The 144019-nt window shown below is 35.2% G+C and overlaps 1 protein-coding gene across 4 annotated transcripts; it reads right to left on the bottom strand.

Moving 5' to 3' along the window:
• Nucleotides 1–52120: 52120 nt before the first annotated feature.
• Nucleotides 52121–143717, bottom strand: CDC27 (cell division cycle 27). 4 transcript variants are annotated; one of them, XM_031965942.1, is made up of 19 exons: nucleotides 143390–143717; nucleotides 109557–109632; nucleotides 105800–105947; nucleotides 102941–103066; nucleotides 92364–92461; nucleotides 91161–91315; nucleotides 90568–90779; nucleotides 89576–89690; nucleotides 83596–83711; nucleotides 80128–80227; nucleotides 79022–79229; nucleotides 78376–78548; nucleotides 75962–76114; nucleotides 75080–75288; nucleotides 73738–73855; nucleotides 71753–71881; nucleotides 68096–68170; nucleotides 57710–57866; nucleotides 52121–55375 (listed from the first exon to the last, which is right to left on the bottom strand). In XM_031965942.1, exons 1-19 carry the CDS (start codon nucleotides 143414–143416, stop codon nucleotides 55293–55295), a joined length of 2478 nt encoding a protein of 825 aa, XP_031821802.1. In that variant the 5' UTR covers nucleotides 143417–143717; the 3' UTR covers nucleotides 52121–55292. The 4 variants fall into 4 exon arrangements, with proteins under 4 accessions (XP_031821802.1, XP_031821803.1, XP_031821800.1 ...); XM_031965943.1 differs by having other exon boundaries at nucleotides 78376–78545; XM_031965940.1 differs by having other exon boundaries at nucleotides 57686–57866; nucleotides 143390–143715.
• Between the last annotated feature and the right edge of the window lie 302 nt (nucleotides 143718–144019).

Genomic DNA, 144019 nt, shown 5'->3' with positions numbered 1-144019 from the left:
CATGATTATGTGTAGAAAAAAATTGCTAAAAAGCATTCATTGATGTTAGAAGCATTTAAAAAAGGAATACAAGACATTTCCCTAAAACCAAGAACTAGCATTTTTTGGTAAAAGAGAAGTTCTAGAATCTTTTTTAATAAGATATCTACTGTTAGCATTATTCTTTCACATGATACTTTAAAAGCTAGCTAGAGCAATAAGAAAAAAAATAAATTTAGGGAATAAACATTAGCAAAGAGGACGCAAAACTATCTCTACTAGGAGATAATGAGATGGCTTACTAAGAAATTCTTAGAAAATCAGTAACAAAAAAGACACATTCGTCAGTAAATAACAGAATTTCTAAAAAGGCTATATATGACAGAGGAATTAAATAAAGTGTTGTATCACTGTTAAAAGATATATTCCATAATAAATACTACAATCCCTAGTTCTCTTAATTTACATTATCATCATCATCACCACTACCACCATCATTATGATGATTAGCATTAATATTGTACCCTCTTGTGCCAAGTATTGTATTAAACACTTTTTACAAACATTATCTCATTCCCCAAATTCGCACTACTACTCGTTTCTCCATAGGCTGGTAACTAAACTAGCCCCAGATTCAATAAAAGTCTAACATTAAGACAATTGCCTGAATGAACAAATGAGTATTTATTAAACATTTACTACATGCTGAACATTGTGCTAAATGCTGGGGAAAAAAATTTCTTTGTATTGAATTTATAATGTAATTGATTTTATGCTATATTAATTTTATTACTGAGTTTACAACCACTCTTCTATGTTATTGAGTTGAGTCCAGGAATTTATCTTTTCCTGAGTTACTTTAAGTTATAAATAAGTTATAAATAAAAATTTTAACTACTAAACTTTCAGCTCCTGGGAAAATACCAGAATATCTGATGTTATCTTAAAGTCCTGAAGCTACTTTTTAAGTGATATATTTTCCCTAAAATGTCCTTGCACCATTAAGGAAAGCTATAATCTCTATAACAAATCTTTCTAGGAATTCCAGAGGATCTGCTAACTCAGGTCCTAGTCTTAGACCATTGTTTCTCAGTTTGCCTTAATTTTCAAATGTAAAGGTTACTCTAAATCTGAGATTTTAGAGTATCCATAATTCCCAATGGAAGCCACTCCCTGATGCCTGCCATTTGTCGAGTTACCTCAAGTCTACCTCTTTTGCATAGAGTCCAGAATAAATTTATAACTCTGAAAGACTTAACGTGGACCATCTAGCAGTCTCTCTCTTGCCCTGATCCTTAATAACATGATGGGGCTCATATTTTGGGAGGTCTCCATTCATAAGAATGAGGTTGAGTGAGAGCCTTTGGCAGGCAAGCAGGGGTCCTCAAACTACAGCCTGGGGGCCAGATGCGGCAGCTGAGGACAATTATCCCCCTCACCCAGGGCTATGAAGTTTCTTTATTTAAAGGCCCACAAAACAAAGTTTATGTTTTTACTATAGTCCGGCCCTCCAACAGTCTGAGGGACAGTGAACTGGCCCCCTATTTAAAAAGTTTGAGAACCCCCAAGGGATAGTCAAATTAAATGTGCATTAGACTTCCTGAAATGAATTCTAAAATTAATAAAGCATAAAATCAATTATATTATAGAATGAATAGCTTCCCAAAATGACTGTTTGCTCTATTATCTCTGAAAAATAGCTGTTCATCTGTTATTGGGCTTCAGTTGGTACTAAAGGGATTATATTATGTAGGATCACCTCAAATTGTTAGTTGCCTGTTAGGACTTGGAAAATACAAGATGGTCGGTCCCTTAAAGAAAATGGAGGGGGTAGCTAGGTGGTGCAGTGAACAAAGCACCAACCCTCAAGTCAGAAGGACCTGAGTTCAAATCTGCCCTCAGAAACTTAACACTTTCTAGCTGTGTGACCCTGGGCCAAGTCATTAGCCCCAACTGCCTCAGCAAAAAAAAAAAAAAAAAAAAGAAGAAGGAAAATGGAGAGATTTCCATTTTGTACCCAACTCTTAGGAATTTAATTAGTACATAATAGCTAAGTAAATAACAGGGGAGTATAAACAACCAAATATTTTTCTGCTTTCTTTCATACACAATAAATAAAAGTATAGAATTATCCAAAAACTAACACGTGGAAAGAAGAGAGGATTCATATTCCTGGGGTCGAATAATGACTGGAATACCTCTCCATCATCCAGCAACTGGTCTTTTGTTCCTTCTGTTCCAGTTTGCCTCCACAGGTGGTTTTCCTTCTCTGCCTCATTTCAGCCAAATTATTACTACTACCATCTGCCACTATAAGTGTTACTGGTTTTTTGTAACATTGCCTCCAAAAACACACCTGGCAATCAACACTTTTTCAGACCTTTCTTGTGAGACAGGCCCACAGTCACATCTGGCTTCACATAGAAGGACTCCAAAACAGACTTTCAAGAATTTTTCTTTAGTGTGTTTTTATCCTGAATTTATCAAATACTGGGTAAAAGAATATTTCCACATACAAAACAGAACAGAGCATTGTATGTCAAATCATAAATCTGTATTGTGTACAACTTTTCAAAAAATATATGATAAATTCAATGTTACTTTCAAAGATGTCATATTTGTTCCCTTCAGACTTCCATCTTTATATCTTTAAGATGGTTCAATGACCTTTTTTTATTTATTTTATTCTTTTGATAACAATATGGTTCTTCTTCCCAAATAAGGAAAAACACAATCCTTATAGCATAGCCAAGCAAAACAAATCAACTCATTTGTGGTGTCCATAAATGTGATTCATTCTGTACCTTGGATCCATCTCCCCTCAGTCAGGGGTGTGATTCAACAGCTGTCCTCTGGAATTTTGATAGGTTATTACATAGATCAGAATTGTTAAGTATTTCAAAGTTGTCTTCAAAATGTTGTTGCAATACAAATTGCTCTCCTGGATTTGCTCATTTTATTTTACAGATGTTTGCACATTGCCTCATATTGTTCTGAATGTCCTTTTTTTAATTTCTTAAGAGACAATAATATTTTATTATATTTATATACCATTGGTTTATCCATTCCCCAGTTGATGGATACCCCCTTTATTTTCAGTTTTTCACTATTACAATGCTGCATTTACTTTTATTTATTTTTCCTCAATTATTTTTATAAGATTGAGGTTAAATACTCATGTCAACAAGTGAAAGAAATGTAGTCTTTGATCTTGGGCATTTCAAAAGATCAGGAGAGCAAACCATGGTGGAGTCCAGATCACTTTTCTCATTCAGCATAGCACTGATAGGGAGCAAACTGTGATATCCAGGAGCAATTTTTGAGTTCCAACCCAATAAAATAATTCTTCTGGCAGCCATGCAATATCTATATGAAATTGATTGAACCAATGCTAGTTTCTCTCTAGTGATGGAGAGATAATATATTTATGATGAAGAAGTGTAGCTATATAGATACTGAGATAAATTATAAGCCTGTAAGTCATATGAAAATATGCTTTAAATCACTATTGATTAGAAAAGTACAAATTTAAACAACTCTGAGGTACCACCTCACATCTATCAGATTGGCTAATATTGTAAAGTGATAAATGTTGGAAAAGATGTGGGAAAATTGAGGCACACACATTATTGGTGGAGTTGTAAACTGATTCAACTATTCTGGAGAGTAATGTGGAACTATGCCCAAAGAATTATAAAATTCTTCATACTCTCTGACCCAGCATACTACTCCCAAGTCTGTATTACAAAAACTGGAGAAAAAGATCCACATGCACAAAAATATTTATAGCAGCTCTTTTTGCAGTGGCAAAGTGTAAGAGTCCTTTAAATGGTAAGGGTCCTTTAAATGGTCCAGCACAGTGCAACAGGAGGTTTAGGTGGCCCAAAAGTAATTTCTGTGGCTAGGGACTGCCCCATGGGCAAGGCTCTTGTCATACTGAGATAGCTGATTAACGGGAGACGGCTCCCTCTCTGATTGGCTGTGTGTGACCTCACAGACCCTTTTTAAGCCCACTTCCAGCAGATTGATCTCTTTATCCTGGGGTAGCTGAGCTGAGTGGATAGATAACCAAGAGAGATAAGGAGCTTGATAGTGAACACATGGATCTCTAGCAGACCAGGTGTTCACTAGGGAGTTAACAAGTTGGGGGAATATGTGAGCAAGTATAATAACGGCTTTAAGTTTGCACATGGCTATTCTTGAGCGTGCTATCTCTTATTAAACTCCGATTCAAGAAATCGTGGCCAGAGGCCTCTGAAGGCCTCAGAGCAGGTGAGCCAGGTAAAATTAATACTGACACTGCAAAGGTCAGTGGCCAGAGATACCCTGATGCCCTGGGAATTAGGAGAGACTGGCAATGTGAAATATCGGGTAACACTAGGGCTTTCACAGATGAAGTGACTGCCCAGGGTTAAGTAATAAAACAATATTTTACAGCAAAGAATTGGAAATTGAGGGCATGTGGTATTTGAATATGATAAGCAGGTGAATTTCAGAAAAGCCTGGAAAGACTTAAACTGATGCTGAGTGAAGTGAACTGAAACAGTAAAACATTGTACACAGCAACAATAACAATGTTCAATGACAAAACTATAACTGATTTAGCTTTTCTAAACAATACAGTGTTCCCAGATATTTCCAAAAGACTCATGATGGAAAAAATGTCAGTATGAATGCAGATGGAAACATACTATTTTCACTTTTTCTTTTTTGTGATTTTCCTTTTTGTGTTCGGATTCTTTCATAACATGACTAATGTGGAAATATGATGAACATGATTGTACATATATAATCTATATTAGATTGCTTGCCATTTTGGGGAGAAGAGTGCGGAAGGAGGGAGGAAAATTAGAAAATCAGTCTCTTGCAAAACTGGAGGTTGAAAACTATCTTTAAATGTAATTGGAAAAAGTGAAATACTAAGTGAGGAAAAAATAAATTATAACCATAATCCTATGATGAAAATGAGGCTGACAAAAGTTAAGTAACTTCCCCCAATCAAATAGTGCCTGAGGGAGGATGTAAACTCAAGTTTTCCTGTCTCCATATCCAATGTGCTCTATCTAAAGTACCACCCAATATCCTCACATGAAACTCTGTACCACCTGTTTTCCCACCTCTTTTTCCATATGTATATATTCTTCTTGTTATTCTAAATTTTATGTAAAATGTGCAAAAAGGTTTGTGGCAGCCCTTTTTGTAGTGGCAAAAAACTAAAAACTGAATGGATACCCATCAATTGGAGAATGGCTGAATAAGTTATGGTATATGAATGTTATGGAATATTATTGCTCTGTAAGAAACAATCAGCAGGATTATTTCAGAGAGGCTTAGAGAGACTTACATGAACTGGTTCTAAGTGAATGAGCAGAACCAGGAGATCATTATATATTCTAACAACAAGACTATACGAAGGTCAATTCTGATGGATGTGGCTCTTTCCAATAATGAGATGTTTCAAACCAGTTCCAATTGTTCAGTAATGAAGAGAGTCAGCTACACCCAGAGAGAGAACCATGGGAAATGAGTGTGGACAACATAGCATTTCCACTCTTTCTGTTATTATTTGCTTGCACTTTTGTTTTCCTTCTCAGGTTTTTTCTTTCTTTCTAGATCCAATATTTCCTGTGCAGCAATCTAACTGTATAAATATGTATACACATATTGGATTTAACATATACTTTAACATATTTAACATGTATTGGACTACCTGCCATCTAGGGGAGGGAGCTGGGGAAAGGAGGAGAAAAGTTGAAACAGAAAGTTTTGCAAGGGTCAGTGTTGAAAAATTACCCATGCATATGCTTTGTAAATAAAAACCTATAATAAATAAATAAATAAATTATATGTGAGAAAGTCAATCTTTTTTACCCCCCAAATCTGTTGTTGTTTAGACATTTCAATTGTATTTGATTCTTTGTGACCCCATTTGGAGTTAAAGATAATAGGACTGCTTCACCATTTCCTTCTCCAGATCATTTTACAGATGAAGAAACTGAAGCAAACAGGATCATGTGACTTGCTCAAGGTCACACAGCTATCAAGTATCTGAGGCCAAATTTGAACTCAGGAAGAAGAGTCTTTCTGACCCTGATCCATCATTCTATCCCCGTCCAATTCTCCCTTTCCTCTTAATCTTTTCTTCCCTTTACCTTCTTCTCTTCTGATTCTGTGCTGAATTTAGTCCTCCTTCATCAAATTCAGATGACAGTAAGATTCATGTGTTTCCCTCCTTCCCCTAAATCTTCCTCTGTATTTCTTTAGCAATTCAACCATCTGAGATAATGAATTTCACTCCCACCTCTCCCCTATTATATTCCTTTTTTCTTTTTTTTCCTTATGATCCTTAAAATATAGCAATTATAACATAGAGCAAGACTTTTCCTAGTTCTTTTGGCATATTTACTCTGACTCTGGAAAACATGATTTTGAGGGAACACTTGTTGCTTCTCCCACATTTGACTATAAACATTTCATCATTGTATTGTTGCTTCCAAATACTCATGTTTCTTTTTACCTCTGTTCTTTTATTTCAAAGCGTATAATGGTTACCTCCTCAGCAATACTTATAAGTATTCTATTTCATTAAAAATACTTTTTTTCTCTCCCTTAGGTTGTGCACAGCTTTGCTGAACAAATTATTCTTGTTGTAAGCCTTTTAATTTTTGCCATTTGGAAGAGCACATTCGAAGGCTTTCCTTTCAATTATAGGGGTTACCTCCAAGTGACTGTGGCTTCTTGGTTAGTCAATAAGCAATTAGGGTTTACAATGAGCTAGACACTGAACTGAGTACAAAAGATTCAAAGAAAGGCAAAAAAATCTCTACCCATAAAAAACATGTTAATCTAATGGGAGAAGACAACATGTAAATAAGTAGGTACATATAAGACATAATTCTAATAAAGTTATGAGAGGTGAAAACATTACTTCATCAAAGCCCTTTTTCTGGCTGCTTGCAGTATTTTTTCATTGATCTGGAAGTTTTGGATTTTGTCAATGATATTTGACAACTTGGATATAGCAAAATAAGAATGTACTTTTCTAGCTGATTCTCAGACTAGATCCCAAGTTTCTAGTTGCTTCTGCATAGCAATTATTTCCTTAATCATAGGTGACTGAATAATAATTCAGAAATGAACAAATAAGCAAAACACTTATTAAACACTTACCTTGTGCAAATCACTATACTAAATACTAGAAATAAAAACAAAAAAGGAAAATTGTCCCTGCTCCTAAGGAGCTCACATTCTAATGGAGAAGACATGGAAAGTTTCTGCTTCAAGTCAGAAGAAAGATTCCACAGTCCTTATGGTGCAGTGGCAAAACAGATGGTAATCCTTCTTTTTAAATGTCATTTCCATTTTAAAATTGTCTCAGCTTCTCTTGTTGACCCATTTGACAGTGCCAGGGACTTTGGTAACTAGAACTTTTTTCTTTTTGGGGTTTTCAGAGGATGTAAGAACACATATAGGAGCCAGAGGCTAGATGGTCTCTCCACGGGAATTGCTTCCCAGAATAATGGCTGAGGACATTGGGCTGAATGTATTTCTTTTCCCAAGGCTCTTGGATTTAGGGTTCTGAGCTGTTTCTATCAGGATCAAAAAGGAGATGTGGTAGTCAAGGTTGTTTTGACTTGCCTGGAACACCCAGTCTCCTGGCCTTGCAGAGAGCACCACACTGTTTCAGCTAGGCTGGTTTGCTTGCTCTATGTATGGCAGTTAGTTAGGTTGGCAGTTGGTAAGGATAGCTAGCCCTTTCCCCACAGGAGTTGGTTAATCAATTTAAGGACTGGACAGGAAGTAACACCAGTAATTTGGATGTGTTGCTCTTCACTGACTTTGACCCATTCAGTGTGGCTGCCTGCCTGTTGGTGGCAGTTGGTTAGCAGTTATTGTTGGTGTTGATGGTGAAGGAAAGCCTATGGTTTCTTCCCTCAGTAACAGTTGTGCAGAATAAGATATAAATTTCCAGACACAGCTATTTTGACAATTTGTTTTGATTGATGATTTTGGGGTGAAATGTTTGAGGGACGAGAAGAGGTTACCAAAATTGGAAAAAAGTGAAGATATGTAAGAAGTACTTAGTATAGTTCTAGAAATTGACACCTATTCTACAAGATTGACACCTATGATGATGTACTTATAATACATAGTGTATTATTATTTTTTAAAATTCACTGAAAAGGACAATCAGTAGGGAGTTTTTTGAAACAATATGTTAAATTTATATACAATTATTTCTTCCACATTGCAGGATTCAGGAAAGTAATGCCCCCATGATCTGGAAAATCCATATAAAAATTTTTGGCTCTCCTTTTGTACCCAAAAAGAAGTCAGACTTTTTTCTTCTTTTATGGGATATTTTCAGAATTGTATTATAAAATTTGGGAAATTTATGACATTAAAAGACAAAATAATGTTGATATTATATAACACTATACATAAATTTTATGCATTTGAGTTTCTAAAATTTTTTTTCCGTATCAGCTCCTGGCCTTCATATGTCATTTTCAGTTTCTGCAAAATTCCCCCAGAATTTTCATTTAATTTCTTATGCTGACCTACGATAAATCAAAACTGTGATGGAAAAAGTTGCTATGCAGAAGGAATAATTGTATTTGGAGGAAGAAACACATGTAATCCTTTTTCTGTTCTTATTCGCCTATTTTCTTATTTGATATTTATGTTCATAATTTTAAAAAATAAAAAGTATAGTATAATAGAAGTACTATGCTTCTTTAAGCCCTTTGAGTGGCTCATGTATTTTCTGATTATAGGTTTCTGTAAGTCCTTTGTTTTGTCTTACTGTTTTATGTTCTAGGTATTTATTAATGCATATTTGTAAGTCTTTGTACCTTAAGCATTTCTTTGTGGTGGAGGAAATAAAGAGCTCTCCTATGCCTGAAATTTATTGATTTTTACACTTAGCCCCTTTTCTAGAAAAGATTCCATTGATCCCTTTTGGGGAGCCTTGGCCATAAGCCATGTTTAGCTGTATCACTATTCCTTGACTTGTAATTATTTCATGAAAGCCTCCTGAAACAAAACTTAGATTCTGTTTTCTCCTCATTTTCACCATCTTCAATATCTTCCTCATCCTTAGCTTCACAAGGGCAGTTTTTATAGGACTCTTATTTTTGTTCAGATGGTATCTTATCTTCCTCTTTGGAATAATACTAATTGTATTGTCATTGTTTGCTTACTCTTCATCCTTATCCTCAGTCTTGTGGGATTCAAATTCTTTATTTTCTTCAGATACCCTCTTTCTTCCCATTCTTCCCAATTTTTGTTTGTTTATTGTCTAATGCCTAAGTAGGATAGCTCTATTTTTCTATATTGACTAGGGTATTTACTTTTTTGACAAGCAAATCTGCTGTGTTGAGCTATTTTTTGCTAGGTATGACAACAATAGCCTTTTGAGCTGATCGTATCTTTTTTTCTGAAGTAGCCATAGCCTTCTTTCTTATTAGTTACCATAACCTTTTTTCCACTCTTTTCTTCAACTTCTGACATGTTATCCTCATTAACTTTATCCCCTTTGGGTGAGGAGCTATTTTCTTAGACTCCTCTTGATTTTTAGGAGCCTTTCTGAGATTCACTAGATTGAATGACATGGATTCATTAATAAGGACTCAAGCAATACTGGTAGTGGTTTAAAGTGTTAGTAGCATCCTTCATTAGTATCCCATTGGTAATGGGGACCAAGACTAAGCCCTAGATTTTCTTTATTTATGTATGTATATATAATGATCCAGCTATGGAGGTCCTCTGAATAGGCCTTGGTTTCAGTGGAATAATCACCCACAAGAATAGTCAGGAATAAAGTCCGAAGTCTTTATTTTCTCTTTCACAATCTGTCTCCTTTGCCTGGGACCGGCCTAGCTTTCTGGGGGACCTTCAGATGGGCCTTGGTCTTAGTGGAGAAGTGAAGGAGACAGGACAGCCACCACGAAGGTCTTTGTCTTGGAGTCTGAGCTCTAGCCTCCGGTTCTCTTGTCTTCTCTGTCTATCTTGGAGTCTGTCTTCCCTCCTAGATCTCTTAGCTCTTATATACTCTAAGTACATCATCATAGGTGTCAATCTTGTAGAATAGGTGTCAATTTCTAGAACTATACTAAGTACTAAGTACATGTAAACTTGAGAATCATTATCTCAATTCCACTGAGTTAACACCTTGTTGTAAGATTAAATCAATTATCCTGAGCCTTAAGTATACCTTTTCAGAGCTCCTGCCCTCTACATCTATATATAAAAAACATTCTGAATTCCAAATTCTCTCCTTCCTACCCCTCTCTCACCCACTGAAAAGGCAAAAAATATGTCAATTATCCATGTAAAAGTATGCAAAACACATATTTCCCTATTAACCATATCACAAAAAAAAAAAAGAAAAATAGAGAAAATTATATTTCAATTTGCACTCAGAGTTCATCAGTTCTCTCTCTGAAGGTGGACAGCATTTTCTCATCATGAGTTCTTTGGAATTGCCTTGGATCACTGTGTAGATTAGAATTGCTAAGTCTTTCACAATTGAGCATTACAACTTTGTGAGCATTACTGCACACTATGATCTTCCAGTACTTCTCACTTCAATTTGCATCAGTTCAAACAGGTCTTGCCATGATTTTCTGAAATCAACCCCCTCATCATTTTTAAAAGCACGATAGCACTCCAGTCACAGTTATATACCACAACTTGTTCAGTCATTCTCCAATGATGAGCATTCCCTCAATTTCAAATTCTTTAATACCATAAAAATATAAGTCATTTCCCCTTTTTTCATTCTTTTTGGGGTATAGACATAGTGGTGATTAAAGGTCATACACAGTTTTATAGTTCCTTAGAGACCATAATAGACTTTGAAAGTTGAAAACTGATGAGTTCCTAGGAAGTGAAACATGATTATCCTTACCTCTTATATAACTTTCTTTTTTTTGTTGTTATAAGTAGCATAGTATAAATGTGTGATGAAATATTCCATCTCCATTTGCAATTTTAAGATATTCTGAACAATTCTAGTTCTTTGTGTATCAAATAGTTATCAGAATTCATCATTGCCTCAATGGGGATAAAACTTACAGGACTGCCATAAATGAAAATTTTCCAAAATGTGTTTAACTGGATGTTTTACAGTCTAATGAAGATGCTTAAATTCTATTCGATCACACAGACTTCTGACAAGCTTTAGCATAGCCTTGATAAAATAATTTTGTTAAGGTTGGGAAGGGAGGAGCCCACAAGTCTGGGGTCTCAGACCAGGTGTCTCAAAAGAATTTGCAGGCTTGAATCCATCTCCCAGTCAAGGGGCAAAGTTTTATTGCAATAGTAATTGTAACGCCAGTAGGCTGTAATTCTGAGGGAGGGAATTTCAGCAGCGAAACAGAAGCAAGGTGATATATTTATCCAGCTTTCAATCATAGATATGCTAATTCTATGGCTCATAGGTAGGAAGGCGTGGTCTCTGGAAGGAGTGGTTTTCTTGACCAGATTTTTACTGATAAGATTACCAGTCAGCAGTGAATTATTCACTATTGTCTCAGGAGTTTGATCTGTGGGAGTTTCCTGAGGTCAGAATTTGTCTGACTAAAAGAGTGGTCAGACATTGGGTATGGGGGTTTCCTGAGGCAGATTCCAAAGCTAAAAGATTTAGGACTACTGACTTATTTTTAGGACAGAAGCCCCCCCCCCCCCCAAGGTCAGGGGACCCCCAAACCACCACTATACTATTGAAGCTATACCATATCATTTTCCCCTCTTAAGAAGTTTGTGCCCCAAATTCATTTGGAACAGAGGGACCGAGGTCTCATCTTTTGGAGCTGCTTCATGCTGATAAGGGGTGAAGAGCTGCCCCTGCCCAGTGGGGTCCAGATTGGGGAGGGGGTGGCAATATGGCAGCAGCATCATCCAGGGAGTACTGAGTATCAGAATCAGTTAGCCAGTGATGTTCAGGGTGAATAAATAGTTGGAAGTTCATAGCTGGGACCCTGGAGGAAACAAATCTCATAAATAGGTTAAAAATGCAGGGGCCAAATATGAGCAAAAAGAACAATTAAAAGTGGAGTTAATAGGGATGATAGCCAGGAATCCCACCCAGAGGAAGGCTGGGGAGTGAGATGAGGCTATCATAAATGTCTCTTGTCCAAGAAACTTTTCGTAGGGTAAATACCAAGAATGTTTTCCCTAAAATCCCCCATTTTGCCTCCTTGAAGGGGTGGGGACAGTGTCTGAAGTGGTGTTATACACAGTGAAAGGAACACTCAAATGATCTAGGATGCAAGCACCCTAATGTTTAAAAAGGTGTTAAGCATTGGGTAGAGAGGATGACCTATAGAATGGAGATAATCTTAAATGGGTTTGATCTCCTTTAGCAAAAACCTGAGCCTTCAAGGAAGGCTTTTGCCCAGTTAGTAAAGGTGGCCACAAAAACCAAAAAGCAGTTTGAAGCCCCTGAGAAGGAACATATGGGTAGAATCCACCTGCTAGTCCTTTCCTAAGTAGGTTCTGTTCCCCTCCTGCAGATAGGCTTCAGGTTAGTTAGCAGCCCTTTGACAAACTGGTCATATTTGACAGATCTATTTAATTGTTTCTTCTAGCTTGTGACTAGTGAAAATAGGTTTCATAAAAGTTAGGAGAGCATTTTTTTTTCTCCAATGAGTATGAAGAAGCTTCAAGGAAGGTGGTGTAGAAGCATTATAAGCGAGTTTGCCAAAATAATTTTGGAATGGATATCCTACAATTATTATCTTTCTGACAAGAAGAGAAGGAATAGTCAGGTTAAAGTTATTCTCCTAAGGGGTAGCTAATACAAATGAGGTGGCATCCAGGGTGGGGATGGTGACATTTGGGAAAGGGGCTTTTGCCAAATAATGCATCAGGTCCCATCTGTGGGCTACCTTGAGGATGCTGAGGGTACACCCAACAATCATGAATACCCCCACTGCCCATGGGGTTCCCTAGCCTGACTAAGATGTTATCTCCCTACAAGACAGAGCTGGAGAGAAAATACGAAGAGCAAAGTTCATAAATAACAAGAAAGAAAGCTAATCTTAAGTGCCTCAGCCAGTTACTGAGTTATTTGAGGAGTGGGCTTATTCACTCTACAAAAAGCTGGGCTGGGATTATAAACTGACCTAAGGGTGTTTGAAACCAACTAGAAGGAGAAAGGTATGTCCCCTTTCTTCCCAGCTGGGTGCCATGGTCAGTGGCAAATGAACAGCACCACCGGCAGCTGAATCTGCAAGCCTGTTACCCTTGCACATTTAATAGAACTTTTTGCTGTCGAAAGTCCCCTTTCTTTTCATATGACCCCATGAATGTGCAAAATATGAAAAGCATTTTTGGAGTCAGTATAGATGTTCACTCTCATTCCCTTCCCTAGTTCCAACGCTCTAATTAGGGCAATGAGTTAAGCCACTAAGGCTGGGACAGCAAGAGGAGCCAGCCCAGGGATTTCAAGGTCCCAGACAGAGGAATCTTCTTCCTCCTAGATTTCAGAGGGAATATGGAAAGGTTTGGGGAGAAGCACAAAAAGTTCACCTGGAGGTCTGAGAAGGGAAAATTGGGTCCTCAACTTCACTATTTAGTCATACCCCAACAAGGGGCAAAAACAGGAGGGAATAGGAAAGGTGTGCTTAAATATCAGGCCATCAAACTGGCAGGGCAGAGGGGAGGTCTAAAAACAGTTCTTAAGTTTCCCTTCAATCCCCATTATTCTATAAAGGGAGGACTAATGAGACCAGAGTGCCAGAGCAAGACAGAAACTAGGACCCGTGTCAAAAGGGAATTCAGCGGCTTTACCTGCCACATCCACAGTCACCCTGGATATGGCCATTGTGATGGAGTGAAGGGGAGCCGACCAAGCCCCAAAGCCCTGCTGGAGGGCAGGGCAATGGGGGGTGACTCGACGCCCATGGGCAGTCTCTCTCTCAGTGCCCTTCCTGATTGCACTTGGGGCAAGGGCCTGGGAGTTTCCTTGGAGGACAATGGCCCTGGCTATAACATCTAAAGCCTGAAAGCCCCATGGTTCTTGAATATGGCAGCAGCTAAAAATTGAACCTGTTCTTTGTTTCTTGCTCTGGCCCTGCGGTCAGCTCCTCTGTAGTTGTGTCAGTCTCTATTATTAAAGACTCCAGAAGCTGTTTCTAACAGTTGAGTTTGGAAAGTTTGAGGTCCCAAGGCTAATTTCTGCAACTTCCTCTGAATATCTGATCTCAAGTGATTTATATATCTAATAGCAAATTCTAACAATTGCAGCTTATTATTTAAAAAGTTTACTAGGACTTAAATCCATAAGAGATTTTATTTAACATGTTTTATATGTTTAAACTTATCCTGATGCAAAGGATCCTGGTGCAAAGTATCAGTCATTATACAAGCTTATAGATTCTTAGTAAATACATTCTTTGTTTAGTAGCTATAAATCCTAAAGTTCATTTCTCAGGGCTGATTATCTTGCTTACCCTGATGGTTTCAAGAAAACTGGCAAGCTTACAAATTAAGGGGTATTGACAGAGACCCCACAGAAGAGCTTGCTAAATTGCTCACCCCAACTATTTTTAGTGCTTTGGTGGGATCTGTCATTTGATATCTCCCCTCACTCTGTGAAGGGGGGGAAAAAGTTCATACCCCATACCTGAAGGTAAACTGATAAGACTTTATGATTGACAATAACTTAGTTATCAGTTTTAGAGTTTTTCTAAGTAATAGCCGAATAGTCTTAGCTGTAGTTTCTATTCCCTTAAATAAGTTTCCCTCTTGTTTTAGGGAGAAAACAAGACAATTTTAAGAGCTGAAATAGAACAGATTTTAAAATTAACTTTATTTAATGAGCCTAGACAAATTGAATTGTAATTTAATTATTTTCCAAATCTATGCAATTCATTTCTCTTTTGTGAGCTAGGAAAAGATGTGTTTTGTTTTTTTTTTTACTGACAGGGCCCTCAGAAGTCTGATTCTAGATAACTAGAATTTTAAAGTAGTGGCAAACTGCCTTTTTCTTTCCTAAAGTTGTAAAACTCTTCTGCTAATATCAGTGCAAAAAAATCCCTTTCGTGGGCTTTCACATTAAAAAACCCATAAAGTTATCAAATGTGAAGCAATATATCCAGTAAAGCAGTTAACATTCAAATAACATGTTTTAAAGCAATTATATCCAAGAAAGTAGTTAATATTCATATAGTATGTTTTAAACTAAGTGCTTCACAACATCTATTTTTTTTCTTTTTTATTATAGTTTTTTAAATTTATAACATCTATTATTTCTTTTGACAAATTAAAAAACTAAGCAGAGATAAAATAATTTGTCATAAATTTCATAGCTAATATATAGAATTGAGCCAGAGAAAGGTGGTCTTACCAAATGCAGAAGCTAACTAGCTTTCCGGATGCTGCCAGGGATACCTGGATTCTTTTCTGGTGGTTCCTGGACAGAACCTGCTGAAAGTTAGGATGACTAGTATCAGACTCAGGGAATGCTGACCATAGAGTTTGATCCCCATTCTGTACCCATTTCTCCAAGCTGGGTTGGAGGTATTTGGGCAAGGTTGTATGGGGTCCCCTATTTCTGCAAGTGAGGCAAAATGTGAATTTCCCTATAGTCCTGAGATGAGAAGAGTTAGCAAACAGAGAAACTTGGACTATATTGATCTTGATAACAATCCCAACTGAGATGTTTCAGGATTTTTTTTCTTTTGCAATTTTAAAATGACTATTTGCCAAACTTCTTGATCATTGCTTTCAAAATTTTGAGAATTTGCTAAGATGTTTGGCTCTCACAATTTTTGAGAATAACAAAATGTAGCTGACAGAACAAACATGACACAGACATTCTACACAGAGACACACACACACAGAGAATGACATGAAAGAGGACAGTCCCATCTTTACCAAAAATCCATAAAATTTCTATAGCACTTCAGTCTTCTCTGGTGTCCCAGAGAAGGTGAAAAGCGGCAAAGGTTCACTAGAAACCTTATTGAAAGAATTTCCCGGATTGGGTGTCCCCAGTCCAGAAAAACTTGCTGAGTGTGGAACTCATGATGACCCAGATAAACCTTCTCCCAGTGGCTTGGGTTATCCCAGCTATGGGACTGAGAGAGAAAAATGGGGGACTTACCCTGACAAGGAGGGAATCAAACCAGGGGAGGCCAGACTCTCCCTGTACAGGGCCAAATGTTGAGGTTGGGACGGGGAGGGGGGGACCCCAAGTCCCAGACTAGTGCTGCAAAGTGTCGCAAAAGAATTTGTAGGCTTGAACCCATTTCCTAGTGAATGGGGAAAGTTTTATTGCAATAGTAATTGTAACGCATTACAAAAAGTGGGCTGGAATTCTAAGAGAATTTCAGCAGAGAAACAGAAGCAAGGAAATATATTTATCCAGCTTTCACTCATAGATTGAAATATGCTAATTGTATGGCTCATAGGTAGGAAGGAGTGGTTTCTGGAAGGAGTGGTTCTCTTGACCAGATTATTACTGACAAGATTACTAGTCAACAGTGAATTGAGGAAGGGTCTTATTCAATATTGTCTCAGGAGTTTGATCTGTGGTAGTTTTCTGAGGCCAGAAATTGTCTGACTAAGGAGTGTCAGACATTGGGTGTGGGGATTTGCAGAGGTAGAGTCTGAAATTAGAAAATTTAGGACTACTCATTTTTTGTTAGAACAGAAACCCACCAAGGTCAGGGGCCCCAAAAATCACTGCTATATTTCCCTAGAAGCTAAACCACATCAGTTTCATCAGCAAAAAATGATCTTTTCCCAATCTTTAGTAACTAGAATTGTTTTGCCCCAAAATGTTTTTCCTTTATAGCAAGGATTAGTAGCTATCTTTTTTCTAATGTTCTGTTCTTCCAACTCCAAGAAACCTATACTATACTGCAGAAGAATCAATAACAACCCCTTCAGTTGCCAGTTCCTTTGAAGATCTTTGTTATCTGAAGATTAATCAGGCTGTTTCACAGCAATACTTTGTCAGTTGTTGGTTGACACTATTTTTCTTTTAAGAACAAACATTTCTTTGTGCTTTGTTGTGACTGATTTTATTTTATCATGAATTTGAATGGTCCTTGAAATTGACTTACTCATGCCAACACATGATGCAATATTGCTAATAACTGTTGGTGTGCTCTCTAAAAGTGATGATTTTTGTACCTTCTCTTAGAATAATATATATTTTTTTAAAATCATAAAATTAAAGATGTGGGAAAGGAACGAAGCACATTTTGTTTATGACACAAAATCTAGCCTTCGTCAAAGAACTAAAGTCAGGGAAACCAACTCACTACAGTTCATCTGGTCATATTTTTAAGTCCAATGACATTCCAATGACAATAGATGTATGCATTTATCATGATCATCATCATTACTATTACAAAATGGAATTGCATTCAAATTTACTTGTCCAAAATAATTAATATACAATTGTACCTACTGTATAGAATAATTATGAGGTTCAAATGAAATAGTATAAATATATTGCAAATGTAAAAATAAAAGCACTATATAAATGTCAGTTATTGCCCCTACTAGTTCAGAAAGAATTAGAAGTCTGAGAAAATTCCAGGCATATTCACTTGAATGAAGGAATGAAAAGGCATGTAAATTAAACATTATCTGCTAGATACTGTGCTAAATGTTGGGGATACAAATCAAGCAAACAAGATAGTCTCTCTTCTCAAGGAGCTCCCATTCCAGTAGGGGACAATACATGTAAGGAAACTAGTTAGAAAGGTGGAGGAGTGCTAGGAGTGAGCTGTGGCACAGTTTAGATCTGTCTAGGAAGTAGGATGATGGCCTGGTTCTGAGCAAGATAAGATTAAAACTCATCTATTATTACTCAGGTTTTGGGGGCAGGAGTTAGAATTCCAGTAGGAAAAGAAGTAAAGTTAAAGAGCATAACTTGGTTAGCTTCAATAATTTTGAAAATTTTGATATAGAAGCATCTCAAAAACCTTGGGATTATTGTTTTTGAACAAGGATTTTTTTTTTTAATAAAAGGAAATGATTTAGAGTTGATAACTATATTACATAACCAAAAAATAGTCCCTGCCCTTGAGTTCATTTTTTACTGATAAAATGTAGGATGCAAACAGATAAGTAGACACATAATATTGAGCAGGGAAGCAGTAATAAAAACTAGAAGAATTAGTGAAAGGCTTCCTACAAGGTTGGAGCCTTGAAAGCAGCTAGAGATTCCTAAGAGATAGAGGAAAGGAGGGAGTGCACACTAGGTCTCAGGACAGCTTGGGTAAAGATACAGCAAAGCTTGGGTGGATGATGGGATGATTAGCTCAGAGAACAGATCAGGCCAGTTTGGCTGAAACAGAAGATATGAGGAATAATATGTAATAAACCAAGAATTTAGGCTGGAGACATAATAAAAGACTGACATATCTTGGAGGCAAATAGGGCCCTTGGAGGCAAAAAGGTTATTAGACTTGTGCTTTGGAAAGATCAGTTTTGTAGCTATGCAGAGGACAGAACAGGGAGAAAATGAAAACTGGGAGAACAATGAGGAGTCCATTTGCAAGTAGTCTTGGAAGAGGTAATCAATCAGTACTTGAACTAAGGTGGGAGATGGATGAATAAAGAAAAAGGGACAAATATGAAAGATAACATGGAGATAGAGTCAATAACACTTGATAACAATTGGGATAACATATGGGGGAATTAAGGAAGGAAAAGTTAAGAATGACTTTGAGTTTGAGAATTTGGATAACTGGAAAGCTCCAAAAAAGGAAGAGAGATCGGTTTAGAACAGAAAAAAATGAACTGAGTTTTGGACATGTTTAATTTGAGATTTCATGCAACATTAAGGTGGAGATTTCTTTTTTTTTTTTTTTTAATTTAATAGCCTTTTATTTACAGGTTGTATGCATGGATAACTTTACAGCACTGACGATTAATTGCCAAACCTTTTGTTCCAATTTTTCCCCTTTTTCCCCCCACCCCCTCCCCCAGATGGCAGATGACCAGTAGATGTTACATATATTAAAATATAAATTAGATACACAATAAGTATACATGACCAAACTGTTATTTTGCTGTACAAAAAGAATCAGACTCTGAAATATTGTATAATTAGCCTGTGAAGGAAATCCAAAATGCAGGTGGGCAAAAATATAGGGATTGGGAATTCAATGTAATGGTTTTTAGTCATCTCCCAGAGTTCTTTCACTGGGCATAGCTGGTTCAGTTCATTACTGCTCCATTGGAAATGATTTGGTTCATCTCATTGCTGAGAATGGCCAAGTCCGTCAGAATTGGTCATCATATAGTATTGTTGTTGAAGTATATAATGATCTCTTGGCCCTGCTCGTTTCACTCAACATCAGTTCGTGTAAGTCTCTCCAGGCCTTTCTGAAATCATCCTGTTGGTCATTTCTTACAGAACAATAATATTCCATAATATTCATATAAGGTGGAGATTTCTAACAAGATAGTGGATTATATGGGACCATTAAATTGTGAGCTCTTTGAGAGCAGGAACTGTCTTTGTATTCTTAGTACTAAGCAAAAGTTCTGGTACATAGTAGGTGCTTAATATTTATTGATTGACTATTAAAATGGATTAGATTTAAATTTATGGAAACTCATTTTTGTGCAATTTTTGTTTCTTTTATTTCTCTTTTTTCCTTTACATCTTTACATAAATGTATTAATTGATGAGGCTAATGACCCACAGCCATATAGTATCAATAGAGTGTGCTGGTGTTAAAAAGACAGGCTTTTTATCACTTTAAGTAGCTTGCAATTGTTGAAAGCACTGTGTAGATTCCCACATGCAATCCAGCCCACTCTTCTATTAAATTTTAGGTCTAATTCATTGTTACTTTATATCACCTATACAAAATGTATATATTTATTAGCTATGTCTAAGCTAAAGAATAGATTTTTTTTTCCTACTCTTTTTTCCATAGAGAGAGTTAGGCTAGTGAGTTAAGATTTAATGAAAAAGTCATGAAAATGGCATATTTACCAAAATGTCTATAGCAGAATATTTTGTGGTAGGAAAAAATGGGAGAAAATATTGACAAATTGTGGTCTATGAATATAGCAGAGTGTTATTATGCACAGTAATAGGAACTGCATCTGTGCTGTCACTGCTCTAGGGAACTTCCAGGTAAGGAAACTTCCTCTACCAAGTAAGGTTAGCATGCTTTCTGCAACTTAGTATTAAAGAGTTACCTGGAGCACTGAGGTTAAATAATAACTTACCCAGAAGCTCTTTTTGTATTGGTAAGGAATTAGAATTGAGTGGATGCCCATCAGCTGGGGAATGGTTGAACATGTTATGATATATGAAGGTAATGGAATATTATTGTTTTATTAGAAATGATGAGCAGGCTGAGTAAGTCTAGAAAGACTTATTTGAACTGCTGCTGAGTGAACTGAACAGAATCAGGAGAACATTGTACACAGTAAAGCAAGACTATATGTTGCTTTATGTTGGATTTGGCTCTTCAACAATTGTCTTGAATTGCAATTTAAAATAATCCCAATAGACTTTGGATGGAAAATGCCATCTGCATTCAGAAAGAGAACTATGGACACTGAATGTGAATCAAAACAGTATTTATTACTGCCACTCCTTTCACCCCCTAGTAAAACAAAGTAAAGGTGCTTCCATATCACAAGTAAGCCAGACTACCTGAAGAGGCAGCAAAGTACCCTGAGTGAAAGACAAGAGGTAGCGAGTGTCAAGAGAATCAAATTGTTACCATCACCTCAAGTACCACTTTCTCCCAGAAACTGAAGAAGATGCCCTAGAGCTCTGAATTCAAGAGTCCTGGTAATCTACCTGCTTCTAGCTGGGCCCCCAGAGCCATCACTGAAGAGAATTAGTGAAGAAAACATATTTCTCACCATCAACTGCTGAACAATTACCGAAAAGCAGGTAAGCACAAGAGCCCCAGGAATGGCACTTCCTCCCAGATCACTACTGCTTTCAGCCCAGACCCATCATCCTGGAAAAGAACTCTTATGAACATGCACAATGTGCTGAAGCCGCTTCCTTGTCAATATGGTCAATATGGTCAATATGGACAGAAAGGGAAATCTGTCAAATTTCTTGGCAATGTCAAACATTTCAATATCAAGTAGATATGGTTTTGTCAGTAAAAATGACATTAAAGATGATTCATTAACATTTTTGCTTCTGCACAAATGAATTCCAGCTGAAACCTCCTATTGATGAGGTCCTGAGTAGGTGGAGTAGCAGAAAAAGCCTAAAAATAAAATTATAATACTCCCTGAAGCAAGCAGGGAAGGACACTGATGTGATCAGCTCAGCCTTACAGTCCCAACCTTCTCCCCTTCTCTTTGAAGGTCTATATCCAGTCAAAAAGCTGAGTTGTGATGTTTAACCCCTGAGGTTAAATTTCCCCTGTAAATCTGCAGTCAAATGCTTATGACCCACACCATCTTTGCTGAATCCCTCTTGGGGTTAGCTTGCCATGGCATCCTACCTCCCGGTATCTGTATTCTCACCCCTTACCTTACCATGCATCATGGTGTCTTTATCGTTTTTATAGCTAACTCTTTTAGGTTGTTAAATTCCTCTATGGATTTAGCCAGTCAGTCAGTAGTGTACTCTCACCTCATGGCATACTTCAATTGTGAGTTCCATTAGAGAGCTTGTCTTTTCCCTTGTTAATTGTTAAAACCGCTTTCCTTGCTAACTATATGCTCTCCCAAACCTATTTCATATTTAACACCCCTGGTGTCTATTATACCTCTTCATTTTGTCCACCACCTCTTATAAACAAAGGGACCTTTTGGCAAAGAGAATGCCATTGTGAATTCTGAATGTGTCTTGTGTTTCGTATTCAAACTAGAAATTGCTACTCCAACCTCATTACTACATATGTATTTTTCCCACTAGAGCTCTTTGAGAGTAGGGACTGTCTCTCTACTTTTCTATTTGAATCACCAACATCTGTCATGTTGCTTTGTTTTTTAAAAATTATTATAGCTTTTTATATACAAAACATATACATGGGTAATTTTTCAACACTGACCGTTGCAAAAACTTCTGTTTCAACTTTTCCCCTTCTTCCCTCCACTCTCTCCTCTAGATGGCAGATAGTCCCATACATCTTAAATATGTTAAAGTATATGTTAAATACTATATATATATATATATATATATATATATATATATATACACAGTTATCTTGTTGCACAAGAAAGATCACATTTTGAAAGAAAATAAAAATAACCTGAGAAGAAAAAAAAAATGCAAGCAAACAACAACAGAAAGAGTGGAAATGTTATGTTGTGGTCCATACTCATTTCCCAGTGTTCTTTCTCTGGGTGTAGCTGGTGCTGTTCATTATAGATCAATTGGAACTGATTTGGATCCTCTCATTGTTGAAGAGGGCCACATCCACCAGAATTGATCCTCATATAGTATTGTTATTGAACTGTATAATGATCTCCTGGTTCTGCTCATTTAACTTAGCATCAGTTCCTGTAAGTCTCTCCAAGGCTCTCTGGTCATTTCTTATAGAACAATAATATTTCATAACATTCATATACCACAGTTTATTTAGCCATTCTCCAATTGATGGTCATCCCTTCAATTTCCAGTTTCCAGAGACTACGAAAAGAACTGCCTCAAACATTCTTGCACATACAAGTCCCTTTCCCTTCTTTAATATCTCTTTGGGATATAAGCCCAGTAGTAACACTCCTAGATCAAAGGGTATGGTGCTTTGCTTTTTAAGTAAGCTCATAAGTCACTTACATTTTCTCTCTCTTCTCTCTCTTCACTTTCTTTCATAGTGGAGGGGAATGATTTACTCTCAGTCAAGATGTAGATAGAATTGCCTGCCTTGTGTAACTCAATACCTGATGTTCTCTGATCCAGGTCCAAACCCAGCCCTAGTCATTATCTAGTTCCTTTGTTCTTTCTGGAGGTTTGTTTATATTTCTCCAGTCAAGATTAGTACTGGAATAATTAAGGCATTTTTTTTTTTAACAAGAAGGAAACCTAGTAGACATTCAAATGGGCCATGAAAAGGACATGTTGAGAGGATACAATGGAAGATTTAGAAAATCCAAAGCAACCTCCAAAGGATTTATTAATCCCAAAGTTATTAATCAATTATGCAAGACGAGGAATAAAAATTGTATATTGAAGAAGGAAAAGGTTGTGATTTCATTGGTATAGGAAACTCCTGGCTAAGTAAATTATCTTTACCAATGCATCTCAATACTTTCTATGCAATGTAGTGTTACTAGGCAATTAGAGAATTGCCTAGAACACTAAAAAATTAAACAACTTGTCCAGGATCACTTAGCTAATATGTGTCAGAAACTAGGTTTGAATCTATGTTTTTCTAGTGTTGAGGCTGATTCCTTAGCCACTCTCTCCCTCTATATATGCTATGTGTTGACACATTGCTTCTCTAACTATAGAAACTCAGTATAACCCAACCAATATATCTGGCCACTGGACCTAGATAATTCTGGAGGAAAAAGTGAGTCTGGTGACATTGCAGAGCTCTCCCTCCCTCAAATCCAATTTGCTGGCAAGTCACAGTGTCACCTCCCTGATGTCACAGTCTTCTTGGAGAACAAAGGACAAATTGCAACAAACCAATCAGTAACCCAAGCATACTGACAATTCTGACATGCTTAGCATCAGCCCAAGATATTATTTGGAACCAGACTTGGATGTGCCAGACTCATTTTCATTTCAAAGTGAGAAATAATGTCAGGTGCAGAGGTCTGCTTTGATCCTAGGTTTTTTGGTTCCTAGGCTTCCTTCTTTCCCCAGGCAGGGAAAAGTATTGTGAGGCAGTCATAGGCCTCTACTTTATTTTTTAAAAATTAATTAATTAATTAATTAATTTTTTTTATTTAATAGCCTTTTATTTGCAGGTTATATGCATGGGTGACTTTACAGCATTAACAATTGCCAAACCTCTTGTTCCAATTTTTCACCTCTTACCCCTCCACCCCCTCCCCCAGATGGCAGGATGACCAGTAGATGTTAAATATATTAAAATATAAATTAGATACACAATAAGTATACATGACCAAAACGTTATTTTGCTGTACAAAAAGAATCAGACTCTGAAATATTGTACAATTAGCTTGTGAAGGAAATCAAAAATGCAGGTGTGCATAAATATAGGGATTGGGAATTCAATGTAATGGTTTTTAGTCATCTCCCAGAGTTCTTTCTCTGGGCATAGCTGGTTCAGTTCATTACTGCTCCATTGGAAATGATTTGGTTGATCTCGTTGCTGAGGATGGCCTGGTCCATCAGAACTGGTCATCATATAGTATTGTTGTTGAAGTATATAATGATCTCCTGGTCCTGCTCATTTCACTCAGCATCAGTTCGTGTAAGTCTCTCCAGGCCTTTCTGAAATCATCCTGTTGGTCATTTCTTACAGAACAGTAATATTCCATAATATTCATATACCACAATTTATTCAGCCATTCTCCAACTGATGGGCATCCATTCAGTTTCCAGTTTCTAGCCACTACAAAAAGGGCTGCCACAAACATTCGTGCACATACAGGTCCCTTTCCCTTCTTTATAATCTCTTTGGGATATAAGCCCAGTAGTAACACTGCTGGATCAAAGGGTATGCACAGTTTGATAACTTTTTGAGCATAGTTCCAAACTACTCTCCAGAATGGTTGGATTCGTTCACAACTCCACCAACAATGCATCAATGTCCCAGTTTTCCCACATCCCCTCCAACAATCATCATTATTTTTTCCTGTCATCTTAGCCAATCTGACAGGTGTGTAGTGGTATCTTAGAGTTGTCTTAATTTGCATTTCTCTGATTAATAATGACTTGGAGCATCTTTTCATATGACTAGAAATAGTTTCAATTTCTTCATCTGAGAATTGTCTGTTCATATCCTTTGACCATTTTTCAATTGGAGAATGGCTTGATTTTTTATAAATTAGAGTTAATTCTCTATATATTTTGGAAATGAGGCCTTTATCAGAACCTTTGACTGTAAAAATATTTTCCCAGTTTATTGCTTCCCTTCTAATCTTGTCTGCATTAGTTTTGTTTGTACAAAAACTTTTCAGTTTGGTATAATCGAAATTTTCTATTTTGTGATCAGTAATGATCTCTAGTTCTGCTTTGGTCATAAAGACCTTCCCCTTCCACAAGTCTGAGAGGTAAACTATCCTGTGTTCCTCTAATTTATTAATAATTTCATTCTTTATGCCTAGGTCATGAACCCATTTTGACCTTATCTTGGTGTACGGTGTTAAGTGTAGATCAATGCCTAGTTTCTGCCATATTAGTTTCCAATTTTCCCAGCAATTTTTATCAAACAGTAAGTTCTTATCCCAAAAGCTGGGGTCTTTGAGTTTGTCAAAGACTAGGTTGCTATATTTGTTGACTGTTTTATCCCTTGAACCTAATCTATTCCACTGATCAACTAATCTATTCCTTAGCCAATACCAAATAATTTTGGTAACTGCTGCTCTGTAATATAATTTTAGATCTGGTACAGCTAAGCCACCTTCATTTGATTTTTTTTTCATTAATTTCCTTGAAATTCTTGACCTTTTGTTTTTACATATGAATTTTGTTGTTATTTTTTCTAGGTCATTAAAATAGTTTTTTGGGAGTCTGTTTGGTATAGCGCTAAATAAATAGATTAGTTTAGGTAATATTGTCATCTTTATTATATTTGCTCGCCCTATCCAAGAGCATTTAATATTTTTCCAATTGGTTAGATCATTCTTAATTTGTGTGAAAAGTGGTCTGTAATTTTGCTCATAAAGTTTCTGATTTTCCCTTGGCAGATAGATTCCTAAATATTTTATATTATCAGTAGTTACTTTAGGCCTCTACTTTAAGCGCTGATGGGGCTAACTCATTGGGTGAGGGACACCCCTAGTTTAGGACACAGCATGGGGCTCCTTAGCTTCAGTCTTTGCTCAAGGAACCCCTTGAGACAATCTACTCCAAGCCTACTCCCTTTTTAATTTTTGAAAATATTCACATATTGTTTTTACAGCTCAACAATTTTTCCCAGATATTTCTTCCTCTTTTCTCAGAAAGCCATCCCATATAATGAATATTTTTAAGGAAAAAAAAATGAACAACAATGAACAATACAATGAAAAAGTCTAAAAATATATACAATGTTCCATACTCATGCATCTCTCTCCATTGCAAAGGAATGAGGCAAGGATGTTTTCTCATATTTCTTCTTTATAATTTTGCAACAAACACTTTTGATTATTTTTGAGTGACTATTCTTTCCATTTGTTGTGGTCATTACAAATATTGTTCTCTTCATTCTATTTAACTCTGTATCAATTTCTCTAACTCTTTGTTTCTCTATATTCATCATAGCAGCCAATTCTTACAGAACAATAATATTCCAATACATTTAAATGCCACAGTTTGTTAAGCCAGCTTTCAATCATTGGACTTTTTTTGCTTCCAATTTTTTTGTTAGCACCAAAAGTGCTGCTATAAATAGTTTGGTGTATTCTGGAGACTTATTTATTAGCAATGACCTCCTTAGGGTGTAGTGGAATCTTTGGATCAAAGATTATGGTCATTTTAGTCATTACATCTGCACAGTTCCAAAATGGTTACACTAATTCACAGTTTAACCAATAAATACTGATGTACTCATTTTCCCATAACTCCTTCAACATTGACTGTTCTATCTTTTGTCATCTTTGCCAATTTTCTAAACATGAGGTTGTTTTGATTTCTCTTAGTAGTAATGATTTGGAGCATTCTTTCATATAATTGGTAATAGTTTAAAATTGTTTTTTTGAGAATTATTTGTTCATATACCGTGACCATGTATCTATTTGGAACTTTTCTGGATGTGTGTGTGTGTATGTGTGTGTGTGTGTGTGTGTGTGTGTCTAGTTGTTTGTATCTCTTATATACTAAAACCTTACCTAAGAAATCTGATAAAAAGATTCTCCCACCTTGATCATTTCCTTTTTCCTAGATGCTTCAATTTCTACAGAAAATTTTCAATTTCATGAAATCAAGATGATCTATTTTTTTTTTCTTTTGTAATTGTCCCTCTCTTCTCTGGTGAAGAATACATCTCCTACCCATAGTTTTGAAAGGTATATGATCTGTTTCTCAACATTTTAATGGTATAATCTTTAATATTAAAATCATGTATCCATTTTATATTTATTGTGAAATGCATAAAATTTTTATTTAAGAGTAATTTCTGTCAGACTGTTTTCTAGTTTTCCAAGAATTGTTTCTTATTCTTTCCTAAGACATTTATACTTTCAAATTTACAGAACAGTGAATTTCATTCTTTTTGGTTCTATGTTCCTTGATGAACTTATGAAGGAGTTCTGTGAGGGAGAAGGGGAGGGAGAGGGAGAAGAAGAAAGAGAGAACAATGGTTATTTTTCAGTTGTTTTAGTCATGTCTGACTGTTATCCCATTTGGAGTTTTCTTGGCAAAGATACTGGAGGTGTTTGCCATTTGGTTCTCAAAATCATTTTACAGATGAGGAAACTGAGGCAAACAGAGTTAAGGGACTTACTTAGGATCACATAGCTATTAAGTATTTAAGGCTGAATTTGAACAGAGATCTTCCTAATTCCAGGGCCAATGCTCTATGTACTGTGTCACCTAGTTGCCCCTGTTTTACAGGTTCTTATAATTTTTATTTCTTTTGGGGTGTGTGTGTGTGTGTGCGTGTGTGTTAATTTGAATACTTTATTCTAAGTTGGATAAAGGTTTATCAATTTTGCTAATCTTTTTAAAGAAGAAATTTTACTGCCATTTTGCTTTCCAACAAATCATTTTTTTCCCTCCAGTTTTCAATATCTCTTTTGTTTTTGTTGGCTTTCTGATTTTTCAAAAAATGTACTTTTAATACACTACTCTTCATTTCTATTTTCTTAATGCACACTTTTAGGAATATAATTTCCTCCATGAGAATTGCTTTATTTGTATCACAGAAATTTGTTTTTATATAGATATTTTTATACTTGTTCTTTGACCCATTTATTATTTAAGATTTCATTGTTAAGTCAATTGGGTCTGGTTTTTGGTTTTGCTTTTGTTTTTTGTCCTCTATGAATCGATCACTATTTTATTGTTTTATGCTCTGTAAAGGATGTTTGCTATTTTTGCCTTTTTATATTTATTTGCAATATCTCTATGCTGTAATATGTGGTTAATTTTTTTTAGAAAAGTTCCATGTGGTATTGAGAAAGCTATATAACACTCAGCAGTCCCATTTATATATGATTTGTTTTAGCTCATTATTGAACAATAATGTGTTCAATTCTTTATTTTCCCTTTTGTCTATATATTAGATTTGTCCCAAAGTGCTAGAAACATTAAAGTCTCTTGCTATTATTGTATTACTATCTTTGTTTTTTTGTGAATCAGCTAATATTTCCTTTATGAGTTTGGAACATAAAAGTTGAATATTGATATTGGTTTGCTGTTTATAGCATAAGCATAATGTAATTCTTTTTAAAAATCTTTATTTCTATTGTGAATTTTTGTTTTTCCTTTGGTAGTTTGGTTACAACTCCAGATTTTTTGGAATCACATAATACATAGTAAGAATTTTTTTCTAGCTTCTCATTTATATTCTGTATATATGTCTTTATTAGTTTTAGGTGCATTTCTTTTTTTTTTTTTTTTAAGTTTGTACTGATGTTTATTTCTTACATCATTGTAGGTATCTCATTTATTCTTTGTTTCTTCCAGACAACCATTCCACATGATGAATAGATTTTTTTTTTTATAGAGGAAAAAAACTCAGTACACTGATTGATACATTAAAAAAGTCTAACATGAAACATCTGTAGACCTTCCATCTCCTTTACACTGGGGGAAGAGGGTTTCTTCTTATCTCTCTTCATTCAAGTCCTGCTTGGTCTTTATAATTTTGTTATCTTTATTTTGATTTTTTTTTGTTGACCTTTCCAATTTCATTGTCGCAGTTGTATATTATTTCCTTGGCTGTGTTTACTTAAGTCAACCACAGTTCATATTTATCTTTCCATGCTTCTATGTATTCACTATATACATCATTTCTTACAGCACAATAATATTCCATTACATTTATGCACTGCAATTTGTTTAGCTATTCTTTAATTGATCAGCATCTACTTTGTATACAATTTATAGCTATAACAAAAAAAATTCTATAAATATTTTGGAATACAGGGAGACTTTTCTTAACAATGGATTTCTTGGCGTTTGAGTTTGATAATATAGTTTCTGGTTCAAAGGTTATGGATATTCTAGTTATTTTATTTGTATAATTCTAAATTTTTTTCCAAAATGATTATACCACTTCACATCTTCACCAAACTGTATTAGTTTCCACAATCCCTCCAACAGTGACTGTTGCATTTTTTGTCATTTTTGTCAATTTGCAGGTGTGAGATGAAGTTTCAGGAGTTTTTTGATTTACATTTCTTTCATTATTAGTGACAGTTTTTCATGTAGATTTAAATACTTTGCTATTCTTTTAAGAAGTTTGTAGATATATTTTGACCATTTATCAAATGGGAATGACTTAGTATAGATTATATATAGCTTATATATACATTTATTAGGCATTTATATATATTTATATGTATATATTGGATACCAAACTCTTATCAGAGAAATCTGAAACAAAAATTTTTTTCTTCCTCATTCAATTATTTTCCTTCTCTTAGATACATTGTTGTCTGTGCTTTTCTTTCCTTCTTTTTCTTCTTCTTCTTCTTTTTTTTTGGCTGAGGCAATTGGGGTTAAATGACTTGCCCAAGGTCTCACAGCCAGAAAAGTGTTGTCTGAGATCAAATTTGAACTCAGGTTGTATTGACTATCCACTGTGCCATCTAGCTGCTCCCTGAGCTTTTCAATTTAAAGTAATCAAAGTTTCCTACTTTATCATTTGTAATTACTTCTACCTTTAGTTTGGTTAAGAATATATCTCTTATCCATAACTATGAGAGCTCCCTTTAGAATGTATTGTGGAGTTTAGTGTGGTGGAAGGCTTTAATCTAAGTCTAATTTTTTTGCCAGACTGATCTCCGGTTTTCCAAGAAGTTTTTTTTTTTTTTTTTTTTCCTTAATCCGATAGGTAGTTTCTCTCTAGGTAATTTATATTTTTAACTTTATCAGACTCTAGATTATTCTATTGTTCTATATATCTGTCTAGTCTATTCCATTGATCTCTCTCTCTATTCTTAACTAATACTAGATGGTTTTGATGACTCCTGCTTTACAATTAATATATATATATTTGTTGTCTGAAAGGACTGATCCTCCTTTATCCTTCTTATCATACTTTCTCTTGATATTTTGTTTTTCCAAAAAAATATTGATATCAAGTTCTGTAAAATATTTCCTGGGTAATTTTATTGCTATAACATTAAAATTACAAATTAATTTTGGTGGTATTAAAATTATCATTATGCTGGCATGACCCTAGCTATAAGCATTAAATATTTTTAAAAAGTTATCTGCAACATGGTTTAGCTCGTCTGCCAACAGTTTACTTGGATGTGACCACTGTACATGCTACGATTTCTTGGAGCCACAGGTAAGAGTTGAGTGCCAGGTAAATAGCAAAAGCAAATAAGCTGCTCTAAAAAGGGTTGGGTGAACACTCAGATCAGAGCTGCTAGTCACCCTAATGTATTAAGGGGGCATTTACCCCAACCATGTGAAAACTTCTCCCAATGCAATGAGGCAGATGAAAATAATTTGTTCCAATGGTCATGAAGGTGGATGAAGCAACTGCTATGGAGTCCTTAGAGCTTGGTTAGTTATTGAAGAAACCAAGGTCATCCACGGCATCCTGGGCAATCACCAACAGTTGTCCCACTTTAGTCTTTGTGTGAGGCTGACTGTGGACTTCTAACTTAAATTCAATTCATACATAAGTTAAGATATCAACCCATAATATCACTGGTACTTTTTGAAAGTGAAGGACAACAATATTTATTTAAGAAACACTCTAATTAAATGTATACAAGTTTGTGGAGTGTGTGCTTTGGGAGGTTGATGCCTAAGTATTAAAACATAAATTTTTAATTACTTAGAATGAAATTTTCTTAATTGCTTCTTGTGTTTTGTTATCATTTTGTAGAAGGCTATTGATTTTCTTTTTTTTTTTCTTTTCTTTTCTTTCTTTTTTTTTTATTACAGTGACTTTTTATTAACAGAATCCATGCCAGGGTAATTTTTTTTACAACATTATCCCTTGCACTCACTTCTGTTCCGATTTTTCCCTCCCACCCTCCACCCCCTCCCCTAGATGGCAAGCAGTCCTATATATGTTGAATATGTCCTAGTTTATCCTAGATACAATGTGTAAGGCTATTGATTTTCTTTCCTTTTTTCTTTCTTTTTTTCCCCTGAGGCAATTGGGATTAAGTGACTTGCCCAGGGTCACACAGCTAGGAAGTGTTAAGGTCGGACTTGAACTCAGGTCCTCTTGACTTCAGGGCTGGTGTTCTATTCACTATAGCACCTAGCTGCCCCCAATGCTACTGATTTTTTAAAAAATTATTTTTAAAATAGCTTTTTATTTAGAAGTTATATGCATAGGTAATTTTATAGCATTGACAATTGCCAAACCTTTTCTTCCAATTTTTCCCCTCCTTCCTCCATCCCCTCCCGCAGATGGCAGGTTGACCAATACATGTTAAATATGCTAAAGTATATATTAAATACAAAATAAGTATACATGTCCAAGCAGTTATTTTGCTGTACAAAAAAAAATCATACTTAGAAATAGTGTACAATTAACCTGTGAAGGAAATAAAAAATGCAGGCAGACAAAAATAGAGGGATTGGGAATTCTATGTAATGGTTCTTAGTCATCTCGCAGAGTTCGTTCCCTGGGTGTAGCTGGTTCAATTCATTCCTGTTCCATTGGAATTGACTCAGTTCATCTCATTGCTGAGGATGGCCTGATCCATCAGAATTGATCATCATATAGTATTGTTGTTGAAGTATATAATGATCTCCTGGTCCTGCTCATTTCCCTCAGCATCAGTTCATGTAAGTCTCTCCAGGCCTTTCTGAAATCATCCTGTTGGTCATTTCTTACCGAACAATAATATTCCATAATATTCATATACCACAATTTACCCAACCATTCTCTAACTGATGGGCATCCACTTGGTTTCCAGTTTCTAGCGACTACATAGAGGGCTGCCACAAACATTCTTGCACATACAGGATCCTTTCCCTTTAAAATCTCTTTGGAATATAAGCCCAGTAGTAACACTGCTGAGTCAAAGGGTATGCAGTTTGATAGCTTTTTGAATGGTACTGATTTTTGAAAATTTGTTTTGTAGTCTGCATTTTTGCTGAAGTTATTGTCTTAATCAGTATTTTTGTTGATTCCTTAGAATTTTCCAAGTAAATCATCATGCTGCCAGCAAATACAAATGGTTTTATCTCATCTCAATCCTTTCTCTTGTCTTCCTGCCATTGCTATAATTTCTAAAACTGTATCATACTTATTGGAAAAGTTTCAAGTTCCATTGCATATAATGCTTGCTTTTGGTTTTACATAGATGCTTTTTACCCGTATTTTTAAAATAGGTCCCTCTATTCCTATACTTTGTAGCATTTTTCGCATAAAAAGTGTTATACTTTATCAAAGGCTTTTTCTATATCAAGAGAGATGAAATCATGGTTTAGTTTTCAATATGATTACTTAAGTTGATTTTTTCCTAATAGTGAAGCACCCTTGCTCCTCTGGTATAAGTCTGCTTGGCCAATAAGAGATTTCTTGGAAAAATCATTGTTTCTTTAACAGGATTTTTTTTTTTAAGAGCCAATGTTTGCTAATGATATTGGCCTATAGTTTTCTTTCTGTGTTTTATCTTCTCTTGGTTTAGATATCAGGACTAAAATAGTCTCCTAAAAGGATTCTGACAAAATATTTATCAATTTTAAGAATAATTTGTAAAGTCTGGATACTAACTGCTCTTTAAAAGTTTGGTAGAATTCTCCTGTGAAGCCATTAGGACCAGGAGTTTTTCTTTTGGTAGTTCTTTTGTGCTAGATTTATTTATTTTTCTTAGCTTGTTTTTTGTTTTAAAAAAACTCTATCTGGTTTTCTGATTCTTTAAGTATTTTATATTGTTGAAGGAATTCCTCTTTTGTGTTTCCAGTTTGTTTCTTTACATGTTTTAGGATATAACTGTACATAATATGTTTTGATTATTCCTTTCTTTTTCTTTTTCTTTTTTTTTTTCTATACAGTCTTATATAATTTGAATGGGAAGATCTTTCTCCTGATAGCTTGCAGAATTTGTTTCTCAATAGAATCTTTAAGTTTAACTATTATGTATCTTAGAGTTTGCAGCCTTGGATTTTGTTTTGTTTTTCTGAAGGCAATCTGTGAATTCTTTCAGTTGGAATTTAATTTTTTATGTTCAGAAGTTCTGGATAATTCTTTTCCATTTTCAGTATGGTGTTAAGGTTTATTTTTTTTTTCTTCCTTATTCATGTTGTTTTGGAAGACTTATGATGTCCCTATTCATTTTGTCATTGAGATAAATGTTTTACTTGCAAAATGAGCATAGTTTCTTTTAATGTTACTGGGTTTTGTTTTTGGAATTTTTTTTTTTTTTTTTTGCTTCTTTTCTAGATTTCCTTCATTTCTGTGTATTTGAACTTTCAATCTATTGTTCTTTCTTAAGTTTTTTGGTTTCTCTCTTTTGCAGAGTCTGTCATTACAGATTCCAATTATCTACTTGGAATCTACTCTGTCTATGTTTTTGCTATCCAGGACACAAATTCTGCTCTCAATTCTCATTTTTCTTTTGAACCACTCAAGAGGAGAATATTGTAGACCCATCTTCTCCTTGAATTTCATACTGTCCTTTGTCTCACCAAGAATTGGATCATTTTTCCTTTGCTTTTTCAATTTTTATTATAGATGCTTGAACTCATTTACTACTACATTTTGAGGCCATGTTTCTTTCTATTTTCCTGTTTATGTGCTTTTCTTCAAGGTCTTTGAGTTTCTTCTTCTTGAAATTTTTGGTAACTTTGGTCTCCCCTTCTCCCCTTTATTTTCCGTAGCCCTCACTTTCTAACTCTTTCCCCTCTGATTGTGTTTCTCTTGAGGACTAGATCTTAAAGTATCTCAGCTTTTTCTCATACTGGTTCAACAAACTAGATCTCCTGCTCCAAATGACAAAAATAAGTGATATACTTTTTTTTCTCAGGTATGGTGGCGTGCTGGATAGTTCTTTCTTCCCCTTGTGTCCTGCCTTGCTTTCTTGTTCCATGCCTTTAGATCCTTTTTTGCCCCAGTATTGGCAGTTCAAAACTTTGCAGCATTGTTTTTCCTAGCAGCAATAGATCAGAGCTTTTGCAACTATAGTGCTATGGAGTTGCAGACCTATGGTAGGCTTTTTCTCCTTAAGGACTGTGGCTAAGCTAGCTGTCAAGGCTCAAAAAAACTTCCATAACCTGGAATAGTCAGAGTTTTTATGGCATTGGAAAGGGGGAGAGGAGGCCAAGGTATAGGGATTAGTTTTGATATAAGTTTATAGTTTATAGTTATTTTTATAGTCCTTGCTGCTAGTGAAGTTTTACTTGTTGCATGGGATGGGATGGAAGAGTACTAAGTGAGCTCAAGGTCAGTAAGCATATTAGTTCATGGCTTTTGAGTATTCTTTTTTTTTTAACGTTCTTTGGGATTCTGGGTATCCTGGTTCATAGAGACATCTGAAACTACTTCATTTTTAAAAAAACTTTGAGAGGTTTCAGAAATCAGAGAAAATTGTTTAAAATGCTCACAATGGCCTGGAAGTCTGCTGTATTTTTTATGAGATTTTGATTTCTCATCCAATCCATAGTACCTTCTCCCTCCCTCTCTTCCCTTTCTCTCCTCTTCTCTCCCAAATTGCTTAATCTATTCACATGTTAAGTTTTGAGTTAGGTTTATATCTTTCTCTAACATTTATTTCTGAATTAGAATTTTTTTTTTGGGTTCTTTTACTTGGTCTCTTCAGTCATTTTTACTTAATTACTTAATGATTTACTTAATTTCTTAAGTTATTTAGAAGAAACTCAAAATATGTACTTTAGAAGATAAAGACTAAAGAAGGTATAAATAAGTAAAGCGCCAGGAATCATTGGATGAAAGTTTAGGATAAAAAGAAAGGGAAGAAAATTGACAATGAGAATGAGGGAAATTGTTTTTTGAAAAAATTAACAAACGAAATTGAGGGATTAGGAGAAAAAGGAAGATGTTAATTAATTACTTAACTGAGGTGAGGAAGAGACAAAGAAAAAAAGAAAAAGGCATTAAAAAGAAGCCAAAATGGGAAGGAAGCATTTGAGAGGGAAGGGAAGAGAGACTGTGAAAATAAGATTGTCTTAAGTAAATTGCCTTTCAGATATTATTCCTCTTTTTTTCTGTTGTGCTTCACCCTTAGAAACAACAATTCCGATGGGGGTAATAAGGATAGTATTGCCACATGGTAGAAATTTTCTTGTGCTTTTGATCATGAGTTCCACTTTTTTCACCTTGTCCCCTTTATCATCATTTTCTTTTCCATTTGCCAAGAAATCTCCTCTGGATATATGTTCTCCCACACTTTTGAATGCTGGTAGTCTCCAGGAACTCTGATTTTTTATTCTTGAAAGATGATGCTGTCCATGAAGACATAATATTTTCATAGATGCTCTCTCTGATCACCAAATCTTTGCAGATTATTTATATTGTAAAATTCCCTATATTGTTCTGTAAGAAATGACCAACAGGATGATTTCAGAAAGGCCTGGAGAGACTTACACGAACTGATGCTGAGTGAAATGAACAGGACCAGGAGATCATTATATACTTCAACAACAATACTATATGATTCTTTTTTTTTGAATTCTTTTTTTTTTTTAATTTAATAGCCTTTTATTTACAGGATATATGCATGGGTAACTTTACAGCATTAACAATTGCCAAACCTCTTGTTCCAATGTTCCAATTTTTCACCTCTTACCCCTCCACCCCCTCCCCTAGATGGCAGGATGACCAGTAGATGTTAAATATATTAAAATATAAATTAGATACACAATAAGTATACATGACCAAAACGTTATTTTGCTGAACAATACTATATGATGATCAGTTCTGATGGACCTGGCCATCCTCAGCAACGAGATCAACCAAATCATTTCCAATGGAGCAGTAATGAACTGAACCAGCTACGCCCAGAGAAAGAACTCTGGGTGATGACTAAAAACCATTACATTGAATTCCAAATCCCTATATTTATGCCCACCTGCATTTTTGATTTCCTTCACAAGCTAATTGTACAATATTTCAGAGTCTGATTCTTTTTGTACAGCAAAATAATGGTTTGCTCATGTATACTTATTGTGTATCTAATTTGTATTTTAATATATTTAACATCTACTGGTCATCCTGCCATCTGGGGGAGGGGGTGGGGGGAGGGAGGGGAAGAATTGGAATAAGATGTTTGGCAATTGTTAATGCTGTAAAGTTACCCATGCATATAACCTGTAAATAAAAGGCTATTAAATAAAAAAAAAATTTCCCATAACTTATTATACACTTCATTCCTCTCTCTGTAGGACCCCTTCCCACCAGTGAATCAAGATTCCTTCATTTCCCATGTCAATCCCTCACTGACATTTCACTATTCTCTCACAGCTTAATTTTATTATTTGTATTTCTTATTAGTGATATTTACTTTTTTGTTTCTATTGTCTAGGATGTTTGAAAAGCAAATAACTACTCATCACACTTTTTTGGGGGAGAGGGAAAGTGCTGCAAATGCTTCCCTTTTACTGAATATCCATCTTTCTCAGTTTTCATGGTATGTCATTTGGGGTGCATCCAGCTCTTTTGTTCTTTAAAACACATTATCCCATTTCCTTTTGTGGTTTCTGATAACAAATATTCTTGTTATTGAAATTTCCTTTCCTACATATTTGAAGATTTTTCTTCTGCTTCATGGAAATTTTGTTGTCATTGGAATTGTTAAATTTAATCATTATGTATGCTGACATTTGCAGCATAAGGTTTTATTTTGTTTTTACCTCGAGGTGATCTTTGGATTCTTTCAAATGACTCTTTGAGTTCTGTATTCAACAGTTCTGGGCACTTTTCTTGCATTATGGTATTCAAGTTGTTTTGAATTGTAAGATTCTTCTAAGAGACCTAGAATCCTTCAGTTATTTCTATATATTTCTACATATCCTGTCTTTGAGAATAATATCTTGCCTATACAGAGATCATGTGTTCTTTTGATGGTATTGCTTTTTGTGTCTCTCCAGATTTTCCTTGATTATAGAGACTTGTCAATGTGGATTCAGGTTTTTCTATTTGTAATTCTCATTTCTTTATTAAACTATTTGGGAATGTCTTGCTATGGAATCCTGGGCATCCCGGGGATTCACTGCCTCATCACCTTTGTACTGGTTTGGATGTCCTGATGGCAGTTTTTCTTTCCCCATTAATTATTTTCCTCTTTGATTTATCAGCTTGTGCCGAAGGTTTTTGCTGGGCTTTCTTCCTCCTGAGATCTTTGGTAATTTCAGATTTTTTTCCCCTTTTGCTCTTCCATTGGTTACTCCTTTCCCTTTCACAGTAAACCTCAAAGACTAGTCCTCCAAGCAGTTTCAGCCCCTCTTACTCGGGCACCAGACTCGTCTCTGTCTACATTGGATGCCAGTCGCTTTTCCTTCAGGCCCAATGGGGCTTCCCATGGTTGGCGTCCTGCTCCAGTCCCCTGAGTAAACAGTGCTCCCACCCTGAGTCCTGCCACCACAGATGGAGCAACCTCTTGGTGCAGCAGGGAAGCTGGATTCTGCTGGTTGCCACAGAATGGTGAGGTGAGGGACTTCCATGTAATAAAGTAGCCGGAGATAGCTCTAGCAGCAAAAGGAAGCTTTACCATACGCTCTCACAATTGGGCCTCGCTCCAGGCCAACAAGCAATCGAAGGGAGGAGGCGCTTTGCAGAGTTACAACAGCAGATTGTCTAGGAAGCAAGTAACAATTGATGATTAGCTACACTGTTTATTTCCTGTGGGACACTTGAAGTTCAGACCTAGGGATCACATGACTTCCTGAAACTCTTCCCTGTCCCATTCAGTCCCTTTTTATTTCATACGTTTGAAGATTTCTCACACCAACTCTGATATATTTCTTACACTAGGACATCCTTGTGACCTGGGCCTCCTGGCTGGTCACTCTCTTCAGTATGAATTGTAACTCACTCTCTACTATTTAGAACCCACACCTGCACAGCAGTGCTTTCAGGAACCATGTTAGCTAAGAAATCTTGAACTATTCTAGTGATTAAGTGCATAAGCAAGTGGGTGACAGAATATTGCTGCTTAAAGCAATGAGCAGGAATCAGAGAACCCACCAACTCCCATAATTGGTCATCACAGACCAACAGATTGGCATCTGGCAGCCATAGAACTACAGCCCTGTGGAGGCCCAGGGGCCTCGGGTCCATTGTCATAGCATTCCCACCTCTAGCAGTCTGGACCCAGATTCATTTGGGACAAAGGGACGAAGGTTTCACCTTCTGGAGCTGCTTCAGGCTGACAAGGGGTATAGAGCTAGGCCTGCCCAGTGAGGTCCAGACTGTGTGGGACGTGGAAGACCCCCTACCAAAAATGACTAGTCAGAGATCACTCAAAGTAAAAAAGCAGAAAAGGTTATTTATCATAGCAACTCATGAGTGGCCGGGCAGTCTCACTGAGAGATAAAGAGACTCACAGTGGGAGGCCCACAGTTTTTATACATTTCAGTTTTTAGCTCACATTCAGTTTTTTGCTCACAGTTTTTATACTTTTCAGACAAAGAACCCCAAAGATCCCACCTCTATATGTTATAATTGGCTACATAAGTCTTTATTCCATTATTTGGTTAGTAGAATGCAGTAAATAAGGTGATGGCATAGCTCTTCTGGCCATATATACTTTGTTTCTTCTTTGGACAATGGGATGTAGTCCAGGCCTTATCTAAAATCAGGTGACTCTGGAGAATCTGAAACTGCAGCCTCCAGGCTTCAGCTAATCTAGCTAATAGTTACTGATTAATATATGCTTGAGCTTTAAGTTCTTCACGTTTTCCACACAACACTGAGACAGCATACAGGAGATGCTGAATGTCAGAATCAGGTATCATGTGATTTCAGGCTGATCAAGTAATTGGGTTTTATGGTTTGGAGTGTGGAAGAAATAACTCTCACAAGAAGATTAGAAATGCAAGGATCAAATATGAGCAAAAAATAAAAAATAAACAAAAGTGGAATTCATATAGAGGTTACTAGGGAACTCCAGGAATCCCACCTAGAGGAAGATTGGGGGGAGGAGATGAGGCTATCATGAATGTCTCTCATCCAGGTAGCTTTTCTTAGAATATCAAGGAAAATTTCCCCCCAGTTCCTGCTTTTGTTTCCTCAAAGGAGATGGGAGCAATGGGTGGAACAGTGGCATTATAAACAATAAAAGGAATGCTCAGGTGGTCTAGGGTGCAAACACCACAATGTTTAGAAAGGATGACATCCAGAATGGAGATAATAATTAATCGTAAGTGGGTACTATCTCCTTTCTTACAAGGGAAAGCTTTTACTCAATTAGAGCAGGTATCAATAAAATCCAAAAGCAGTTTAAAGCCTCTGACAGGGGGCATATGTGCAAAATCCATCTGCCAGTTCTCCCCTTAGAATATATCCCTCTTCCAGAGGAGGATGTGGGTTTCAGGATGAGTTTAATAGCCCTTTCAGAATTTACTTGCCTGGGACCTATATGATGGAGTGTAGGAGTCAGGAATTGGGGAATTAAAGGTGTCATGGTCAGGGGCAAACAGGCAGCACCATGGGCAATTGAATCTTCAAGCCTGTTTCCCTTGGCCTGAAGTGAATCCCCCTTCTTTACAAAAGGTAACAGAAACTGTTAAGGAGCATGCTTAGGTGAAAGTGCAGGTCAATTCTCCAAGAGCCTCCATAGCTGTGATTCATAAATTTGAAGGAGTTGCAAAGCAGCTTTTTCTGATACAGTTGCTTGTGGATTGGAAATGAAATAAATTGGAGGCAGAGGGAAGAGGAGAAAGGTCAGACAACGCAACTGCCTCTCAGTCTCCTTGTATCGCCATCATCCTCTCAAATGAAGAGATCCATTCTACAGGTCTGAATTAGACCTCCAGCAGCCACTGGCAGGTGGCTCCCATATCACAAGAAGATTCTCTAGGCCCAGGGACAGCTTGTAGTAATTGTTCCCCTGTATACTTGGGTGAATGTTTAGCTGTCAAAAACCCCCTTTCTTTCCTTATAGCCCTCATGAGCATGCAAAACATGAAAGGCATATTTGGAATCAGTATAAATATTCACTTTAGGCAAAAAAGTTCTGAATCTAGTGGGAGTTAGGGTCTCCAATGATTGGCTGAGGGTGAGCTTAGAGTGTTCCTCAATTAGAAAGGTTATGGCAGTTACAGCTTTAAGGTGGGAGGGTCATCCCAAAGACACAAAGTTTCTTTGAGAAATAAGCAAAGAACCATTACATTGAATTCCCAATCCCTATATTTATGCACACCTGCATTTTAGATTTCCTTCACAAGCTAATTGTACAATATTTCAGAGTCTGATTCTTTTTGTACAGCAAAATAACGTTTTGGTCATGTATACTTATTGTGTATCTAATTTATATTTTAATATATTTAACATCTACTGGTCATCCTGCCATCTAGGGGAGGGGGTGGGGGGGGTAAGAGGTGAAAAATTGGAACAAGAGGTTTGGCAATTGTTAATGCTGTAAAGTTACCCATGTATATATCCTGTAAATAAAAGGCTATTAAATAAAAAAAAAAAAAAAAAAAAAAAAAAAGAGAGAGAAATAAGCAAAGAGTCTGGGATCAGTTCCATGGACTGAGTCAAAACCCCTAGAACTTGGCCCCGCCTTTCATCAATAGAGTAAAAGGCTTTGGGTGGGCCACAGTGGGGGAGAGATCAGTTTAGCTTTCAAGGTCTTAAAAGTCTTGACCTGATCAGGGAGTGATAAGATTGTCTGCTTGAGCAAAAGAGAGGTGGGAGTAAATTGGCCCAAATACAGAGTGAATAAGGAAAATGGGCCTTTAATCAAAGAAACTCTCACCCCAGGAAGCCAAAAAGTTAAGAATTTTTATGGCAGTAGCTAGAGAAGCCTCCAGGGCTGGGCTGCAGATCAACCTAAGATATCATTTACATATTTATATTGTGCTCATGTCTTCTACTGAGCACTTGCTCTGATTACAAAAATTTGCTATAAGAGGAAAAAGCAGGGACATAATTATAATGGCATCAAAACTGATCCTTCAAGGCCTCGGTCTGACAGGGTAAAGCATCCTTAGCTCTGATAACCAATCATGCAATAACAATTCCACCTCATAGCCAAATTCAGGAATAATCAGGTGGGAAACAAGAAACAGAACTGAGAAACTGAGTAACTGAATCAGAAGGATCCCACCTTACACAGAGGCTAAGGTTGTCCTCCCAGCTCTTGCCCAGAAAAGACATCCACCTGTAACAATTCAGGAAGGCATCCTTCTGAGTAACTTATGTCCTTTTACCCAAACAGTGAATTACTGACTTAATGATCCATCAGGCAATCATATTCAAATTCAAAACTCAAAACAATATTTAATTATAGTCTCAAGAGATTTCATATCAATATCAAGTTTCAAAAATCAGGTTTTATATCCTAAACTATCTATCCCATGTGATTGTAGAGCATGGCCAAAGCTAGACTGTCAGGTTCTGAATCCTGCTCCAGGTACTTCAAGAAAACTATAGATCATATTTGTTATCATACTCATTAAACAAGGGGACCATTATGCACTTAAATAAATATTAAATAATTTGCTGAAGACAAATGGAGATCTTGGTAGAAGTCATTTTCAGAGAATTTACACTACTAATAAAACTCTTAAAGTTTCTTAAATTGCTAAGCAGTGGAATCTTTGATACAGCATTAAAAATGACTTTGCTTTAAAGCAGCCATAAACTTGAAAAATAAAAAGATTCAGTTATTAACAATAGAAGCAATTAATTGGTGGGTGAAGTAGTGCGTTTCAGTGAGTGGGTTTGTTTTCTCACTCCTAAGGAGCAGCCATGCTCAGTAAGGGAAAAAGTGGGTGAAGCTTTCACCTTCCCACCATGCCACATGATATCTCCCCTAACTCCACTATGCTTCTCAACTCCACTTCTCTTCTTTAGAGCTAAGTAACTCTTTTAGGATGCTAAGTCCCTTTTGAGATTTAGTCTGCCAATTAAGGACATGCCCCACCAATTAAGGACAACTCTCAACAGTATGCTGTCTCAGTCTTGTGTGGAAAAGGTGAAGAACTTACAGCTCAAGCATATATTAAAGGGTGCTCCCTTTCTATTGGGTAATTGTTTCACTGAGGAAACCCCCCAGCCCCTGCTTTTGTTAAATGTTAAGATTCACAATATAGCTAACATCTAAATAACTTTGGACTAAATTTCATAAGACTTATACATATGTCTAGAAGAGCTGACAAAATTTGAAAGCACAGCTCATAATTTTTTATTTTTATTTTTTTATTTAATAGCCTTTTATTTACAGGATATATACATGGGTAACTTTACAGCATTAACAATTGCCAAACCTCTTGTTCCAATTTTTCACCTCTTACCCCCCCCCACCTCCCCTAGATGGCAGGATGACCAGTAGATGTTAAATATATTAAAATATAAATTAGATACACAATAAGTATACCTGACCAAACCGTTATTTTGCTGTAGAAAAAGAATCAGACTCTGAAATATTGTACGATTAGCTTGTGAAGGAAATCAAAAATGCAGGTGGGCATAAATATAGGGATTGGGAATTCAATGTAATGGTTTTTAGTCATCTCCCAGAGTTCTTTTTCTGGGCATAGCTAGTTCAGTTCATTACTGCTCCATTAGAAATGATTTGGTTGATCTTGTTGCTGAGGATGGCCTGATCCATCAGAACTGGTCATCATCTAGTATTGTTGTTGAAGTATATAATGATCTCCTGGTCCTGCTCATTTCACTCAGCATCAGTTCGTGTAAGTCTCTCCAGGCCTTTCTGAAATCATCCTGTTGGTCATTTCTTACAGAACAGTAATATTCCATAATATTCATATACCACAATTTATTCAGCCATTCTCCAACTGATGGACATCCATTCAGTTTCCAGTTTTTAGCCACTACAAAAAGGGCTGCCACAAACATTCGTGCACATACAGGTCCCTTTCCCTTCTTTATAATCTCTTTGGGATATAATCCCAGTAGTAACACTGCTGGATCAAAGGGTATGCACAGTTTGATAACTTTTTGAGCATAGTTCCAAACTACTCTCCAAAATGGTTGGATTCGTTCACAACTCCACCAACAATGCATCAATGTCCCAGTTTTCCCGCATCCCCTCCAACAATCATCATTATTTTTCCCTGTCATCTTAGCCAATCTGACAGGTGTGTAGTGGTATCTTAGAGTTGTCTTAATTTGCATTTCTCTGATTAATAATGACTTGGAGCATCTTTTCATATGACTAGAAATAGTTTCAATTTCTTCATCTGAGAATTGTCTGTTCATATCACAGCTCATAATTTTTATAAATTACCCAATATACATTTTAGAAAGCAACATATTTCATCTAATTAGGGGATACAAACATGTGCCCTCCTGAGGTAAGTTACCAGAACTTTGTTTTAATAGCCTTTTTTTTTTTTTAAACTTCCCCAGGTAAAAAGATTAGAACCCAAGAATTGACCAAATTGTTCTGCCAGCCTGGTGGGATTTTCTATTCAAGGTTTCAGTTCTTTCTTAAAGTCCTGACTTCTAATACTCAGAGGAGTATTAACCCATCCTATGCCTCCCTGAGCCAAGGGAACGTTTTTTCTTTTAATTGGAAATTTTTATTTTCAAAACATATGCATGGATTTTTCAACACTGACTCTTGCAAAACCTTGTGTTCCAAATGTTTCCTTCTCTTCTCCCCACCTCCTCTCCTGGATGGCAGGTAATCCAACATATGTTTGACATGTTTTAAAAAAAAGTTAAATTCAATGTATATATACATATTTATACAATTATCATACTGCACAAGAAAAATCAGATCAAAAATTTAAAAAAAAATGTAAGCAAACAACAACAAAAAAAGAGTGAAAATGTTATGTTGTGATCCCTACTCAGTTCCTATAGTCCTCTCTCTGGGTGCAGATGACTCTCTGCATCACAAGATCGTTGGAACTAGTCTGAATCATCTCATGGTCTAAAAGAGCCATATCCATCAGAATTGATCAGGCTATAATTTTTTTGTTGCTGTGTACTATGATCTCCTGGTTCTGCTCATTTCACTTAGCATCAGTTCACATAAGTCTCTCCAGGCTTCTCTGAAATTATCCTGCTAATTGTTTCCTGTAGAACAATAATAGTCCTTTACATTCATATACCATAACTTATTCATTCTCCAACTGATGGGTTTCCAGTTTCCAGCTTCTTGCCACTACAAAAGAGGGCTGCCACAAACATTTTTGCACATGTGGATCCCTTTCCCTCCTTTAAGATTTCTTTGGGATACAGACCCAGAAGAGACACTGCTGGATCAAAGCATATGCAGTTTTATAGCCCTTTGGGCATAGTTCCAAATTGCTCTCCAGAATAGTTGTATCATTCACAGTTCCACCATCAATGTATTAGTGTCCCAATTTTCCCACATCCCCTCCAGCATTCATCATTATTTTTGTGTAATGGTATCTCAGAGTTGTCTTAAATTTGCATTTCTCTGATCAATAGTGATTTAGAGCACCTTTTCATTTGACGAGAAATGGTTTCAATTTCTTCATCTGAAAATTGTTCATATAATTTGATCATTTAAAAGGGAACATTCCTTAAAGGATATAATTTAGCATTTAGAATCTTGGGGTAATTTTGGATATCCCTTTGAATCTGCTCTAATTCCTTCTGTAGTGGAGCATATGTCTACCTTCCAGGGCCTGGGAGGGGTTCATTGGATTAAGTCCTCTCTTCCCTTTTCAGGTCTGGAGGTCATGGCTTCCTAGGGTGGATATATATATATGGAGGAGGGAAAGACAAGAGTGGTCCCCTTACTGTTTTTGGAATCTCCTTTTTTACATGCCCTTTTTCACTTTTATCCTTGTTTAACATTATTCAGGCCCCAGAAAGCCATAGTCCCACAAACACTGCCTTCTCTGGATTAACCGATTCTTTACTGTTGACAATTTTTTTGTTTGTTTTATATCTTTATTTGACAAAATATTGTTGTCAAACAAAACAATAATATCTTATTTTTTTTGCATTTTCCTTTATATTTTGGCAACTTGTTCCACTTATTTACTTCCCAAGGGACTATCTACTGGTATTTATCATTATTCTCCGCAGAGGACGGCTTAGACTGAGCCAAGTACATCTTAATTTGAACCAAACTTTTAAGTTCAAGGGCCCAACTACGGTAGGGTCAGCCCGACCCTCAGTCACCCAGAGCTTATCCTGTCTAGAGCACCCCTTCCAGTCTGTAATCCTCAACTCAAGGGTCTCACGGGTCTTTCCTTTGGGTTGTGTGCACATGAGTTGCCTCATCAACTGGTCAAAATTTTGACTCAAGAGTTTCTTATGTTCACTTTGAGTCTTTCTGCTTCAGGTCACTTTACCTTGGAGAGCAAGGAGAAGCCCTGGATGCTTGTGGGCTACCTTAAACAGGGCAGGACACCATGCTGCTAGCACTGAGTTTGCCCTTTCACAGGTTACATGATCCAGATGAGCCCCCAAACTGTGTGCTTCAGAGGGGAGGGGAGGAACCACCATATAATAAAATAGCTGGAGATAGCTCTAGGAGCAAAATGAAGGTTTATTATACATTCTGGGAAGAAGTGGGCATCACTCCAGATGAATAAGCAATCAAATGGATGAGACGCCTTAAAGAGGCAGAAGGGCAGATTGTCTAGATCCTAAAACAGATGCGCTCTCCCCCCATTGACCCTCATTCTCACTGGCCCAACGAATGTGGTCTTACATTCTAAATGGAGGCACAACCCTTCTCAGGTTTGTTTATTTTGTTTCGAATTAATTGAATGGACCGAAAAGGAAGTTACCATTGTAAACCATTTGCCAATTTTTGCCCTACAATCCTCTGAGAATAGGGATCGCATGGATTCCTGAAATTTAGGCCTAAGATCCTACAGCCTCTGAGCAATTTTTACCTACCCATTAAAGTTGGCAGAGCCTACAGGACTGCCAAGGAATTTACTGAATCTCAGAGCTCTCTGCCAAACAGGGGTTGTACTTGGAGTCAAGAACTGCCTGAATCCCAGAGCTTAGTCTTTTCTGCTATATTCCTCAGCACATTAACCTCATTAGATTTCTTGGTGCCTTAAAGTGTAGACAGCTGCATTTATTTAGTGTGTATGATTCTTGGGTTGGAAAGTTGATAAGGATTGGAACTGGATAAGGACTTAGCAAGGTGATGAGTTTAGACTACGAGAGCTTAGAGCTATCCACTTATTTACCAAGTAGACACATTTTTAGCACTCTAATGTACTTACACCTTCTGCATTCATTATAATTTTGCTCTATCAGAGTTGTAACTAATAATTCTGATACTCATGGTAAACAACATAAAAAGTAATCTCAAATCAAATTTTTAATATTAATTCAGTTGAGGATCAAGGGGAATACTGAGAACTACCATGTGGAAGGGTAGAGCAGGAACAGGCAGGAGAAGCTGTCATAACAGGAAGAAAGTATTCCATTTGGTAGCTTCCTATTTTAACTATTCTTAAGCAGGCATTAAGTTCAGTTGTTTTTTAGCTACTAAAAGTATACAAGTAATTATATATTGTATATTTGTCTTGAATATTTTATTTAGTACTTTGGTCACTTTAGTTAAAAGTTGTATTTCCTAAAGGAAAATAAAACATTTCAAAGAGATTGTTTTCATCAAGAAGCATAGCAAGCTATCATTATATCTTTTCTCAAAGCTTTTTCATAAAGAATAAAAGATATTAAACCTTCTATCTTGTGTTGGTCAAACCATTAAAAAAAATAAAGCTAAATTAAGAGAGGCCTGAATTATTTATCAAGTGAATAGTCAAATTATATTTTATTTATAGTTGTCACTAAGAAAAGGAGGGTAAAACAGAATATTCACATTTTCTCCTGTAAATCATCAGTGTCTGTTTTTCTTAGACATATTGTAAAGGTCTTGAAGCTTTGATATCTGGGCTTCCTGGAAGTCAGAATGCTTTATTCTCATTTGCAGCCTAGAATTTTCTACAACCATGAGACATGATTTTTAGCAGTTATAAATACCTCTGTGTATTTATACAGCTCCTGTTAATTCCATCCAATTAAAGGTAGAACAACCAGATAGTCATCAAATCTGGAATATTTATCTTCTGTGTTCCTGGCTTCCCTTTTCTTTGTCTTTTTCTGTACCCTTAATAATCTCTTTCTCTTTTACCCAATCAAAACAGGAATTTTTTTTTTAATAAGTTAAAAATAAGTTTAAATAAGTTAAAAGTTAGCCTGAGTTTGTATACAGTCTTGCCTACCTAAAACCTTATACTTGGGAACTTAATTTATATATTGCTAACCCTCAAATACTTCTGTCTCTCAATTCATCAGCTTCCTTAGATTCCATGATTTGTGGGCTCACTCCACCTTGGCCACACATATGATCATATGTTTCTTCAGTATTGGCTACATCTTCTCTAATATTTCCAGCTGAGGAATAACAGAAGAGAATTCAGAATGCTCTTTGCTCCCCATTGCCATTTTCAAACTATCCCTTTATTATTTGGCAACCTCTTCTCCAAGGTTCATATCCAAATTTATCACTCAATCTAGATCCTGGCCAAGGCTCAAAACATTTTCCCTTTTTTCTCAGTGAGTTCAAAGCTTGACCTGATGTACTGTACTTCAGGACATAAGTTGATGTTGCCTTAAACATTATAACTTTTCAATTCCTCAATCTGTTTAATTCCTCTTTTATATCACAGAGGTCATATCCTTGACCTTGCCACCAACCCTTAAGTGTTTTACTTATGATCAAGAACTCTGAAGAATATGATTAGATAGAAGTAGATATAGTTGGAATAATAATCTGTACATTTCTTGACAAAGAGCAATGGATTTAATTATAGAATAAGATATAAATTTTTGGACATAATGTGGGAATTTGTTTTGTTTAGACTATACATACAACTTTTTTTCCTTTTAATTGTGGATAGGTGGCAAATACTTGTTAAATAATGTAAAAAACCATTCATCTTCACAGCAGCCTCCTAACACTTCATCCACTCCCTTTTCAATGCAACACACGTGTGGTCTCACTTCCCTCCATTTGAAATTTTGATGTTATAATTAACCAGTTTAATTATGCTGCCATCTGTTCTTGAATCCTGGAAAGTCATCCTTTGCCAACCTGAACCTTAGATTGCCTTCACCATATACTCTTACCATGCTGTTGAATGCTCCTGAAGGGAATTATTCAGCTGTATAGTCTTCATAAAATCTTAACCGGGCACTAATTGCTTCATTTCAATTTACATTTCCCTGATTATCAAGCTTCCAATAACTTCTGTCCCAAACTCCTTTTCTCATCACTACTTCCCTCCTTTGTTTTTTTTTTTTTTTAAACAGATATCTTAGATTTTAAAAGAGAAAATGAGATCCCTAATTTTATGCCTCAAATCCTATCCCCCAGTCTCTTTTCGCTCCAGTCCAAGAAAAAGATGGCTCCTGTGGATTGAATCCTTTACTTATATCCTTGATTCCATTGCTTCTTCTATTCTTTTTTTTTTTTTTTAATTTAATAGCCTTTTATTTACAGGTTATATGTATGAGTAACTTTACAGCATTAACGATTGCTAAACCTCTTGTTCCAATTTTTCACCTCTTATCCCCCACCCTCTCCCCCAGATGGCAGGATGACTAGTAGATGTTAAATATATTAAAATATAAATTAGATACACAATAAGTATACATGACCAAACTGTTATTTTGCTGTACAAAAAGAATCAGACTCTGAAATATTGTACAATTAGCTTGTGAAGGAAATCAAAAATGCAGGTGTGCATAAATATAGGGATTGGGAATTCAATGTAAGTTTTTAGTCATCTCCCAGAGTTCTTTTTCTGGGCATAGCTAGTTCAGTTCATTACTGCTCCATTAGAAATGATTTGGTTGATCTCGTTGCTGAGGATGGCCTGGTCCATCAGAACTGGTCATCATATAGTATTGTTGTTGAAGTATATAATGATCTCCTGGTCCTGCTCATTTCCCTCAGCATCAGTTTGTGTAAGTCTCTCCAGGCCTTTCTGAAATCATCCTGTTGGTCATTTCTTACAGAACAGTAATATTCCATAATTCTCTCCAGGCCTTTCTGAAATCATCCTGTTGGTCATTTCTTACAGAACAATAATATTCCATAATATTCATATACCACAATTTATTCAGCCATTCTCCAACTGATGGGCATCCACTCAGTTTCCAGTTTCTAGCCACTACAAAGAGCTTCCTCTATTCTTAAAAGACCTGCTTTTGACTCATTATCCCTTTATAAGTGAAACTGGTTCTTAAATTGAGTCTATAAATTTGTTTTTAAAAATATTTTGATAACTATTTAAATATAATTGGTTTTTTTTTTGGTGATCCAATATAGTTTATACATCTTAAAAACATTCTAAAAAATACAGTCAAAGGGGTCCATAACAACAACAAAAAAAAAAATTAAAAAAAAAAACAAAAAACCCTGCTTTAAGCTCTGTATCTCTCCAACCTCTAATCTCTTGGGGAAAGTTTTCTGTACTCATTCATGGCCTACTCCTCTTCATGCTTCCCTCTTATATGGTTTTTGATCATAACCTAACCTAAACCTGGTCTCTCTCCAAGGTTACTAACATAACCTTTGGATACGCCCAAAGACATTTTCTTGGTCATCATTTGAACTTTCTATAGTGTTCTACATAAACACCTCTCCCCTTCCTCAATATTCTTATGACCTACTCACTGAGGCAATTGGGGTTAAGTGACTTGTCCAGGATCACACAGCAAGGAAGTGTTAAGTGTCTGAGACCAGATTTGAATTCGGGTCCTCCTGACTTCAGGGCTGGTGTTCTATCCACTGCACTGCCTAACTGCCCTTCACTATTCTTGTCTGACAGAACCTCCCCAATCTCCTTCGCTGGACCATGACTCCTAGGCATGGGTATGTTCTAAAGCTCTTCTCTCTTATCATACTCCTACTTTTCTCCACAGCTTTGTGAATTCAATCATCATCATTCCTATGAAGATAAATGTTAGGCCTACAAAACACTGATTGCTTAATAATGCTCAGATATTTAGGCATCCACTTATTCAACTACATAACCTTCAATTCTTTTGTGAGCTCCAGCCCCACATCAAATGCCTGCTGAACATCTCTAAGTGGATATCCCAGACAGCTCAAACTCAACATATCCAAAATAGAATTTGCTATCCAAACTGACTTCTCTTCCTAATTATCCTCTTCCTGTAGAGCTGTGGTGTCAAAACTGAAAAGGGGGACATTAAATTGATTCCTATTGATCACATATTAGCTTAGAAAACAATGTTAACATAATGTCTTAATATATTTTTATTTTGTCAAATATTTCCCAATTACATTTCAATTTGATTCAGGCAGCACTTGGAAGTGTTGTAGGTTTCATGTCTGACACTTCTGCCGTGGAGGATAACACCATCATCCTTTTTGTCAACCATATTTGCTATGATTGCTCTCAACTTTTCTCTATCCTTCAAACTCATATCCCAATTAGTTGCCAAATTTTGTGGATTCTTCTACCACATTTTTTGCCATTGCCTCTTTCTTACTCACAATCACCATCCAAACTCTTTTCTTCTCTTACCTGATTAACTGTTGGAGCCCTTTAATGGATTTCCCTCTTTCCAGTCTCTTCCCCCTCTCCAAGTCTTCCATAGAGTTTAGCTTTCCTAAACTGTTTGACTGTCAATCTCCTGCTCAAAAAGTATCAGTAATCCTCTTATTATTTCTAGGATAAAATAGAAACCCTCATGGGTTTACAACCTAGCTCCACCTTACCTTTCCATATTTACTTATATAACATCCACTTCTCCTAACCCTACATTTTGGCCAAATTGGACATTTGCTGTTCCCCATAAATAACACCTCATCTTCTCCATGCCTTTGCATTAGTTATCCCCTCTCTTACACTCCACTTCTTGGAATCTTCTAGTTCTATTCAAGGCTCAGGGGAGATGTTCCCGCCATTGTGAGACCATTCTTTATCACCCCACTTGTTAGTGTTCTTCCTTCCATTACTTTCTGATTTTGCATTTATTTTTGTATATGTATGATGCTTTCCCCCAGAATGTAAGAGCTCTGAAGGCAGGGACTATTTTTATTTTGTCTTTGTATCTCCTGCATTTCAGGTGCTTGCTGAGTGATTTCAAAGATTTCTCTTAATTTTTTATTATAGACTTATGAATTAAAGGATTTTGCTATCTAAGGAATTTTTGGCAACATCAAGGAAAGTGGAGGTTTTGGGTGATAATGGACAGAGCATAATGTCTCTGAAACTAAACTTCTTTTCTCTACTCTTCCTTTGACCTTGTTCTCTCTTGGGAGATATATGCTTATGTCCCTTGTGACTGACTTCTCTTCCAAGACATATAATTCCCTCCTTTACCAGAGTTCCTTCCCATCAAATCCTTCTCCGAGTCCTTTTTTTCCTTTGCTTTCCTGGGCATTTTCCTAGTACTTTTCAGGACATTTTAGTTAGTATTTTATATTTTCATAAACCACCTTTAATTGTGGAGTGTATTCTACTTTATTTGTTTCTATGAAGTTTCTGGTTAAAATGTATCCTTTTTAAAAAGGTTGTATTTTAGCCCTACCTTGGTGGAATAGGTGATCTTAAGAACTAAGATTCCCTTAGAAATAAGGTCAATTAATGGTGGGAAGTGGAAACATTAACATTTACTGGGAATACAAATTAGTATTGCTTATTTTATGTTCAAATCTATTAATTAGGTCCAGCATTTTATAGGAAATGAAAGTTCAATATCACCCTTATTTTTCACTGTGCCTTGTCCTAAAATACAGATAGCATAGTGCTTTTTCAGCTGTAACAACTTGATTATAAACTGTTTTTAAAAGTAATTTATTTGGATTTTTCACATCCTTTAATGAATTGCAAATATATTAACAGAAAAGACTTTCCCCCCCAAAGACTGTACAATTTCTGAAATAAGTCAAGAAAAGCAAAAAGGAAAGACACAAAATTACATTGTTTCAATGCAAATAGTACACATCACACCCACACTTGCATCCCTCCCTCCCTCCTCCCCTCCCACCCCACTGTGTTGTCATGTTTTGTATTAAGAAAATGAGTCACCTTATTCCTCAGTGAATACCCATACTATGCTCTGGATCATAGACCTCCAAACTATTTTCTTCAAAGTGTTTTTTAATAGACTAAATACTGGTTATCACTGAGTTTTTTGTTTAAGGTATAACAGCAGCATGGTTCAAAGGTTACTTTTAGCTCTTGGAAAAAATAAAATTTCTTAAGTAATGAAATATGGAGAAAGCAGGGACCATCTTTCATTATTGAGTACCACCATCCACTTTAGAAGAATTCCTATCCTAAAATTCCAGAGTTAAGAACCCTTTCCAAGGCAATTTTTCAAAACTGAATTCCAATGCAACTTGTAACTTCTGAACAAAATTAAAAATACATACAAACAGAAAAAAAAATAAACTGTCAAGGTATACTTAGTAATTTAGTTTTAAAAATTTCTTCTAAATGAACTATAGCTGTTTGAAACAACTTTTTGTTCAATAAAAATGAGTTTTTTCTTTGGGTTTTTTTTTTTTTTTTTCCATAATTCCCCTTTCTACCTATTATTTGAAGGAAGAAGGGAAGAAGGTAGGGGAAAGAATTAGAAACTGTTGCTGGGTGGGAAAAAGCTCCATAGAATGAAATGGCTTTGAAAACTGGCCTAAGGAAGAAATAAATTAAGATTGATCCCAACAAAATTGATAGATTTCCTTCTACAATCATGTGGAATTGCCCTTGACAATTACCATTTTCCACTCATCTTCAATGGACTAGCACCAGAAAGATTTCTACCTTTGGTGTAGTGGATGTAAACTTCCAATACAGAAAGGTAACCAATTGTAGTTTAGAAAATGTTACTAAGTTCACTTTCTCCAAACAGTACAGAATGGGGTTATGTAGCAATACCCCTATTGAAAACTTTCTATGAAATGCTAGATGAGACAGTTGGTTTAAGGCTGGGCAATTTGGGGGTGGGGGGCACCGGGGTTGGGGTGGGGGAGAAGAAATTTAAACTAAATTTAAATGCTACAAAACTACAAGTGGATAACAAAATGCAATACTCTGCTAGAAATCCAAGCAGCAGCCCTTGGGAAATTTCAGTGGTGCTCCTTTTATTTAATCTGGGTTTCCTCATCAATTTTCTCAAGGAGCTTATGCTTATATGTGGATCAAGTAGAAAAATTTGATGAAATACCTCTCTGGCACCAAATACCTTCATCTAGTACTCTGACTTGCATTAATTGGCAACAGGATTTAGTGCATGTTTAAAAGAGCAGACAAATAGTGAATGAAAAGTCCACTCATATTCTAACATTAATAAATCCATAGATTAAAAAATTTTCATATCTCCTATAATCCACCTAATTTTCACAGCTTGGTTAGCAAGCACAAGTCAATGGTTGTTAAGTTTTTCCTTCATCAAATGACCCAAAACTGTATCTACTCCTGTAGTTAAGAAACTGTCATTTGATATATATTATGACAATGGCACTAAATAAAAAAATGTTAATAACTAAAGGTCTCCTAAAAATTACATACATTAAAATAAAGGAGGAACACATGTTTAAGGATTAAATAGGTTGTTGTGAAATTTCAATCATTCCCAATTTATTGTGCATAATTGGCTCTTTAAAATCCTGTAATATCATCATAAACTTATGTCTATTCCCCAAGGACACCATCAACCTAAATTGCCGTACATTACTTTGACACAGGAGAGAACTTCTGCCACCTTCACACAATCTGGTTTATGTTTCAACTAAAATTTTCTAGAGGCCTAAACCTAATCTACTCCAAATCAATATTTTGGTGACCTATGCCATTGAAAAAGAATTAGAAGCAGAGAACCTTTAAAATGGATACTACTACAACCCAAAATTAATTGCACATTCTTACATCCTGCTTTAAACAACACTTATAAAAGTTGAAAGGATACTGTTTTGAACAATATAGATTCAAGTTTACGGTAAAGATTCTAATTATGTTAAGGCTTCCACTGTCATGATCCTTTATATTCTAGATTGATTTAGTGTTTGTATACTGCTTATTATTATGAATTTTATTTTCTGTTAGGGGACTTGTTTGATCTTTTAATAGGCAACTACCCTATCTTTGAATGTTAAAGGTGATCCCACAGGGTTTAAGAGAAGAGGTGACAACCAACTTTTTAGTCTGTAATATCAAAACAATAGTGATTGACACTTTGAAATTAGGTGAATAAACTGAAAATTCTTGGTTAGGTATAAAAAACATTTTGTAAAAGCTGCTGTTCTGGGACACTCTTCTCTTACCAAGAGCAAGTTTACACTGTATGGAGGGACATTTTATTATTACACATATGGTGTCCAGATTATGTCCATTATATTTGTTTATAGGAGACACTGTAACTTTAAGGTAATTTACATTCCTTGGCATTCAAGTTACTCTGTAATAGGCAATGTCTTTTATTGTTCCATCTAGCACTTGCCAACACCATCCTTGAAGAACCTGGAAATGAAGGTCAGTCACTCCACTTACCAAGAACACAACTAAATTAAGACAAGTTTCTGGAGAAAGACCAAAAAATTCTGGTTCATCACTATTTCCCTTGGCTAACAGTTCCCTTAGGGCAAAACACAACTCTTCCTTCCATGATAGCTTTCCAACAAAGGGAGGCTTTAAAAAAAAATTAGGAAAAAAAACAAAAACAAAAACAAAAAACAAAAAAAGACGAAAGAAAAAAAAAAGTCTTTCCCCCACAAACTGTCGTGTTCATATAGGTGAAAGAGCCAATCTTGGTAGCAGATGAATATTGCACTGCCATTCATTCATTCTGTGTACAGTCTGGGTCCGATGAAAATGGCACACTCCTGATGTAAGTGATGGACAATGACAATGCTGGCTCAAGATGTGAAGACTCAGGACATGGAGGGACAAGAAAAAATAACAGCACTAGTCACACATCCAGGTGCAAATGTCTGGCTTCCAGAAGTTAAAATTCATCACTTTCTGCTGCATGAAGTTGTGTGTCATCTGCGTCTGTCATGCTGCTCTCTTGGGATTCATCTGTTCCCACTTTTAAGAATAACAACATAAAAAAAAAACAAAACAAAAAAACAAACCCAACACAAAAAATCATGTGGTCAGTACTAAGCTAGCAAATATGTCCTCTGTTATTAAGAAAGCAAGTCAGGTGAGCAGTGTTAGTTAGACACAAAATAAAAGCAAAACCCTAAACACAAATATTTAAAAATGCCTTTTGCCCTTTGTCTTCTTCACATAAAATGCAATTCCTTTGCACAGAATCAGAGAGGATCACTAAGTTATCCTTTAAGGAATTCCAGGATAGCATGCCAAAGAAAGCTGACTTTGTGGTTTACTGTGAGGATAAGAAAGGTTAGTGGATTCAGGGAAGTAAAGAAATATATATTGAAACACTTTCCTCTCAGTATATGAAATCCAAAGCCCTTTACTTGAATGTCTATTAAAACAAACAAATAGCAAGGGGATGTAAGTCACTGACTAGTCTTTTCTAATGCTTCTAGATAGGTAACGACCTTTTGAGCAAATTCTTTCTGAAAGAGGTATCTGAGGTTTTTAGGGTTCCCTGCTGAAAGCAGAATTTTACCACAGAAGGGAAATTCTTATTAGATATACTGCATTTATAAGGAATATTGTTTAAAAAAATAACATTTTATCAACTACATTTTTTATACAATGGCATTTTCATACAACTGTAGTAAAATGATAGTCATTTTACATATTTTGTCTCATTTGTGCCTCATAACAAACCCCGTGAGGCAAGCAGTGAGAGAAAGAATTATTTCTCATATTAATAATCAATTATAGAATTAGGACCAGGAAATTTTCTGAAGTCTGTAAGTTATTCAGTCTCTCTCTAAGGGACATAGCTAATCCTGAGATTAAATTAACTTTCTCCTCAAAGTCTTTCAGACCCCACACAGATGGGAAAGTCCATTGTGTTCTATACAGGGTTGGGTGGGAATACATTTTTTGATTAGATAGACCAAGACTGGGCAATTTAGAAATAAATGATATAATCAAAGCCACATTCTCAGCCCTTTGTTTCATTTCACTGTAATATGTGAGCATTATTAATAAAAATGATTAATTACCCAGAAACTGTGTGTCTCTCAGACTTTTTAAACAACACAGCAACAGTATTTTTACAGATGGGGAAACATTCAGAAAAAGATTAAATGATTTGCCCAATGTCAGTCACATCACTAGCAAGCAAAGATTTTCTGATGGCCAAATTTAATACTCTTCCTATTTCATGCTGTGAGTCTTTTTTTTTTTTTTATGCTGAAGCAATTGGGAATAAGTGACTTGCCTAGGGTCACACAGCTGAGAAGTGTTTAAGTGTCTGAGGCCAAATTTGAACTCAGGTCCTCTTGACTTCAAAACTGGTGTTCTATCCACTGCGCTACCTCGCTGCCGCTGTGTATGGGTCTTAATACAGCAAAATGAACATATAAAAAGGTACATGAACTTATTCTTGCCTTCAAAAAACTAGTTGGGAAACATATATATCTAATAAGATGAATACAATACAAAGCCAAAATAGTGGTATAGATAAGAACATATGCTATAGGAATACAATCTAATAGGAATAATGTCTATAATATTGATTTCTTAGGTTTTACCTATTTTGAAATTCCAATTTTAAATTAAAGAACAGTTTTATAAACCCTATTTTGTGTATACTATTATTAATGAATACCCTAAAAGTTAAAAACAATCAGTGTTTGCTTAATCTAACAAGGGAGACAGAATTATTTTTAAAATTTTTATTTTATATATTTGCCTGTTATGAGCTATTTATTAATGTCCATCACCCTACATAGTGGTATTTCAGAGTAGCATGTAACACCCACTACTATCTGGTAGTACCAAAAAAAAGTTTAGGTAGTACTTAATAGGTGATTTCATGTTGATCTTTGAAAGAAGCAATCAATTTAAGGTCATTTTAAAGTGAAATTATTCTAATGGCACAACTAAGTGTCTAAGCGGACTGAGTGCTAGGCCTAGAGTCAGGAAAACCTGAATTCAAATCCTTATCAAATCAAATTACTATCGTATTCTAGAGTAAGAATAGTATTTAAGGTTTTCCTTAACTTAATATGATTTATACAAAAGTCAAGTCAGTTCTATGGATGATACCCAATATAGACATGTTTCCTATGATTCAATGTGTATTTATATATATATATATATATATATTTCCATGTGTATAAACACCCACACATGTCCATGTTTAATATCCATGTTTTTATTGTTATAATAGTCTGTTCACTTAAGTTACCCTAGTGCTGATTCTCATGTGACACCACACTTTTTTGGTTTAGAGTTAGAAATACAAACCTGATTCATATGGATAACACTCACTGATCTGTTCTTCTTGAGTTATGGGTTCCTCATCATCTGGAAGATAACGCTTGTCAATTGCTTCTTTAATCTGGTTGTTAGCTCCTTTAGGGTCTAAATCCATTGCCCAGGAGAAATTCATCAGGGCCAGATGAGTCTGACCTAGCTTCTTGTAAACCTAAAAACAAATATTGAAACTACATTTTTCATTATGTTGTTGACTTTAATTGTAAGGATACAACTTTTAAAATTTAAAGTGAGTTCTTGTTAAATGTTCTAAGTTGTCACTTCAACCTGAATATTCTTTTACATTATATATAAATTCATGCATTTTTTTCTTTTGACTGGTTTTTGATATTTTCAAATGTTATTCTCCAGATTCAATGGATATCTTTCATCTGGGGCTATTTTCAGATTTTGAGATCATTTCCCATAACCTTAGATCTACAATATAGAACATGCTCTTTTGTTGAAGCAAAAACCACCATTCAAAAACAGAGGTCAAATTAACCTCATATAACCTTGGCTTTCCATATATTTGGTCAACAATCTTTGTCCTTATAATAGAATCTTGATCTTGTGAATTTTAGTTGCTACTTTTAACCAAGAATTTTCAGTGTGTTAGATCTAGCTTTGAACACTTTTGGTCTTAGTAACTGTACCAACTATCTTCCAATATTCTCCAGCTTAAATTCCAAATTTCCAAATATTTCTAAGATTCCATCCATCCATCCATCCATCCATCCATCCATCCATCCATCCATCCATCCATAAAGGAAGCAGAAGGTTTTTCATGAGTGTTACCTCAACTATAAACTTGCTTCTTATGTGGCTGGTTGAAGAATGCTAATTTACTGCAATCATCCTTCTTTGGAAAAGGATAGGGAAAATATTTTAATGTGTCCTGTTTTAACCACAGCTGTTTATATTCTTTCATGCAATGTAAAATTATAAACAAACAAAAAAAACCAATAAGAGGACTTTCTTGTATATATAATCCATATACTTTTTTGAATCCTTATCCTTAGAACCTAGCACATAATGTTTGCTTTGTAATATCAAGATTTAAAAAAAACAAAAATAAAATAAGGTTCCTACCCTTTTAGAAGCTTATGATCTAATGGGGCAGAAGGACAAATGGACACATTATGTACACATATAAAGTATGAGCTAAATAAACCTGAAGTGAAATAATTTTCAGCTAAGGGGTGGGACAGAAATCCAGGAGGATTTCACAGAAGAAGGGGCAGCTTAGCTTGATCTAGAAGACATAAATATATGGAATATATGAATTCTTCTAAGTGACCATAATGGCTAGCAGTAAAAACAGGAAAAGCAGATAATGAGAAAAGCAGAAATGTATAGAAGGCAAAGTCCCAAAAAGGATCCATCTATAGCTTTAGATGTAAATAACCTTCTAACAGTAAGATACATAAAAATGAGACAACACTCCAAATCTAACATCTTGTTTTCAACTTCCCATCTCTTGCACAAGTACAATCAGTTCTTGATTATAATACTTTATGAGACCTAATTGGTCTCCCAGGTTTAAGTCTCTCTCTTCTACCTACCCTTCACACAACTGGTAAAGTGATTTTTCTAAGGCAATACAAGTTTATCACGTTACTCTGTACTGAAAAAATCCCAATGACTCCCTATTACCTCTAAAGTCAACTATAAACTCCTCGTCTCAGCATTTAATAGCTCTTCATATACAGTAATCCCCTCTTTATGGACAAGCCATTTTGGTCTACCTGCTGTTTCTCACAGGTGATCTACCTCCTCCCTCTGCTCCTTAGTACTGGTAGTCTAACGCTATAATGTTTTCTACTTCTTTCTACATGAAATCTTTTCCAATACTCCTAGCCGTTATACTCTCTCAAAACTATTTTCTATTCATTGTGTGTCTATGTATGCATATGCAGATCCTGACAGGTTGCTTCTCCTTTTAGAATGTAAGCTCCTTGATGATAGGGACTGTTTCACTGCTGTCTGTGAGCCCAGCATTTAGCATGCTGCCTGGCACTGATTATTCAGTTGTGTCCAGCTCTTCGGGATCCCACTAAAGTTTTTTGAGCAAAGTTATTTTAGTAGTTTGCCATTTCCTTTTCCAGCTCATCTTGCAAGTGAGGAAACGGTGGAAAACAGTGTCACAGTGACACAGCTAATGAACGTCAGATTTGAACTTAAGAAGATGGGTCTTCTTGACTCCAGGTCTGCCACTTTGTCCCATGTCACCTAGATGCCCTTGGCACACAATAAAAGTTTGCTAAAAGCCTACTGTTGACTAACTAACTGGTCCTTTCTTCAGTGATTAAGACCTACAACTCATCCTTGACTGCCCTTATCTTGCAACTCTGATCCATTTCCTCCCATAAATTTCCCAAGAGGTTAATCCTATGTGGAGAGAAAACATTCCCTGAGGGAAGAATTAGTTAAACTTTTGAGTACTAATTAAGATCTAATTGAAGAGATTCTATAAAATTGTGGAGCCAGTTACAATCAGGATTATATCAAAACAAAACATTTGGTGGTCGCTATCTACAGAGGGAAGATTCCTCTCCTCTCTGGGCCCTGAGGTGGATCTTCCTGAGAGTGGTGAATAAATACCGTAGGAGAGTATACAGGCTCCTTATATAGTATATGTTCCCCTTGACATAAATGTTCAGGTTACTGGACAAAGTTCTTTTTGTTGTTATATCTGTCAAGCAATCTTATATAATTTTGATGCTTGTTAGAATTTTACTCTAGTGCACCAAAAAAAATTTTTTTAAATAGTATTTATAAGAAATGATGAATACAACAGAAAGATCTATATAAACTGTTGCAAAATAAAGTAATAATCAGAGCCAGGAAAAGCAATATATATAATAACTAGAACTATGAAAATAGAAAAGAACACACACAAAAAAATAAAAAATGAATATTACTAAATAACAAATAGAATCATCATTGAGGTAATCCTAACCATACTTCTTTGAAGAGGTAGACATTATACAAATAAGTACATTGCACATTATTTCAGATTTCTTTTGATCTACTGATTGTTTTTTTTGCTGGAATTTTTCCTCTTTATTATGTGGGGATGATTCTTGATGAGGAAGAAGAGGAAATTATGATACTATAAAACAAACAAAAACATAATTAAAAAAATAAGCAACAAGCCCATTAACATTGGTCAACATCTGTGTGATGGTAATAATATAGTCTACTGTGTAACATTTTTTTACCTCTGAAAATGTAAATGTCATTCAAATCCAACAGGATAAGTAATAGAGGACAGAGCAGTATGCCAAATACTCATGTAAGTAAACCCAGGAAATCAGGGAGGAAGCTGTGGTAACATTTGTGATAGAGAAGGAAAAGAAAGTCAGATGCTGCCTGACATAGTCTGTATTACAGGAAAGCAGATTTCAAAAGCTCTAGAAAAAGGATAGGCAGAGCTTCATAAACAAATATTCTACAGGGAAAATCATTAGAGACAAGAAGAAAAATCATTCCACCAAAGTTGTGAAATGATCCAACCATTCTGAAGAGCAATTTGGAACTATGGCCAAAGGATATCAAACATACCCTTTTATCCAGCACTGTCTCTCCTGGACCTATATCCTAAAGAGATTATAAAGAGGGAAAAGGACTCACATATGTTCAAAAATGTTTGTGGCAGCTCTTTTTGTGGTAGAAAAAATTGGAAAAGGAATAGATGTCCATCAATTGCGAAATGGCTGAATAAGCTTTGGTACATGAAAGTAATGGAATAAAATTGTTCTATAAAAAATGATGAACAAGGTGATTATACAAAGATCTGGAAAGATTTACAAACTGATGCTGAGTGCAACAAGCAAAACCAGAAATACATTGTACACAATAACAGCAAGAATGTGTGATCATCAAGTATGAAAAAATTTGGTTCTTCTCAGTAGTTCAATTATCCAAAGGAATCCTAACAGACTTTGGATAGAAATGCTGTCTGCAATCAGAGAAAAAAAACTAAGGAGACTGAATGTAAATCAACACTTGCTATGTTCACTTCTTTTTTTCTGTTTTATCTCTCCCATGGCTTTTCATTTTTGCTCTGATTTTTCTCTACCCACATAAAACAATGTGCATTAAAAATAAAGGGAAAAAAAAAAAGATAATTCCATCGAGAAGTAAAGAATGAAGCTGCCTAAGACCAATGTAAAAACACAGGGAAATCACCTGTTCAGAATTTTAAGACTTATACAGAGGATGGAAACAAGAAAAGGTTAAGAATGAACATAAAATGTGACAGTCATTCAAGAATACTATTAGCAGTGCTTAAACTGATAATTAATTGAAGCTGATAAAAAGATACTCTTTGACTTGACCCAAAGAAGGAAAAAGAAAAATGGGATCCAACCAACCTGTCTTCTATATCCTTTGAGATAGGTTTTTTTGTAACCTAGGGTGCATGTCAAGATCATGCCAGACTACTACTCTCTATCTATCACAAAGTCAAAAGTCATTTCTTGCCCTTAGACTTCCTATTATTTTGAGTCCAATACTTGTTAGCAAGGATAAGAGCCAGCATAGAATTTCCCTTTGAGGCTTTCTCTGCCTTTTGACTTTGATATTAGTCTATCTCAGGAGTGTTTTCAGGAGATAATGGCATAACTGGTCCCTCATTACTATTATGCCATGTGTCTATACTAAGCTTGTGATGTTTCTCCAAATCTTTACTTATTTCCTTATTCTTTCCTCAGTGACAAAATGGCTTCAATAACTCCTTTTGATCCTTATTCTTCATCATTCTTCCCTCTAGTTCTCAGATTTCCTCAGATAAACATACCTTAATAGTTTGCACATCTTCCTTATTATATATCCCATTTCTTTTGAATAAATTATACCTATATGGAGCTATGATCTAAGGGCTTTATCCTACTATATCTCAGGGTTACTGTGAGGTCAAAATCCTTTAATGAGGGATTCTAGTTCTTGATTTTTGCTTAAACTGGGGGCACTTATGTGTTATGAAGGCATGGTTTCTGTGATCTTCTGGGTATTTTGGCTATTAATCTTCTTCCTTTTTTTATAGCTATAGTATAGGTATAAGTACCTAACTTATTCTTATTTGTTAGGTGGTATTTATCTCTGGCCAGGAATCTCTTGTCCCTATATTTTTAAGTTGTAGTCTAGAAATCCATATCCCATTCTTCAACACTGTTCAGACACAACCAGTTGTTCATTTTTCAACATAACCTCTCTTGCAATCCTTGTCTTTAACAGTCAACACTGAGAAAAATATAATTTGTGTCCCAGTGATCTTCAGTTTCTTCTCAAATTCTATATCCCCAACCTTGGTCCAATATATATTAAAACACTTGTGACAGGCACTTTTTGTGGTAACCCATTATTTGGGTGCCTACTGATTGAGGCAGAAGTGATTATATACTATGATACATAAATGCAACAGGAATAAATAATATGTAATACCATAAGAAATTATGAATAAGGAATTCAGAGAAACGAGATAATTTTGGTTTATGGTGCAGTGAAATAAACAGAGCAAAAATCTCTCACTCACACATGTACACACAAACATTCACTCTAACACACTTTTTACAATATAAATGAAAATGTCATTAAAAGTAAGTGAGACACCTGTCAGATTGGCTAAGATGACAGGAAAAAATAATGATGATTGTTGGAGGGGATGCGGGAAAACTGGGACATTGATGCATTGTTGGTGGAGTTGTGAACGAATTCAACCATTTTGGAGTAGTTTGGAACTATGCTCAAAAAGTTATCAAACTGTGCATACCCTTTGATCCAGCAGTGTTACTACTGGGATTATATCCCAAAGAGATTATAAAGAAGGGAAAGGGACCTGTATGTGCACGAATGTTTGTGGCAGCCCTCTTTGTAGTGGCTAGAAACTGGAAACTGAGTTGATGTCCATCAGTTGGAGAATGGCTGAATAAATTGTGGTATATGAATATTATGGAATATTACTGTTCTGTAAGAAATGACCAACAGGATAATTTCAGAAAGGCCTGGAGAGACTTACATGAACTGATGCTGAGTGAAATGAGCAGGACCAGGAGATCATTATACTTCAACAACAATACTAGATGATGACCAGTTCTGATGGATCAGGCCATCCTCAGCAACGAGATCAACCAAATCATTTCTAATGGAGCAGTAATGAACTGAACTAGCTATGCCCAGAAAAAGAACTCTGGGAGATGACTAAAAACCATTACATTGAATTCCCAATCCCTATATTTATATGCACACCTGCATTTTTGATTTCCTTCACAAGCTAATTGTACAATATTTCAGAGTCTGATTCTTTTTGTACAGCAAAATAACGTTTTGGTCATGTATACTTATTGTGTATCTAATTTATATTTTAATATATTTAACATCTACTGGTCATCCTGCCATCTAGGGGAGGGGATGGGGGGGTAAGAGGTGAAAAATTGGAACAAGAGGTTTGGCAATTGTTAATGCTGTAAAGTTACCCATGCATATATCCTGTAAATAAAAGGCTATTAAATAAAAAAAAATTAAAAAAAAAAAAGTAAGTGAGATTCTGTTGAACCAGAATGGTCCCAGAGAACTGACAATAAAATACAGAAAAAAAAAAGTTTAAAAAAAAAAAAAGAAAAGAAAAGACAGAAGTCTTCTATCACAAAGGGAGGGAACAACCAGAGAAGAATGCTATAAGACACTATTAGCTAGAGTTACTACATTGGGTGATTTTACTTGATTGTTTTCAGTTGTTACAAAGAGGATTATATTTCAAGGTGGGGTAAAGGGAAGCTGAGGCTATGAGCAGAAATGATAGTAATCCAAAAAGATATCAATCAATAAAATTTATATTAACAATACTTCTTATTCTTGTTAAAAAATCATACATTCTTCTATGAGAGACCACTAATTGATCAGTTACCATCAGCTGCTCTGCTTGGTTTTTTATTCCATGAACATTTTGCCTTTCATGGGATAATAAGCTCAATACCTGGAATCTTATCATCTTGAAATGTAATTTAGTATCTTCAGTTGTCTTTCCTCTATGTTTGGATAACTGAGCATGCCTTTAATGGAGGATTCAAATTTTTCAAGCTAATTTCATTAACCATTATTAGCAACTCTACTTGGTTTCTCTGCTAGAAACATTCTCCCATTCCTTCTAGCTTTCTTTTGTGTACTGTCTTCCCTTAGTAAGAAGATCTCTTCCAATTCTAAAGTTATAGTGTGACCCTGGGCAAATCACTTAACTCCAATGACCTTGCAGTTTCCTCTTCCCCCCCAAAACAAAAAACAATTCTAAATCTATAATCCAATGATCTGGTATAGGAGGTGCAGATAAATAGTGATTTGGGCTTACAACCAAATAGGAAATTAAATATGACTGCAAACTGCTTTCAATGACCTCAATTTACTCACACATTTTAAAAATACATTTTTAACTGCATTTACATAATTTTCATTTATAAATACAAACTTACCTGCTTTACTCTTATTATAGAAAATAAAAATAAAAGTGGGAAAACAATTTAGCAAAAGTAGTCAATGCCTCAATTAAGTCTAAGGATATGAAATATTTCACATTGACAGTTCCCCTTCTTTGCAGGGGGAGGGAGACAGAATTCTTATTTCCTCTCTGGGACCAAGCTTGGTCATTAAAATTTTATAGCCCTCAGTTTTATTATTATTATTTTTCTCTTTCCAGTTTATATTTTTGTAGTCATTGTGCCAATAATATTCCTGGTTTTATCACTCCTGAATCCTGTATGAGGATATTTTTACATTCTGCATATTTATGGTTCTGTATGGTACAATAATATTCTTTTAAATCCATGTACCACAAATTGTTTTGCCATTTCTCAGTCAATGGTTATGTACTTTATCTATATTCTTTGTAGAAGCCCTTAATTTTTAGCAGCAATATTCTGGCAACATTTTATACCTAAAAATCACAGTACACAGTGAATTTATCTCAGGAAAATCAAATTATAAGTCACCCAAAGGGCAATGGAAGTAGACTGCATGCAGTATATTACTAATGATTCAGTGAGAATCGATGAAAAAGATGAAAATGTGGATGTGGGTAAAAAGATGCTATAATGGTACCTTCAGAGATATAAGAAAAAACAAAAGGTGGCTTCCAGTGGGATGGGTGGATCTGGATTTCACAAATTACAAGAAGGTCGAGATATAAAACTTGCTGAGAAGGAGGAGGTAAACATTGATGCTCTCTGTGTGGACAATATATTACATGGTATACTGGATAGGAAGCATTTTCATATTACATAAGGCAACCCTAGTTATATACTATTTCACACTATGGATGATTTGAATTTAATCTTTGCTCTCTCTGAAATGTTCAACTCACTCTTTCAAGACAGGTGAATGGGGTATCAAGGAAACTCTCTCCAAGGTACCAAGAGATAAAAACATTCTATTACCTTAAAATTTTATTGAGTGCCTGATATATGCAGGGTGGGATGAACCACCTCAGAGATCAGATTCAGTATTATAAAGTTCAGAATGCTTAATGACACCTGGACATCTTTAATTCAGGCTCTGTTACTGAGTGACTGTGGACAAATCACAATTTCTCTGAATCTTAGTTCCTAAAAGTATAAAACAAGTATAAAAAGGATAATCTTTAAGGTTCTTTTTAGATCTAAATTTTCAACCTTATCATAAAGGAAGGATAGCACAGAACTTTATAGAAGATAAGCTTTGAACTTCCCAACTATGATGGGAGAATTGAATTCTAAATTCTGTAGTACCATTCCCCATCCTTTACCATCATCCCCACAATGAAATATCTCTCTCTTCTTCTATCACACTAAAAAAAATACAATTATCCCAGGATTGGCAAAAACTTTATGATCTTAGAAAGTCTGAAAGCCCTGAGACCAAGGAGAGGAATAGTCTTAGTGAGTTACAAATGCAGATTACTGGCAAGAGAAGCTTCTACAGTGAAAAGGACAGCCAGTGGAAAGAAGAATACTATAACCCTATAATCATTAAACAAGTACTAGAGATGTTCGTGTCATATATAGTGTCAAGGTGAAATGAAAAGTGCCCAGTTGGGTAATACTGAAAAACTGCTTTGTGTTCTGATGAGGCTTAAATATTAACCTTCCAGCTGACTGTACCAGCAGATAAAAGGTACTGAATTTTGTTCTATAGTTCTTTTGGGAATTTGCCACCATGCTTCAGCAGTTGCTTTCTCTTGTGACTCTGTGATTTAGACTGGTCTTGCAAGCCTTGACAGTGCCCCTCTGTCACAAGTTATGATAGTGTGGACAGTGTACTGGGCTCAGAGTTAGGAGGTCTGTGTATGAATCCCAGTGGATAATAATTGTTTTAAGGCCTGAATACCTACTGGGTGGGATATCTCTGCAGAATACGGTACTCTGACCACTCTTCACTGTGGAGGTGACATTGCTCTCTTGGTTCTCTTGGCTAGTCTGATGACTGCACATTCTCTGTTGGGTCTTACCATGCTGCAAACACATGGACTGCCCAGATGGGTCCTGGGCTCTTTCCCTTCTCTCTCTGCTCTACAACCTTTCGTGGGGAGACTAGGACAGCTTCTCTGGGTCCAAGCATCATCTCTCAAGTGTGACTGATGGTGCTGTACATGGGATGCCATCTGCCCCTTGTCTCTTTAGAAGCTCCAGTTTCTCTTGAGGCTCAGCTCAAGTGCCATCCTGTACATGATGTCCTGCCTCATCCTCTAGCTACCAATACCTCCCTTCTCCCAAATCACCCTGTATCTTTTTGGATATACATGCATATAGCTGCTCTCCTCTGAATGTAGTTACTTGAGAGCAGGAACTACTTCACTTTTATCTTTGTATTAATGCCTAACACATAATGCTTACTGACTGGAAGTTGTTATGATACCGTATTTCTTTTCTCTTTCCAAAATCCCTAATGTGGCATATTTCTGGCAAAGGAAATGATGTTGCATAAAGTAAAGGAAAACACAAAAAACTTCAGTAAATCTCAAACCACTGGACCAAGTAATGTTCTTTTTACCAATCAATATGCATTCATAACATTTAAAAATACACTAACTCTGATGAAATTTTCATCTCTCTTTTGCTGAAATATACTTTCCCTCTTAAAATTGCTCAGCTTTCTTCAATAACATGCCCTAGATTAACCTGTTTTCTGCCTTCAGATCTCAAAATTAGATCTTGTATGTGCTTGTTTTGGTCATGTATTTTCTTAAGATTTTCTTTTTACTTAGAGAGATCTGTTCAAACCCCTTCTAAAAGTATAAGCTCTTTAAGAGTCGGTGCTATGTACTTAATTTGCATTTCCCCAAAGCACCTAATATATGGTAATTTAGACTTGTTCTTTGTGTGAAAGTTTTGTTTATGAAAGTCATTTTAGGATTACAACTTCAGTTTTTACCTTTCCTATTAAGAAGTAAACGAGAGACTCTTTGGGAACAATCTGTTTCAATTCTTCAAGTTCCTGTAAAGCAGACTGAAAGAGAGAAAACAATTAAGTCTCAGGACAATAAAGAAAATGTCACAAGTTCTAAACAAGAATATTCCTATTTAACATATTTCTAAAACTATCTTAAACTCTTTCTAGGTGTACTTCACTATTCTGCAGTTCTAGATATATAACATATATTAATATTAAATTATCTGGAAAGGAAAAACAAGAAAACAAAACAAAAAATCTTTTATCTGAAGAACTTTAGAATAAAAGAGTGAACAAAAAAAGCTTAAAGATGGAATTGTGTTTGTATTTATAGATAAGAAAAACATCAATGAGAGGCAATGATGTCAGGTAGGTAATCAAGGTGTCCCTGAAAAGGGAAGCTATAGAAAGAAGTCTAATAAAATACCTTATACAAACTATGTACTCAAATATTTGTTGAATGAATATAAGGAAAAAGTAACATAATTTTAAAAAATGCATTCTAGACAAAATTTTAGTCCCCCCCCACTTTTTAAAGCTTAGAAAATAAGGTGCCCCCCCTCCCTCTCTCAGAGGATCTATATTTATATACTGATGATATGGATATTCCAAATGTTTAAGAACATATTTATCTTTGAGAATTTTAAAATTATGATCACAGAAAAAAGTCATTTAAAACTAGGAGTTGATGAGTTTTGTGCATTTCTTTTTTGGTAGTATTCTTAGGGACAAGGATGGGGACTGGCCTGGGATTTTATGATGTAGGAAACTACAGGGTTAGATAATTCCTTTTGCCCAGATAGGTTGGGATCATCTCTGGAACGTATGGTCTGATTTGTGCAAGATAAGTGTCAGAGGCTACACAATCTTCAAGGCTGACTCTATCCATTATATCAAATGAAACAGGCACTTGTTGGTTGAAGTGCAAGATCAGTTTATTGTTTTAAATCACTTCTGTTTTGTGAACAAAATAATACTTTTTTTTGGGGGGAGGAGGGGAGGGGTTGGTGTGTATGTGTGCTACAAGGGAATATCAATGTATCTCTTAATCCTTTCCCTCTTTCTAATTACTAGTTGGTTTTGAGGAAATGAAAGCATAGGGAAGTGTGTGGGCTCCAAGAGCCTGTACAAAGAGATGGAAAACATTGATTTACAGGATTTTTAAGGAAGTAGTGTTTTGCTTCCATTCTACTGCAAAGAATTAGCAGAATACTGGAATTAGGCTTTGGAGATATAGAGAATTAAATGAAGAACGTGCTAGATAAAAGTCTCTTGATAATAACAGTTGTGAAACTTCATTAGATAAAGGATTACTAAAATTATTATAAGGCCTTTGATACCTTCTTCTTTTAAAGGAAATTTCAACAAAATGCCTCGATCCAAACACTTCAGAAATGAGGATATTTTCCCTCTGTATTAGATTTAAAAATTCATTCCAACTCTAGAAGCACATACCTAAGATATATGGCACTGAAGAATATCTAATAGCAAACCTCAACCATCAAATTCTATTTATTATGCTATACCTCTTTTTACATAAATTTTCTCTGGCATAGTCTCAGGTTCTGTTCTTTTCAGAATGATAATTTGAAATAAAAGCATATTTTTTGAGAAATATAGGTATCTAGTTAGAATAAATCTTATAGATTTCAAGTTTTGCAATTGGACAACTTGAAATAAGTCATTTGTTTTGAAATATATCCATCTATAAAATAAGGATACCATCACTTCAATAATCTATATAATCTATAAAATATATCTATATATTATATAAATAATATATTTTAAAGATATTTTACTTAAGCACTTGAAGTCTAGAAGTATATCAACATCATGCATCATCATAATTATTATTTTATATGGCACTTTGCAAAGTGCTTTCTTCTTAACACACTTATGAGATCAGCAGTATATTAGTTCCATTTTACAGATGAGGAAACAAGTTCAGAGAGACTGGCTTGACCATAGTCAGAGTTTATAAATTCCCCCTCTCCCTCCCCTCCCCCCAAAAAAGAAATTCTGGTTCTACTGTTCAAAGAAAACCCCATCTTTAATATTCAATTTAAGAGTATTTATTACCAGTAGGATTTGGCTTATAAAGGACAATGTTTTAAGAATCATCTTGCAAAATGTTAAAAAGCAAAAGGAAAATATTCATGCAGTTACTCCCTCTAGTGGATAGTAAAACTGAGTTTAAAAGTAGAGCCCTTCATGAGAGCTTAAAACTTTAGTGAAATGAAGTGGCTCCACTTTGGGTAGGATATTACAAGGACCAACAACTATTAACTGAAAGATCAGTTGAGATGTACTAATTCTGGGTCTTCCATTCCTGGTTCTTTTAACAAATTTCTGAGCATGGGGTGGGGGGGGGAGGGAGGGGAGTTATCTGTTTTCCTACTCAAAGACTGATACTGGGGCATATTGCCAGGCAAAATACATCTTCGTGACTATAGCTAAATCATAAGTGAGTGAAAGGCTTGAGAGTCAGTCAACCTATAGGCCACTGTCATCACTACTGTCTGTATACTACACCTGACCAAAAGTTTCTGAAAAAGTTTGTAAGGGCTGATTTAACCCATGAATAATATATTTATACCCGGTGTAATATTTCTGATGTTGCTTCTCATATACAACAAATTAAATCAAATGCTTCTACTGAAATAACTAGCTTTGAAATGTTGCCTCCATTAAAGTCTTCATCCATGCCTTGTCATAGCAAAAAAAGTAAACTAGAATTTTCAAAGACTATGCTAGCTGAGCACAAACTCCAACAAGTGCTATTAAACTTGATCACAGGTTTAGCTATAAACTCATCAGCTTAAATGTAGGTATGCTTATCGCCAGAGTTGGTCAACAAATGGAGATTTTTTTTTATCAGAACAATTCATGAAATTATCCACTAAGGATCAGAGGAACTATAGTCTATCCAGATCAGTGGAAGAAGGTATGCTAGCATGAAATTATGGGTTCTTGAGGTATAATATTCAAATGTCTTTATGTAGAAATTTCTTTTCAGTTAACAGTTAATATGGTGAGACAAGAAACAAACTTTTAGAAAGAAAAATTCAATGAAAATGAAGGTCTCTGGCTCTTTTTCTTCCTATGCATAGTGTGTTTTCAGTAAGAAACTAATAAGAATTCCTTTGGCTAGCTGTCTAAACTTCTGATTTTTTTATGACAAACAGAACTGAGAAAAAACTACTTGTGTTATTTTATGTATTTTCTATAAGCCTCTTCCCAAATTTTTTCACCTGTTCTTTCCTCAATACAACTTCTATCAAATTTTTACTCTATACTTTAGCTCTTCCTCCCAGTAGAAAAGACTAAAATGGGAGAAAAGGCATATTCTATTGCTACTTATACATTTATTTCAGTGGTCAAATTTCCAGTTCACATCTATCTTACCCGATCTGTTTTATCAACTATCTGGAGATACTCAAAAAAGTGAAAAATTAAAAAGTCAAAGTGTTAACTTATTTAGACTTTGAGGCTATAAAAGAGAAAAGAAGACTCAAATTGCAAAAAGTTCAGGCTAGAAAATAACACTATCCAAAAGAAGCCCCCTCCTCCATATGCCAATTAATTAATTAGCCAATCAACTTCTATACAACATTTTATACTAATTGTTGCCTAACTTACCTTATATTTTTCATTTGCAAATAAAACTGAGGCTCTGTGGAATTTGCATAGAGGGTTCTTGGGATCAATAATGATGGCCTTGTTTAAGGTATCCAAAGCCTTTTCAGATTTCTTTAATGCATGCTGAACCTATATCAGAAATATTAAGAGAATACAATTTTATATTACTTTGATTTTCAAAAGGAGATACAATATATGATGCAGTGCTGAGCCTAATTTATTATAAAAAAATGGAAACACACACACACACAGTTAAAATGGAGCCATTTTGTACACTGCTGAGTCAGAACTGTTTAGATATTATTTACTGGTCATTCACAATTTCTAAGTAGTCTGATTTGTACTTGCATCAAAGACTATGCTATATCTGCTGTATGAGCACCTGTTGTCTTAGTCTATACAAAAAAGTAATGCTCCCGTTTCTCGTCACAATTCAAAACTGCAAACTTTAGAGAGATCAGTGATAATGCTAATTTACCTTTTCCCTCTAAATTAATGAATATGAAATTATACATAAAACATTACTTGGTGTACAATAATTTTCTGAATTAAAAATAAACACAATTTCCTTGATTTTATTCTAAAATATCTAATTTTGCTTTTACCACATTTCCTGGAATCCTTACCAGCAATAACAGATTCTAATCCAAATGATTTTGGGAAATGACATGGTAGATAGTTGTTTTATTTCAGTGACAATGAATACTTATAGAGCATTATCATTCAAATAATTTATTTTTAAAAAATCAATTATAATTCACATTTATATAGTATTTTTTCATTTACAAAACACACTTTCTTCACAACTCTGAGTTAGAAATATTCCCATTTTAAAATGGGAAAAAACCCAAAAAAGAGACTGAATGAGTTGGCCATGATGACACAGACAGTAATACCAAAGCAGGGATTTGATTCCAGGTTGCCTGACTCCAAATGCAGGCTCTTCTCATTTTATATAATATTGCCCATGAAATGTAAAATTATTTCCCCAAAGAGGCAAACTGAATTGCTGACCATAAGATAAGAGCACAGTTCTCAAAAGTCTATGTTTATGGCAATGCACTGTCATGCTCCTATAAAACAAACAAACTCCTATAAACAAAACAAAAAACACCAATAACAAGAAATGGAGAGCATGAAAATATTGCTCACTTCTGTTAAGTTCATGCAACTAGTTTTTATCAGTAGTCAAACTGTAACCAGAATTACACAAATTGAAAGTTGAAAGGGTCCTTGGAAGTCAATTAATCCAACTTATAACAAGAAGAAATTTTCTTCTATAAAATATCACCCATTCAGTCTCTCCTAAAGACTTCCAATGAAGTACAAAACTATTATCTCTTGAAATGGCCTATCTTACTTTTAGATAGCTCCAATAGTTTGAAAATTTTTCGTAGGGTGACCCTAAATGCTAGGTGTTTAAAAGAGATATGCAGCTACTGTTGGCTAAATGAAGTTTTTATTGTAAATGGCATTTCATATTTCCCTATTCTATAATAGCTTGAAGAGTTAGCAAATTTCTGTATTGCCATTGGAACTTGCACAGTGCTTTGCACAGAACAGTCAATAATGAATTTAATTTTTAGGGGAAGGGGGAAGAACAGCATTATTTAACTCAGATAATATGCACAAAAGAAAAAAAAGCTGATCAACTATTTTTGACTCAGTTTTTGATAGAATACCCTCATCTGCCTCTTCCTTTAATGCTCCATTCTTAAGTCCTCCAATCAAATTCCTCCCTAATTTTTTCTTTAAAGAAGATTCAAATTTGAACTTTTCAGGTAACTCTCCATTATTTACTAACAGCTCTGTTTGGTTTTGACTCTATGGAACCCGTTCACTTCTACTCCCCTGGCCTCTCCTCTCCCCCAGTTTCCGTTTGCATTGTCTTGAAGGCAGGAACTGTCTTATTTGTATCTTCCTAACACAAAGCAGGTGTTTAGTAAGTGTTTACTGAATCATTTCTGAAACAGAAAGCTACTTACAACTCCAATATGACAAAGAAGAACTGAACTCTGAGGGTTGATATCAAGTGCTTTCTGGAAATGCATTTCTGCAAGGCTGAATTTTTCTTGTTTGTAATAAATCATTCCCAATCCATACCTGCAAGCACAAAAGAAAGTGTTACTCAGTTCAACTGCTAGGAATTTTTAGAAGCTAATCTTACTGAAGAAGTGGCCAAAAATTTAAATACCCTGGGACTTAAGGAATTAATGACAAAATGTTGGTTATCTTGTAGTGAGAAAAGCAAACTAGACAGCTAACTACTTTTAGAAACATACTATTAATAGAGTCCAAACAGATACTTGTTATTTTATGAAAAATAAAAAAATGTAAAACTTTATTTAGAAAAAAAGTATTTATTTTTCATAAAACAAGGAAGTAGTATTCTAGCTTACAACACTGCACGTGTGAAATTCTACTCTATGCTTCTGCCTTCCACAGCAATGTAGTTACATGATTATACCAGTATTTGATTTGAAGTATGAAATGGAAAGATAAAATTGAAGTAATGAAACCATAAAACCCAACAGAAAAAAAAAAGATTTAAAACTTTATATTATTAAGTATCTCTTCAAAATCCAAGTATGTTTTCTTATCAACAAAATTTTATTTAAGTAGATTACAACAGTATCTTATCATTTAGTCCTTCAACTCAATCAGCCAAAACAGTAGTACTTGGCTGACAAAAACAAAGGTGAGGGAAGCAAACAAAAATTTATTCTTTCTTATATTTGCAACAACAATAACAACAACAAAAAAGAATGGTAAATAATTGCTTCCCCAAGGAATATTAAAGAAAGGAAAAATATGGATGCCATAGAAGTAAATAAAAAATTAAATGTCATTTGTCTGAAACCACATTAGGAATATTTTTATATAGTTGAGCTGCCATTTATTGAGCTGATAAATTACCTAGGCCCCTTGTTCGTTTCTAATTTCCTTCTTAACTATTCCAACTATTGGTCATTCTAATGCTTTAATCAAAAGGGAAAACGGTTAAAAAACAAATTATTTAATTATTATTAGTTATTATCAGCTCTCACTAGGCTCATGATTAATAGTCCTCATTAGGTATGGTTAATAGTTAAAATGACTAATCTGATGTTTTCTCTAACAGTTATGGCCCGGCTCTGCTAACATTTGGTTTTATGTGTGCTTCCTATAAAGAAAATTGGGTTAAACATTTAACTATCACCAAGTATTGTTGCATGTAATATATATGATAGGTAAAAAACAGTTTACTAGATTAAAGCAGTTTTCAGAAAAAACACAACAAAAACTTTCCAAAATAACCACATCATTAAGGTTTTAATATTTACTTACCATGCATTATAATGTCTAGGATTGACTCTGATTGCATTTCTAAAACAGGCTAATGCCTTATCTAGTTCTTCTGTTAGCACGAATTCATGTCCCAGCAGTGTATAGGCATAAGCATAATTTGGATCAACTTGGATAGCTCTCTGGAAGAATTTAATTGCAATATCATGCTCTCTTTGCAAACTGAAACAGTTTCCTGCAGCACACCAGGCCTAATGAAATATAATAAAACATATCTAAGACATTTGTTTATACAACAACAATTATAAACTTTTTATACCATAGAGCTAATTCAATTAAGTCAGTCTGATTGATATTCTTTAGCCAGTGCATCAGTGTAAGAGTGTACTATATTTTGCAGATACTTCTGAAATATAAACATGCAAGTATAAAGAACTAGTTACAAGGCTTATTAAGTGTTCATGAATGAACGTCTATTTCATGAAACATCTTATTAACAGCAATAATATTCTAGTCAACTCTCTTGATTAATGAGATGATTTGCCTTATGACTTACTGATTTTATGGGGCTTCAACTCAACAATTTACACCCAATTCAGCAGGGCCCACCATGTGCAAGGTTGTGCTACTCACTACTGGGGCAATGTGGCCCTGGCTTGAGTGCCTGGAAAGGACCGCACAATTCAGAGCTGGGAGCAACCTTGGGCAGCCACCTCTCCCAGCTTATAAAGAGGAGCCGGAAGCCTGGGAATATGAAACCTTTTGCTCCTAGCCACAGGGACAAACTTGACAGAACCCCATGGGAGCTTCCAGGTGGGTGGAGCCATAGCATCCATTGACTTTTTCCCGACTGCTCCCTTCCCCATCCCCTCTGTAGAGCTCATCAAGGTTTGACTACATATAAAAGTGCTAACACCAACGTGCCTCTGGTGAATTTTTATCCATGTCAGTTAAGTCCTTGGAAAGAACTGAAAGAGCAACATCTTTCTGAAGATGCCAAAGTGTCGTGGAATAGATCTCCAGGCCCTCCACCCTGTAGTTTTCAATCCGTCTCACCTCCGAGAATATTCGTTCTGCCTGAAATAGGAGGAAAATCTGTCAGAGAGAACGCACCACCTACACACGTGTGCTTCTTCCTTCCCAGGCTAGATGATAAGATCTTATGGAAGAAGAACCTGCATAACTCCCCCTTTAGAATGCGAGGCACAGTGCTGTACACAAGAAGCATTCACTAAGTGCTCATTGAATGAAGTACAGGGAGGATACAGGGTCAAAATTCCCCATCAGTTTGAAGATCATCTACACTACACTTATGAGTCCCAGAAATTGGACATTCTTTTTCAAGTTACATAAAACCCACTTTTATGTAATTCCTACTTTAGTCATCCTTCCTAGAATCCCAGGATCCCAGGCCAGCCCTTGTGAAATTTTCAGAATGATATTCTTAAAGCATAAGTCTATCCATATTATCTTCCTGCTAAAAAAAAAAAAAAAAAAAAAAAAAAAATCTCCAGAAATTATTGTCTATAGGAAAAAATATTGCTTATTCTGACATTCAATACATTGCACAATACCCTTAATTCACATTACTCTCTTTTATATATTCCATGTTATAGCCAAACTGGACTATTAGGTTTTTAAAACAATAGCATTTTTATTAAAGTGGTTTAAGACTGCAAAGGGGCAAGCTAGGTGGTGTGACAGTGCACAGAGTGCCCAAATGCGAGTTCAAATCTGGCCTCAGACACTTATTGGCTGTGTGACCCTGGGCGAGTCACTTAACCTTTTTTGTCTCAATTTTCTCATCTATAAAATGAACTGGAGAAGGAAATGGCAAACCACTTTCTGTGTGATCCTGGGTAGGTCACTTAGTCCTGTTTGCCTCAGTTTCCTCATCTGTAAAATGAGCTAAAAGAGGACATGGTAATCCACTCTGGTGTCTTTCCCAAGAAAACCATTGTAATGAGTTGGATGTGACTGAAAAGGACTAAATAGCCCATATGTATACATCTTCATTCATGAAAAGAATTGGTTGATCCTAAGTACTCTTTAAAAGTTCTTCTAAGTGCTATGAGCTTGTGCACAAGCTAAAGATTCAAAGCTTGCTTCTCTATGCTTTGCTATTGTATACTGTGTTTATAGAACATATATTTATAGAGCATATTTATGAAGCAATTTTGCTTTTACCTCTAAACAAAAATTACATGAAAAGCATCCAATAATAAATATAGCAAATCTGGCAATTTGAGAATTAGTTGTTAATGTTCAATGTTTAAAAATAAACCAATTTATATTTTATTACATAAAATTATTTCAGAAGGAGGGTAATAAGAGAGGAAGAGAAATTATATTTTTGATATATTGTTCATTTTTATTAAATAATAACTTTTCTTCTGCCTATAAAAATTGATAGATTGGGGGGGAGAGTTCTAATATGCAAACTTATTATTATTTTTTAAATTATAGCTTTTTATTTATAAAACATATGTATAGGTAATTTTTCAACACTGACCCTTGCAAAACCTTCTGTTCCAACTTCTCCCCTCCTTCCCCCCATCCCCTCCCCTAAATGGCAGGTAGTCCAAAATATGCTAAATATGTTAAAATATATAAAACTGATTCTTATTATACCAGAAATTCACTCTAATAATTGAGTTTACATAAAGCACTCTGAACAGCTTCTTTATTCCTTTGATTTCGACAGTATTTCTAAAGATTCATCATATTTGTTCTGCTCTACAGGGAATATAATCTCAGATTAATGCATCTAGGGCCACCTCCAGTCATCCTGACCTCTTGCCACTGGATCCCAATGCAACTGGAGGAGAAAGTGAAGCAGGTAAACTTGCACAGCCTTTCTGTGCACTTTTTTTTTTTTTTTGGCTGGGGCAATTGGGGATAAGTGACTTGCTCAGGGTCACACAGCTAAGAAGTATTAAATATCTAAGGCTAGATTTGAGCTTAGGTCCTCCTGACTTTAGGGCTGGTACTCTATTTACTGCACCAACTAGTTGCCCCTAGTCCTCCTTCATAGAAAAAGTGCTTTATAAATCTTAAAGTACTATACAAATATGAGTTATGAGACTATTCAAGAAATGTGTAATTTTCCTTATCTTTGCCTTGTAAGAACCCAAGAGATAAACTAATCTACCTTTCAAAGTAAGGAAGAACGATTTCTCCTAAATTATAATGAATGAGAAAAATCATAATGCTATTGCAGAGACATTATATTCTAAATATTTCAGCTTTATCTAGGAATAAAATTGGAAATTTTCACTAGGCTACAGAAAGTCTCTGGTTGTCTATATGAATGTGTGTGCATATGTTTCTATACTCACCTGCATATACTCTGACAGTTCAAAGTAGGCTCTTCCAATCTGGCACAGTACCCAACCAGTATTATAGTGGTGAGAAGGGAGGTGGCTCAGTATGTTTATCGCTTCTTTGCAGTTATAGGAACACAAAGCTAAGTAACCTTTCCCCATATCACGAAGAAGGCTCATCAAACCTTCTAGGAAAAAAACAATTCAGTAAATAAAGTAAAAGAGCACAGTAGAATAGTACATGAATATAGCTATCATATACTGAAAAGCCTCCTACTCGTCTAAGGAAGAGGCAGTCAGGTGAATTAATGGATAAAGCAGAAATCAGGAAGACCCGAGTTCAAATCAGCCCCAGAGTCTTACTAGCTGTGTGATGCTGGGCAAATCATTTAACCTGTTTGTCTTAATTCACTGGAGAAGGAAATGGCAAACCATTCCAATATCTTTGCCCCCCCAAAATCCCCTGGACAGTATTGGTGAGGCATAGTCACCAGGTCACAAAGAATTGGATAAAAATTGTATAATTAAACAACAACTTCTAAGGAAAGGGTAGTTATGAAAGATATTAGGGCATTTGAATAAAGTAGTGTAAATAATTTAAAGTGACAAGTGAATCTATTTGAAGCAAATATTAAGACATTATAAAAGATTTAAAACAGACCTGCTGCTGCTTTCTGAATAGTGAAAGCTTGGATCTGTGGTGTTACCGTGGATATTTTTCCTTCTGAAATGATAGAAGAGTCCAATTTTGTAATTTCCAGACTATCATTTATGTTTGGTTGAGTTATTCCTCCTTTATTAGTCTTGCTTTTTGTTTTTCTGTTTGGAATTTTAGGTGGAAACTTCATTTTTAACTTTTTACTATTCTCCTGCAAAAAGAGTAAAACAAAAATAAAAACAAACCCAATAGTGTGGTTTTAACCATTAGGTATTAAAGCTTCAAACTGCATAAAGACTTTTGGGATACTCTGGATATTTCTCAGTTTTTTGAACATACTATAATATTGTCTTCCTAAGGCTGTCACTGTTTTTGTGACAGATTTTTACATAAATTTCCCCTCAGTGTATAAGCTTTTTCACAAGGAATATATTCTTTAGTCACTAATTTTACATGCAATAGGCATACTGACTAATCAAAGTCATTATAATCAGTCAACAGAAGTATAGTTGCTGGTGACAAATGCATTTTGTGCTTGAATTTACTGTTCAAAAGAAAAAAAGCATATGAATCACCACATGGGTGTTTGAAGGCAAATTAACTGCCAAAGTGAACTTCATGAAAACCCATACAATGTTTCCCCTCAGATATCATAAGGGATCTAATAGGTATGTGAAATATAGTTTTTAAGACCAGATATGGCAGGGCTCACTGATGATACTGGGAAAGATTGGTGAAACTTTTAAGTTTGGGAGCTGAGCTATATTTGTATTAAAGTCAATAAAGTGTCTGCACCAATTTGGTAGTTATATGGCCAATCCTGTGGCTATTTAAGGAGGGAAAGACTGGATCAGTTTAAAGCAGATTAAAGCTTCCATTTCAATATTAGCATCAGGCTCTGAGTGGCAGCTTTGGAGACCTAGTCTCTTAAAAACAAAACCCAATCAGAAGAAGTAAAAAACCCAGAGAAAGAGCGAGAGATAGTTTTAAATACTTAAAAGTTTCCAGAATGAATTCCAGAATAATTCCATAATAATAACTTAAAGAAATAACTCCCTAAAACTCAATTAACAAGAATCCTGCAATGTAGTAAGTATTAGATCAATTACCTTGGTTGTAGAACTGTCACTAGTAAAAAGTCGTGAGCTTCTTCGAGGCAGTGCATTGGGTGGAGCAGCAATAGTGGGGCTCAATACCTGAGGTGTTGTACTATTAAAAAAAAGTTTATTAAAGAAATGATATACTTTAAAAAATACATCTTAAATCTTAAAATGCTAATTACTGTTTCAACTCATAAAATATCAGGAAAATTAGATCCAAACGCAAAAGGTGATGAGTTTGGCTTTCTTCCCTATTTCTAATATTTAAATTTTATAAATTTACAGTAACACTGTTGAAGCACAGTGACCCTTTATTTCAAAGTGCTAATCTAAACCTCACAATATGCACCAAGTCTCTATGGTAACAAACTCATTCATAATCAATTTTATCTGAAAATCTATCTTCAGTATAGTAAGACTAAGGCAGTAGAAAAACATCTGGGCCAAGAACATATTCTAAACTTGTTGCTAACATAAATACTAATGTTAAACATGTGCATTACCAAAAAAAAAAAAAAAAATTCTTCAATCCACAAAATGCATCACACCACAAGATTTTTTTATGCTTCAGTAAACAGAACTTTAACTTTTATAGCCCACTCTACTTAGGATATAGAAGACCATGCCAAGCTTATCAGCCAGCTAAGCTTGGGTAAGTCACTTAACTGCTCTGAGCTTCAGTTTCCTCATCTGTAAAAAGCCTCACAGGGTTACTGTGAAGATCAAATGAAATAATATATGTATAAGAGCATAGAAAACTTCAAAGTGCTAGATAAATAATATGGTTAGCTAGTATGGCATATTTTTACTGTATAAAAAATTCCAAATAACACAAGGAATCAATGCCTTTGTAAAAAATACCAAAAATACCACTGAATACAACAAACATTTATGCCTGGACTACTCTTCCTTATGAGGCTCTGTGCAATGTGCTAGGGACACAAAGATGAAAAAGGACACAATTCCTGCTCTCCAAAGAGCTTACAATCTAACATATAGTGTGCATGTGTGTGGTGGGGATGGAGAGTTGGGGTGGAAAAAGGAAGGAAGGACAAGACATATATACAAATAGCTAGATATCTAAGTTAGAGAAGTACATAGGAAAGGGAAGCGTAATATGACAGGAAATGGAGAATCCTTTCTAACTAAAAATATAAGAAGATTCACAGAAGAAGAGGTGGCAATGTGAAGGAAGAAAAGGGTTTTGGCCTTTTCTTGGCTCATTTCAGGCCCATTGGAAGACAGTGGTCATGTACTATGGACAGACAACATGTTGACCGATGGGAGGAAACTGGTTGTAGCTACAAATCTCTCATAAACAGAACACTGGTAAATGTCCAAGGATTAAGAACAGATACCAAAAGGTGGGGGGAAATATAGAAGGAAAGGTGAAAGTGTTATCTCTACCCCTTTTGAAAAAATAAGGACCTATAATAGGAAAGAGACCATTTTCATCTCTATCCCATTGTTTTGTCCTTGGGAATCATGAGTGTCAGAGAAAGTAGCAGAAGCCTAGAAAAGATAAAGGGCACCAAAAAGTGCCTCTGATCAAAGATATATTCCCTATGCCATTATCCGATTAGCTATTTGTTTGGGTTGACATATTTTCCTTTAAGATGCAGATATCCCTTGGCAAAGTTAAACCTATTGATCAGTCATACTTAACAATAAACGATAGTATTTTAAATCAGAAAAAAAAAATTTCTCTAACCCTCAATGTCTAAAAGGAAATTTTGGGAGAATAGGTCCTTTTAGGAAAGAAGTTTTAAAAAAAAATTATTCTGTGAAAACAGGTCATAAAGAGGGATAGAAAGGGATGCACAAATGGGAAATTCTGAACCACGAAGAGTACTATTCTGAGAGTAGGGATTGAAAGAAGGGTGCTTAAGACATGGAAAGTGCCAAAGAAAAATCTCCTCTTCTTGGTTTTGTCCAAGACACTAGTAGTTACAAAGTCCTAGGATTCCAGAGGGGAAAAAAAATCAGCAAAATGCCATGTATTTAGCCTATAGATGTGAAAATATGGAACAAGCAACCTGACACATTAGTAATATTATGTTAAGTACATTCCTATGAATATACTGTGCAAATGGGAGTTTGCAAAGTTAAGTTTAAGTAACACCAAAACTCTTAGCTAACCTCTTAGGAGAAATAAAATTCTAAACACAAAAAAAATTCATCTCTCTCTGCTTTTCTTGGATGTATACACCAATTGTAAATGTTTTTATTTCATCAAGAGGAGGTACAAAAAAATTTAGGATGCTATTCAAATCTAGCTTTTTAATCGATTCTGGGAGATGTGCTTCAAAATTTTTGTTTTCTTTGTTTACATCCTCTTTTTTAATGGCTTTCTAATGAAGACTGAAATATTCTTATAGCTATCAGTAGATTCTGAAGTAAAAAGAATAAAGTACCTTGAAGAAAATCTTAAATGGTGCTACAGGACAATTTATGTTTGAAGGAAAAAGTAAAAACTTGGGCTATATGGATCATAATTTCCCCTCTCCCTTTAATTCTAAGAAGACAAATAGGTTTATTATTTATCAAGTCTTTCATTAACATGTAGTATAGCTCTCATAATAGTTTTAGGTTGAATTTTTGATAAAGTATGATTGTATTTTTATACATTCCTTATAATCAAGGTACAGAATTAAGAGAGACTTGAATTCAAATCCAATACAATAGCTATGTGATTCATAGGTGAGTTATCAGTTTCCTTATTTGCAAAATGGGTATAATGATAGCTTGTGTACTGCCTATTCACAGAGCAATTATAAGGACTGAATTGTGATAAACCTTCTAAGTTTTAATGTATAATGTAAATATCAAGTATTATTACTATTATTGTCATAGTTATGTCTACTTTTCAACAGATTATATATTTACTATTTTAAATAATAAGTATGGTATTTAACTATTGTTGTATTTTTGTTAAGACATACCATTATCCATTTCTTTGATTTCTTTTGAGAAAATTGGATCCTTATTCCAAAGACCTACCACTGGCATTAATTTCCGCAAATGAAACACAGGGAAGAGTAGACACTGCCAAAAATCGACTCTTTAAATAAAACACGTGTATAAACAGGTAGGAAATATTTTATACATGTTTATTTTGGATATAAAGTCACATGATGATTAATTAGCCTAAAGATGTTTTAATTCACTGGTAGCCTTTTATTTTTAATTGCAATAGGCATTCAATGAGAAAAAAAATACACTACTTATGAAAGCTTAATCATTTCACTGAAGCAAGGACAGTGTAGTTTTGCTTCAGATACAATTTAAATTATATAAAGATGCATTAAAAAGTCAAAGCTGGGCAATTCTATGTTTTAAAAAGTCATGTGGGCATTCTCAAACACTGGAGAAGTTGAAACCTGCCCTAGATCAAGAAACTATGAAAAACCATAGTGCCTCAGGGTGAGAACTGCAAAGAAAACTATACAAATGTAGGAGAAAAATACCAATAAATACCTTGTCTGTGGGCCAGAACTTTGTGTTTGTGCAACAAGGATTGGAGTTACCTCTCGACTATTTCCACTCTGTGAGAAGACAGACTTTGTTCCAGCTTGGCTGATTCTGCCAACAGACTGCATAACACAAAATTTTTATGTTTGCTATTGTGGCAATAATCGCACTGTGAATCACAAACTTAGTCATATTTTTTTTTCCAGATACATGTACAAAGGTCTCATAGTATATATGACCGCTGCTGTAGCTTAGTGCATTAAATCATTATTTCCATTTCACCTAAGCTCAGACATACAGTATCCTCACCCTCCACTCAACATATCTGAATCTCTATACCACTTTTAATATCAAACACAGAAGGAAACTCCCCTATGGAATCTATTCATATTAATTGAATACTTATGGGCAGGTTACTAAATTCATAAGCCAGGGATACAAGAGTTATCAGACCCAATCTCTGCCCTCAGGGGACTTACAATCTGGACATTTGGGCAAAGGGACAATATACATAAAAATGTAAGGAATAATACAAAGAAGTATCTGCTAAGGGCCAAATAAGTAGAATAGATAAATAAGTACTACAGAAATTTATGTAGTAGAGATCTCTATCCCAATACTTCCCAATTTCTGAGTAGCGTTGCTCCTGAACTTATCCATTGCTCTCCAGCATCTCCAATCTCTCTCCTTCCACTGACTCTCCTAGATTGGAAAAAACCTTCACTTGACCTTGCTGTTCCCTCTATATACATATTCTATTTCTAGACTTCCTTTCACTGCCAAATTTCTTAAACAAATCTATTATATTTGTCGCTTCCATTCCCTCTCCCTTCTCCCCACCTTTCCCAGTCCATTTCCCACTCCACAACCCAACCTTCTATAATTTAATATCTATCGGCCCCCATTACCTTATAGGCTCTTAAGATCACCTTCTGGTCAAATCCAATTGTCTTTTCTATGTTTCCATTCTGCTTGACCTCTCTAGGTCAATATTTGATACTGCTAACTCCACCCCTCTGCCTCCAGACCTTCCACCAATGGCCTTCTGGAAATATTTTTCCACTCTTAACTTTAATAATAAGGACATTATCTTTATTCTTCTAAATTTCTTTTTCCTGAGGACATTACCTATTTTTCAGCCCTATAACTATTCTTTTTCTTAATAGAATTAATTTGTTTTCATGGCTTCACCTATATTTTCTGATAATTCCAAATGGTTACCATTAAACTTGCCTCCTTTCCCTTATTTCCAACCTCCTATTAAACACTGAATGTCCCATCACAAGTTTACCATATTCAAAATCAAGTTCATTATTTCTTCATCAAACCCTAGAGTCAAAATTGACTTTAAAAAAATCTACCTGAAGTGCCCCTTCATACTATGTTGGCTCTTTTTAGCTGTCTTTACTTAGGGCCTCTCTATTCAGGCTAGCTCAGGATCAATTCACCAAGATAAATAAGGGAAGTAACAGCAGCCAGCTTGCTTATGCTATATGTGCCTGTTCACTTGTTTGCTTTTTCCCCTTGCTTCCTTAATATTTGTGGTCTTTAGGCTGCTGACAATGTTACCTTGTATTTGATCAAAGGCATTTCTCTACCTTCTTTAACTCTTAAAATTTCCTGTTTGATCACTTTCTATATTGACTTTGGCTTCCCATCTTGTTTGATCTTTCAATTATCTGTATTTCCTTGATATGTATTTATCTAGTCTTTGACCTACTGTTTTCTTGACCCTTGAATTCCCTGTATATTTTACTTCCCAAACCCCAATTTTAACTCAGTTGTTATGATCTCTTGCCACCATGGCCTGTAGGAATACTTATCTTTTGTGATAAATATGATACTTATGAAAATTTTTATTGCGTGCTACCTCACTTTATACTTAGATTACATCAACAATCTCTTCACTCGCTTCTGATCTCTCTCTCTCTTTTTTAAACTCCACACTATTGCTATTACTCTCCCTAAAACAATAATTTCATCATTTCTCTGCTACACTGGAAAAAAAGCAAACTAAAAATCCTATACATATCTATATCCCTTGCTTCCATTGTCTATTGTTCTACTTGTCTTTTAAGGCTACCCATGATCTGTTGTTATCCTGTTGATTACTCAAACATGTCCTCCTACCACTTAATATTAATATTCTTCATGGTAGAGAAAAGGTTTTTTACTTAAAAGGTCTATACTTTTAAAACATCAAAACTAAGTGCAATTAATCCAAATTCATACAAGTTCACAAAAACTAGTTGATTTTATTAACTAAAATGGTATTAACTTTTAATAAAAAGTAATTTATAATAATAGTTTCACCTTCATCTGACCACATTATCATACTTATATAAACATTTATCCCTTTTCCCACCTTCTGTCTTTCCAAATCTTAATAATTCTTCAAGAACTGATCAAATCAAAGCCCATCTCCATGAAGGCTAATCGTATGCCCTAAATTATAATCTACTTTCCTTGGGAAGAAACCATACTTTATATTTCATTCATATTCTCATAGTTCCAAAAACGACATAACTTTATGCGCACTATAAATTAACATAACCATTCAAATATAGTAACAATACAATTATAGGTAATTCCTTCATATTCCTAAAGAGTTGGTAATCACTATATGACTTCCTAATACTAGAGGACCTGTCATAACCATATGAACTCCCTGGAGCTTTTTGAAAATCTGAGAATAAATGGAGGAGTGAAGAAAAAGTGGAAAAATAAGAACAACTTTGGGGAGCTAAGTCCAGGGGTAAATTTTTAGATAGGGACAGCTTACCTGGATGGTGAAGGATGCAGGAACCCCTCACATCCAATTTAAAATTAAACTAACAGTTACTGAAGTTTTAATTTCACACTGATTGAATGAGAGATTCATTTGGGTTAAAGATTAGAATTTATTTGGGTTAAAAATACAAATAGCTACAGAAAAGGAAAAAGAAAGTCATTCACAATTTAAGAAGAAATATTTAAGAAGTTTTTCTCATTGGAGACTGGGTGAAAGGGAAGGATTCTTGAATAAGATAAGGCCTTACTATATTCCAAGCACTGTCCTAAATGTAGTAGAAACAAAAACAAAAGTGAAGATAGTTCCTGCCCCCAAGGAGCTTACACTCTATAGAAGTAGACAACAAATAGGAGTGTGGTATACTGGGAAGGATATTTTGATTCAGAAAGTTAAAGAAATGGTGAGTTGAGACATAGGGGAATAGAGTGACAAAGTGGGGGATTAAAGGCAACAGAGAACACTGGGTACTTGGGAGAGATGGGTAGAGAAAACAAAGTAGGATGATAACCAAAGCTAAAAGTAACCATTAAAAATGTTTTTCTTTCTTTCTTTCTTTCTTTCTTTCTTTCTTATTTTCTTTCTTTCTTTCTTTTTTAAACCTAGGACTATCCGTGTGCTTAGGAAGGGAGAAGGAATGACCTTTTATTCTTTCTTTCCTGGGCAACAACTTTTTGTGTTCAGGATTCCAAACTTGGATTGTTATTATTATTATTACAATTGAGCTTTGGTTTGGATTAAACAGGCTTCGGAGGAAGATTTAATCCAAGAAAACTAATCACCAAGTAAAACAAAGTTTCCTATGGGAAAATACATAACGAATTTTAAAAAACTAAGTTAAATGTGGAACTTCTGGAACATAACCCATTCATAAACTTGGGAACTTAGAAATTAAGTTTTAATCAATGAACAAATTAATTCTGAGCTAATCCATTAATATATTTCAACTTTTACCCTTAAAAGGGAAAATTTTTCACATATAAATATATATTTTTGGATATGAGACATATTTATAAATTTAAGCTTAGAAAATGGCCCCTGACATCACATGAATGTTTCTGATGACCTTTTCCTAGTAACTTCAGAAGTTTTAGTATTCATATTGAGCTACTTTAAATAATAAAATTTATCATTTTATAGTTAGAAAGGCTTTTAGAGACTGAATCCAAACTCCTCATTTTACAGATGAGAAAAACTAAGGCCCAGAGAGTTTAAATCAACCAACAAGTATTTATCCTGTTTCTATTTTGAACTGGCTGCTCCATGAAAATTTTAAACTCAACATATCCAAGAGAACTCATTATTTTTCCTCCCCAAACCCACCTTTCTTTCAAATATCTATCATTTTTTAGTTCAGCATCATTTTTCTAGGACTCAGGTTTGCAACGCTGGCCTGGAGTAGTTACTTTCACTCCCCCCAAAAACATATCAAATTAAGTGCCAAATCTTGCCATTTCTATTTCTTCTACACACACACACACACACACACACACACACACCTTCTCTCAACTCACATAGCCATCACCCTAGTTCAGGTCTTGGTCACCCCTCACCACCAATCTTTTAATTGGTCTCCAGGCTCAGGTCTCTCCTCTCTATCCAATCTATCCCTTGACATAGCTGCCAAAGTGGTTTTCCTAAAGTGGACCTACCCTCTCTTCCCAGAGTGCCCCACTCAATAAATTCTAGTAATTCCATAATACCTACATTTAGGATCAACTATCTGTTACCTGGCATTTAAAGTTCCTTACTACCTTTTTAGCCTTCTTACAAATTACTCTCCTCCACATACTCTATGGTTCAGCTATCTTGGCCTCTGCTGTTCCTTACACAGGACACTTCATCTTTCTATCTTTGTACCGACTCTCTTCTCCTTATTGGTATTTCTTAGTATCCCTGGTTTTTTTCAGTACTCAGCTCAAAACCTACATTTTACATGAGGTCTTTTCAGGTTCCCCAAACTTCTAACCTGCCTGCTAAGATTACTCTGCTTTTACATTTTAGTACCTTGTATGTACCTATTTATATGAATATTATTATCCCCAATGGAATGTAAACTCCTTAGGACTAGGACTGTTTTTTTTTTTCTCCCTTTGTGTCTCCAGCACTTAGCACTATACCTGGTTCAAAGTAAGTGCTTACTAAGTGCTTGTGGATTAGTTGATTAGCTAAGATCACACAGCTTTTCTAAAGCCCAGTCCAATTTTCTTTTTTACTAAATCATATTAAGAATCGATTTACTTCCTTAATTTATTTATTGAACTGATTACTATGTTTAGTTAGGATAATAAATTTTTATATATCCTGCTGAATACAAGTTATATTACTAAACATGTTCAAAGTATATACTTAATATATTATGTGAGGTTTCCTTGGATTCCTTAATATGAACAGTATTTAAAATTATTTCTTTCCTGAAGAATAGAACATCCAAAAAATATATTCATTCTGGTTATGACATTTTAAATAGGAAAAAACCCTTCCACCTAAAATTGTCTATTAATTTAAAAAGTTAAGATCTAAATAAAATTAAACACAATTATATATAACACAATAATATCTATACAATGATATATCTAACTACATAAAAATTAGAAGTTAACTTTTAATAAAAAATTTAAAAGTTGTATTTAATATTTGCAGTAACCTTTTTTAGGTTATAGAATTGTATTATTGCTATGAAAATATGAACAGCAGGCCAAACTCTTGTAGAATATTTTGTCCCTGTATACAAAGCTTTTAAAAAAATATGCTAATTTTGCTTAGAGAGATAGTAACAATATGACATCTCAAAAATATGTAAGGAAAAAATCTGGACATATCAATTAATGGATTAAAGTTAATGAGCTATGCTACTGGGGTGGTGGTGAGGGAGGTTTGTTTTAGATGCTAACAATTTATTTAGCTTTTTGTGTACATTAATCCAATTTAAAAAAGGAAATTCTGATTTCAAGATCCCACACCACCAATACCTTACTCAAGGCAGGACTCAGACCCTTTTTACTTGTACAACCCTCAAGTGAATGCCATAATCATGTCTACACATATTTCCTTTGCCACAATGGAAAAATTAAAAAAAAAAAAAAAAATCACTTTTCACATTGCTTAAAACCAAAATGCTAAATTTTGTAAAATGATTAGAATTTGCAACTAATTCTTTTTAAACAAGATCAGAACAGCATTTCAAAGGCAAGGTACCTTCTTTGAGGGGGCTCCTGTGGATGGCACATCAATTACAGAAGACGAGTTAGTGTAGTTTTGTAGATATGATCCATCTCCAGGACTTGGAGTTTCTAGTGGCAGTATCCCAAAACTGTGAGAAGTTGAAATCAAGGTGTCAAAAAGTTATCAAGTCACATATAAAGTAGCAGTATATTTAAGTTAAAAGGAATAAAAGGAAGAGAATGGTCAATTAGTCTGAGAAACAGTGAGGATTTCAGGGGCAGCTTAGTAGTAACTGATGGTGGTGAACTGAATCCTACCCCAAACTAAAAATATAGCATAAAAATTAAATTGTGTAGCAATTGCTGACAGAAGTAGATATTTAAAGAGATTTAGAATGTTGCTTTCATAAAAGATACTCCATGGAAGTAACTCATTTTCAAGACATAGGATTAACTGCACTTCAGTATTTAAAAGTGCCAATTATGGCAAATCTAATTAGGAGAGCTCCTGGGGCAACTGTAGAGGTCAATTCCATATGTAACCTTGTACTAATATACTCTTGGTCCTTCCAGGGAGAATGCAATGGTGACTTGTATTTCAATGGTATGTCACAAATTACTATTAAAAAACAGACACACAGCCTGGCCCCATGGGTCCCAAAGAATTCTCAAACTCCCTTCTACTTTCTCCAGCACATTTTGGCAAATTAAAATTTGAAAATTATGATTTTATTTCCCCTACAATTTAGCCATTTAGAAGGTGCAAGATTTCAAAAAATTTCACCATCACATACTAAATATATATATTTATAGGCATATACTAGAGAAACAATAGACTTGACTATAATGTCTATGGCATATCATTAAGAGTATTTTATCTAACATTTAAGAATCTAATTAGAAAAACTGTACTTATTTCACTTTCTGAAGAACATGTCAGTAGTTGATACAACATTTGCTTCACTTTTTAGTAGCCCTTAAGTTAATTGCTGCAGTACAACACAAAGTAAGTACTATTTATCTTACCTTGGAGTTAAAGGGCTAAGAGCAGCTGGTCCTCCTAATAAACTCCGCCCAGTTTTTGGTTTATTTTGAGCCTGTTTAGACAGAATGGTAGTTCCTGTTCCAAGGGGGACAGTGTCTGGTGAAATTACAGCTGAATCAATATAAGACACTGAGGAATCTGTGTTCAAGGAGTACTTTGAATTGGAGGATTCTAAATTCAATCTGTTTAATTCCTGAAACAGAAAATTTCTACAATAACAACAGACACACGTGGTGCTTTACATGTTTTGCCAACAAGTTTGCAAAGCACTTTATATATATTATTATTTCATTTGACAATAAGCTTGTGAAATTCTAGAAATATCATTTTCATTTTATAAATGAGGAAACGAAGGCTGAGAGAAGTTCCTTGATTGTCTAAGATCACCCAGATAGCAAGTATCAGAGGTGGGAACTGAAACCAGATCTTCCTGACTCTTGGTCTTGCATTCTGCAAACAATAACAGCTGTCTCCCCTGTCATCATGTCAACTAAAATATATTACTTAGTTTGTATCAATGATTTAAATTTGTATAACATTAAAATTTGAAAGTAGTAGTACTTGAAAGACTTACAATTGTATCCTGGGGTGTTTCCATCAGAACTGTTTCAGGCTGTCTGTGATATAAATTGTGATTAGATACTAGGGTTGTGCAAGTGTTGGGCAGACAGCTGCTAAAGTTCTGTAACGATGTTAATTTAAATGTTTGATCAGGATCTGGCTTTTCACCTGTAAAGACAAAAAGACCGCCCCCACAACAAGGTTATAAAGGTTAAATCTTTTCAAATTTAAACATAAATAACTTGAATTAATACATAGGAAGTACACAAGCTTAAAATTCACTGACCATTGCAAATGATTTTGTAATTTTTCATCTTAATCCAATACCTCCCTCTATCTTTCAGGTGCTCAGATTTGTCTTTCTAAAGTAAAGACTACAATGTGACTATTTTGCATTTGTTGTTTTTCAGAGAGGTCAGGGTACACAGAAAAGTGATACGGTTCCTAATTCACAGCAAGCAATTTAATCATACCCAAAATCCCATGGAGAGAAGTTATGATGCTACAATAAAAATATAGCTACAGCACATGTCAAATATGTGGCTACAAGCAGCCCACACTTCAAGTATGGCCCAAACCAGATTAAAATATAATTGGGAAATATTTAACAAAAAAACAAATAATACAATAAAACACAGATAATGTTAATATGTGATTTTCTAAGCCAATATGAGGCCCACAGGACATGTTGTGTATAGTTTAGTGGACCCTGTTTCTATTTGAGTTTGACACCAGTGTTCTATAATATGTGATTGCCACAGTTTTCCAGCCACCCTAAAATATTTAAGTACCATTCTTCCCCATTTAAGGCACTGGTTTGTGATTTATCAACATAATGATTTCAGTTTTTGACATTCTGTGAATAGCTTTTATTAAAAGTTAATAAATAAGTATACACCTTACCAGTGTGTACTAATACCCAGTGCTAGAAATAGTAGTTAACATTAAAAAGTTCTAAATGGTAAAGATTAACAACTTAATATGTCTAACAAATTCACCACTAAAAAGTCATAGATGTTCAGAAATATAAGCAGGGGTACTATCCCTAAATTAAGTCTAAACAAGCATTTAACCCTACTTGATAACCATGCTTTCAATCTTTTCTCAGTAAGATTTTGGAAAGAAAAACTCTTCCTGTAGATAAGTATTTTTCCTCTTAAAAAAAATAAAGAAAAAGCACAGGGGAAAAACAAAAAACCCACCTCTACAAACCTACCTATTTCACATAATGACTCAAAAGGGGACCAGAGGAAAGGATTTAAACTAAGGCTCTTTTGGTAACATTCTGATCCTTTGGCAAGCCGATCTGTCTTGCTGTAGAGAAAAACAAATAGTTTAAACAAGAAAGAGAACCCAAAACATTCAGAATAAAGTAATTACGGAATAGAAAAAGATACACCTTATGTAAGCACAAAGGGTCCTCTTCCTCAATGCTTCCCTGAAGTGTCAATTCCCCCTACTTATCACCCTTCAACTATGACTCCAATAGGTCAGTTCAAACCAGCTGTCAGGTGGAAGCACACATACACCTAAATTAGGAGAAACTTGAATAAAATTAAATGAGCTATCCACCACCTCCCTGATATACAAAATGCTAGGTTTTCTTTCCTATCAAACACCTATGTAATCAAGTCCTGAAGGGAAATAATTCATTAAGGTACTCCAAACTTATTTTTAACTTTGAGAAATAGTAGTGACTATTCTTAAAATACCTTAATTATAGAATATTTGAAAGGAGTATATGTATCACTTGGCTTTACTGTAATTATAAAAGCTTTCTTGTCACAAAAGAAGATAATTCTCATGAAAGCTTTTTTCATATAAAGAAAGCAAAGTAATTCTGTTGTCCTTAAAAAGTAGTTGTTCAAAGGCCTATATTACCGAAGATCTTGGACATATGGTTTATGAGATGTCAAACATTTTACAAACCTAAGGATCATACAAACATTATTTATTATTATTGTCAAGATGGGGTCTTAAAATGATCTAGATACCAAAATAATTAAAAAATTTACTTCTACAGATTTTGCCAGGATTAAGTCACATTTTAGGAGAATGAATATATATATCAAAAATAACATAGGGGTGATTCTTGTAAAACTCTAAAGATTATGTGAAACATCAGATGGCATTCAACTAAAAAGTTCCAAAGGAAAAACTGTAAAGCTGTAATAACATCATAAATGGCCATGATGCCAAAGGATGATGTCAAGTACAAAGTAAGTGGTGTAGAAGTTATTTGCTAAGATACTTTATGTCTGTTTATATTGGATTAATAACTGAATTAATTCTTAAAATAACATCTCTTTTCAAGAAGAGTCTATAGCCCCCAAATCCTCTTTTTTCAAACCTGGTAGATAACAAAATCTATAAGATGTAAGATAAATGAATTTTTAAAATGTATAACTAATTGAAGAAAAGGTAAATTTTTCTGTGGGAGGGAAATCCATGCTTTGTAGATTAGCTTAATATCAACTCATAAACACGCAGACAAAAACTAATGGACAAAAACAAACAAACAAACAAACAAAAAACTTCTCAAAGCAATATAGGAAAGCTTATTTAAATCCCAGCAATACAGAATCATAGAATCATATAAAATAGAGACCAACATAGATACAGAGATACAAATATAGAGGCCACTTAGTCCAACCTCCTAATTTACATATAAGGGAAACAGATCAGAGAAAATCATCCAAGGACATGGAGTTAAGTATGATATTTTCATTCATTCATTCATAACAAACGGATTGAAGATGTGTGAGCTTAACAACTGGTTGAAGAAGTTTAAGACAAGAATCTGGTAGGAAGGGAAATAATTCAAACTATAGTAAGCTGATAGACAATGAAAGGGTGGCACAGTGGACAGAATGGATAGTGCTGGGCCTGAAGAAAGGAACAGCTGACTTCAAACCTAGCCTAGACCACAGGAGCTGTGTGACCCTGGACAAATCCCTAATCTCTCTCTGCTTCAATTTCCACTAGTGTAAAATGGGGACAAAAAAAGCAGTGCCTTCCTTCCAGGGTGCTATCAAATGAGATAACACTGGTAAAGTGTTTAGCATATTGTAGACACTTAACAAATGCTCATTTCCTTCCTTCCTTTTCAATGAGGAAGGTGGTTTTGGACTCTTCTGACTCTTACTCCAATATTCTTTACACTGGGAATGTGATCAGATAGTTGCTAATGGGAATCAACTATTAATTTAAAATTAGATGAATTTAATTCTCACGATCACTCCATATATTCCCTTTACTGAAGGGAAGAATCTCATTAGAAGAAACAGAGTAGCCCCCGTAGTTAATACAAGAATAAGAAAAGAGTGCTGGGTAGGGCAGGATCCAAAAAATGACTGAATGTTTTATGACTCCAAGGCAAACAATTCCACCTCACATTGATGCCAAAGAGGCCAAAGTCAATACTTCTATGAAGATCCACAGTATCTTCTAGAAATACCAAAAGAAGATGTCACATTCATCACAGAATTCTACAGAACATCAAGGAGAGAAAAGAAAACAAGAGAATAGAAAAGGCAAGAAATCTCTTCAAGAAGTCAGAGGTATTAAGGAAAGGTTTCATGCCAAAATGGGCATAATAAAAGACAATAATGATAGGGATTTAACAGAAGCAAAAGAGATTAAGGAGGACAAGAATACACAAAAAAACCTATACAAGACAGATCCTAATAGCACCATAACCATAATGGGATGGTTAATGATCTATAAACTGGCATCCTAAAGAATTAAGTCAAGTAGATCTTAGGAAGAAATGCTAAAAATAAGGCTAGTGGAAGTGACAGAATTCTAACTGAGCTTTAAAAAACTCTAAAAGATGATTCTATTAAAGCACTGCACTCAATAATGCCAGCAAATCTGAAAAACTCAACAGTGACTACTGGATCAGAAAAGATCAGTTTATATCTCAATTCTAAAAAATGGAAATACCTAGAAATGTTCAAAGTACTGAAGAAATTGCACTCAGGTCACATACCAGCAAGGTTATGCTTATGATTCTGCATTGCTATGAAGAAGTTAGGTAACCCATATTTGGAGAAGATAGATTAAATGTGAAACAGAGAAGTTGTAAATGGAACCTAACTAGGAGAGTTCCCAAGTGTTAAGAGTGAAATGGTATACAGGAGATCATTATATACTTCAACAACAATACTAGATGATGACCAGTTCTGATGGATCAGGCCATCCTCAGCAACGAGATCAACCAAATCATTTCTAATGGAGCAGTAATGAACTGAACTTGCTATACCCAGAAAAAGAACTCTGGGAGATGACTAAAAACCATTACATTGAATTCCCAATCCCTATATTTATGCACACCTGCATTTTTGATTTCCTTCACAAGCTAATTGTACAATATTTCAGAGTCTGATTCTTTTTGTACAGCAAAATAATGTTTTAGTCATGTATACTTATTATGTATCTAAGTTATATTTTAATATATTTAACATCTACTGGTCATCCTGCCATTTAGGGAGGGTGGGGGTAAGAGGTGAAAAATTGGAACAAGAGGTTTGGCAATTGTTAATGCTGTAAAGTTACCCATGTATATATCCTGTAAATAAAAGGCTATTAAATAAATTAAAAAAAAAAAAAAAAAAAAAAAAGAGTGAAATGGTATAGAAAATAAATACATTGGTACAATGAATTAAATTATTAAGCCAATTCAAGCTGTACAATGATAGATTACATAGCTCAATCAATCAACAAACACTTATTAAGGGTCTACTATGTACTGGAAACCATGCAAATAGCTGGGAATAAAAATAATTGAAGGATTGATAATATAGAGGAACTTTTTTTTACTCTAAATGTATATTTAAATGGATGACATTATTAATGAATCTAATATTATAAATCACTCAATTTATAATGCGCTTTAAGATTCACAAAGTACTTTAGGTACCACCTAACACCTAGTTTGGCTAAGATAACAGGAAACAATAATGATAAATGCTGGAGGGCAGTTGGAAAACTGGGATACTAATGCATTACTAATAAAGTTCTGAACTGATCCTGTCATTCTGGAGACCAATTTGGAACTATGTCCAAAGGCCTATCAAATTGTGAACACCCGGGGCAGCTAAGTGGCGCAGTGGATAGAGCATCAGCCCTGAAATCAGGAGGCCCTGAGTTCAAATCTGACCTCAGACACTTAACACTTCCTAGATGTGTGACCCCAGGCAAGTCACTTAACCCCAATTGCCTCAGAAAAAAAAAAAAAGCATACTCTTTGATCCAGCAAGGTCATTACTGAGTCTGTACCCCAAAGAGATTATAAAAAAGGAAAGGACCCACATGTGCAAAAACGTTTGTAGCAGCTTTTTCTGTACTGGCAAGGCATTGAAAATTGAATGGATACCATCAAATGGGGAATGGCAGAAAAAGTTACAGTGTATGAATGGAATGGAATATTATTACTCTATAAGTATTGATGAACAGCCTGATTTCAAAAAAGCCTAGAAAGCCTTACATGAACTGATGCTGAGTGAAGTGAGCAGAAGCAAGAAAACATTATACACAGTTAACAGATCATGTCATGATCAACTATGATAGACTTAGCTCTTTCCAGTAATACAATGATTCAAGACAATTCCAAAAAGTTTGGGTTGGAAAATGTCATCTGGATTGTTGGAGGGGATGTGGGAAAACTGGGACATTGATGCATTGTTGGTGGAGTTGTGAACGAATCCAACCATTTTGGAGAGTAGTTTGGAACTATGCTCAAAAAGTTATCAAACTGTGCATACCCTTTGATCCAGCAGTGTTACTACTGGGCTTATATCCCAAAGAGATTATAAAGAAGGGAAAGGGACCTGTATGTGCACGAATGTTTGTGGCAGCCCTTTTGTAGTGGCCAGAAACTGAAACTAAATGGGTGTCCATCAGTTGAGAATGGCTGAATAAATTGTGGTATATGAATATTATGGAATATTATTGTTCTTAAGAAATGACCAACAGGATGATTTCAGAAAGGCCTGAGAGACTTACCAACTGATGCTGAGTGAAATGAGAAACAGGAGATCATTATATAATCAACAACAATAACTATATGATGACCAGTTCTGATGGACCTGGCCATCCTCAGCAATGAGATCAATCAAATCATTTCCAATGGAACAGTAATGAACTGAACTAGCTACGCCAGAAAAGAACTCTGGGAGAGTGACTAAAACATTACATTGAATTCCCAATCCCTATATTTATGCCACCTGCATTTTTTTATTTCCTTCACAAGCTAATTGTACAATATTTCAGAGTATGATTCTTTTTATACAGCAAAATAATGTTTTGGTCATGTATACTTATTGTGTATCTAATTTATATTTTAATGTATTTAACATCTACTGGTCATCCTGCCATCTAGGGGAGGGGGTGGGGGGTAAGAGGTGAAAAATTGGAACAAGAGGTTTGGCAATTGTTAATGCTGTAAAGTTACCCATGCATATAACCTGTAAATAAAAGGCTATTAAATTAAAAAAAAAAAAAAAAAAAAAAAAGGAAAATGTCATCTGCATCCAGAGAACTAAGGAGACTAAATGTGGATTAAAGCATACTATTTCACCTTTTAGAGTTTTTTGCTTTTTCTTTCTTGTGTTTTTTTCCCTTTTGTTCTGATTTTTCTTGCGCAAACATGACTTATATGGAAATGTATTTCAAAGTATTATACATGTATAACCTATATCAGATTGCTTGTAGTTTTGGAAAAGAGGGAGAAAAAAAATTGCAACTTAAAAATCTAACAAAAATGAATGTTGAAAATTACCTTTATATGTAATTGGAAAAATAAAATACTATTAAGGAAAAAAAAGATTCACAAAGTACTTTCCTCCCATAAACCCTGTAGGTCTATTTTCTTTATTCTTTATTAAGAAACTGAGGTTCAGAGAAGAAGTGACTTGTCTGAGGTCACATAGGTAGGATTTAAACTCAAGTATCTCCTGATTCCAAGTCAATATGAAGGGAACTAGGTTACAGGTAGCACAAACCACCACCACCACTATTCCCCTCAAACCCCTGTGGAGTCAATCCAGAACCCTGTGCCCAAGAGCCTCGAAAAAGCACCACCTTGCTTCCAGCCAGTCCATGAAGCTGTTGTCTAGGGAAACTTTGCCTCTTCAGCAAATCACAGCTACTGGATATAAAGAAAAAAAATATTCTTACCATGAAATTCCTTGCTATTGTTCAGTGGTTAAAATCAGGGATATAGTTTTATCAATAGAACTGACACTAAAGATGCAATTTCCTAAGGAGCACAGGTTCTTTCCATCTGCCTACAAAGTCAACTCATGAACTACTTGACAGCAAAGAGTGTCTTGTTCTTTCTATTTGTATACCTATACTGAGTGCAGTGCTTTGAAAATAGGAAATACTTAGTGCTTTTTCATTCATTCTCAAGATCTCATTCTAAAGAGACATTCCTAAGTCTCTGATGGTGGTGGAAGTTACCTGAAGGTAATGGTTCAGAAAGAAATGTTTAAGATTCATTCTACTCATTCCCTAACATTAATGTGTTCTGCTAATTCTTCATATCACTTCTTCCTCTCTACTCTCCACCCAAATCTCCCCCAAAAAGAATCAAACTAATTATAGGCATTATCAGAAATTATACTGGAAACAAAAAATACCTATTGTCCCCATGTACAAAAACTATGAGAGATATGCACCTAAAATTCTGCATGTAGTTTTAGTGTAAATAGATATATGATATCTAAGATAAACGCTACTGGGTAGTAATGTCCTACTTTGGGAATTTAATTTTACTTTCACCTACAACTTCTATTAAAATAAGTAATAAGATACTTTAGAGAGAAGAAAAGGCTATTTTGTCTTCCTCTACATGTGTGTAAGGGTTGCTTAATTATACAAACTAACCTATCACGGTCGAATTCTCATAGAACTACAGAGCTACCTAGTTTTCCTTTAGCTGTAAGAACAGGGGGCATATGTCATATACCTATTCCAATTCAGGTGTGTTGTACTTTTTCTTGTTATTGTATCTTCTCAACAAGATCTCATATAACAATCTCAATTCAGATATATTATATTTTTCCTTCTTTTATCTTTTCAACAATCATTACCACTAGTTATTTTTGAATTCTTCATTAGGGTCTTTTTCCCTCTAGAAAAGGAAGGAAATCTCAACTCCTTCCCAGAAATGACACAATTATCTGGAGTCTAACATGCCTTAATCTTTCACAAATGATCCTAACTGATGAAATGCCATGGAGTTTTCATTCTTGAAAAAGGCCTTTGGTTTAAAATTTCTGAATTCCAGGTCTCTGCTACAGTATCTTTTTATAATAACTGACATTGTTTTCTGTCAGTTATTTGAAGAAACTGATAAATCCACCAGCTAATCAAGAAACATATAGCCAGGCATTACTATGTGTCTGGCACTTTGGTAAAAGGTGGAATATAAAAGCAAAAATTGCTTCTATTCTTAAGGAGCTTAGATTCTAAATGGTGGCAAGAAACATGAAAATAATAAGATACATAGAAGGTAATCTGATAAGTGAAATCAGAAGGAGGGGAAAGATAGGGAAAGGGTTCTTGAAAAAAAAATAGGGAGATTTGAGTAGAGTCTTGAAAGAAGCTGAAGTGCAAATGAGGAGGGAGAAATGCCAGACATATGAGAGAATGAGCTAGGGTAGAATCAACAAGACTTGTCAACAGATTGGATAAGAGAGGAGGAATCAAGGATGACATCAAGTTTTGAGCCTTGGTGAATGGTGGGAATGATAATGTTCTTGAAAGTAATAATAAAGTAACTAATGGAAAACAAGTGAGGGTCTTTTCTTGGTGTGGCTTATGGAAGAAGCTGGATGGCCAAACTTCCCAGAATGTCTAAAATTTTAAGAGTGCTCCTTTATTCCAATACTATTCCCTCATTTAGAAACATGGTCAAATAAATTCTACTCTTGTTCCTAGATATGTTATTCTAGCTCCAAGGTTCCATTCAGCAACTTTCACTAACTTTCAGTTCCAAAGTTTCCTTAAAGGGACTACTTTTCTGTCTTTCTACTTATCTCTCTTTCGTCTACTTTTACCAGAACATAAGCTCTTTGAGGCAGGGATTGGCTCTAATTCTGTATTTATAGCCCTGATGCTTAGCATAGCACTTGACACACAATATAGTAATTAATACATATTTTTTTTTGATTCATTCATGATAAAGTGTGGGAAGAAAAGAGATAAGGAAGAGACAGAGACAAAAAAATCCCTAAGTCCAGTCCAATTTGTAAGAATTATTTTTAAGTAACTATTATCTTTTTTGTTTTTAAAACATTCTATACCAGGGTAAGGAGTCAAAATGATAGATTATTAGCAACTCAGCTGAAGTCTCTTAATGGTCCCCTCCAAACAACTTTAAATTTTGGAGCAGAAGAGCCAAAAAAGGTCAGTATGAGCTGTTTTTCCTAAGAAAACTTAATAAGTTGGCAAGAATTTGTGACAGCGAAGCCTATCTGGACCTCTGCTCCCTCCCTCCCTCCACTTCAGCAACAATAGCAGCCAGAGTAGTTTTGGGAGCTCTCTAGAGAAAATAAAGGAGTCAGACAGTTGGTCAAAAAGAGATTACAGGGGAACCATTGCTGGCACTTTGTACAGCAGGTACTTATTAGCAACTCTATGACTCATTTGCAATTCTAGATTTCTTTGGAACTGTAAGGTGGGCAAAGGATCAGTCCCAAGGAAGCAGGTAGCTTGGTAGCAGTTCTAAGACAAATAGAATATTAGCACTTGTGGATTCAGGAGACTAGGACCCTTCCTTGGTAAACACGACTGCAAATCTGGAAGGCAATGACCATACCTCTCCTAGGACTACACCACAAGGAAAAAAATACTAATTGAACTCAAGGCCAAGAAAAATTCTTGGAAGAGTTAAAGAAATATATAAGAGTGACAGTGGGAAAATTGGAAAAAGAAATGAGAGTATGCAAGAAAATTATGAAAACGGCTTGGTAAAAGAGCCATAAAAATTCATTGAAGAAAAGAATTTCTTAAAAAGCAGAATTGGCCAAATGGAAAAAGAGGTATTTCTTAAAAATTATAATTGGATAAAATGGATAATTTTGATTCTATAAAAGTTTTTGAAAAACAAAACCAATGCAACCAAGATTAGAAGGAAAGCAGAAAGTGGGTAAAAAAATTTTTTTTTATATCAAGTATCTCTGAAAAAGGACTCATTTCTCAAAAACACAGAGAACCGAGTTAAATTTATAATAATCTGAGACACTTCCCAATTGACAAATAGTCAATGGTATGAACAGGCAATTTTCAGATGAAGTAATCAAAGACATCTATAATCATATGAAAAACTACTGTAAATCACTATTGATTAAAAGTGCAAATTAAAACAACCCTGAGATACTATCTCATACCTATCAGCTTGGCTAACATCACAGAAAAGGAAAATGATAAATTTTGGAGGGGATGTAGGAAAACTAGGACATTAATACAATGTTGATAAAGTTGTGAACTGATCCAACATTCTGGAGAACAATTTGGAACTATGTCCCAAAGGCTATAAAACTGTACATACTGTTTGATACAGCAATACCACTACTAGGTTTGTATCCAAAGAAATTTTTAAAAATGGAGTGGGGGGTAGAGGGAGAATTTATATGTACAAAAATATCAGTTCTTTGTGATGGTAGTGAACTAAAAATCAATGGAATGCTCATTTTTAAAAGAAAAAAAAAGCTATGAAGAGCAGGATGGCTTTAGAGAAACCTGGGAAGACTTGCATGAACTGATGCAAAGTGAAGTGAATAGAAGCAAGAGATCATTTTACACAGTAACTATAATACGGTATGATGATCAACTCTGAATGACTTAGTTGGTCTGAAAAATACAACGATCCAAGGCAATTCCAAAAAAACTTATGATGAAAAATGCTCCAAAGAAATGATGGTTGGAGTGCAGATCAGAGCACACTTTTTAAAAAATGAATTAACATTTTTTCACATGTAATTGAGAGCTACTTGAAGAAATAACAATATGTTGGGGGAAAAGAAAAAAAATCTTTTTCAACTGGAGTCAATTTTCCTTTTAAAAAAATAACAGAAAATCATTATAGTGTAGTAGATAGCTAGGCTGTTTCTGTTAGGAAGAATAGTTTCGAATCTCACCTCTAATGCTTATTGGCCCTGAAACCCTAGGCAAGTCATTTAACTTGTCAGTAACAGAAGGAAGGAAAGAAGGAGGAAAGGCAAGGAGAGAAGGACAAGGAAACAGAGAAAGGGAGGGAAGACAGAGAGAGAGAGAGAGAAAGGAAGGGAGAAGAAGAGGGAAAGAAGGAAAGAAAAAAAAAGAGGAAGAAAAATCCAGAATGCTAGCAAAGTCTGAATCAAAACTATTTTTCATGGAGGGGGGAGATATTTAAACTTAGAGAAAGCTTCAGGTTTTTTTTTTTACTTTCTTCCTTACCTCCCTTTCTCCCCTTTTCCCCCTGGCCTTTTTAATGATCTAGATTTTGGTATTCTCCAAGGTGAGGAAAAGGCATAATTTATACTTTGGAAATTATAGAAACCAATATCTGCATTACATTTATGGTCTCCAAATGCCCTGGGAACCAGATGACTATGGTAATAGCTGAGTGAATGCTATTTGATAAAAATAAATCAGTATAACTTTTTAGAGCTATAAGAAATCATGTCTTGCAAATAATTAATTTGATTGGTAAGGTACAGAAAAAGTAAGGTAAATTAAGGAGAACCATTATCTTTATTATAAATAATCAAAGATTTCTAACTGTTAAAAATAATTTTCACTTACCAATATACATGTCCCAATAATGAAAGTGTGAAGCAAGCTGAATCACCAAACTCTGTAACAATATCATCATGGCTTTTCTGCTTATTTAAAACTCCACCAGATAAGATCTGTTCCCCCTCAGCAAGCCTTAAAATGAAACACAAATTTAGGCACAAAATCATAAATCACTATATATAGATATCTTCTGTTACCAATCTCTACTAGAGATAGAAACAGATAAAGCAAAAGTCTGTCACCACTCCCCCCCCCCCCCAAAACAAAACAAAACAAAAGCCCTCCAACAACCAATACCCATTTGATTCTATCATTAAATAGGTTAGGGTAATCTGAGATACACAGCTATTCTGGGCATTTAGGGGAGAAAAGGAAAGCATATAATTTTTAAAATAAATGCTCTCAGCATGACTCTTTCTTCCCCAAAGAGCCAAACCAAATATTAAAAATTACTTTTTTTAAGGAAAATAAAAAGGGAAAGTTAGCAAAACCAATAAATACACTTAAAATGTTTGAAAATATATGCAACATTTAACACCTATGAACCTCTAATCTTTGTAAAGGGGTGAATGTATCTTCTCATATTTCTTCTTCGGGGCCATACTTGTTCTTTGTTGTTTAACATTATTCACTTGTATTTTGTAGTGGATATTCATTGACATTATTGTAGCTACTGTGTAAAACTGTTTTCTTGGCTCTGTTTACTTCATGCTGAATTATTTCATATAAGGCTTTCCATGTATTTATGATTTCTTGTATATCCCAAGCATCACATTTTGTCTAGCCATTTTGTTTTCAGTTCTTTGCTACCACAAGTGCTGATATAAATATTTTTGTGCATATGGGAATTTTATGTAAGCAGGTATTTGTCAATTTTAGTATTCGTGGGTGGCATGTTCTTTAAAAAATTTCAGTTCTATATTTGAAACAAGAAGTCAAATTAATAATAGAATGGTAGATCCCTGGAGGAGGTAGAGATACTTGTCCCAACTTGTTACAGTTGGAATGGCAGAACCAGAATTTGAACGTAAGTTACCTGATTCTAAGGATAATACTCTGAATTTTGTAAGTCTGAGGATTTTTTTTCTAAAGAGTAAGAAAAAAGTGACCCAGTAAATTTTTACTTGGGAAAATAATTATAAAATGATATAATAATATATTAAAAGAATGATGAGATTCTTAGAGTTTGTCAAGTCTAATTCTTTTATTTATAAATGAAGAAACTTTGTCCAGATGGATGAAGTGACTTATCCAAAGTCATTATTTCCTATTAAGTTCTACCCAGCAATCTCTTAAAGTAGTAGTGGTGAATGAGAAAATAGGATTCTGACCCCAATATAGGTTTGTGTACAACAGGAAACTAGGGTATATAAGGATTATATTTTAAGTTTACTTTTAAAAATAGGTTTCCATCATGAAAAATATTTCTAACATCTATTCTTGACTAATCTACTTAATTTATCATAACTATAACCATATAAACCATATATAAGCATTTGAAACTATAACTATTCTAACATAGAGAATGACAATCCAATGTTATTTTATACAAGATTAATTTTTGGTGTATTTGAATTGATTTAAATATAAATTAAGAATGAATAACGTGGGACTTTTGCTGAAAGAATCAAAAAGCAAATAAATATATATAGATAGGCTTTTAGCATCTAATTTCTTGATCCTTTTTTAAAGTATTAAAATAACTCCTTTAGAAACTTTTAAGCAAAATATTACTACACTATAGGAAATGATAATATGAAGAATTCAGTAAATCATAAGACTAAAATGATTGATATATAGTGAAGTAAGCAGAATCAGAAAAAAAGAATAAATACAAAAATGGAAATGGAAGTTACCAAAAGGGAAAGTGCATAATGTATTATAATAATGATCAAGTTTGGCTCTGGAGAAAAGATGAAAAAATGTACCTCCTTTGCAGAGGTGAGGAACTATAGATACAGAACATTCTACAACCTATTATATTCAGCTAATATGTTAGCTAGTTTTTTTAAATTGGTTTTTCCCTTTTTTATTTTTTTTTAATCTTCATTACAAATTACAGAATGTATGAGAGGGAGTGAGAGGGATAAATGGAAATGAAGATAATGTAAAAACAAATAACAAATGAATTCTTGAAAAACTTTTCAGGAATTTCCTAGATCTTTTTAGCTTTCTTTTGTAAAAAAAAGTCATCAGTTTAATCTATGGACAAATAAATATTGAGCTCTTATCAGTATGTATTTCTTAGGAGGTCTGTTAATAAACCGTCACTGAATCTTCAAAAATAATTTAATAGAATTTATACTTTTAATTATCTCCAGACATAGAATATCACAATTTACTTGGATAAATTAGTTAAAAAACGTACAGGAGTATTAAGAATAACCAGACCACTTCCCTTGCTCGATAGGAATACCAAAAAAGGGGAAATTTGCAGGGAATTGTCTCCTAGTCACAGAGTATGGCTGGGAATATATATATATATATACACACACACACACATATATATACATATATTTATTTATTTGTATTAGCCCCAAAGAGTTACCCACCCTGGTTATGCTTATTTCCAGATTTATTTCCTTCAGTCCATATCTGAAAGCAAAGGTAATGTCACTTGTGGCATCTCATCTCAAGTCAGCAAGAATTTGTTAAATATAGGTTAAATTCCAACAATTATTGTGATGTTACCTTTGTATTACAATAAAAACACTTCAGTTTTTTTTTGATAATTATTCAAATACAATAAAGTTTTAATATAAAATAATTTGGACAGTAATACTGAATTTATAATAATAGGACCTAACAAATAACAGTATTCTGACTAAATATACAACATTAGTAAAGAAAGGTTAATTAACTTACTTGCTGAGGTCGACGCAACATTTTGCAAGTAGATATTTACACTGTGGTGTAGTACAACTGTGTCCCTTCAAGAGTCTATATGCTTTATATGCCTTTCCTGAGCGATAATAACAGGTTGCCAGTAAAAACAATGCTTCTTCTGAGTGTACTGAAGGGAAAAAAATTCATAAAATGATTATCATTTTGTCCTCAATAAAAATCAACTATAAGAAATAAGATTCCACAAGACCGTAACTAAGATAGAGATTACTCACTAGTAACTAAAAACAATGTAAAATCAAGCAATTATTTAATACAAAAACAGTTCAGAAATTTCAATGAGGATAAAACTTATTCACCTACAACTGAACAACAGAGTAATTATTTTTCAGAAGGACACAACAAAAACACAGATCTGGCTGCATCACACAATTCTATTCAAAAATCTTTAATGGCACAAAATCTAAAATCTTAAGAAAAAGAATGAAAAAAAATAGGAATGAAGGGGAAATGGTCTTTTTACAGGTTCCGAATCACATTATGAAGAAGTAATTATCAAAACTACTTAATAATAATTTAAAACAGAAAAATGGATCAGTGGAAAAAACAAATAAGTAACAAGAAACAATTGAACTCAGTAGTCCAGAGATATTTAAATCCAATACTATCTGAGAAAGTAATATCTATCCAATAGGAACTAATAAAAAAAAGGTGGAAAGCAATTTGACTACCACTGAAGTTTAGACTAGTATCTTGTACATATTAGCAATTTCCAGGCAAACATACTACTTAGCTATCAAAGGTGATATTATATTGGAGAAAAATAAGAAATGTCTTACAACTATGGGAAGAGGGAAATTCTTAATCAAATAAGAGAAAGAAATGATTATTTTTTTTTAAATGTCATTCTCCAATATGAAGAGTTCTAAAAAGAAGTCATTATCAATGACCATAATCAATGACTATATGAAAACAAGAATAAATATATCTCACTTCTTTTTGCTGTAGAAGTGGGAGATTAAGAACATATAAAGTAGCACAGATTTTCAGACAGTCAATCAACAAGAATTTATTAAGTATCTACTATGGGTTAGGTACATGATTTTGGTTAACGTTTTTGTCATAACGAAAAACTCTTGGTGATGAGAAGCTTTAGAACAGATAAAATAACGAGATTCATTTGGAAAGACAAAAGGTTAAACATCAAGAAAAAAAAAAGATGGAGGGCTTAATATTTAAACTGAAATTGTTTATTTTATCATTTATGATCATCTCTGTACCCTGTTTTGTTAAATTCTTTCCCACTAGCTATACTTGTGAAAGATAATTCTTATATTCTTATCTAACTTTTTAAATGATGTAACCTTTGGAACTTAGATTATATATCCATTTAGATATATATCCATATATCACTTATTTTGGTGAAAAATATTAGTGACTGTCTTAACTCATTGCTATTGTTTTAGTCAATCAGTAGTGTCTGACTTTATGATTTTGTGGACCAACTGTTCATGGGGCTTTCTGGGCAGAGTGATTTGCCATTTCCTTCTTCAGTAGATCCAGCGGATCCCAGAGTCACACTGCTGGGAAATAGCTGAGCCTGAATTTGAACTCAAATCTTTCTAACTCCAGGCCTAACTCCTATGCACTGACCCATCAGGTACTTCACTAACTATTGTTTCTGACAAATTGAGTCCCAGTTTTTTCAACAATTTTTATCAAATAGAAATAGAATTCTGGAAATGTTATTATGAAGCAGTAATTATTAAAAAATATTTATTTACATTTAAAAATAGGAAAGTGGCTTAGCCCAGACAAGCATGATCCAGAAGCAATCATACATAGTAGCCCACAAAATTACTAGGGAGAGGGCTTCCTATTTAATAAGACTAGTTGAAAAAACTGGAAAACATTTTAACAAAAAGTAGTTTTAAACCATCACTTATACCACAACAATGTATGAATGTCATATTATGAAATAAAGCTAGAAAGAGCAAGAATGCATGGAATGAGAAGAAAGTCCAGGAAAGAAACTCTCCTTCTTGGGAATAAAGTAGGAGAGAAAGAGGGGAGGAAACAAACTAGTAAAAATGCCATACTAGCCAAAAAAAGACCAAAAGGAGCAGTCAAATAGGAAGGGAACTGAGAGAGAAACATTTTTAAGTTTTCACTATGAGAGCGCACTGGAGATACAGAAGAAAAATAGAATACATATAAAATGAAGACAATTTAGTTTGGAGAAAATGGGGGACTAAAAATTAGGGGGAACCAGAAAAAGCTTTATGAAGGAGGAGGAATCTGGTCTGAATCTTTAGGAAACCAAGCATGCCCAACTGTGGAAGTGAGGAAGGAATGTGTTATATATAGGCCCAGAAGATAGCAGACACAAAGAAAAGGGTCACCTCTTCCTTAGGGACTGGACAAAAGGAGAATAAAAATATAAACGTTTTCAAGCACAGAATAGGGGTACAGGAGTGACCTCAAGCAAAATAATCTAGATTTTTTTTCCTTTGAAATATGAGTTAATGTCATCTGTTCCTAAAGAAAAGGGCAAGAAACAGTGAAGGAAGCTTGAGGAAAGAAAAGGAAATCTGAAAGAGCCATTGAGGCCAGGACAATAGAGCCTCAACTGTGAAAAAAAAAAAAATGCAGCAACAGGAAGACTTGGATTAACACGAATCTGGGATGGACATTAGTGGCATAGCTACAACACAGAAACAGGAAAATGAGCAAAAAGTTATTGGGGGTGATGCAGAGTCGCGAGTTAGGCTTGTTGTGTTCCCTCGTGCTCGACTCTGTGACCCTGAGGTTCACTTTTTCCAAGGAATTTTCTTGACAAGGATAATCGGAGCAGTTTGCCATTTCAGCTAGGAAGTCTCTGAGGCTGGATTTGAACTCAGAGTTCCTGGTGGGCCTGATGCTCTTTCCACTGAATCATCAAACTACCTCCTGGAATCCAGGGTAAAGTTGAGTTAATGATGACGTGTAGATACAGTGAAATGACAGGGGCTTTGTGCTGTGGTAGATATGGATGCTACCTAATAGGGAAGAATGATTTTTGTCTTAGTAGACAGTGATTGTGAATCATGAGGCTAAGGGTAGCAAGTGGTACAAGTTTGTTAGCTGTGGAAGAAAGAAAATAATCAGGTCAAAATGAGAATGATGGTGTCAGTGTTCATAGGTTATTACTCTATTCATTGGGAAGCTGGGAATATAGTTAGCAGGTAGAGGTGACAACGCTTTCTGGACTGTGTCCTGAATCAGTAGATATCTGCTGATTTTGTTTCCAGTGACTGGGTTCCCATTCAGCAATAGCTTCATTCCCAATAGAAGATAACTTGTTCAAGGAATGAGCTCCCACTGTCTTAATATTGGGATACTTAATATTGTATATTAATATATATTGTTGTATAATGCATATTAGTTAGTCCTGTAAGGTCCCTAATACTCAAGATCTTAGTTGGATGTAAATCATATGCCAAAGTAGTCAATTAAACTGAGGAGGAATTTTAATTCCCTTAGCATTTCTCTCAAAAACAATTCCTTACCATCACAAAATTTGACAGTGATAAGAGGCCATCTAATAAAATTCATATATACTTGTAGTTCATTCTTCTAAAACTAACTATAAAACAAAAAATAAAACCTTTGCCTACAAATTATTCTGTAAGATTTATGTCACAAACATTTCTTCTGTTTCCAACTAGTATAGACCAGATGATAGTCTGAAAATGCAAATAATACTAAAGAGCAAATGAAAAATGAATGGATCACATACCTTCAGCATACAGTCTTTCTGCAAGGAAAACTGCATCTCGGAAAGCATAGTGGTTTAGTGCTTGCCATATAGCAGCCTAGAGAAAGAGAGGAAAAAAAAAAAAAGGCCTATGAGATCCTTATGGTTCATACATATTTATGTCCACAGTGTCTACACTTTACAGAGTAAAGGTTAAAATGAAAATTTCAAATTAGTATCCATAATTCAAGCAATGTCAATACTTAGCTCTCTAGTAAATGATGCCTTGACTAAAACTGTTTTGGGAATTCAGGTCCTTTTAAAGTGATTGATTAATGTGGGGATAAGCTCAGCACCAGTGCTACCAGCAAGCATTTGTATTTCAACAAAACTTTCTCATTAAGGATTAAAAAATTATAAACAAGGCAACTCCTTAATTCTGGTTCCTCAAAATCACTTGTATGACTCAGTTGTCCATCAAATCTAACCTTATTAAAGACAAAAAAAAAAAAAAAAAAAAAAAAAAAAAAAAAAAAAAAAACTCAGTTCCATATTTTTCAAACCAATTCAGATCTTGAAGGAATCTGGAAAGAAGAAGCCTGCTAAACAAATAAGACCAGTGAGAAGGTTCCAATTTCATCTTTATTCTACCTTCTGACTGTGATGAAACTCATTAGGGTAATACTAAACAGAAGTCTCTAGCACATTCATTACTGCTTCCTCAATGCTATCATTGCCCAAAGGATTGAAGGAATGCTGAGAATAATAGCTATTTGTCTTTAGTTCTCTAGGGTTCTTTCCAAAAACCCATGAAGGCAGATCATAAAATATTTGAGCTAATGTGAGGAAATTTGACTAAAAATTATATATTGAGCAAATAATTTATAGGGATACATATTATTTACTCAATTCAGCTTGTCTCAACACAGGGACCAGATTTTTACATTTCCCTTTGTCATTTGGAAAGTTGACTGGTTTATTTTATATTACCTCATTTGACAATCTCTCATCTATTCCCATGGATTTTACTACCTTTTCTGTCCTACTCTCTGCTGAGCTCAAATCTCACTTCTCCAACTGTTTTTCAGACATCTTGAACAAAATGTACAGTGACATCTTAAAACAGAACTCATTATTTTCCCTCTAAACCATCCCTCCAATCTTTTCTACTAGTGTACAAAGAAACATGCATCCTCCCAGTTCCTCTGGCTACAACATAGAAGTAATACTGGAATCATCTCTATCTTTCATCCTCATATCCAAACTCTTGCCAAGGCCTGTTGATTTCACCTTTTCTATATCTCTTCAATATGCCTACTTCTCTCCTCTTATTCTGCCACCAATCTTGAACAAGCCCTCATCATCTCACATCTCAATTATTGCAACAAACTGATGATAGTCTTTCCCCACTCAGATTCATTTTCCATTCAGCTACAAAAGTGATATTCCTGAAGTGCAGATCTGATTATATGATTCCTCTACTCAATAAATTCCATTTTATCTTAAACTCTTTTTTGCCTCCAGAAGCAAATACAAAATGCTTTTTGGCATTCAATAACCTTCATAACCTAGCCTCTCTCCTACCTTTCTAATCTTCTTATGCCTTACGCCGCAACATATATTCTCCTAGCTAGTCCATGAACAAAACACTCCACTTCTCAGTTCCAGGCATTTCCCCCATCCCCAGAATGCTCTCCTTTCTGTGCTTCTACTACTGACCTTCCTGGCTTCCTTTAAGTTCCAACTAAAGTCTCTATAGGAAACTAAAGTTTCTATAGGAAGCTGTCCTAAGTCTTCTTAATTTTAGTGCTTTTCCTCTGCTAATTCTTTCCAATACATAGCTTGCTTTGTATATATTCATCCTGTATATGGCTTACTTTTTTGTATATTGTCTCTGCCACAAGACTGTAAGTTACCTGAGGGTTGGAACTCTCTTTTGCCTCTTCGTTATATACCCGGCACTTAGCATAGTGCCAGGCATATAGTAAGCTCTTAATATTTACTGACTGATTGAATTAGATGCTAGAAAACCTTTAAGAATAGGCCCAATAATTGACCATATCAGAAAACCTATCGAGCTAAGTTCAAAAGGCTCACCACTACATTGACAACAGAATAATAAACTTTTTAGATACATGAGTCTTGAAGATTATTTACTAAATTGATAAGTTATGAGGTTCAATGCTGACATAAACATAAAAAATTACTTTATTGTTGGGTTTAAATTGCCATATTTAATGTCTTTTCTCATTTCTCAATATTCCTGATCTTTTCTTGTGGCATGAGACTACTTTTCTCTCTTGGATTCTAAAACACTGCTTCTATTCTTTCTTCTATTGTAAACTGCTCTTTTTTTTTTTTTTTTAAACTTTCCTTCACTGCCTCAAAGTGGTTATCTCTCAAGGATTTGTCCTCAGTTATCTCTACACTTTTCTTCCTTGTTGAGCTCAACCAATTTCAAGGCTTATTATCTCTATTACATTTGAATGTGATTTTTTTTTCAATTAAAAACCAATTGGTTTTTGTGCCTTCCAGCTCATTCACTGGGGTGGGGGAGGAAACAAACCAACAAAACTCTCGTAACAAATATGTCTAGGATAGCAAAACAAATTCTCACATTAGCCATGTCCAAAAATGTCTTATTCTGCATCTTGAACCTATATCCTTTCAATCAGGGAGTGGATAGCATGAGTCTTCTCTGGGTTTAAATATAGCCTCAGACATTTACTAGCTAGGTAACCCAGTTAAGATCTGCCTGCCTCAGTTTTCTCAAAGAAACTATAAAAATGAGGATAAGAGCATCTGCCTCATAGGGTTGTGAGCGTCAAATGAGATATTTATAAAAAGTACTTGGCAACTCTGGGAGATGACTAAAAACCATTACATTGAATTCCCAATCCCTATATTTATGCCCACCTGCATTTCTGATTTCCTTCACAAGCTAATAGTACAATATTTCAGAGTCTGATTCTTTTTGTACAGCAAAATAACAGTTTGGTCATGTATACTTGTGTATCTAATTTATATTTTAATTTATTTAACATCTACTGCTCATCCTGCCATCTGGGGGAGCGGGTAGGGGGTAAGAGGTGAAAAATTGGAACAAGAGGTTTGGCAATTGTTAATGCTGTAAAATTACCCATACATATAATCTGTAAATAAAAGGCTATTAAATAAAAAAAAAAAAAAAAAAAAAAAAAAAGTACTTGGCGTACGTAGTCCCTGACATATAGCGGGCACTATGTAAATGTCTATTACTTTCCCTGCTTCTCCTGTATCATACTACAGGCTTTACTAATTGCTTCCTAGAAAACTCTAGTCAATCAAAAACCATGTACTAATCACCTATCACCCATTTGCCAGGAATCTGGGGTAGGCACTGGAGATACAAAGACAAAAATCTAATAGTTCCTGCCCTCAAAGCACTCACATTACAACAACTTGAGAAACGTGTTTGTTTGTATATGTAAACACACACACACACACACACACACACACACACACACAATTTTATATGAAATATATACAGGTAATATTGGAAAGGAAGGCACTAACAGATAGGAGGTACAAAACTTAGTTGAAGTTTTGAAAGTCTTTGAAAGAAAGAAAGGAATTTCACAAGAGGGAAAGAAAGATAACTTTTTAGATGGTAGATGATCAGTGTAAAAGCAAAGAGCTTGAAGATAAAGTATTGTGTGTCAGAAATACTAAGAAGGCCAGTTCAGTTTTTTTGGTAATGTATGCAAAACATTGGTTGAATGAAGCTAAGTTATGAAAAACTTTAAATGACAAACAAAAATGTTCACATTTTTGTTTCACATCTTCACATTCACATCTGCTCCTAGAAATAAAGATGAGTTTAGAAGAAGGAAGGATTGGGAGTAGAGAAAAGATGAGTTATGTTTTGGCCATGTCATATTTGAAATGCTCATTTAAGCTGTCCAAGGAGCAATTAGGAATGGAACAGCTTTATTTGTATATTGTATGCTGGTATATATTCATATTCCATTGAAACTGGCCTGAATCGGCCATCCTCAGCAACGAGATCAACCAAATCATTTCTAATGGAGCAGTAATGAACTGAACTAGCTATACCCAGAAAAAGAACTCTGGGAGATGACTAAAAACCATTACATTGAATTCCCAATCCCTATATTTATGCACACCTGCATTTTTGATTTCCTTCACAAGCTAATTGTACAATAATTCAGAGTCTGATTCTTTTTGTACAGCAAAATAATGTTTTGGTCATGTATACTTATTGTGTATCTAAGTTATATTTTAATATATTTAACATCTACTGGTCATCCTGCCATTTAGGGGAGGGGGTGGGGGGGTAAGAGGTGAAAAATTGGAACAAGAGATTTGGCAATTGTTAATGCTGTAAAATTACCCATGTATATATCCTGTAAATAAAAGGCTATTAAATAAAAAAAAAAAAAAAAAAAAGAAAAGAAACTGGCCTGAATCATCTCATTGTTTAAAAGAGCAACATCCATCAGAATTGATCATCATATAATTTTCTTGTTGTTACAACAATTTCCTGGCTCTGCTCATTTCACTTAGTAGAGTTCATGTAAGTCTCTCCAGGCTTCTCTAAAATCATTCTGCTGATCACTTTCTATAAAACAATAATATTTCATAACATTCATATACTATAACTTATTCAGACATTCTCCAACTGATGGGCATCCAATCAGTTTCCAGTTTCTTACCACTACAAAATTTTTTGTATATGTGGATCCTTCCCCCCCCCCCCCTTTTTTTTTTACAGTCTTTTTGGGATATAGATCCAGTAAAGATACTGCTCTTCCTACAGGCTTGAATTCTCAGCCATCTACGTCTCTTTTCTCTCCTTTACACCCCCATATCCAATTGATTATCACGAGTTATCACATCCTTTTGATTCTACCTTTCCAATGTCTTGCACTTATTCCTCTTCTCTGGTTTCATTATCAGCACTCTAATTCAGTCCCTGATCATATCTCCCTTGTACTATTACAAGAGCCTCCCAACTGGTATTCCAATCTCCAGTCCAATCTGTTCCATACACATTGTTTTGCAAGCCAAAATAATCTTTTTATATGCAGGTTTGATGTCACAGCTCTGCTCAAAAACTTTTTAGCAGATCCCAGCTACCTGTTGAATAAAACGTAATTCCTTAGCCCGACACTTTCTATAATCTAGTTCTAATAAACCTCTCTACTCTCTTTTCCCCTTAATATTCTCTTTTATATAGTCTACCTTCCAAGCCAATTTGATCATTTGCTGGCCTTGAATCTGTAAAGTTGCCTCCAGTGCCTAACCTATGTAACTTTTTTTTTTCACTTAATAGTATTTTATTTTTTTCCCATTACATGTAAAGATACTTTTCAACATTCACTTTTATAAGATTTTGATTTCCAAAATATTTTTTCTCTTTCCTTCCTTCTCCTCTTTAAGACAGCAGGCTATCTGATATAGGTTATATATGTACAATCATATTAATCATATTTCCACATTAGTCATATTGTGAAGGAAGAATCAGAACAAAAGGGTAAAATTACAAGAAAGAAAAAAAAGTAAAAATAATATGGTTCAATTTGCATTCAGACTCTATAGTTCTTTCTCTAGATGTGGATAGCATCTTCCCGCATGGATTTTTTGGAACTGTCTTAAATCATTGTATTACTGAGAAGAGTTAAGTCTATCAAAGTTGATCATCCCTTTGTGTACAATATTCTTTTGGTTCAGCTCACTTCCCTCAGCATCAGTTCATCTAAATCTTTCCAGGTTTTTCTGAAATCAGCCTGTTCATTATTTCTTATGGAACAATGACATTCCATTACATTCACATATTATAACTTATTCAACCATTCCCCAATTGATGGTTATCCCCTCATTTTCTAACTCCTTGCCACCACAAAAAGAGATGCTGTACATTTTTGTGCATGTGGGTCCTTTGCCCTTTTTTATGATCTCTTTAGGATACAGACTTAATAGTACCCCATGACTTTTTAAATCATGTCCCCCAGTTGGTTGAAATTCTTCCCTTTCTTCAAGGACTAGCTAGGAATTGTCCTCTTCCATTAAGTATTCCTATTGACTTCCCATGCCCTCATCACATACTTATTTGTGTATAAATTATATCTACAACACTAAATTACAAATTTCTTGAGGACAGAAACTATTGTTTTTCATTTTCATTTTTTTTAATACCATAGGCTTTAAACATTCTAAGTACCTAATAAAATTTATGCTGCACTGTATCCTAAAACTCAATAGTGACTTTTTTATATAGTAAGTATTTAATAAATGTTTGCCAAACTGAATAGAATCCATTTATTTTCCCTGAAAAATGGCATATTCCTTTAAGGCAGGGATTCGATCCGATTTATCTTTGTATTTTCTGCATTAGATTCCCTAGCATAATATATTAGGGGACTAATAAATGCACATTGAATCATTCTAATTTATAGGTTCTTTAAATAACCCCCACTGAATTCTGTTTCCCTCCTCCTCAGTATTTCTGGTTATTAAACTTACACCCAAACTTTAGTCAATCAAATCAACACTTCTGAAACTTCCTAAAAGGAAGTATTAAGACATAAAAAGCTTATCTTTTTGATGAAGAGAGGATTCTGGGGAGAGATTCATTTCTTTAAACAACAGTCTTAAATTCTACACTATAAAGAGAAATATAGTCTTACACTTTACTTTAGAAGGCAAATTTTCAAAACAATATTCAAGTGTTATCATTAGATATTTTTGCACCATTAAAGCCCAAAGCCCATTAAACCCAATGTCCATGCAAAATTATTAAACTTACTTCTCTCTGGGAATATGTGACTAGAGAATGGCAATAAAAGACAAAACTAGGCCTCCAACTACCTGTAGAGTAGGGAAAAGGGTTAGAGCGAAAAAGTATTTGCTTAAAATGGCTTTGTTGATCTCAGAATATGCTTATAGGTTTTCAAGATAAATTTTGCACATAAGCAGTTCCCATCTTCCAAACACTGGACTGGCAATATGAATATTAGTACAAACTCCCAGCTCTTACTCTCCTTCCTTGCTCCACACGTCTCCAACAATTGCTTTTTGTTCCCTTAAGTAGGAATGCTTAGAAATTGATCACCTAATACAGCAGAATAAACCTTCTTTTATGCAACTGGAGGATTTAAAAATTATTAAGACACTCAGAAATAACTGGCCAAATCTTCTGGCCATGAGGTTTCTATCCTTATCTCTTACCTTTGAGGTTAAGGAATAAGAACTATAGTGCCAGGGAACCAGGAAATAAGTTTTAGACTTTTAAGTTAGGCAGAACAAAACCCGCCAGTTAAAAATGGTGATTAAGCGAAGTTGAAATTGTATTATTCATAAAACATTAAGATTGGAAATGTGTATTTAGTCCAATCCCCTCATTTTACTAATTTCAAACTATGGGCCACAAAAGCTAAGTGCCTCACCTAAGGTCTTCCAAGTGCTTACTGTAGCAAGAGTGAAACTAGTATCCTTATTTTCTATTCTAGTTATTTTTCCACTTCACTAGTCTACCTTTCAGGTTACATATGCTAGAAAGGCTTTTATGATCTGCTCTAGGAATCACAGTTTACTTCACCTTGTTTTTCATGAGAAAAATGCATCCTGAGTTTCAACTAACAATTTATAATCCCTAGCTCATTAAGTACTGCTTATGATACAAAATTTCCAGTTATTAATGATAATGAAAGGGAACGTCAATATAGATGCTATAAAATAGCTATTCATTTCCTTGATACCACAGCATAAGTGTCCCTAAGTTAGAAATTTAATAGCAAGAATAAAAAAGCCAGAAGGGAAATTGGAAGACACTTGGCTTTTTGATACAGACCTTTATGAAACAATATATAGACAACTGGAAAATTATGTTCCTTTTTACATTAACGATAACCTATTTAAAAACATATCTATTCCCCTCCCCCCCAACCCCACGCGAGAGAAATGTTAGTATCCCAAATTATCAGAATTTAGAGAAACTTAATTTTTTGGATTTATCAAAGTTGGATATTTGGGTATATCAGACTTAGTGAACAATGGTAAACTGAGAATTAGCAGAAAAGAACCCAAAAGGAATTATTTCACAACAGGTGGTTTAAGGATCGATTCTTTTTGTCTCTTAAATAAAAACAGACTGGCCAGAAGTGAGCATAAGGCTACTTATGTAGATAATATACAACAGAACTGCCACATACCCCTTATCTACACCAGACTATTAAAAAGTAAGCTCCTTGCTGGGCAAGGCCAGCTTTTATTCCTATTTGGAGACTGTTGAATGAAGCTGGAGAAAATCAAGACATTATTTTGACTGGGTCCACTACAAAGTTATATCATAATCTCAATTGGAACTACACTGCAGCAAGGTCTTTACACTAACTGATTTGCAATCCTATTTATCCCACAGAAACTTTTCATCCCTCTTTAAACCCTCCCATGGCTCTCTCTTCCCCTTTAGCTGAGATCCTTGCCTCATATTTCACATCTAAGTTTCCTCTTATTCTCTCATTTTGTATCACCCAGATGCCTTCTATCATTCTCTCTCTACTTTACCCTACTACTCTTCAAATCCAGTTTCACAATGAAGAAGTGACCCTTCTCCTTGACCAGGCTAATCATGCTATTTTCATAAGCAATTTCATCTCTCTTTTCCAGCAGATCACCCCCCCCTCTATCATTTCCACCCTCGTTTATCTTCAGTTTTTCTGATGATCAGATTTACTTATCCAATCCTAATATATCTCAATCTCTACACTTGCATTTTCAACTGCCATTTACATAATTCAACTGGATGTTGAAGTTGTAAAATGCAGTCCAGTTAGTTTGATTAGGATATTTATTTTTTTACTATTCTAACTTGACAAACACCAATAAATATAAATATTTCCATATATGAAGAACAGAAAAGAGAATTGAAGATGAAACTGTGACTCTCCATTAAGTACAATGTATTTTTTTCAAGTATATACAATAAATTCCGAATCGAATCCTATTTGTCAGTGTTTTCCTCTGAATCTCCTTCTGTTCTCTCCCACAAATACAAAAACCCAAATTAATCCTGTTATCATTCTTTTCTTCTTCTTTATGCACCATTATCACTATGGCTTTTCATCCAGACATTTAGCCATATACCCAGGTCATCTCATCTATGTGAGCTCATCTATTCCTTACCACCCCTAGCCTGGCACCCTTCATGACAGACCAGTGACATTAATTTCTAGGCCTTTCTGAATCCATGCCCCAATCCTTGAGGAAATTAATCCACTTATTTTTAGTCCTCATTCACAAGTGAATATACAGTGAATACACAATCTAGACCAATTAGTCCACTATAGCCAGTACTGGTTGCCTCTAGGCACCCAAGCATGGGCTTCAGTTTCACATCTCATTCAGTTATCAGATATTACCATCTGCTAGTTGATGATACCAGTATACCTCCTTTCCTGCCTCACTTCCTTCAACCTCCACAGAGCAAAACTTCCTTTTCTGGTAACTTCTTCCTATTGAGTTGAAGGCAAGGACTATCTTTTTTAATCTTTGTATTCCCAGTGCTTAGCAGTGCCTAGGGGACATACTAAAATATACTTAGTTCAGTGGTTAGGAAAAAGGAAGACAGTTCAAGATTGTTTTCTAGAATGGCTATATCAATCCACAGTTCTTTCAACAATGCAACAGTGTACCCTTCCATCTCCCCTCCAATAATAATCATTTCCCTTTTTATTGGATTACCTCTGCCAGTTTATTAAGCATAAGTTGCTATAAGTTGTTTTAATTTGTATTTCTTTCATTAGCAACATATACTTATTTATAACTTACATTTCTTCTCTTGAGAACTGTCTTTTTCATCTTCTTTGACAACCTATCTATTGGAAAATGACTTGTTTTTATATATTTGAATAAGTTCCCTATATATCTTGTATATCAGGCAAAATTGCTGCAGTTAATTGTTTCCTTCTTAAAAACTACTAGATATCCATATTTTCAGATGGCAGTGTATTGAATGCATCAAACCCCAAGATACTGGAGAACCTACCTCCTGGAAGAGGTCTGTGACCACTGCAAAGAGTCTGGCTTATTTATGCAGACAAGAAAGATCAAGCGGATAAAGAAATTTCTATTGCCCAGATCTCAACATAAATTTGAATGGCAATGCTATAAAATTTGTCCAATAGTATGTCTGTCTTTCTGGAACATATAGCATAAGTGAATAAAGAGTTAAGTATTGAGTTGAAAGGAGAAAGAGAGTAGGCTGGATTGCTTTTGGGAAACTGCTGAGCTCTTTTAACTGATATTAATATTAATACAATATTAATATTTGTCCAGTGTTGCTATAAGGCACCAAAATCTTGAAGACTACTATTTCAGAAAAAAGATAAAATAAAGATAAATATCAAACAGAGGGAGATGAAAAGAATGTAGGTATGAGCAGCAATGAAGAAAGAGTATAAAATAATTTAAATAAAGTATATAATTAAGGATTAAGCTAATTATATAGCACAGATAACAGGTGGATGATCAGAGTGCTTCATTTGTACCCTGAAGATGTCAGGAGAAATGAGAACTTTCAGCATGTTGGCTTGCCCTCCTGTGGCAAAGTTTTAGAAGAACATTCATGAGAGATGCACAGGATGGATGGCATGAATTAGTTGCAATCTGTATTACTGGAGGAATGGGAGTTGATGAGCTCAAAGATCCATTTGGTCATTTGAGTACTGGAATTTTATTTCTGCAAACTTTAATTTATGCATTTAGGAATATCCAATTTATCTTTATGCTTATCTCTACTGCTTATATCATCAAGAACTCCCTTATCCATAATTGTTATGGGCTAGAACTATGAACTTGAAACAAAGGATTCTTACAAGATACTAAATCCGTGGAATTGATGGAGACAATAGTTACCTAATTTAACATGGTTCAGTAGAATTGATTTAATCCTACAAGGAGATGTTATGGACCAGAACTTGAAACAAGGTACTAAGTGGAACTGAGGATGGTTAAATCTAGTTTAGCATTGATTTAATCTTACAACAAATAATGCTTTCCTAGTGACATAATGATTGGTTTGTACTCAGTGTGGAACTTATAAGGTAGAAGCCTCAGCCAGGGAGATTCAGAGAGACAAGCGGACAGAAGGCTGGAGGCTGAAGGCTGGAGCACAAGTCCTTGGACTCAGACAGATTCATTCCATCTCACACCACTTTGGTGGCAAAGCTCTCTTCTTTCGCCTCTCCACTGAAACCAAGACTCCCGAAGGCCTCCAGAAAACTAGCCTCGTCCCAAGTGAAGGAGATAGGATTTTGAAAGAGACAATAAAGGATTTAGACTTTAACACCTGGCTGCACTTGTGGTGATTACTGAACTGAACTGAAAGCTGATCCCAGAGACCCCAAGAAAACCTCAACAGAGAACATTACACATAATTGTGAAAAAATTTTTCTCTATCCCTATTCTCTAATTTGTGTTGCTTTAAAAATCCAGTTATGTATCTACTTGGAACTTATTATAGTACATGGTATAAATTGCTAGTCTAAAGTTATCTGTCAGATTGCTTTCTTATTTTCCTAGTTTTTGTGGAACAAATAGTGAATCCTTAACCCACTAGCTGAGGTTTTTGAGTTTATTTAACAATATATTATTTAATTACTATGTTGATTTGTTTCTGGGCCTGGTAAATAATCTTACCAATTAACTTTTCTATTTTCTTAACTAATAACAAATTGATTTTGATGATTACTGCTTTATAATCTTTGTAATAGAGTTTGAGGTGTGACATTTCTAAACTCCCATGTCTACCGTCTATTTTATGACTTACTTTGAAACACTTTCCTCTAATAATTTGATTGGTATGGCACTGAATACATTGGCTAGTCATTTTTATTTTGTTGTTGATAATATCTAGAAAAGCTGAAAATTTGTGAATTTATTTTTACATCATGCCATTTTGAAGTCACAGACTTAATTTTTAGTTGAATCTTTATAGTTCAACAGAACAAACCATCATGTTATCTCTAAAAAGGAATAACTTTCCTTTTTGCCTATGCTTATTCCCCAAATTAACTTTTCATTTTACTACTGGGGCTAACATTTATAGAAGCATATCAAATAGTAATGATAAGTAAACATTCTTGCTTTATTCCTAATTTATTCCTCTCTCAAATTTTTTCCATTATAAACTATGTTGGCTCTTGGTTTCAGAAAGCTACTATTTAAAAAGGAAAGGATCACTTATTCCTATTTTTAAAATGCTTTGTAGAGCAACAGATGTTAGACTGTCAGAAGCTTTTTCTGCATCTACTGAAATAATCATGTGAATTATATTTTCTGTAATTAATACCATCTATTGTGGTTAAAGTTTTCCTTATAACAAATAACCCTCCATTTTTGGATGGAAATCCAGTCTGATCATAGTATATAATCTTTTAAATATACTGTTGTGATAACTTTGTTCATATTTTATTCATTATTTTAAAATTGACATTAATTAGTAATTATATTCCATATTTGTTTCTGTTTTATCTCTCCAAAGTTAGATATCAAGACAATATTTGTATCATTAAAAAAAAGTTTGATAGACTCTTATTTTTTATTTGTTGCACAACAATTTATATAACATTAGAACCAAATGTTTTGAATGTTTGTTACAATTCTCTTGTAAATCTATCTGGTCTTGGGATTGTTTTCCCTCCCCCTTTGTTAGTTCATTTATAGCTTGTTCACTTTGTTTAATCTGAGACTGGGTTTTCTAAATTCTGTGTTTATTATACTACTAAAATTGTTATTTTATATTTTTGTAGATGTTCAGCCATTTTATTTGTTGACAAATTTATTGACATGTAATTGGGCAAAAGAATTTCTAATAATTTCCTTTTATTTTTTATACTGGTAATCTGTTTTCTTTTTTTAAAAAAAATCAGATAAACCATTTACCTATTTTATTATGTTTTTAAGAAATAATTCCTAGTTTTAGGAATTTAAGAAACTTCAAATGTTTTGTGCCTTCAATTTTAATTCCTTTATAATTTCCTAAATTTCTATTTTTATATTTATGTATATTTTAACATTTTTAGTCCTTCTATGTTTTTAGTTGCATTTTCAATTCCTTGATCTGTTCTTTTTTATTGATGGAATTGTTTAGAGAAATAAATTTTCCTCAAAGGATTGCTTTAGTTGCATCCCAAAAATTTTAGTATGTTGTCTAATTATTATCATTTTATTTGATATTATTTATTTTTATTTTTTTTTATCCACCCTTTCTTTAGGCCTGAATCCTTTACAGATAGAAAGTTTTCAGAAGAAATCAAAGCTATCAAAAATCATATAAAAATACTCTAAATCATTAATAGAGAAATAAAATTAAATCAATTTTAAGGTACTACCTCACACCTATCAAGATTGGACAGAAAAGAGGAATAGTAAGTGATATGGAAAAATAAAATACACTATTGCATTGCTAGTGCATTTCTGAACTGATCCAACCATTCTGGAGAACAATTTGGAAGCTCGGTCAAATCTAGGCAAGAGATAATGAGGTGTCTAGACTACAGTTATGGGTATATGAGAGAAGGGAAAATTTAGGAGAGATGTTTGTAAAGGGAGAAAGGACAAGTTGTGGCAACAAACTGGATATGTAGGATGACTGAGGAGCTGAGGATGACATCAAGCCTGTATGAATAAGATCATTGGATAGATAGGAAGTTCTGAAAGAGGTAGGGAAAGGGGAAAGTGGGAATAATTAGTTTTTTTTTTTTCAGATATAGTAAGTCTGAAATGCATATAGGACATCCATTTCGAGATGTTCCAAAGGCAATTGGAGATGCATGACTATAGTTCAGTAGAATGACTATTTATATCTAGATATAAAGGGCTGAGGATCATCAGTAAAGAGATGATAATTAAATTCTTGCGATATCATCAAGTGAAGCAGTCTAGGATGAAAAGAGAAAGGGGCCTATGAGAAAACTCAAGGGACAAATAGACAAAGAGGTATTTGGACAGAAGAATCAGAAAAATGTAGTGGGTCTAAATATAACATTTCTTCCAATTCAGACAAGAGAGGTTTGTGTGATACCTATTCCTCTTACCCCTTTGTCCATTTTTATATATTCTTTTCCTCATAAACCCCAGTCAAGAGAAATAGTATTTTGTCCCTTATTTTCTTATGGGGATATTGTCAAAGGTATTCTGTGTAAGTACCTGATTCCCGTTAAAACCATTATATTTTGCCTTGAGGAACAGCATATTGAAAGTTTTTCTCTAATTTACAGTGATAGTAATTAAGGAGTCACTTTTACTTGTAGCTATCACTGTAAAGCACTTATATTGGGCTTAAAAACATAACAGGCACTGAGCTAAGCACAAAAGATTGAAAGAAAGGCAGAAAGTTCCTACCTTTAAAGACCATGCCACCTAATGCGAGACAACATGTAAATAATAAGTATAATCCATAGCTGAGATGAGAAAATACTACTTGAACTTCATCTTTCTGGTTGCTTGCAGTACTTTTTCTCTGATCTAAAAGGTCTATGCTATGCTATTCCTGGATCTCCTGTCCTCTCTGCCACAAGATACTTTGCTTCTTCAGCTAGGTTGGCTTGCTTTTTCTGTGCACAGCAGTTACTTTTCCAGGATATTCTTAAATCAACTTTCTCATTATTTCTTATAGAACAATATTCCATTCCATTCATATACCATAACTTATTCAGTCATTTCCCAACTGTTGGGCATCCACTTAATTTCTAATTCCTTGCCACCACAAAAAGAGCTGCTACAAACATTTTTTGCACATGGGTTCCTTTTTCCTCTTTTATGATCTTTTGGGGATACAGATCACAGTAGTGATACCACTGAATCAAGGGATATGCACCGTTTGATAGGTTGTTGGGCATGGTTCCAAATTGCTCTCTACCATGATTGGACCATTTCACAACTCTACCAATAATGCACTACCTTCCCCCTCCAACAGTTAGCATTATTTTTTTCCTGTCATCTTAGCCAATTTGATAGGTGTGAGGTGGTACCTCAGAGTTGTCTTAATTTGCATTTCTTTAATGAATAGTGAGTTAGAGCATTTTTCATATAATTATAGATGGTTTTATAATTTCTTCATCTGAAAATTGTCTATATTTTTTGACCATTTATCAATTGGGGAATGACTTATATTCTTATTTGTTTTGTAGCAAGCACCCTTTATGAATGAATCATGAATGCATTTTGACCTTATCTTGATATAGGGTGATGAGATATTGGTTTATGCTGTACAATTTTTTTAAATTATAGCTTTTTATTTATAAGATATATGTATGGGTAACTTTTCAGCATTGACCCTTGCAAAACTTCTGTTCCAACTTTTCCCTTCCTTCCCCCCGTTCGCTCCCCTAGTATATGTTAAACACAACATATGTATACATATCCACAGTTATTTTGCTGCACAAGAAAATCGGACTGAGAAATAAGGTAAAAATAACCTGAGAAGGAAATAAATTCTGCCATACTATTTACCATTTTCCCCAGCAATTTTTGTCAAATAGCGAATTCTTATCCCAGAAGTTGGAGTCTTCATCAAATAATAGATTGCTACAGTCATTGACTATTGAGTCTTGTATACTATTTCACTGATCCACTACTCTATTTCTTAGCCAATACCAAGTGGTTTTGATGATTGCTGCTTTGTAATATATTTAGATCATTTCTGACATAAAAGTGGGTTTATGAGGCTCCTTTGTGACTTCACACAGCCATTTTAATAAAAAAGCTCTCGACAGAATTTGGAGCCTTCAGTATCCTGGATAAAATACTAATAGCTACGCCACTGCCTTTAAGAGTATGTCTGGAAATTATATTTCCTTTCAATTTCACTTTTTATCAAAGCAAATATGTTATGAAAGACAATACTTAATTTTATTGGTTGTGTTTAAACAAAATATAATTCAAATAATAATATATAATTTCTGGCTCCTTTAATAGCAAGGAATCTACTACTATTACTACAACAAATAAATTAATTTACATTTATACAACACTTTATGGTCTACCCATTTCATGTATCATTCAATTATTATTTATTCACTATATATTACATAGAGACTTAGAATTAGGTAACACAGGAGAGGTAAATATAAAGAAGAGTATAATTATACTCAATTTCTAACTCCAAGACTTTCAACGGCTCTTCACTCCCTGTGCAGTAACACCCCAACTTCAGAGTCTCTTAATATATAAACATCTATCTTAAGTTCTATGTCCTAGAGTATGTCTCAACTTTGTTTTTCTCACCTTACCCTTCCACCACTATAATACAGATACCTGCCATTCCTTGTGCTGTGCTGCTTAAACCTTTTCTGCTCATGACTCCTTTTTGCCCAAGAAAATTTTACCCGACTCCATCTTGAATCTGAGCCAAGGCATTTCTAGCATCATTTGTGCACGCACAGTGCAAAGTGCACATGTGTGTTCAGAACCAAGGCCATAGTGAAAGTGTGAGTGCAACATGAGCAAGTACTGCCAGAAACACCTTAGATTCATTACGGGTTTGAATTTGAATTAGTTTTTGGACTTTTGTGTTCAGAAACCATTTACTGGTGCCAAATTCTTCACAAACCTGACATTCAATTATGTGACTCCATATGGGATCACAATGCAGTTTTAGAAGCTTTGCACATACATACCCTGTTCTTTCCTATTTCCATAATTTTACTCTTGCCATACTGCTGGATAAGAATTATTTCTCCCTCCCATCTTCACCAGTGGAAATAGTTCCCACCCACCATAGAAGATATAGGATTTGAGCACTGGACCTTGACGTCATGCCCAAATTAATTCATCAAAAGTTAATCTGCTATTTTAATTCCCTCAATTATACACTCCTTGGAAACAGAAATGATTTCTTATCCATTCTCGTCTTATCCGTAGTACCTACTGTAGTATCTTGTCCAAGTAAGATGCTCACACAATATCAATTTATTTTTTAAAAAATTAAGCACTTTCTGTTTACAAAGCACTATGCTAAGAGTTGAAGGAGAAAAAAGTTATGAATAAAACAAGACACCAGCTTTCACGGTATTCATGGCCTAGAAAATGGAAACAGAGATTCCATATGAATCTAACAGAAGATTATATAAGTACAAGCCTCCAAGTGAGACTTTTGGGTAGCACCCAATGACATTCACAGGCATTTCTTAGTCTCACTAGTAGAATTCTTAAATAAAGATAAAAAGTTATTATTTATATCAGAAAAAAGATTTAGTTACAAAAGCTATAGTGAAACAAGTTTTCAATTCACTTCAATATTAACGAATGTAACTATGAAACTATGAAACAAGTCAAATTAAGTATCAGTTAAACAAGTTAAAATACACTATTGTAAATTAACAAACTGCTACAGTAGGGATATCCAGATGTGAGCAACTTTTAACTTTTTGATATAATATTTGTATTATGTACAGTAGGATATGACATAATAACAATAAAAGCTATTCTTCAACACTAGATAAAAATTTTCTCAACTGTGTTAAATTTAGATTATATATAGCAATCATTTTACCCATGTTGCTATTCCTTACCCCACCTCCATCCTAAACTGTCTAAAAGTTTTCCTTCTGAATACCTCTAGTACTGATATTTGAGAGCAAATAACTCAGTACTTATTAAAAAACACAGAATCTTAGAACTGTAGTTCATTTCAACACGGAAAATGTGTATCCAGTATCAGTATTCATCACTAAGAAGAAAATGAAAATGAAAAAAGGATCCCTGCCCCCAAACAGATCTAAGAATTCATCAAGTATGATCTTCCCTATTTTACAGATAAAAAATCTAAGGCTAAAAAGAGTAAAGAGAACCATAAAAATCAACCAATTAGTATTTATTGTTTATTCTGTACCACGTTGGGGACAAAAGTACAAAGAACAAAATACCCTTACTCACAAGGAACACATATTATAATGGAGGAGAAAAGTACATATAAAACTATATAAAGCATAAATATAAAATGAATACAAACATATATAAAATATTAAATACAATCAAGGAAGTTGGGGGTTGGGGGTTCAGGAAAGGCTTCATAGAAATTTGGACTGTCTTAAAAGGAGAGTGGTCCTTCATAAGTTAGAAATAAAAAAAGAGTACATTCCAGCTTATGGGACAACCAGTGCAAAGGCTTACGGGATGGAGTTACATATAAGGAACAGAGAAAATGCCACTGTGGTTGAATTGTTGGTAACTATTTTTTATTAGCAAATCTGCTTGTTTCAACTCCATCAACCCCTTAGTATCCTTTCCACCAAACCTCTTCAGCTCCTTTTGTATATTCACCTTCCCCAAATATATTGTAAGATCCTTGGGAGTAAGGATCTTTTTCTTATCTTTATGCCTAGCACAACATAGTGCCTGGCACATCATAGATGCTTAATAAATAAACTGAAATGCAAATTGTAGAAGGGAAAGTAATGACCAATGAGGGTGGAAAACTAAATTGGGACCAAATTTTATATGGTTTTAAAACTTATTTTATCCTAGAGATACTAGGAAGTCACTGGAGTTGGATGAGTAGAAATCATGTGGTCAGATTTGTGTTTTAAAAAAAATTAACTTGGTGGCAGTTTATAGGAAGGACTAGAAGTGGGCATGGATTTCAGTGAGAGAAATTAATCAGGAAGCTGTGATAATAGTCCAGGTGAGAGATGATAAGGGCCTGAACTAAAGTGGTAACTGTGTTAAATAAAGAAACGGGTTAAGATGCAAGAGATGTTGTGAAGGCAGAAATGGCAAGAATTTGCGATTGACTAAATGTATGTGATGAAGGAAAGTAAGGAGTCAAATATAACACCAAGATTAAGGATCTTGGAGACTGGAAGGATGGTGATGTCTTCAACAGAAATAGAAAGGTTTGGAAAGGGAGATTCAGTTGGGGAAGAAATTAGTTTTGAACAGTTAGTTTTGAACCATCCATTCTGACATGTCCAATAATAATGATAATGTGGGGTTGAAGCTTAGGAATGGATATATAGACTGGAAATCATTTTATGGAAGATGGGAACTAATGAGATTGCCAAAAGAGATAATGTAAAGGAAAAAAATATAGAAAAAGGTCTAGAACTTTGATGAATAGTCATAATTAGTGGCTCATTAGTTCTTGTTGTTCAGTCAAGTCCAATTCTTCATGATCCCATTTGGAGTTTGGATGATTAGCAAAAGAGAAGGAATGATTCAACAGGGAGGAGATAAACTAGATAAAAGTTGTGTCACAAAATCCCAGTAATTATTCTACTTTCTCTACCAAAGAATTCAGTACCTATAATACAGTCTTCTTCAAACCACATTACAACCTTGTATTAGAGGACTTAAATGTACATGTTTAATGTTTCCTCAAGCATCTTGGCTTCCTATTTCAATCTCCTCTTTGTACATGATCTATTCCTTTATTCCACCAGTCACACAAAAGAATGGTCACACTTTTGATCTCCTAAATTATCTATTTCCATCATTAAGAATTCTGAAGTACTTTAACCGCAATTTCCTGTCATTCCATCTCTCCCTATACCTTACTTTTACTAGATCTATTCTTTGTCCTCATTATGACATTCAATTCTCCTACTCTCCCAAAACAATATGATTTTTTGGTCTTCTCTTTGCTTTTTCTCTTCTCTTTTCCATTCCTCCCTTTTCTTGATCTTATTTTTTTCCTCAATAGTATTCTATTTTTCCGAATACATGTAAAGATACTTTTCAACATTTATTTCTGTAAAATTTTATATTCCAATTTTTTTCTCCCTCACTTCTCCCCTCCCCAAGATAATAAGCAATCTGATATAGGCTATATATGCACTATACTTTTAAATATATTTCCATATTTGTCATGTCATGCAAGAAAAATCAGACCAAAGGGGGGGGGGGGGAGGAGGAAACACAAAAAAGGTCAAATATTACGCTTCGATTCACGTTTAGTCTCTATAGTACTCTCTGGATACAGATGGCATTTTTCATCCAAAGTCTATTTGAATTGTCTTAGATCACTATATTGCTGAGAAGAATCAAGTCTATCATAGTTGATCATTACATAATCTTGCTGTTAACTGTGTATAGTGTTCCTGGTTCTACTTCCTTCAACATCAGTTCATATAAGTCTTTCCAGGCTTTTCTGCAATCAGCCTACTCATCACTTTTTACAGAACAATACTATTCCATTCCATTCATATGCCATAACTTATTTAGCCATTCCTCAAATGATAGAAATCCACTGTTTCCAATTCCTTGACAATCCTTGTCAAAAAGAGCTACTATAAACATTTTTGAACATTGGGTTCTTGTCCATCTTCTATGATCTCTTTAGAACACAGATTGCTTAATCAAAGGGTATGCATAGTTTTATAGCCTTTTGGGAACAGTTCCAAGACTGGATCTCCAGAGGGACTGGATCAGTTCACAACTCCAATAATTGCATTAGTGTTCTACTTTTCTCACATCCTCTCCAACATTTATCATTATCTTTTCCTTCTTAACCCTACTGTTAACCTGTTCAACATTATTAAGCAATCTTCCAATCTTGAATCTCTTGCCTGCTTATCCAACCACTATTCAAGCCTTATGCAACTCTGAAGCTCAGGTTGCTCCCAGAGGTATGGTGTTAAATAGTGCTAATTACTCAAACTAACTGGGTCCTCTACAAATTAATGTTTCCACCTTCTGTGAGGCAATTCTCCTACTTTTATTAATCCACTATCACATTCCCCACAATATGACCTCTCTCTCCTTCTGTAATACTCTCCCCTCTGCCTCTCTCCCAGTTCTTTACAGAGGACTTGGGCCCTATACTTAACTAAGCAAACAGAAACCAGTTGTATACTCTCTCTCCCTCTTTTCTCCATACCAAATACCTTGACATCATCTCCTGTTCATTTCTTCTTTACCCCAGATCCCAGTCTCTGATGAAGAGATATTCCTTCTATTCTCCCTCAACATGTATTCCTGATCCTATTCCCTCTATATTATGGAACTTTGCTCTATAATCGTCTCCTCTCTAATCTTTTATCTTTTCTATTTTTGACCAGCTCCTTTTCCTATTATCTACAAACATATGCAGGTTTCCCTTGTTCTTTTTCTTTTGTCTCATACATTTACTTCACAATTTTTCATGTAACAAGTATTTTTAAAAAAATCTATCTCCCATTTTCCATCCATCCACTGGGCAATTAAAAAAAATGCAAACCTAAACCCCAAATCAACCACTTAATATACACCAATATTGCCTGGCAAAAGAAATGTATCTTTCTGCACTTTAATTTCATTATCTTTCTTAAAGGAGGCAAGTGGCATGTTTCATATTTACTATTTTGGACTCATTGTTTATCATCATGCTATTTGATGTTAAATCTAATTTTTAAAAATAATGTTATCATTGTAAAATATATTCTTAGTTCTGCTCATATCAGTTTATGTCAGTTCATAAAGGTTTTTTCCAGATTCCTCTAAAAATTTCAATTTACCATTTCTTATGGCATAATAATATTCCATCATGCTTATACACATTTGGTTACCCATTCCCCAAATGGAAAATATCCCTTTAAGTTTCCATTTCTGACAATTACAAACAATTAAACTACAATAAATATTTTTGTACCAACAGATCATTTTCCTTCTTTCTTTTATTTCTTTGGGTTAGAAACCTAATAGTGACATATCTGGGTCAAAGGGTATGCACAGTTTGGTAACCATTCAGAGAAAGTTCCAAGGAGTGGACTAATTCATAGATCTACCAGCTGTATATTAGAGTACCTGTTTTCCCACAACTCTTCAACACTTGTCATTTTCTTATAATCTTTTATAATCAGATAAATGTGAAATGAACCTCAATGTTGCTTTAATTTGTACTTCTCCAATTATATGTAATTTAGAGCATTTAAAAAATATGATTAATAGTCTGAATTGTTTCCTCTGAAAACTGCCTATTCAAATATTCCCGTTTTATATATATATATATATATATATATATATATATATATAAGATATTCCTTATCTATTGAGAAATGGTTTTAACAGGATAATTTTAGAAAGGCCTGGAGAGACACACAAGTACTGAATTTAAGTGAAGTGAGTAGAACCAAGAGAATATCGTATACAGTGGCCAACAAAATTATGTGATGACCAACTCTGATAGACTTGTGATGGAGACAACCATTTGCACCCAGAAAAGACTGCGGGCATTGAATGTGGATCACGACATAACATTTGTACCTTTTTTGTTTGTTTGCTTGCTTTGTTCTTTCTCATTTTTTTTTCTTTTTGATCTGGTTTTTCTTATGTAGCATGATAAATGTGGAAATATGTATAAAAGAATTGCACATGTTTAACAAATATTGGGTTGCGTGCTGTCTAGAGGGGAATGGGGGAAAGGAAGGAGAAAAACTTAGAACACAGGATTTTACAAGGATGAATATTGAAAACTATCTTTGCATTTTGAAAATTAAAAAGCTATTTTTTAAAAATCTTAAAATAAAAAAAAGAAATAGTTTTTATTCTTATATATATTTAAATCAGTCCCCATATACCTTGGATATTCAACCTTTGTTAGAAAACATTTTTTGCACAGAATTTCCCCCCCAATTGTTACATTAGATCTGTTTAAAAGTACAAAAACTTTTAAATTTTATATAATTAAAACTTTTTACCTTGTGTGATTTTTCTCTATCACTTATTTAGCCATGAACTATTCTTTCTATTATACATAATCCAAAGAGTAATTTTTTCCATGTTCCTCAAATTTATTTACGATGACCTTTTTCTATGTAGGTCATGTATCCATTTGGAATTATGCTTGGTATATGGAAATGTTGGCCTAAGCATGATTTCTGCCAGACTGCTATTCAGTATTCCCATCCATTTTTGTCAAGTAAGTCCTTCTTCCAGTAACTAGGATCTTTGGGTTTATCAACCACTATGGTAGTTTATTTCAGTATTTGTTCTACTGATCAACCTAATTTTTTTTTTAAACTAGTACCAAATTGTTTAATAGTCTGTTGCTCTGCAGTACATTTTGAGATCTGGCACTGAGTTTCCATTTCTTTTCACTTTTTCATTATTACCTTTGAGATTTCCTGACCTTTTGTACTTCTGTGTGAATTTTTATTATTTTTTTTTTCCTAGCTCTATAAAATACACTTTGGGGAGCTTGGTAAAACAATAAACAAGTAAATTAATTTAGGTAGTATTTTTGTTTTTATTGCATCAACTCTATCCATGAATAATTAATGTTTTTTCAATTATTTATTTCTGCAAAGTATTTTAATTTATAGTTAGATCTATATAGTCTGTGAGCAAAATGTGAAGTTTTATATTTTGTAGTATCTATAGTTATTATGAATGGAAATTCTCTTTCTAGTTCTTCTCACTGGGTTTTGTTGATATATTTATAGGAATATTGATGAAATTTATGTGACATATCCTGCAAGTTTAATGAAGTTACTATTTCAATACTCTTTAGGGTTCCCAAAGTATACCATCACTTCATTTTTAAAAAGTGATAATTTTGTTTTCTTTTTATCTATGCTTCTTCCCTTAATTTCTTTGTCTTGTCTTATTGCTATAGATAATTTGTCTACTATATTTAGGTAAGTAGTATTTATGAAAACAGGAATACTTGCTTTACTCTTTATCCTACTAAAAAGGCCTTGTTTCACCTGTTCTAACAAAACAAACAAAAAAATCTCACCTGGCCTTCCATCCATCCATTTCTTCAAGCTTCTTATATATCTTTTCTTGATTCTCAAACTCCTGAAAAATGCTGATTATTCTTATTTCCTCCATTTCTTCCCTACGTACTCATTTACCTCTCAACCATTTGCAATCTGGTTTCCAAATTCAATTCTTAAATGAAACCTCTTAATGACCTTTAACTCTGTTGGTCTTTTCTCAGTCTTCATTTTCGTTGATTTTTCTGCAATTTAAACTACTGAATATCCTGCCTTTTTAGGATGCTTTCATCTCTCCGGGTTTTCATAACATTGTTCTCTTGGATTTCCTCCCACTTATAGGACTGTCCTTTTCAATCTAATCTGTTGGATTATCATCTATATTATGCTCCCCAAGTATGAGTAGCCCTCAAGGCCCTACCCTAAGCCCTCTTTTTTTCCTTCTCTAAACTCTCTCATGTAATATCATATCAGTTCTCATGGGCTTAATTATCATCACTATGTAGATGTCTTCTAGATGTCTATTTCCTGAATTCTGGTTTAGCATCACTAACTGCCTTTTCATGAACAAAATTGTCTTTTCCTATCCCAATTTTTGGCTAACATACTTCTCTATTTTTGTCAAACTTACCACTATCCAAGTTCAAAGTGATATTATCCTAAACTCCTTACTCTTCCTCACCTCATATATACAATTAGTTTTCAAGTGTTGTCAATTCCACCTCAATAACACCTTTTATATCTAGAACTTTCTTTCCATACACATAATACCATTCTATTTTAAGTCCTTATTACACCTTATCTGGATTATTGAAATAGATCCAACTGATATGTCTGCCTGCCTCAAGTCTTTCCCTTTTCTAGGTCATCTTCCACAATGATGCCAAATTGTTATTTCTATGATAAAGGTCTAACCAAGTTATTCCTGTTAAATTAATCTAAGCTCTCAATTTCCTTTAGAATCCATGCTAATTTGTCTGGTGAGCATTTAAAGTCCTTTCTCAACATAGCCAGCTTTATTACATAACATTCTCTTTCACATGCACTATGGTCTAACTAAATCGGCCTTCTTGCTATTCTTCAAACAAGATCCTCATCTCTTTCCATGCTTTTTTATAAGCTACTACTGCCACTTCCTCCTACTCCAGAGCCTAGGATGCTATTTCCTCCTCTCATCCCTATCTCTAAAAACCTCTTGTCTTCTTTAAGTTTAGCTCAAGAGCCCCTTTCCAGAAGACCTTTCCCAACTCTTCTCTCCTCAGCTACTAGCACTTCTCCCCAATAAAACACTCTGTATCTGTTTATGTGCTTATATCGTACAAGATGTGTCCTCCAGTAGAACATAGGCTACATGATAGCTTAAGAGACTTCAATTTGTGCCTTTATTTACAAATGCTACCCTTACCAAGTTCCTAGCATATATAAAAGAAATTCATGAAATATGCTTGTTGATTGAATGACAGTGGACAAAAATCTAGACTGAAAACGAGACCTAGATTCTAGCTCTAGGTCTGCCATTCTTTGTATGATATTGAAGTTGTTTAATCTCTTTCAACCTTGATATCCTTACCGATAATATTCTATGATTAAATTAATTAAACCTGAAAACTGAGGATTTTGATAGTCTAACTTTCAGCACTCCAATTGGCTTATTAGATCATTATACTAAGCTACTATATCATTACCTTCCAATTCATTGTGCACACCACTACTTTCCTTCCCTAGCCCTCAGTTTCACACAAGAATCTAAAATAACTTTCTATTACTGGACTAAGTCAAAACTCCATAACTTAATGCTATCCTAGCTTTCAAATATCCCTTTAAACAAGAATATGTTGTGCAACTCTCACCTTTTATCCCAACCCCACATTTATCTTTATGCTTAATCAGACTACTATATATGCTAGAAATATGCAATTCATTCTTTTCAACCTAGCCAAATCTTACCTATCTTTAAAGGCCTAATGAAAATTCTATCTTTCCTATTAAATGAGAAAATATTTGTAAAACACTTAGCATGATACCTGACATATAATAGGCACTGCAAAAATATATGTCCCCTTCCATTCTCCTAATAAACTCTTCCTGATCAGAACCATTAAAGAGTAGAATAACTAGAAATTAGAGATTATCCAACCCAATGATGTTTAAAGTAGGGAATTGTGGCATGACCCCAGTAAATACAACCAATTGGAAGGCAAGAGCTAATTACTAAACTTATTTCTAACACAACCACATAATTCCTTTAATTCACTTCTGCTGTCGCTACTATTTCAGTTGTAGGCCCTTGAACGTTTCTAAACTGACAAAGGTACCTGTGCAAGGACAATTTTTCTACCACGAGTATATCCACACCTTACCTATCCAGATTACTGTAGCTATGGTAGATGGCTCCTGAAGATCTTGTATTCTGAGGCAGTGGCTGTAGACCAAGAGCCTTAGCCCCATTTTTTGTTTCTAAAAGGAAAGAGTTAGATCTTACAGATTGGGATCCCAAACTCACTCATTTTCCAAACCTCCCTACTACATCTGTTGAGAGAACCCTATCCTTCTAGTCAACCAGCTTCGAAAACTTACTCACTCTCAAGCACACCACACATCAAATCAATGGCCAAATCTGTCACATTCACTACTTCCACTTTCTTTACTCATACTTAATATCCCCATTCAGGACTAGATGATAACAACTGGTTTCTCTGCTTCAAGTGTCCCACACTTATACTCCATCTTCTAGGGAGGTAATAAACTGATCTTCCCCAAGTACAGGCCAAGTCACTGTTCAACTCAATGAACTCCAGACTAGTTACTGCCTCCCAAATTTTTGTATTTGGGATTGCCTATGGAAGTTATATAAAGTGCTGCTATGTTTTGCTAACCATCATCCTACAAACCCGGCATCTATTCTATATACTGGATCTGAATTAAAGGCCCTTCCCACTCTGAAGGTCAGTCTTGGGCAGCACTGAGAGAAGATACATATCTCAAGAAGCAGAGGCTTCAGAAAAACCTGGGCATTAGTGGGACCCCTCATTAGGATCTGGTCTGGACATAGGTAGGGGATGTCCCAATCTACTGATTTCCTTAACCAACTACCACTCCCTCTTGGGTAACAATTGATTCTTTCTCCCTGACCTCCTCGTAGCTCTGCCACATAAAACAAATTTTGAGATTCAGGGAAAAAATTTTATTCTGTCATGATAGGGATAGAGATGCAATACAGTATATTAGAGAGCTGGTCTCAAATCTAGGAATCATGGATTCAAGCCTTACGTCTTACAATTCCTGGCTTTTGGACTCGGGGCAAGTCACTTTAACCTGTCAGTGTAATAGGCAAGTATTCTTAAGATTATAAAGTTGTAGAGAAGGTGCCAATCTACATTGGTAGAAGAAATTCTTCACTGGGCTCCCTATACCAATGAATCCCTAATAAAATCATAAATTGTGTTCCACAGTGAACCTTCAAAGTTACTCTAGGTTTTGCTAACACTACTGATTACTGGGAAGGTGTATAGAAAAAATAAAAGATACAAAACCTCTAAAGTGAATTAAGTAGCTTCCTCACTGGTTACATTGAAACTAGATTTCTTTTCTCTACCTAAAGGACGACTATGATTGACCTTTCATTTAGATGGGAAAAATCAGCCTCTTTGTCTAGACACTGCTCTTTTTCTCTTGCTCTGAAATCCAGATTTTACCTATCAATCTGATTTTCCTTTCCCCTACTTTTTAGCTCCATTTTCCAAACCACCCCACTTTCTTCCTCTTTCCCTACCCATTTGTTTGGGGAAGGGAAAAAAGAACTCAGTTGCCCCTAAAGTTTAGCATGGCTTTTATATTGCTTTTGCATTATAGGATGAGCTGCTGTAGAAATTGTAACATTTCAGTTCAGTAACAGATCAATATTTGTTTCAAAGACAGTCCTTTAACTCAGTCATCACTCCATTAATTTAAGAAACAAATAAATAGAAGGGGGCAGCTAGATGAAGCATTGGATAGAGTACCAGCCTTGAAGTCAGGCGGATCTGAATTCAAATGTGGCACTTTCTGGCTGTGTGACCCTGGGCAAGTCATTTAATCCCAATCACCTCAGCAAAAAAAAAAAAAAAACCAACAAACAAAAAACCTCATCCAAATAGAAGCCCCTCATCTTATCTACCACAAACCAATCGCTCTTATTCCTTCTCCTGTGGTGTACAAAATAGGAACCAACAACTTGACACCAAAACTTTAAGGCAGATCAATCTTGCCTTCATCCAGGGTATGAAAATTTAGAGGGTGCCAACAACAATTAGAAATAACTGAGTTCAACATCTAGTTAGCATGACCAATTAATTCCAATGGAAAGCTATCAGATGGTGGGTGACCACAGTCCAGGTAACTTCTTACCCAGCCTGCCAGTCTACCACTTCCCCATCCCTTCCATTCCTGATGACCTCCATGACAGCATTTAATGACATTTTGTCTCACTGCCTTGAGTGCAAATGTGTTTAGTTTACAGGTCTACTTCTGAAAGGTGATTGTAATGTCTGGACTAACTCTCTGGAGGACCTTGGGATCAGCCCAAGTTGTTGGTCTTAGAGGAGGAGTGAAAGAAGCAGGAGGGTCCACCACAAAGCTGGTAAAAGATGGAGTCCAGAGTCTGGAATCTTCTCTGTGTGTGTGTCTGAGATTCCCTTAAATACCCAAGTACAATTCTTCACTGGGCTTCCTATACCAATGAATCCCTAATAAAATCATAAACTGTGTATAAATATCCAAGTACATCTATACACACACACTAAGTACATGAAACCATTACATCACGATAAGCACTATGCTGTCCTTGATTCAAGTATACCTTTTCAGAGTTCCATCCCTCTACAGATGATGATTCTTGATCTAGATAGACAATGAGATAAATCTAGAGAGCAATCTAACCTAAAAGTTGACTAGTAACTTGTCCTTTTTAATCTTTTTCCAACGATGGGGCAGAAAAAATTAGTGAACTATGTATGACTAAACTTCTAGGAACCCTTGTCAAGAAATTTTTTAGGCCAGGCTTTCCTGAAAGATTTTCTCTCTTCTCATAATTCTTACCCAGAAAAATCAATACATAGTATATTGAATATATATTTACCTGTGAATTCTCAGTTTGTGACATAAAAACCTTTACTAAAAAATAAATAAAATGAGAGATTCTTGAAAGACCACCTTTGACTTCAAAGAGAAACATTTCTATTCCATGTAAAGAGCCTGCTCCCATAAGAACTATCTTCTCCAACTTTCCCTATGAGCAGGAAAGTCTCAACTTTTATACCCAGATTCACAATCCATGTGATTTTTTAGGTGAAATAAGGTCGCTACAATTCATCTTTGTCATGAAGAGAAGGGAAATACTTTCCAAGTCCATGTAATTTCCAAGCACCATTTTTTTCTCTCTAGTCTCTCAAATTGGTAAAGAAAGAAGGAAAGATGACAATAATCTCTATGGTCTAGTATAAATAAATACTATACTATTTGCATACATTTGTATGTATATATTGTATATTGCATATAAGTGCTTTCATTTGGAGTGGTTTCTTTTTTTCTGTTATATCAATGGAGCAAATGAATGTATATAGAAGCTTTTTACTCTTCTTTCTCCTTCTACTTCCCCTTGCAAGGAAAGGGGAAAGTGTATGCCTTGACTGGAGAAGAAAGATATTAGAGGTAGCATGGTGGTAGTGGAGAGAGGGCCAACCTGAGGAGTCAGGCTGAACAGGTTTCAAGAGTTCCCTAGAACATAAAAGCTATGTGAGCACAGGCAAGTCACTAAACCTTTCAGATCAGCTATTCAGGGATGGTTTTGGAGAAGGGATTTCTACCCTGATGAAATCACAGATCCCAACAATAAGAGACTAATTTTTGGAGGCAGTGCACCAAAGATACAAGGGAAAGCAGAGGACACTGGAGGATGCCCACAATGCTGAAAAGAGGAAGGCAAGCATACTATTAATATGGCCAGCTGTCTGGCCAGGGCCTTAATTTTCCTGAACTGTCCAATTCAATATACCAAATATTTATTAAGCACTATGTACAAGGCACTGTGCTAAGTTCTGGGGATAAAAATAAAATTAATTTGGGAAGTCCCTGCCCTAAAGGAGTTTCTATTCTACTGGGGAGAGATATAATAAACAGATATAGGGCATATACATAGATATGTATATTAATGAGATGATAATTTGAGGAGGAAGGAGAATATTAATGACTGGGTTTTCAGGAAAAGACTCCTTTGAGGTGGCCTTTGAGCTGAACCTCTTGAGGGAAACTAGGGAGTTTAAGAGAGAAATAAGGTCAGGGCAAAATGAATTCCAGGGATGGGAGGAAGGGGAAAGAGACAGCCTATGCCTGAAGGCAAGGGACAGAACGCCAAATTCAGGAACACAAAGCAAGCCAGTTTTGCTGGAACATTGACTATGAAGGGGAATGATGTGCAATAAGCCTGGAAAAGTTAAGTTGGAGTTTGAGTAGAGCTTTAAATGCCAAAACAGAGGAGTTGCTTTTTTATTCTAGAAGCAATTGGGAACCACCAAAGGCACTCAAGTAGAAGGAAATGATATAGGCTTCTTTTTAAAAGAACATTGCTTCAATAAATATGTAAAGGATGAATTCAAGAATAGAGACTGGAAGTTGAAAACCAGAAAAGAAAGCTGTTACACTGTCCATAACAAACAATCAGGACCTGAAACATGAATGAAAAAAGGGAATAAATGGAAGAGATGTTTTGAAGGAAGAATTGACAAAACTTGACAATTGACTGAATATGAGTGGTAAAGGAGGGGGAAGAGTGAAGGATGACTGAATTGGGTAAATGGAAAGATTCAACAGAAGGGAAGATTTGTGGGAAGAACCAGTATGGTGGGGAGCCAATAAGTTCCACTTGACACTCTCTGGGTTTAAGGTGTATATGAAGCATCCAGTTAGAGATATCCATAGGTAGAGCTGGATATACGGGCTTGAATTATCTGTAAGAGATAAAGCCATAGGAGCAATGAGATATGAGACAATGTAAAGAGAAAGGGAAACCCAGGATGAAAAGGACACCCATGTTTAGGGTTTTGAATACAAAAAGTGACTAGTAAAGATGATTGAGAACAGTCTGGTGGGAGAGCTAGCAAAAAAACAATGTCATGGAAACCCTGAAAGAAAAAGATTATCCAGCATGATGGGACAGTTAATGCTGTCAAATGCTTCAGAGATGTTCAGAATGGTGAGGACAAAGAAAAAGCCATTAAATTTAGAAATTAAAGAGATTATTTTATAAAGAGTTATTTCAGCTGAGCAGTGGGAATGGAAACCAAGGAGTTGAGAAAATCAAGGTGACTTTTAGTAGGTGTTTAATAGAACAAAAGTAGAGGATGAATAACCTGAGAAAATAATAAAACTAAATAAAAAATTTGGTTTGTCATTATTTTTAAAGGATGACAGGATCAAGTGAAATTTTGTTTTTTTTTAAAGGATAGGGGAGAGCAGGGTACATTTGAAGGTAGTAAGGATGGATCCAGCAGCTAAAGAAGAAGAGCATGAAAATTATAGAGAAGGGATGATTGTGGAGAAAAACTCCAGAGAGGCCCCATCTCTTCCTTCTCAAAGATAACACTTCTATTTGTACTGGATCAAGTATGAAGCAAAGGAGGAAAATAGGGAAAATGCTGGGACTTGCTATGTAAAAAAGGAGAGAATAAGGGAGCTCATGATAGGTAGCCTCATTTGTTTCAATGACATAGGAAGTCACATCCTCTGTTGAGGAGGGCAGAAGTGGGGTAAAGGGATAAAGTTAGCTTGGAGAGAAGAGATCTGTAACACTGTGGGGAGTGGGACAGCAAGTTAATCAGAAAATTATAAAAAAGCTTCTGTATAGCTTTAGCTATATAGCTGTAAAGAGTCAATTGGGACCTCATAGGAAATTTGTAGTAGGCCTACTCAACACTCCAAATATATCTTTATCTTTGCAGACAATACCCTTAATGTAGGTATTTATCTTTTTGCTATGCTACTAGAAATTCCTCTTTCTTGTCTTAGTCCCAGCTCAGCACTGAACCAATCTCTAGCATCATCCCATTTTGACTGTTTCTCCTTGGAAGTTGCCAAAGATGTCTGCTCCATCCAATGTTCTGACTGTGCCATATAATCAAAGTTTGGTGGTGGACTCATTGCTCTATAGATCAAATCCTGGAAAAAACCTCACCTGGACAAAGACCCCTGAAAGAAAGGGAAATGATGCATTTTTTTTTTAACCATATGAATTTAATAAGTTACTGGATTCTAAGGTTTAGCAAGGACTAACGTACATCATTGATAAAAAATATTTAGATGAAGAAGGAAAATTAGCATGTACCATCCAGGGATTTTTGACCACAAACTTCCTCTTTTTTATTATAACATCTGATGCTCTTTACAGAGTCTGTAATTATTAAGTAATGGCTGGACTTCAGTGATGGTACAAGCCAATCACTTTAGGGGGAAAAGTAATAGTTAAGAATAATAAAAGCTAATATTTATATACTACCTAGTATATGCTGCTAGGAGCCTAGCATTTAAAAATATTCTTATTTGAGCCTCACCACTCTGGGAGATAGATTCTGAAAAAAGCCCAAAACATCTTTTGAGGCTAAAGAAGCAAATTATAATTCAGTATCAGCATAAAATGTCTTGGATGAAATTAATTCGAAATGCAAATGAAGTAACAGAAGCAAGCATATACTGACTAAAATGAGAAGGGGTACAGGGAACTATCGATTTTATATAGGCCCCACAAAGGCAGAACTTCTCATTTAAGTTTGTTTGTTAACAAGAGGAAGGCTGGTTGAACAAATGAGGAACTATCTTTGGATTTTTCACTTTTTACACTAAAATATCTTGGATATGTGGATAATCTTAAATTAGAGCCCCACATTATACTGATTGAAACACTAATGGCCCTGGAACTAACAAATAGGGATGACATTATTTAAATGTTTACTGCTAGATTCATTAGGTGGTAGTAACGGGTACAGTAATGGTAATATACAGTACTTCTCAAAACCCTAAAGTCTTTCCTGGCCATCATTTGCTTAAAACCCAGAGAAATCCACGACAAAGGTCCACTTATTTGACATAACCTAGAACCTCCAATCCTCAAACCAGGTTCATCACCAAGGCACAAAGGATTCAGTTCCTTCAGAAAACACAGCAAAAAATGATTTGGCACTGCATCACATTCTTAAAATTCAATAGTTTTTTCCTGTTCAATCCCAATAGAACAGAATGATTGTATATCTGATTTGGTATTAATAGTGAAGATTTCAAACTGATTTAAAAAAAAAAAAAAGGATGGGAAAGACATTCGAATTTTCTTGTTTTTTTTTTTTTTTAAATTTCACTTAATGTAGGTGCAAGAAGAAAAAAAATACCCTGTGATCCCATCATTATCTGTGATAGAAAGACCTGGCATTGCTATCATCCCCACCCTGCCCTGCCCTACTCTACCGTGCCTGTTAGGCAAGTGTGTGTATCTTATACCTGAGCCCGGCCAGACTAAGCCACATGTCCAGTGGTGAATTCGCCCTGAAATTAGAAAGCAACAGGGGCTGGGGAAGGGCCAAGTCACCCAAAGACCAAGTTCTCGTTTAAAACACCATTACGCTCCCTGCCTCCCCCCACCCCAGCCCCAAATCTGCCACCGCGCCAAAAAAGAAAAAAAAGCAGCAAACCATTCCCCCAACTCGCGGGTTCCTGGGGGACGCCAAGCCAGCCGGGTACTAATCCTCCCCCTCCACTATCGACGCGACGCGACCCGACCCTCTCGCCCGCAGTTCTCCGACGCCTTCTCTCCCTCCCTCCCTCCCTCAGTGGCGTACACGAGGCGTACCTCTCCCCTCGGGGCCCCCGGGGACTGACAGGAGGGGCGGACGGGGGAGCGCTAGGGACCCCGTCCTCGCCAAAGGGCTCCCGGGGGCGTGGGCCCAGGATCCGGCGGCCTAAAGGCCGTACCGGCCCGGTCCGCAGAAGGGGAGGAGGAGCAACGTCCCGGGGCCTAGGCCGCGCCAGGCCCTGCCCGAGCCCGAGCCGCAGCCCGCCCGGGGCCGAGCGTGGCCTCCCCGCCGCCGCCGCCGCCGCCGCCGCCGCCGCCGCCGCCACCGCCGCCTTGGGCTGAGGGGGGGGCGAGGTCCTCGTTACCTGGACGGGTTCCTGCAGCACCGTCATTCTCAAGGCTCAGGCCCGCTCTCCGTCGCGCCTCAGGCCCCCCCGTAGCGGCTCCGGCCCGGCCCAGCCCCGGCTCATTTAAACTCAGCAGCGACCGTTACCGGGGGATGGGGGAGGCCGAACGGCTGCCGAGTACACCCGAGTGCAACACGGAAACCGCCGAAGCTAGGGCTGGCCGGAAATGCCCGAGCTCGGCCGGAAAAACACGAAGGCCGGCGAAGGGGCAGAGCGTTGCCGGAAATGCTTGAAGATTAGCCAAAGAAAAACCGAGCCTGGTTTAGACCGAGGAAGCTCACGCTCCTGTAGGGCTCGGTTACCCGCGCACGCCTTGGCCAATCAGCTACGAGCAGGCTAACCCGGGACGTCGCGGGACCGCCGGCCCGGCTGCGCGGTGGCGGCGCCTACCGAGTTGAATCAATTGAACCTCCCTGGAGCCCTCGGATCTCCCGGAACCGGCGCCGCCGTGGCGCAGCCAAGTCTTTGCATATGCCTCCGCAGGCTACACACTGGAGTGGAAAATTCCAGCTGAGGCTCGGTGGGGGCGAAGCTGGGCTCCGAGGACCCCAGTTGCGACGCTCCTGCCCCTTGGAACCGGTGTAACTT

Source organism: Sarcophilus harrisii, chromosome 4, assembly GCF_902635505.1.
Source record: "Sarcophilus harrisii chromosome 4, mSarHar1.11, whole genome shotgun sequence".
Lineage (NCBI taxonomy): Eukaryota > Metazoa > Chordata > Mammalia > Dasyuromorphia > Dasyuridae > Sarcophilus > Sarcophilus harrisii.
Note: the sequence above shows the minus strand (reverse complement) of the source record. Positions and strands in the feature narration are given on the sequence as shown.

What these genes read in the sequence shown, in the direction of transcription:
- CDC27 (XM_031965940.1), bottom strand. Translation starts at nt 143,416, where the DNA reads ATGACGGTGCTGCAGGAACCCGTCCAG. An exon ending in TGCTGCAGGAACCCGTCCAG is followed by an intron (nt 109,633 to 143,389) that starts GTAACGAGGACC and finishes CTCTTTCTCTAG; the next exon opens with GCTGCTATATGGCAAGCACT. An exon ending in AGAAAGACTGTATGCTGAAG is followed by an intron (nt 105,948 to 109,556) that starts GTATGTGATCCA and finishes TTTTCCCTTCAG; the next exon opens with TACACTCAGAAGAAGCATTG.